Below are 126,549 nucleotides of genomic sequence, written 5' to 3'. Positions count from 1 at the left end.
AGGCGCCCGAGTAGACAGTCTCATTCCTCCCTGCACCAGAGGTAGATATACCACTGCCCCAGGGGACAGCTTTAGCAAAGTGCAAAGAGCACAGAGGCCCATCAGAAGAGCCTGGCAAGTGACTGAAGAGCCCTAATGAAGCAAAAGCTGCTGTGGGTGACAGCCTGGTAAGTAACATATTCCACTTCCTTGCACCTCCTCAGTTCTATGAATCGTTAAAGCAACTAGGTTGGAAAAGATCTTTGGAACCCCCTCTTTTGGGGGACAAAATTCCACCTTTTTTACCTTCAACAGCATCCAAAGGAGTGCAGCATGTTCTGCTCAGCCAGCACTAAGACATCGAAGACAAATGGATTTATTTTCCTGTTAACCTGTTTCCCCATACAGGTGCTGTGCGAGATGCTCTGGATCTAGAAATTGAAATGAGGACAGAAACCTTACCTATAAAAGTCAAAGACTGTTGGTGAAGGGATGAGGGGGGACATCTACAGCAACTATGTTGATGATACTGTAGCAGAGATGATGTTCTGCTGTTTGGGTACAGTCAATTACTACTACGTATGTGACTTGCTGAACATGAAACATTTATTTATGTGAGCAATACATTAACAAGTGGCAAAGTTATACACTGAATTAATGTAGAAATATATTCCTCTCACACACACTCTAGCACACCAGCCAACTAAATCAGGGCAAGAACTCTCAGTCCAAATAATGATCGTAACAGCTACAGCACACCATGCACTAAGCCAGACTTACTTCCTGCAACCTGTCTCAAGTCTTGCTTGAAGACCTTAAGTATGCAAACAGTAAAAAACAATTAGCAGTTGCATTAATTACCTGCCCGTAGTTACAGGCTACTAAAGAACTATCAATCTGCAGCTTAAACTGGACCACGGTTTTTCTCTCAAGTTAAAATGCATAGCAGCACCCGTGTTTAACATCAAGGTGTTCCATTTTCTTCATAAAAATAGTTCTCTGTGAAGACTGAACACTCCATCACCAGCACATCACCTGACACAATGTGTGTGAGCCACCTCCAGTGCAGATGTGTATTAGATCTATCCTAACCTAGAAATTAGGGGAACTTCTTACGCACATGGGGGGCTATGATTCACATGACCGTTTACATATATACAAAATAAATTTAGCTCTGTTGTCATTAGGGAGACAATCCCATCTGAGGAGTGTGTAGAACTCGTCCAACTTCCACCGAAGCTTGACATGCAGTCATACTGCAAGACAAATATCAGGGCTATTACTTTCTTTTAGCAAAAAGTAGATTAATAACTGTACAGTAGGTAAAAAGCAGTCTTTAAAAAAAATACAGAAGTTACACAAAAAGCTGTAGTAAAGTGCCTAGCAAGAATATAAAGAACAGGAGAATCAGTTTAAGTGGACAAACAACATTACCTCTTGCACAAATTCTACCATGTGCATTGTAACAGCATCAATGCTCAATGACAATATGTCAAAAAGACCATTTCCACTTTGCTATATAAAGTATTATCTTAAAGCCAAGAATATAGCCCTATCAGAAATTAATAATTTGGAGCATGATTAGCTCACGCACTTTCATTCATACTCTATACAACAAGAACTGCCAGGAACCCTCCAAAGCTCAGTGACAGTACTCTTCCCAGAAGCACAGCTCATACCCTTCCTGAAAGCTCTCTGGCACAGATCCGCTGAACAGTGAAATGAGCTACTGCCATTTCTCTTTCCCTTTCTTCTCCCTCATCAGCCTATGTTTCCCATGCCTCCATCAGTTTTCTGCCAGAGGGACAGCCTCTGGCTGCATCAAAGCTGCAGGCTATTTAGGGCTATTGTGCTTTCCAAGTGACTTCTGAGACATGGAGAAGCCAGGGATTTCTTGACCCCTTACCCCTGTTCTTTCTCTCCACTGATCCCCAGCCTTACTGACTGCTGTCAGAGCCCTGGACATAGCCAGGGAGGCTGATACCTGTTATCAGAGAGATCCATTACCATTATGAGCTTTGCTCAGGAAGAAATCTGTACTTTGTCTTTTATGTAAAAATATGGAGCAAGTCACACTGAAGCTGAATGTCAACTTTTTACTCAGTATTTTCAAACGCATGCTCCGTGACAAACCACCCTGTCGCATAGAAAACAAGACTCTACAGCTAGAGAACCCAAAGTGTTAAAAAATATATTTTCCCTCTCCCCATTATTCTCTTGACAAGTCAGCCTTTAAACAAACACTAATACGAGGTAAGCTGACAGCACAACACTGAATAAATAGCTGCAAAAACTTTTGGTTGCTAGATGTCTGCAGGCATCATGTAAACTGTATGCCACCTTCATGCTAGTTTAAAAAAAGGTGTTCTACATCAAGGGATCCGCAATCTGGCACTTCTGGCAAGAAACATGTTTTCAGGCTGGTAAAGTTCTGAGATTCTATTAAAAAAAAAAAGTCAAATAAGTACATTTTTCTCATTAAAAAAAAAGAAAAAGCCACGTTTGTGCTCCAACAGCTGTCACTGAAGTTGAAAACCCAGGAAAGACAGATTTTAAGGTTACCTGCCTGTAGTAGAGTGAACGGTACGATTTTTGTTTTCAGAGATCTCTCACTTAGTCCTGCTGCCAGTTTTCTAAGCACACTGGCATCTTCACACTGCGAACCAACCTGCTACGTGACTTGGGTTTGATAACAGACGTACCTTTCTGCTTCAGCTGAACTGAGTTTAGTGCGAGAGGTTTTAACTTTTTCTTTTGGACTAGTCCTTTTATCTAGCCACCTAGAAAGCATTACCAAGTTCGTCCTAAAGTTGTTTCCGGAATAACAATTTGCATTTAAATGTAAACACTGATACCATAAACCTAATGTATACAAAAGGCACAAGACAGTTAGATTTGTGTAGCTGAAACTTCCCTAACTTTGAAAGTTGATAATGCATCTTTTGTTCTCTGGCTGTTAAATTCTGATCCTAAGCAAGCTTCCAGCTTCTAACTCAATTGAAGGGGGTTTCCTACATGCAGCAGCTTGTTTTTTTGGTATTGCAATCAAATGTCTGCTGTCCTGTAAAAGAAATACCACAAGTTATAACCATGTCCTTGACTGTACAAGGTATTAATTAAGTTATGCAGTAAGAAAGGCAGTGTCTTAAAAAACAACAGTGAAAAAGTGAAAAAGAAATCTGAGACAACTATTGATTAATAACAAATGAGGATTTGGAAAGACAGTGGCTCTCTGGAACATGGGTTGGTAAAAAGCCTTTTGGATCGAAGTTAAGTGCCAACATTCATTTCTCAAAGGGGCTAATGGCTCCAAATGGCACAATAAAATCCCCTATTTCTTTCTTGCACTGTCTTGTGCAACTCCAATCAAAATCCCCACCTGGCCACGTTCATTTATGTATTACCCATCTGAACACAGGCTTTTTATCACTCCCCTTGCCAGTGACCCACTGCAGCACTCAATTAACAGAGGACTTTCTTCACACACACCACTCCCCCCCCCCCCTCCCCCAACTTTTCCAGCTATTCATAGTTCAGATCTGAGGGACAACGGAGCTCTTGCAATCATGTTTTCCAAAAATACTTCATAAATAGTCACACTTCACTGGGGTCCCCGTATCTGCAAAAGTTGCTTATCGAATGCTTGAAATAAAAACACAGTCCACCAAGCCACTAAATTCTTCATAATCAACACTGGTTTGTTTCCAAATCTGTAAAGCCAGTAGTGCAAAATCTTGATCTGGAAGTCAACTACTTACAGCAATTTGAATTAACAGTGAGTTTTCACAACCAAGGCAAGAACATGGACTGATATGTGAGGAGGTCACATCTTTCTTGTGCTGAAAATTGAAGTAAAACCAGCCATGGAATTTTTACAATTGTAAACTCAGACTCTGTTTTTTAAATTTCCTAATACTCATCATCCTTAACCATTCCAAATCAGTAACTTTAAGTTGAAACACTCTTTATACGGTTCAGAAGTAGTATTTTGTTTAGTTTCATGTTTCAAGCAGTGACATGGAGGCAGCTAATCATCTGTCCGTTTGTCTTCTGAGCACATCCACACAGGAGCAGCTGACCAACAGGGCTGATACGTGGAAGAATTCATTTTCCTTCCAACAACAGCTTTTTCTCGAACTGGAACATAACATTAATCACAACATACAGTATTAGAACTGAAGAACACTTTAAGACATTGCAACAAGCCTCATCAAATCAAAGTGGAAAGTGAACAACAGTCATGTGAAAAACCCACGCTGAAGAGGAACCTGCTAAGACTGTTCACAGTTATGTTATTAATCCACTTCAGGGTGACAATGATTAAAAACTGACTACACAGCAAGCAGGCACCAGTTTATAAAATTAAGTGAGCTATTGTTGCAGTACTTCCAGATACCAACATCATCAAAAAACAATTCTCCATCAATCGCATTTGTGTAAACTATATCTGGCACTCTCAGTTATCAGTCCCCTCATTAACTATAAAATATTACAAAATACAAGATATTGAACACAGAATAATGTAATGGTTTGGGTCGGAAGGGAACTTACAGCTCATCCAGTTCCAACCTCCTGCCACAGGCAGGTATACCTTCCACTAGACCAGGTTGCTCAAAGCCCTGTTCAACCATCCAACATATCCTCAGTTAGGACACAAATTCAAATTACTAACACACTGGCAGGAACCGTGAGCTGTATTTTTCATGTCAAAGATTAAATTACTTGGTTTTGTTGTTTGTTGTTACTTAAAAATCTTTATTATTCTATCCACTCCTTAGAAACAAATATAACTCAAATACTGACAATAAAGTAATGAAGTTAAAAGCAAAGTAGTTACTTCTACTTTTAAGGGCTCTCACTCCAGCAACTAAATGTCAGATATATATATAAACACACACATACATACAGTAATCTACCTTTTTTTTTTACATCTCCATAAAGTCTTTTAAGTGCCACACAGAAATATCTCAAACAGAGCTAAGGGTGCAAACAAACTGACACTTAATCTCATTCCAGAAAAATTATCAGTCCTTAGCTACTGCCCTTTTGAGATGTACATGTATCTGTCTAAGGCAAAACTAACTTCCAGAACCCTCTTTATGTGGCTTTACTTTTACTCTTTGGAACATAAGCTCCTCTGAAGGTTGTCTCTCTAAAAAGCCGCATTTCAAAATGGATGCTCACAATAAGAAGTAATAAAAAAATCAGAGTCAAAAATTCCACCCCAAAATCTAGGGGCTGAGGTAATCAGATTGCAAACACAACCCTAATTGTTACTTTCTCAGATGGATAAAAGAAAAAACAAATCAAAACAACAAACCAAGAAAGAGCATGAGATGTTTATCAAGATAAACAGCTTTAAAAAAACACTTTCAGCACCTTGGGAACAATCACAGCCTATGTTTGGAACTCAGAATAATCTTAATGACAAAGTCCCAATAAAATGTACACATTCTTGAAAGAAAGATGAACATTTCAAAGTTATTACTTAACAGGACTTTAGAAAGCAGAACTCTAACTGGACAAAACTAGTTCTTTAAAACCTATCTCTAAAGCTTTACTTGAGTTGCGATGATATGTAAGATACTAAACTAGCTGAAGCTGAGTAATTTATTCCTCCCAGAAGCCATTCTGCAGAAAGAACTGGTAGAGGCATAGCATCTTACATTTTGAACAAAAGGCTGGAAATGAGATTTTTAGATTCTATTAAAAAAATGTACACAGAGTAGTCAAAATTGCAGAAAATGGCTGTTTCATTCTCTCATCTCTAACTCTTATTTGACACCTACATTTTCAACACTAACACTTCACACCATCAAGTCTGTAGATGTACCTATATCTGGAACCATCTGTGTCTTCACTCGCCACATAACACAAAACCAGAATGTAAGGGTCAAGAATTTTTCAGTTTCTCTGATGAATCCAACTGAACTTGTGGGACCTGTTTTGGTAGAAGCTGCAGGCCACCTGCTGCTGTCTGCACACCTACCATTTTTATCACTTGCCTTGACATTGCAATACCATGCCTAATGGACCTAGTAACAATCACTGAAGTTCTCTGATGGTATTCCATGCCTTCCACTTCCCCCAGGAGTGACTGAGAGCAACCTGACAGCTATCACACAGCATGTTCAGGAGCCATGTCATACACAAATGAAGGACATGCACTGGAAACACTTTTTCCAGGATGATTGAAAAGGTGCCTTCAATAGCAGAGATGGAAATGACCTTGCTGGAGCAACTCCTCTGATGTTGGAAAATTGTACATTATTCAGGATGCTGAAATTCTTAGGATTGGAGTCAAATTCTTTATCTAGCTTTAAATATTAAATAGCTGATTTCCACAGGCTTTGGTGGAGTTAAGAAACCTTTGAATATGAAAGTGAATATGATGATCAATTGTGTTCATTCCCTGCAACCCAATTACTAAGGTCTCCTCCTCTCATGTACGTAACAGAATGTACTAACTGCTTCTTAAACCATGAAGTCTTTGTTGCAAAATACCAATGCAAGAAATCAAAAAAATCTTAGCTGATTTTGACAACAGGTGGCTCAGGAAGTCATATGGGCACCTTTTGTCTTCAGTAGGCAGCATGTTTTTGCTATTAAAGGGGATTCAGCTTAGTCCTTGGCACAGAAGAACAAGCTGGTAATAGCTTATGTATTCAAATAAATCTTTGTTCCTTCATCACCTGACAGATCTTTACCTGTTTTAGCAGATCAAGCTATGGTTCAGTGTTAAGAACTAACTTCATTTTCGAACTCAGAGTTACAAATATTTGCTGGACTGTTTGAAGAGTCACAATTTCATTACCTTTCTAAAGAAAGGGAATAATACTTTGGAATATTACCTAAAAGCAAAGGGTATAAAGGTTAAACTAGTTTGCAAACATGACATATCAAGAAATAGGAGATTTAGTTTAAAACTATGAATTCATGTGCTACTAATAATGGTAAAAATAATTAAATTTAAGAAAATAAAATAGGAATTGCTTTAGTAATTTTCTTTTGTGCATTCTTCAAGTGGTAAGGTATCATGGAAGCATATTAAGTACAGAGAATATTAACATACCTTTCCTTACATATTCAAAATGTTTCTTTTTAGGAAAATTAGGTTTCATTTTCCATGGTTAATGCAGGATTGCTCATACCTTTAGAGAAAAAAAAAGAAAAAAAAGAGGCATTTCCATAGGAAAAGGTCTCATGTCTATTTCGACAAATAATACAGCCTTTAATTAACAAGCCACCTGAATGTCATTCCACTGTTACCAAGTCTATTCCTCTCCTGTGTCCATTACACAGCTTTTCACTAGGTGCAACAAGGTGTTATCCTGTTCTAGTATAAGCAATTTGTTGCCAAAAGAACTATCAGGCTCAGCCTAAACGATAATTAGCATCTAATAGTACTAGAGTTCTCAGTATCTCTTGGTCAGGTTTAACTGGAAAGGAAACAGCAACTCAATACACAAAACTTCCTACAAACATGGATTTAAAATAAGCTTCATGAATTTTGGTTCATGAATACAAACCAAGTAACTGTGGTCAGTTTTACACTGTATCCTTCAAAAGTAGTTTACTACAAAACAAACCACTGCAGCATAAGATCAATTCCTTACCAACTTTGCCCTTTTCAGCCTTTGCACTGGTTTCAGACCAAGATGGTGTATCTGTGAGAAGGTGGCTCTGGGAATCACACAACGGCTTTGCAGGGAACAGATGGTTCTCACTGTAACACCAATAAAAAGAACATCAGTAAACTGCAGTAATTTTTCATTATCTTACCACACTTTACAAACTGTCATAATCTGTATTTTACCTACCTTACCTTGCTTCTTTTCTGATGAATCACACCACTTTTATCACTACAAACATTACCCTGTAGTTGTCACAGATGCAAGCGTGTGACAGATGCAATCTATAAAGCAACTCCCTAGCACAGAACAGGGGAACATTCCAATTTTTCCCTTGACAGCTATTATATATTAGTACATGTACTTCAGTTCCAAATGCACTTTAACCATATTCTCTCCCACTACAACAAACCTGACACAATAAATAGCAGAGAAAACATCTCCAGACTCTCTTACTTAATACAAGCTATGGATCACTGGGGTAAGATTTAAAGCATCAATAAACAGCTAGCTGAAATGTAATGTATTTCTTTTATGAATAAAAGATTGTTTCTACTATTCCATGATAGTTTCTTAGTTGCATATTGAAGTCTACTCTACTTACCACACTCTTCATTATGTAAGTGTTGCAAAAAAGTTACAATATGAAATACTAAGCTATTATATTAATTTAGTTTAAGAAGCATCTGTGTACTTTTCACACTTCAAAGATGTCATGTCTATGAAGGATAACTAAGAAAACGTCCTAGTATCAGGAGAAACAACACGTACATTTAAAAGGCAGCCTCCTGTGCTTTGGCACAAGTTTTTGAAAGGAAGATGGAGTGACAAGGTAGCTGATTGATTTTCCCAACTAACAAGTGATAGGACAGGAAGCAATGGTCTCAAGTTTCACCAGGGGAGGTTTAGATTGGGTATTCAGAAAAATTCCTTCACTGAAAGGGTAGTCAGGCATTGGAACAGGCTGCCCTGGGAAGCGGTGAAATCACCATTCCTGAAGTGTTCAGAAACTCTGTAGGTGAGGCCCTCAGTGACATGGTTTAGTGGCAGACTTGGCAATCCTGGGGTAAAGGTTGGACTGGATAACCTTAAAGATCTCTTCTGACCTAGTTGATTCTATGATTCCAAGTGCTGAGGCCTGTAATTCCCCTATATGAAACCTTTTTAACTAGATAAAAAGCAGCAAGCCTCCCCAAAAGGGAGATGCAAGATAATGCATCCATATCACAGGCAGACCAACAGTCTCCTATGTATGCATTACAGAATGTTAGGCAGGTGTGGAAAACTCAAGTCCTGGGATGCCACTTAACTGAGACAAAGCACATTGGGTGCGTGGGTAAAACATCTTATTTCCATGAATTTAAATATAATTGAGGATTAGTAGAATTACAGCTTAGCTGTTTAAAATGTGACTTGTATTTATTCACAGGATACTCTTTGCTTGCTTACCACTTTTAAGTATCTTATAAATGGTTCTGTTTACATGTGCAGAAGTAAAAACAGACTATCAACTATTTGAAATAAGTAACAAAAAGCAGATTACTTTTTGGATGTTGAATTAAGACAACCAGGTGTGGAAGCTTGCTCAGGATCCTGATTAACGAGGCAAGTTGGGAAGGAGCAACCATCCCCTAGACTGAAAAATTCATAATTAGCGTTACATGTACCAAACCCAACCCAAATCCCAAAGAACTTTTTTGTGAAGCAAATATTACTGCACCTTATTCCAAAATACCAACCACCCCCCTAAACCCTGTGCATCCTGATTATTCAACAGTTCTAACAAATGAAGCATTAAAAACTGAGCATACCTTGAAAATATGGGCAGCAACCAGTATTTCTTCTCATCGCCAAACACTTGCCTTAGGTTTTTGCTGAAGCCCAAGCTAAAGCCATTCTTGTCTGTTCTGTGACGAAATATGGGAGCTCTGAATACCTCTTAAAAGAAAAAGAAAAATAATTAAATCTCTGCAGAGTAGCATGTTTCAAGTTTCACACTGGTATTTAGGCAATTGCACTGATGATGCCATTACCCAAGAGGAGAGGCTGTACTGCCCAAATGATTAAGAGAGCTAGTCTGTGCATGAAAGCCGAAGTCAGCGCCACAGTCACTGTGTGTGCAGAGGAAGTCCCATGGCCAAGGAAGGATGGAAGTCTCCTTTACCTTCCTCCGTAATCAAGTCAAAGAAGAACACGTAACTCACTTTTTAAGGTGTGGTATATGAAGAATTCAGCATGTGATTATACCACAGTGTTCAAGAAAGAAAAGCCTAAATGAAGGGTTTATGAAAGAAAGAGTATCGAAAAGAGGAAAAGCTTAACCTACTTTAGTAGTAAGACTAGCTTTTCACACCCTGGGGTATTAAAGTGTTGTGTATTTTTACAGCTACATAAAGAAAGCATTTTACTCACAGACCCAGATTATTCCCCAGACGTCCAACCTAAATTTCTAGAGATGAGCGCTAAACATAGCTTCAAGCGTTGGAAAGTGCCTGAAGCAGAAAACTCATTCACTTTCCACCAAGTGACGGATAGCCATTTAATTCCCTTAACTGGCTATATATATTAAGCAAACCATGTCCTGGTGTCCTGACAGTACAGCTCAAACCATGCTGAAACCATGCAGAAATCATCCTTCTGCAGTAAATCCTTAGCTATGAACTGATGGAAATTATCTTCAACATGTAGTATACATAATTAGTGAGTTACAAGATGTTTTAAAGAAGGGGGAAGAGAAAATAGAGATACCCTTTTAGATGCCCATGCCAGGCTACGAAAACAGCTCCCTGGATTTAAGAACACTCACACTTAAATCTGCCATGGCTTCATTTCCGAGCTATTGCATGTTCAGGGTTTCACATACTGAGCAATTTCCCAAGGTAAAATAGGAAGAAGAGACAAACAGATTTTTTTGAGTAGCTTTGGTGTAGAGAAAACATGATTTATTACCTGCATGGAATTCAATGTGTTTTGAAAGTATGAAATGTTGAATTAAATGCAGCTCTAACAATTTTTTTTTTTTGCACTAAAATGGTAAGACCAGTTTATAAACACAATGCTTAATTATTTATGTTCATTTAAGCATCATTAGTAGAAGTTTTTCTCCACCTATCACTAGATTGAACAATTTTTTTCCGATACTAATTGCTAAGTACATTATTTGCAGCATACTGAAGAAACCCACAAACCTGGGAGAAATCTTGAAGTAAACAAGCTTTCAAACACATATATCCAAAGTTTTTCATTAATCACCTATATATTAGTAAATCCCAAGAGAACTGGGGGCAAAAATTGAAAAAAATCAATTCATTGGATCACTCTGATTCAGTTTAGATCAACAGAAAAGCATTTAGAGATTTAGAAACTTTAATGAACATTACTGCAGATTGGTATTATTATAGTCCAGGATATAGCGTAGAACAGGCATCCAAATTCTCTGCACCTCCATTTACTAAGATTTGTAACCAGGCAAACATGCACTCAAGTGGTGGGAAATCCCACTTTAATGCTGATACTCAATTAAGTTATATATACTGCCCCATAGCAAAGGCACAGGCTATCTTCTTTGAGGTTTTTCAAAATAAACTTGTAACTCAAGAGTCCTTTCAATGCATCTATAATTATGTGGCAGACAGGACACCCAACTGTATCAAATATAGAAATACTTTCTCAAAGTCTGTTCTTCCATGTTAGATCATTCTCTGACATTGCCTTTTTCTGCTCATTCATGTTGATCAAAACTAATGCCACTAGGGTGACAATCAACCTGCCTTCTGGATTTTTTTCCCCTCTCCTTGCCCCCAGTAGAGGCAAAGTTTTGGGATTAATAAATATGCTTTTCAGAACTTCTGAACAAAAATATAGGTGAATTGAACAGAGGAAGTTTGGTTCTGCAGGGAGCAAGGGTGGGAACGGAGCATGGGTGTCACTGCCCTGACTGAGACATCACATCAGCCGACTCTGCTCTGCGGGGCTGGAAATGCCAAACAAGAAGCACTTCCATAAGCATGCTTTAGTGAGATGGCATTTACTGCAAAGTGATCTCAACTTTTTTATTTATTTATTTTACTACTATTATTATTATTTAGTTTATTCAGTTACTATTAACAAGCTGTGCATGAGAGGAAATGGGAGGGAGAGGGTAACTTCATTAGTAGCATGGGGCAAGAGGAAGACACAGAATCCTTGAGGAGCACCAGAACGGGGGAGTCAATACTGGACACAGCCTGGCTCAGGCATCTAACCAGGATCAAAGCAACCTCTACAGGAGTGCCTACTTTTTCTATTACTCCCATACATATAATATACATTTCTTATTTATTTTCAGCTGTCAAACACAGAAGCATTCAATCTACTTACCTAATGTAGACTTATTCTTGCTGACAAGCCAACAGTGATACCCAAAGAGAGAAGAGAGGCTGACAGAAAACATAGCTGCAGCAAAGAATAAAAACATGATGTGGAACTTGGCTTGAGTATCAGGAAGGCCATTCTACAAATAAAACAAACAAACAAGAAAATGCTGTTAGAACTGGGGAAATAGCTGTTTAATTTGATTATTAATAATCCTCTATTCAGTCAAATTAAATTCAGTGCAGACACAAGCACACCACATACAAGAGTCTAAGTAAATGAATTATACACCTTCTATACACCTACACATGTACAAATGGCCATGAAACTAAGTTGCTGACAGTATCTAAGTTAAAGAAACAAGCCCTTTCTTGAGAAAGTATAAATAGTGACAGCAACAATCTGAAATCTGGATGTGAACTTTGAAGTGTCTTTCAGTGAAGAGTAATTTATCTTTTCATCAATTGTCCTGTTTAATTAACCTTTTCAGAAAACTTACATTATAGAATAAATATTGCAAATCTAAGAAGGTAATACCCTAAGTTGTGAACCTAGATAATTATAATTAAAATACTAGAAAATGTCTCTGGAACTTTTGTACAGCATAGCATCAGAGTTAACAAAACCTACTTATAATGTAAATTTCATTGTAAAATGTTGTCCTGGGTTCAGCAGTAGCAGTCATGTTTTCTAAACAATTGCATATTTGTTCTACACAGCTTCAAAATAAGGAAGAAACAAGTGAAAATTCAGAAACTATCGTAAGTAGTGGGCTATGATTACTAGATGAACTTTGTGCCTCCTAGTAGGAGATACTAGATGACAATACAACACCTTGGAATCTTCGACTTCTTGTACAGTGGTAATTTCACATGCTTAAGACAGTATGTAGATTATGGTACTTACTGTCCAAAATTTGATAAAATACTGTAAATCCGTTGCAGCAATGAACAGGCAATACAGTAGCGAGTAAGCCAAGAAGAGAAGAAAAAATTTGTAATTGGAGAATCCTACACAGTTGTTCACCCTGTGATAATAAAATGTAAAAATGTAATATGATGTAATAATAAATATGTGATAAAAAAAATGTAAAAATGGAATATAATGGTTATTTTCTCTCCTTTCATCCAACTTAAACTTATTTACTCCAAAAAAGTAATTAACAGCATGTAAACCAAGTTTTACTTCCTATCTCTAGTGCCTCAAGCTACTGAAACTTAGTTAGCGTCAACTCCCAAATTAGTATAGTAATTCTAACCAAAAACTACCACAAAACAAAAACCCCAAAACTTTACCAGATAAAACCATTTTCAACAGCTTACTAAAATTGCATTTTCATTTACTGCATGAAATCTGTTCCCAGCATGTGACATAAATATGACTGCAGTTATAGTTAACTTTTTAGCTTGTAGGTAAGTTTAAGCATCCATGTCTTACTGTCAGGCATACTGCACATAACTAAGACAGTTACAAGCCAAGAAACTGAATCTCAACTGAATTTTGTGAGAATAAAAGTCACATTTAATCCATATGCCTTCTTTAACTAACTGATATTGCTGTCAGAAAGATCAGCTAATTAAGAGAAGACTACATCCATGAAAGCATTTGTATGTTAAAAAGTAATTCTCAAAACATAAGAATTCATGGTAAGCCTCAGCTTTAGCTTTTAGAAGTACAGGAAAAAATATTGCAATTATTCTCTTCTTTAGGGAGTCAGTGATGGTGATGGCAGAATAGGTAATATATGGTAATCAGAAGAGGGTAAAGTCTCAAAATACCAAATAAATTTTCACTGTACACTACCGTCATCCACCCTCAGGATGGATAAGGGGGTTGTTTGGTTTGTTATTGGCTTTACTTCTACAAAACATGCCACCTTAGCCAAACACTAAATTTAGCATTACCATTTAAACATGCAGTGATAGCTAAGCATCTGTATCAAGTACAGTTAAGAAGGATGCGCAACGGATTGCTGTAATTAAAAAGACCCACAGGATATTTTCTAAGGTCACCATAATTCTTATTGGAAAGTAAATTTGTAATTCTCCACAGTGAAGTGTTCTTTTTCATTAAACGTGTCAAAGTAAGAAATTCCATGATAAACTGCAAGCAATTCAGATTCCAGGTTTCTCTGATAACTCTATTTTCCTTTCATGGTATTTATTTTAGGACAGTTTTTACTTTATGACACTGTTTAGTGACAAAACAAACATCAAGTGAAATGTTATTCCCCAAAGATGAAATTTCTTAACTCAAAGACAGATTTCTCTCTCGTTGTTTTGTGCTACTGCATATGGTACACACATTAAAATAAACTTTCATAAATTATTTAACTTTATTCAATTTTGAAATAGCTGCAGACTGAGGAGTTCTTATTGGAACAGAAAGAGTTCATCAGAAGACTGGAGAGAAAGTAAACACCAAGGTTTTGTAATTGTAATATTTGAACCTATAATAAAACCTAAGAATGGTGGCTAGATTTGAAGTCTATGATTTGTGAGGAAGAGCAAAACTCATAAATGTAAAAACAACTGCCTAAATAATGATCACAGTATCACAGTATGCTAGAGATTGGAAGGGACCTCGAAAGATCATCTAGTCCAATCCCCCTGCCAGAGCAGGAACACCTAGATAATGTTACACAGGAATGTGTCCAGGCGGGTTTTGAATGTCTCCAGGGAAGGAGACTCCACAACCTCCCTGGGCAGCCTGTTCCAGTGTTCCGTCACCCTCACTGAGAAGAAGTTTCTTCTCAAGTTTAAGTGGAACCTCTTGTGTTCCAGTTTGTACCCATAATGATGTGCTATTGCAGTAAAACATTCATATAAAAGAACAGTCCAGCTTAACAATTTGGATTACAGGTAACATTCAAAACACTTAATTTTGAAGTACAAATAGAAGAGATACTCTCTCTGTCTCAAGACTAAGTTTACTGAAAGTGCGAAGCAAACAACCTACAAGACACCGAAAGTGATGCAACTTGATTAACAAAAAGCATCACAGAATTACTGAGAAATTCTTTTCAGATGACTCAAAAGACAAAGGAGAGATGTTTCAAATTATTCCTAAGGTGTTCCTAATGCACCTTATTAGTATCAGAGTTCTTATATACAAATTATATTTTTAGTGACACCTCAACCCATTGCATTCCTGCCTGCAGCTCCACCTATATTCAGTACTAGCACAGAAATCACTAATGCTTTTATGTCTGCATCACTTAAACCTTTTAGAGTAGTTAGAGGGCAATTAGCATTAAATATTTTCATTTATCACAGCACTTCTGTTAGTGCAGGGGTGATATCCAAAACAAAGCCCCCAAAAAAGGAGAAGACAGCTAATCTGGGGCTAGGACATGACTACCATCTTACTACCTCTGCCTTCCAAACACTTCATCTTACTTTCTCTATGTTATTTTTACCACAGCCTGTCCTCTCTCCAGAAATCCTTCTCTTAGCAGAATATTAAAACAGTAGTAATTCCCACTAATGTTTCTGTGGTCTCCCTAAGCATTGCTTAGGTTCCTTCCCCTTCTTACACCAAAAAAATCCCAACACAAACAGCAAAGAGGACCTAATGGTATTTTCAAGGGGGCTAAATGCGACCCCTTATACTGATTTGCACTATTACTTTTGTTGGCAAAATAGCCCTGTATTTCCCAGTACAGGATTTGATCAGCATCTGTGTAACATTTCAAACACTCTGTCACTTCCACAAAGTTATTTTTTTAAGGGAGAGCAAGGAACTATGGATGTTTACTCAAACTAGGAAAAATAAAGCAAGATAATACCTCTTTTTCTAGTGCATTTCTGCTACTTGGAGTAAAAAAAGAATTTTCCAACAGTTTTCCATCAAGAAGCATTTACATGTCTTTCAAGTACCTTCTCCACCTCTAGGTTGTTTTTTGTTTGTTTTTTTTTTGCGGCCATTGCTTTTTAGATTAAAACCAATGAGCAATGTAAATATTCTCTCAAACTGGGCATGTTTATATTGTTTGGATACAAAGAGTGTGCAAACAGGCAAAATAAGCAAATGCTACTGACAGGAAAATTGAGTTTATTTTTCTAGAAGTCTATGCCCTAGTGAAGTATCACTTCACTACCCCTTTATACAACACATAAGAGCTCAGTTTATGATTTGTTATTCTGAAATTGAAGTCTACATGAAGGATATTTGCATGTACTATCCTAAAGAAGGACAACTAAAAAATCCCAGACAGACCATACATCTTATGAGAAGTGTGTATAACACCGAATAATGATAATAATAGTACTGAGACTTTTCACTGACACTTTGCCAGGAATAGCCTGACAGCTATTTTTCTTACAGCTTTCTACAGGGCAGTGAGAAACCTGAGAAAAGGCAACAGCCTTTTTTCTTGTAAGAAATTTGTTCTACATTCAATGGTTTTATCTGTGTGGGTATTTTTGTTTTGAGGTTGGTTGCTTGTTGGGCTTTTTTTTTTCTTAAGAAGCACACACACTAACAACACTAAGCATCTGCAAGTTTCACACGCTAATATCCCTACAGCAAAAAAAAAAACATAGGAAGTAAGTCTACCCTATATTGTTAAGTACTTCTTTCAACTGTATCCACCATACAGCTGCAAAATAAGGGGAGACTCCTAAATCATACTGCGTTACGTCAGAGGCTGTAGTCAGGACCAAGACAAATAGAAGAAGCCCCGCACCCCTACCTCCACCATGACAAATTGATCTGTGAAGGTCAAACCAGCTGCTTTGAACCATCCACCATTGTCAGGAGAGTCTTCTTTTCCGACTGGTTTCATGTGGTAAAGAACTGGCATCTACCACTCAATCCTCTTAACTTGAATTTTACTAAAGAATTATCTTTAAGTATTTTCACGAGATACCTGCCAAACTGATGCAAAATTAATTACACATCCTGTTTACCCACTGGTTCTAAGGGCTGCTGAAAAAGGACAGGAAAACAAAAAGAGGAAGGGTGGGAGGGAGAGAGGAGAAAAAGTAGAAAGAAAACAAAGAACCCATAAAGCTAAAAAGTGCTAACTTGCTGTTTCCAGCAAGGCCACTCAAGCTGTCCTAGGAGCTTCAGTAAGGGGAGTGAGGCACAGCCCTTCCCTTTGGTTTTTAACATTTCATCATTCAGTGCAACTAAGCTACACTAATACTCAGAAGTCCATGAAGATGAAATTCTTAAAAGAAGTTTTCTTAGTGACCAGAATCCTAGATCATCCTAACTGTAAAAACATGGACATACCTAACTCATAGGTCTAAGAAAAATCATAGAATAGTTAGGGTTGGAAAGGACCTTAAGGTTATCTAGTTCCAATCCCTCTGCCATGGGCAGGGACACCTCACACTAAACTATGTCACCCAAGACTTCCTCCAACCTGGCCTTGAACACTGCCAGGGATGGAGCATTCACAACTTCCTTGGGCAATCCATTCCAGTGCCTCACCACCCTCACAGTAAAGAACTTCTTTCTTATATTTAACCTAAACTTCTTCTGTTTAAGTTTGAACCCATTACCCCTTGTCTTTCCATACCTCACAACTAGGGTAAGAAGACACAGTAAATAACTCCATGTCCCGGGTTCAGCAGTAGCAGTCATTTTTTTTTCCTTCTTACTAGCTGGTGCAGTGTGTGTTTTTGACTTTCAGCCTGGGAACAGTGCTGATAACACTGATGTTTTTAGTTGCTGTTCAGTAATGCTTACTCTGACCAAGGACTTCCTGAGTCTCATGCTCTGCCAGGGAGGAGGGGAAGCCAGGAGGAAGCAGAGACAGGACACCTGACCCAAACTAGCCAAAGAGGTGTTCCATACTGCAGCACATCATGCCCAGTATATAAACTGGGGGGCAGTTACCCGGAAGGGCTAGATCGCTGCTTGGGTCAGACTGTGTATCTGTTGGTGGGTGGTGAGCAGTTGTATTCTCTTCCCTTGTTATTTCCCTTATCATTATTATTATTGGTGGCAGCAGCAGTGGTTTTGTGTTATACCTTAGTTACTGGATTGTTCTTATCTCAACCCGTGGGAGTTACATTCTTTCAAATCTCCTCCCCATCCCTCCAGGAGCAGGGGGACGAAGCAGGGGAGCGAGCGAGCAGCTGCGTGGTTCTGAATTACTGGCTGGGCTTAAACCACGACACTGCAATAGTCCTGAGAGACCAGTAACTTCACATAAGCATCTAACTGCAGGAACAGTGAAGCATCACCTTCATAAACAGGCCCCTCAAGAATTTACAAAATCATGAAGAAAAAAAGGAAAGCCAATAGTACACTTACCAAGGGCAATGGTGATCCATTTTCAAAATGCATCTTAAAAAACCCCAACAGAATTCAAAGCATAGCAAAAGGCAAGGAAAAAAAAAAGTCAGATGCACAGTTACATGTCAGATTTAAATTATTCACATACAGACTAAGAACTTCCCATATGTACTACTGGTTACCTAATCTATTTTAAATGGTATCTATTTAAATTCAGATAATATAGTTTACCTAAAAGTAAACTGGAGGTCACCCAAACTCATAACACTTGTTCTGTCAAGAGCGTAGTCATTTAAGAAAACACAGCCTGTAACTTCAACTTCAGGATTTGGTTTTCATTCTGAATAGGTTTTTCAACTGTTGTTTATTGTCTGGCAGAGACTTAGAAACTAGGCTAGTTCAATTATTATATACTTAGTGATACATCTAAATCTATTTCCAAGTATACGGTTTGCTTTTCTAGAAATATATACAGATGCACACAAGGTTTTTAAGAACTTACCTTGTATGAAAAAACCCAAACATTTTTTCAATTAATCACCCTCCATGAATAAAACATGCAAAAGAAAATCAAATGTAACTGACTTAAGTGAATTGTGACAAGGTAAGGTAAATCAAGGTATTCTGCAAAATTTATTTACTAATAGCCTTCTGCAAATTACTCACATTTCATAGGATAACACAGGTCATCCTTTTTCTCCACCCTGCTCAGACATGAGAATGCTTTTGTCTTACGACCACATCCCATACAGCACAACCAAGATCCTCCTTCTGCCTCAGCTCAACTACTCTTTCAGTGCCTCAGCTGTTTTGCTAGACAAAAGGAAAGTCATCTCTGCTTCACAACCATGTTGAGAGGTCTGATGCATTATCAGCTGAAGAGCTCCTGGAACAGCCTTAAAGCTAAGAATAAATCAATCACTGAGGAAGCCCCTTCTCTAAAGTTAGAAATTTAAATCACTGAGGGCAAGAGTGGAGAACCACACAGACACTCAAGCTAAATGGACAGAGGTCAGACTGAAGAACAGCCAAAAGAAACATTAAATTAGAAAGCAATTAGACTTCTGGGGAGCATCGCCATGAACTTCCTTTTGTGTTAGACAAACAAAACTTGTATTTTATGACTTCAGTTAGAAATGGGGGATGCTTGGTTGTTTCTTTCCTTAAAAAAAAGCAACAAAAAAACAACCAACCAAACAAAAAAAAACCCCTGCAAGTTATCCAATGAAAAACAGGATATTAAGTTTATTACCTCAGATAAGATGCAAGTGACATCATGATTAGATTGAGATGGGTAGTGATATTCAGATTCCAACAAAAGAAGCAAATTTTTGTTTATCAGCTATTTTTGGTTACATTCTTAAGGAAAGTTCTTTATTAATATTCACCATTTTAGCCATTATGTAAAGAATGTATAAGACCATGTAATCGATGCTGGCATCAAGAAAGCCATCAAATGAATTAGAGTAAGTTACAGACTTCCCTAAAAGTAACTAAATAAAAATTAAGTCTGAAACAATTCTAAGGGGAAAATAAAAAGCTCATATGCCAAAACATTAAACCTGAAAAATCTATGCATAAAGTATAAAGGCTCCGTGTCAAAAAAAAAAAAAAAAAAAAAAATCCACTACTTCAGAAAAAAAACTTATTTAAAATATTTTCTTACTTGTCGCATACAGAGCAGTGATGGCAACGGTCTGGTTTTACAAGATGGCATCTGTCACAGTATCTGATTGCTAAAGGAAAAAGTTCCAAGATTAGATTTCAATGTACAGTTACACATCTTGATTCCTGAGGTCTGCACAAAGTAAATACTAGCAGCTCAGCCCAGCAGAACCCCCAAGAAAACATTTCAGCATGGTCAGAAACAGTTGCATTCTGTAAGTACTTGCAATGCTGAATCTGTCAGAGTGCACCCAAAAAAGTTCAGTTTTTGCAATCTCTGCTAATCATGCTAATCAAGCTCTTTCTTCCAAACCCCTCAGCTCGGCAAAAAATCCCAATGAATCAACAAAACTCGCACACAAAACCTCTACTAGATGGGAAAACCTTTAAAAACTGTTCAACAATATGGCTATTTTAAGCTATTATTCTAACAGCTTTAATTCACTATATGAGATTATCTCCTGGATTTGTTTAGATAGCCAGCATTTACAAATCTACAGTATCAGAAGGTTAACATTAACTTAATTTGTCCTTGCAACCAAACAACCAGCAAGTAAAACACCAAGTTTGTTACTGTGATCTATCTAGTTATACATGACATGCAGTGATTTATTTTTTTGTTTTTTTTAAACCTATGAAGAAATCAATGCAGTTAATGACTGCTACAGCCTCTTCTACAGTTAGTATTACAAGCTATTTGTTAATGTCAGTTTGCAAACATTTAGCAAAGCATTGTCAATCCACTTTAAAATCCTAAATCATATGCAGCAATTTACTTTCCAACAATGTTTCCACTTAATTAATGTACCTGTATAAAGTTATAATCAAGTTCTTGGGTCACTTTATTTATTTTATAAAGTATGAAAAGCAGATCTTCCCTACAATCCAAACCTTTGGGTTTTTTTATTTAATTAGCTTAGGTAATACATCAAGACACCTGCCTTTAGTGGTCTCCTGAATACCTACTTACCTCCAGACATTGTCCGTGTATAAATAGGAAGATCCTTGGCTGCCCGTCTTAAGACTTCTTGCTGGGATTCACCTCTAGGCTCCCTCTCTAGGGATTCCTTGTCTGAATATGATAGATGAAACTGGAATAATTTTTAAAATTAAAGATATGTTAGCAAATTCCAAGTTAAGTATCTGCAGAGATGTAAAGAGAAGTAAATATTCATTTCATAATGATGAATTTGCAGCACATATAAGGTACTACAGCGAATAACCCAGTGTTCTTAAGACCCCTAATTTAGTTTATGACAACTAAAGACAAAATTAGAATTGCTTCTGATTTGGTATTGATGCAGTGCTGAATGTTTCCAGAAGTAATAAGCATCACTGTTCAAGAAGAGGCTCAAGCGCTTACCATTCCTTTGAAAGGTGAGTTAATTTACTTCCGTAATACTAAATATTGCATAGTTAATATAAGCTAGGTACCAGTCTTTAACTGAAAGAAAATACACTACTAGTAATAGCAGAAAACATAGCTTTAATTTATCTTCCGGTGTTTCCTATTTTCCTTTTTATTCTTTCCCACTGGAGACTTGCTGTTCTCTTCACCAGCTGTTAGAATGTGTTTTTACTTCAGAGACTGGCTGACAGAAGGAAGAGATGGGTATCCTGTATGACAGAATAACCACTTAACATCTTCTTGCATAAAAGGACAACTTATGTCGCTGCCAAAAATGGCCACAACAAACATTGCTCTAATAAAAACTGAGAGCGTAAAATTACTGAAAGAGATGCACAATATACATGACACCGTCCAAATTTCCTACGCTCTTAAGTCCTCTGCAACACAGCAACATAGTCAGCTTTCGCTATAGCTTCAAGAAATGGGAGATGCCAAACTTTCTCTACCAGAGAAACAGGATACAAAATCACCACTGAAAAAACTACCACTTTTCCTGCCAAATATGGATGTGTCTAACCTGTACTAGAAATAGAAGACCTCTGCATAGCATTTATGTCTACAGAAAGTCTAATCATTGTAATATTTTTCCTCCCCTAAATCGAAGTGATGCATGCAAAACTAAGAAAGCAGACAAACATATAGTTAGCAGCCTGTTCTCCCCTACACAGAGAAGGCACCACTTTACCTTCCTAACAAGGCTCACAATCTTCCAGCAGAAGCTCGAGCTTCTCTATTTAGCATCAGTTTCTCAAGACACCTTTTGTTTTTTTCCCTAGGAAGAACACACTCTTGCTAACACCTGAACTCATTTATATTGGGACACATAGGATTTCTCACTGCAGAAACTTGAGTCAGAATACTTTATTTTTGCAATGCGCCCTGTTTGATGTACATGGAGCTATTGTACCATCACTTTGTATTGGTTCTCAGAGTTGTCCTAAGTCTACAAAACCTTCCTGCCTGGGAAACCACCTTCTCTCCCACCTTCATACAATGATTGTATACAGCTAATGAGCCATACAGGTACAGAATGGCACACACTAAAGTGAAGTCCCTCAAAGTCTCTCTAAGAGAAACTGCAGCTGGAACTGTAGAGGTTTTCATATGTGTATGAAGTTGAAATAAGCTTGAAAAGAAATGTACAGGCTGCATGGTTTGCATCACCTGCAGTATCCATTAAAAGAAAACATAAAATCTGTGTTTTCAGCCTTCAAACAAGTATTTGCTATAGTTGGTACAGCAGTTCATTTACAGACTTCTGCCCTACTACATCAGGAAAAAGACACGGAACAACAAGGATGTCACTTATTGCCAGCAACATTGTGTAAATTCAAAGAACACAGAAACACCATACACTGCTTTCTATTACCCAACTTCAATATTAAAATATCCCATTTTAAGTTCTCCAATAGCATTGTATGACAGCTTTGAAATCCACTGTAATTACTAAGGATTTGTCAAAATGTTTTGGAAGTCTTTTACTGGCATCAACCCAGTGATTTGAAAACCCTTCTAATTATCACTACACTCACCATATACATACACATACTTTGCTGCAATTACCAAATGAAATGGGTTCTTAATTTATTTCACTCCTCTCTGCCCCAAGCTGTAGTAAAGACTGCAGTATGAAATTCAAGGAAGATGCCAATTACTTTGAATTATCTACTTGTTTCCACAATTATGTATTTTATTAGTGAATAAAAACTATTCAGAAAAGAACTTCCACACAACAGACAGCAGAAATCACAAGCTATTTATTTTGTGTTGGTGTAGTAGTTATAGAAACTGCAGTTGCAAGTCCATGCCAAAATAAGCACTGGCTTTGTGGATATTTCAAAATCCAGACTAGCCACAGAATGAAGATTCTTGACCTCAGAGGTTGTCTGACAATGCACCTACTAATGACTGTGGGGTACCTGTACAAAGACAGGACAGAAAAGGCTAAAAAGGTGTGCTGGTTGTACCAAGATGCATGGGGAGGATTTTCATCAAGGTTATTGACAGTTTTGGGTTTGGTGTGTTTTGTTTTTTTTTTTTCTTTTTTTTTTTTAATGTTAGAAAGAACATGAAATTAAAATAATTTAAAAAGCCAATACAGTACTAACAGCAATTATCTTGAGGATACATTATGTTAAACTCAGTTTTGTGTATTAATATGCTCCAAGACAACTTGATCCTCCTTCTTTAACACTTCTAAACTAGCTGGACTTCGACTTGGGGTATGGGTTTACTCAGACCTCTTTTCCATGCAGCTGTTCTACACTAGCTCCTCTTCCTGCCTAGCCAGCTGTGACTTCCCAGCATTAGCTTACCTGTTTGTGTGCTCATGTCACAACCCTCAAATTCCTTTGTACCAAAACAGATGGGGAAGAAGTTCTAACTCAGAGGACAACAGACAGATGCTGACAGGTAATATGCCTTAAACACAGAGAAATCAATTTTGTGCCCCATTCAAAGATTTAAGCTGCTAGTTTGAGCAACTCTGATTTTTCAAGTGGAGAGCTTTTTTCTTCTTAGTATCATAAATACAATGTAATTTTACAAAGCAATTCAAAAACCTTTAAAACTTAGAGAAGGTGTGATTTTTTTTTTGTCTTGGTCATTACGCTCTTTGCAATATGACTTACTGCTATTGAGCAGCTCTAACGACCATCTGTATTTTCTACAGCGTAAAACTACATGAGATCAGAGCCTAAGATATTCAAAAACTACTAAATCAGGCATTTGAGCAGGCTACTTCAGAAACAAAAGTGAAGTTTATCTTACTTCTTTTGAAGGATTCATTGGTAGCGTAAAGATTGTTTTCCAATATGACCAGACGAACAGCATGAAAAATATGTGGTAAGCAACCAGGCACACAACTAAAACCAAAAAGGAACAGAATTAATACAAACAGACCAGTGATACTATAGTACTTACAAATGGCTGCTATATATATCACAGATAGTGACTCTAACAGATGTAAATAGAGCCTCTGCAAAAGCTTAACAACAAAAATACTGCACTGCAACTTTACATGAGACAAACAGACAATTTGTGGGGAAAGTCATGATACAGGCTACATACATTACAAAAGTTCGAGGGGAACAGTTAATAGCCTATGGGAGCTCCATAATTATTTAGCAAGCATTTATGCATTTGTTAAAGCCTACTTAACTGATGTACCTCTTTTTTAGTTTTATAAAACATGTATAGGTACATCTAGCCATGCAAAAGAAAAAAAAACCAAACCAAAACCCTCAAATCCCACAAAAGGAAGTATAGCTACCTAAACAATGACCACAGCAAAGGGAGTCTTCGAGTGGCTATGCATATGATACCTGAGCAGTAACTATAACCAGTTATCCTGTTTTTCTAGATTTTTAGGAGGGAGTAGGGTGGTTTTAAAAAACTTGCAGGTTCTTTAAATTGAAACATTCACTCACTACTTGACATTCTTCATAGCCAGTGATTTATTCTTTGATTTTTTTTAATAGATGCCACTCAACACCTACCATAATGAGTTGTTTTACTAGAATACAGAAGGTAACATCTTTTCCAAAGAGCCTGCCGTGGATGGATAGGTGTTTCCATTTAAAATCTCTCACTGTACCAAGCAAGTCATTACAGTAAACCCAATACTTGTATCCCATGACAAACTTGCTCTAGCACACAAGAAAGATTATTTAGTTGGATTTTTTTTCTACTCAGGCAGAGAAGCAGCAAATAGAGGACAGCTAGGTCAGCAACAGTCAAAAATACTATTTCTCTGCTGTACAGATGAACTCAGATTGTAGACAGCTCAAGGTTATATGTGGCTATGTGGTCAAATAGCCTTTATACAACTTGTGTAAATTCATCATAAAAAAAAAAAATCATAAAGGGAAAGTTGTGTACTTTCACTACACAATCTGAAATACTGCCCTTGTATGGTTAGCCCATGTTTTCACATACATAATGATATTCAGTGCTAGAGAACTTTCTGTAACACATGTATGATAAGGTGTATAAATGCAGGAAGGGTAGGTCAGTATGTTCTTGGGTTTTGTAATTTTGTCTCAAAAGTAACACTGAATAAATGTTTCTGGTGTTGAAGTTTGTTTACTCAAAAAAAGCAGAAACACAGTAAATATTTATTCTTATTCACTAGGCAGTTAAAAAATAATACACAAAAGCTAACAGAATATGGAGCAACCCTGCAGAGAGCTTTTGGGATGACAGGGGAAAAGAGCCATATGCCATGTCTATAAACTGAAAAAAAAAAAAAATCTCATCGATATAAGTAAGCAATGGAACTGGACTCCTCATCTAGCATAATACATTAATTGACCATCTGGTTATTGCACAAGCATCTGGCAGAAACAGTCTGCGTTTTTACCAAAACTTAAAAAACCCACCCTGATTTATTCAAACTAAATCAGTATTTTTTTAAACAACAGTATATTCATGGCACTGAGAGAAAGGTAGGGCAAGTTACATCAGTTCTGTTCCCTATGCATTTGCTAATCTGCATCAATATTTTATTGTTGTGAGAATAATGGTAACTGATAAGAAAATTCCTTTTCATACACTGAAAAACTCAGACTGCGGGAGGAAGACAAAATTTTAGCCTGAAGACATTACCCCATGTTTCCCCTTTAAAGTCTGCACAAGATCTAAGCTCTTCTTGTTCACTCATGCACCTCAGTTCTCCGACTTGGCCCAGGTCCTGATCAATCACTTCTCCCAGATTACCTATCTACCAGTTTCCCTGCACCACAGTGACCCTGGCCCACCAGCTGCTCCAATGGGTCTTTTAATTAGTAAATACTTAGAAGTGAGGGAGTCACCAATGACACAGTAAAACGTGCTGGAATTACGCAAATGTAAAATGCATACAGTTTGCCTCTTAAGTCCCAACTCTTTCCTGCAAAACCTTCATAGCACCACACTTCACATTGCCATTTTGTGCTGTGGTATTAAAACAGCATCTGGAAAAGCAATCTAAACATGCTACATCCTTGGGGTACAAACTCTAATGACAGCTAATCAGGCAGTTTTATTATCTTCTGAAAAAGTTATGCATCTGAAGGCTTCTGTTTCTTCAAAGACAGAAGAAATGCAGAAAAAAATAACCAGCCATTTAAGTATGTTGCACTCTGCACAAACACTGCTCATCTTCAGAAGTCCTGGTTTTACAAGAGCTTTACTTGTTCTGAATGAAAAATTTGAAAAACAGAATATAAGGATTATTTTAGCTGACACTTCAGAAAGCCAGTAAGTAGAGTTAAAAGTTCTAATTTTTTTAAAATCTCGATTTGGAATAGCAAAAGCAATATTCAGGAAGAGCAGGATAGTAAGAGAAGCTGAGGAATACAAAAAAGTACACTTACTTGGAACAGGTTAGATCTGTATCTCAATTCTACTAGTAAACTACCCTGATATATGAATTCCACTTATAAACAGCTAATAAAAATCAACTTACCTTTTTCTCCAATATTTGTCATTGTCACTGGAAAATAAGAAAAAAGGACAGAGTAAAAATGGTGTTTAAGTAACAAATGACGTAACTGAGTATTTTAAACGTCTCTTTTTCAACGAAAGTGGGGAGAGCAATCACTAAAACATACAAGCTTAAGGCCACACACTATCTAGCTTTTATGCTGTGTACATTCATGGCAAGAATAGGTAGACAATGCCAACTGCTTATCAGGTTTTTTGGTTCCCATTTTTAGGCCAAGCTCCTGAATACTAGCATCTCCATCTAGCTGAAGTTACCCAAGTCTAACCCAAGAAAAGACACCTCTGCGGAACAGTTATTTCTTTAACTGCAGCTGTACAGGCTTTACTGTTTCCATACGTTATGCTCTTGAGGCAGAGGTGTCGGACTCGAGAAGTAGTTTCGCAGCAATACTCAGTGATACCTTAGACCTCCAAGGCATAAAAAACCGAAGCAGACAAAAGCTGCATTTCCGTCAAGAAACTGCATACATTACAGGATTTGGGGATAGTAACAGAGGTGCATGTATGTCAGTCATGGAGTGAAGTACACAGTTATCATGTATCAGTCACGGTATTTATTACCGAGAATAGATCTTTTTTTTTATTTTTTTATTTTTTTTTACACCTATATTCCACCTTCAGTCATATTTAAAAAATGGCCTCCCCACAACAGATAACTCAGAGAGATTGGAAACTCCCAAGTGAGCAAAAACATCATGGTGCTCTTCCCTCTCCATCCAAACCACACATCTGAGCATCCCAGTTAAGCAGCCTACAAACTGTAACATACAGGCACCTACAACTGCGAGCAAGAGGACAGTAGCTGTATGGATTTCTCATCCCCTCTTGCTATCCTAATAAAAATGGCTACACAAGGCTGCTCTTCAAACAGCAGGCACAAGGCAACTCCTACTGAAAGGCCAAGCAGCCATACTGTCCTATTCTGATGTATTAAACTTAGGCATGTTAACAGAGTGAAAGTCACTATTTAAGTATATCTTGCACAATATAAGGATGTACCGTGGAACCAGTGCTGTTCAACACCTTAACTAATGCTCTGGAAGGGTGAACGTTTATCAGGGTTACAGATGACACCGTACTGGGACACCAGCTGATATGCCTGTGTGCAGGACTGCCATCCAGAAGACCCAGAGAAGCTGAAGGAATGGGCCAACAGCACCTTTAGGAAATTCAACAAGGGCAAAGTCATGCACCTGTAAAGAAACAACCCCCTGCAACGACACAGCCTGGGGACTGCTCTCAGTTTTCTAGTTCAGCTAAGAGAAGTCTTTAGAGCTTGATAAGCTAAATCTATCTAGACAACCCCTAGAGAGAAGCTGAGGGAATATGCATACACATTTAAATCTGAGGAGCAAAGATGCTACAGTACAATAATGTGCAAGAACTGTAAAATTGTAAGCAAATAGTCATTCACTGGCAAAAAAACAAGAGACATCTTTAGAGCTGATGTGTTATTTAAAGGTGCTGGAGCTCTCTGACAGGACAAACTAGCCACTTCTCAAATTCTGATCTTAATTTCTCCACTTGGTATGGTCCGCAAGGTGTGCAGAAATTTTGCCAGTCTGCTTGGAATAACTGCTCTTTGCTAATTAAAAAGCCACAGCCAAGCATACATTGCAGAATCACCAGTTTCAAAATACAATCCATCAACCTTTCACAATGATTTGTGATATTTTTCTCTCTTAACAAGGGAATGGCACAGAACATTGCTGTGAAAGCAGTTGTCATGTTTCACGCACACACCTCCAACCTTACATAAAATGTATTAATGGATGTGTTTTGAGGCTTTACTTACAGACATGGAAAATGTAAAAGGACTAATACAACTAAAAAATCCAAATTCAGATTTCTACCTGGCTGCAAGCCCACTTCACAATTTCTGCCCTCTCTTCGGAGTCTGTACCTGCTCGGCAGACTGCCTTTTCACCTTCTGTAGTATCTAGCTTAGAAGCCATATGTTCCTGACAGTCAGAAGCTGCAGACCATGAAAGCTAAAACTTAAGTGCCCAAAGACGCAAGTTAATCCCAGCAGAGTGAGAACCCTTTGTTTTTTTTTTTTTATACACCTTGTCATTTTAATGTCTTCTAGCACCTGAGTATAACTCAAAATTACTTGATACACTCCTGAGTTACAAAGTGTAAGAGACTAACGCAGAAAAGACAAGGTTGAAGAGATGCCAGCATCTTCAATCTTACCATCTTTTTTCTCCACACTTACAGCAACTGGTGTTCATGAGGAGACTGGCTGAGCTGCTTAACAAAAAAACATGGAAAGTAATTTTCTAACATGAAAGAACTCCTCTAATCTTGGATTTGAGCAAAGAAACATTTGCTATTTTCCCTGCCTTCTGAACAGCACACCTGATGTATTTATTTAAACCAAATTTTATATTTTTCAGTAGATTCAGCAATACAGATTTGCTATATTACTCAATAATATTCAATCTTATAGTCTTCTGTGAATCATTTATACTAATATTTCTGGCAGTTTTCTAATTTCTCTTGCAAGGGGTTATATTCACTGCTGATAGCGTACAGAAAAGTAGGTCAGGCTGTGCATCCTGTCCTTAATATCAGCTTAAATGTTGCGAATTCACTCACTAGTAGTCAAGTAGCATATGAATAATAAGGGAAAAAGCATTTATGTCTACAATAGCTTAAAATACGCACCAATGACACACCAATCCTAACCATTAAGCAATTTCTACAATCTGGGAGAAAACAAGGTAACACTCTGAGAGAAAAATGGAATGATACTCTTGTGTACTCGGAGATAATTATAAAACCATGACCTGTCCTCCAGAAGTCATTACAAAGTTACAGCTCTGTTCGGCTGAGATACTGCATTCATTAAGAATCAGCCTTCCACAGCTAAAGCATCAGGATGCCCTTTACAGTTCAGTACTAGCAGACTATCACATAATTAGAGCCTCTCTGTTTCATTACACAACTTGCAGACAGTGCTCATCAGAATTAGGGATCAGGCTAGGACATATGCAGAACTTCAGCCAACGTAGATGCCAATTTTCTGAGCCAGAAACATCATTCCCTGCTACCCCAAGCCCCAGGCAGCCAGAAACAGGAACAGCAAATTGAGTAGTCAGTGCTGCTGAACAGCCTATGTTTGCAAAAATCAATAATGACTGAGGACAGAAAGTTGTGTTACAAAAGATAGGAAAAAGCCCAGGATGGAAAGGACACCCAGAGAAGCTGGGAAAATTCATCCCACACTTGCTGGTAGTCTTCCCCACCAGGGGAAAGCTATGCAGCATTAGAAATGTTGCCCTGGCAAGCAAAGAGGCATCACAGTATCTCAAACCTGCCAGTCACAACTTCATCACCTAATTAGTTTGCTAAGAAGAGAAGCCACACTGCTAGGCCCCTTGCACTGGGTCAGACCTTAATTCAGTGATAGAAATGGATTTCCCATTTCTTGAACTGTGGCTCATTTTCTCTGGAAATCTTTATTCTTGGAAAAATAAAGGCATTTGTCTCCATGTAACTAGAGACATGGCAAGACACATTGCTACTACAAAACCCAAGATTTTGGAAGATAAAATTCACTTAAAGAATTGGTATTCATTTTCTAACATTAAATCTTGCTTTACTTTTAAAGCCAAAATCAAGCTCCTGAACCTTATACTAAATGTAATGCTTAGATTAAAAAAAGATAGAAGAAAGCAATTTTTTAAAGCTTTGATGAAAGCAGACACACAAAATCTTGCTTCCATATTTTAAGTACATTTGCTAAATATTTAAAACTTTGGAATGCGAAAATAAGATACATCTGATTCAGAGACTCTGCAGCCACATTTATAAATAGCTGTTTCTCTCAAACTTTGTACAGTTTAACATCTTGGCTCTGATCCACAAAACTAAGTACATATTTTATCTTTATAGCGTTGTTTGAAACTGTGAAACACGGATCTATAGATGCAGTTTTACTCAGCTCTCTGTACACATAAAAGCGTTTTATAGTTGTGACAAGTGTTCTATCATTGCCTGAAACAGTTCTTTAGAAAAAAATTAAATCAGTACATACAGTAAAAACTACCTGTTTCCTAGACAGAGCAGTGGTTTGCATTGATTCTGAGTGACGAGGTGGAGACTGCCACCAGTTCTTCACTTCAGGACAAAAGTAACAGAAATATTTCTGGGAGACTGAAGGTTGGCATAAGTAGTTATCAATAACCCATACATCTGGATTTGACAGTATTTGTGAATGTTTCAGTAAATTCCTCTTAACCCTGTGCCCAGCAAACTATACCACTATACACCAACCCAGCAGCAAGCTGCTATCTGGTACTTTTTTAGTTAAGGTCACGACACCACTGCTTTTGGATTGAGTATGACTAAGGACTGATCCATCTTTCTGCTTTACAAACTCCCATTTACTTTCCAAGTCACACAGACTAACCGAAGAGTGTAAGCTAAAGAAGCTGTTGACCAGACTGCTCTTAGCAAACAAAGTATATACCCTGAGAATACCCAAGAAGTTATTATGTATCAAGTACTGTTCAACCTTTAACTGAAAATAGAATCTTATCTAACAATTATATCCTCACCATAGACCTCATGTTTTCAACTTAAAGCCGTGGTTTGAATTTCAAGGCACAAAACCTGCAGGTAGTAAGTACACTAGGCACTACATGGAGAGATAACCAGTCACGCTTAACAAAGACTTGAGTTCAGTTTCATAAGTGGAGAATGGCAGCTGTCACTTGTTTGAGAAGGAAATTAAATTAAATTTGAGAAACATACAGCGATACTACTGGCTAAAATGCAGAAGCCTATTTTGCTTCATCTGCCAGTTTTGAAGCTTTCCTGAAAGTAACCAGGGAACTCAAAGCAGAAAAAAATGTGGTGTTTGCAAATTATGGCATAAAAAAAAAAAAAAAAAATCAAATCCGCACTGAGCAAAGTCTCTTGCTACCTTAGCAGCCAAAGTACAGACAGGGTTTTTAACTGGTATTTGGCAACTGCCAACTGCAATATTACAATGTACATGTACTTCTATAGCCAAATGTAAGCTGTACATGATTGCAAGACATGAGCAGCAACTACCATTCATCCTTTGATCCATCTGGAGAACATCCTAAGCAAAGAGCTCAAATCCAGCTGATCAAATCTTGGGCCTCACTTTTTTTTTTTCCTTCCTGTTTTTTTATCCATCAGCTTCTGTCTCCATATTTTCTCTGCTTCTGATCCCCTGATGACACTGCGCCATGCCTACAGGGCACTCATTAATTCTGCCTCTAAACTGTGATGAATTAAGCAGCTTTTTATCCTGCTGTAATTCTATTCCACTGATGTTAAAGAGAGTCAAAACCCTTAATTCAGCACTAATCAATCTGATCCTCCAGCAAAAATCATTCATGATTATTAACATCTTCAGCAGCTGAATGTCATTCCACATTTTCCTGTTCTGCACTGATGGTAGCTGTGGCCAGATCTCAGTCTCATATTCTACTCCAAAACCAGAGATGAAGCTTATGAGCATTTCTGACTGTATTGTGAATGTCTTGTCCACCTCTTCATCTGTGCTGAAGTCATTTATTCTTTACCAAATTGGGTAAACCACTCACCAGGTGACAGTATTTCTGTCCTTTCCCTTCACTTAAGTAGCCAGAAAGTGCTTATTGTTCATTTGTATGTTCCACAGCAAATCTATTTTCCTTCTTCAACTTACAAATTCAAGCTGCATTTTTGGACAGGACCCCCTGGAGCAAAAGGTATCCCTAGAATTAAGATCAGTGACATGTAAAAACTGAACATATATTCATAGTTCATCAGCACAGTCGTTATTGTCACTAAAAGCATCTACCACAGCACTGTCAAATTTTCCCATTTTCCTTCTTATATGCAACTCCAAATCACAAACTGCCAAGAAAATGAAAAAAAAGCCAAACAGGATCTCAACATCCAAGTTTGTCCAAAACATTTCTGACCAACATCTACTAGAAACTGCAAAAACCTACTGGTTCCACCTTATCCAAAGCATGGAGTGAAAAACTACTCCAAGTCCCTTATAGATCTATTAACCCAAGTTAGAGATACATCTAAGAAGGAAAGCATAATTATTGTGTTTGCATATAGTTTACTGAATCAAATATGTATTTTCTAAGACATATGGATGTAGGAGCTGGGGGAAATAATTCTGTTTGCACTACATGCTACTGTTGTTCCATATATCCTAGGCTGAAATTTCAGCAGCTTCAGCTACCAAAGTTCAATGTAATCACTGTACATCCCTGTAATTTCCTCACCATTTTTTTGAGGAATAATGATAAATCTGTAACCACAGGTTTTGTAAATACACTTTTTTTTTTTTTTTTTTAAAGGAAGGCATACTTAAAGGCTCATTAATTTTAAACACAAAGTTATTCTGGGGACAAAGACAACTACTGCCGCCAGACAGGGCTTGTGAGCTGACAATATCAGCAAAATCAAGAGAATGAAAGTGGATTAGAGAAGGAATTCTCAGTCAGGTGATTTAAAACCAGTTCATTTGCACATTTAAGTCCATATTCTATAACTAGGATGAAGAAGGCAACCATTTACTGGTGTTCAATACCCTTCTCTTTTCTCTTAAAGGTTAAAGCAGCACAAGCATTTAACTGAATCCACTGCAAAAAAGAGACAGAACTCTATATTTGGTAATACTACAGTTAAAAGTTTTGGATTCCTTTTTCTGTTTCTAAAACTTTTTTTTGTTTCTAAAATGCTACTCAGTAGTTTAACTACTCAGCTTTAGGGATGAAAGGGATCATCTTCGTAGACTTTTTCTTTCTCTAAAAAAAATGTATAATCTCTCTCTTAAAACACTTGGTTGAAATTGCAAAAAACACATTCAAAATACTACATTTGAAACACTTTCTCATTATTAAAAGCTTACAACTTACAACTGCGCAAAGTCCTTGCAAAGTCCTACTGCACAATGGTTAACACTGTTCCCTCTATCATTAACATCAATGACAGTAAGCTTCAGTAAAATAAGCAGCTAGATGCATCCTCTTTAGCAATCAGTGCTAAGGGAATGAAAAACGCATTGAGTAGACAGGCTGGCTTCAAAGCGCTGAAATGCTTCCAGTCTATTCCTGCCATTGGCTTTCATTCTCAGAGTTGTCAGCTATTCCTTCTGTTGTTTACACTAAATAGTCATCAGTAAGACAAGATGTAAGTTTATTTTACCTTAATATGCCAAAACTGAGGGAAAACATCCAGATAGAGATAAAATATGGAATTAGTGGAACTTGTGGACAACTATTAGGCTGAATTAAAAAACTGGTAAGCCAGACAGAATGGGAAAGGGGTAGGGATGAGATAGGGAACAAAAGTCATCTTTGTCCATAGAGATGAGCTCAGTAGAAGATGTTTTAGCAGAGGCCCATGATTCCCTCTTCCTCCCCTCCCATTGCATTACCTTTTGTTTTGAGTGGTTCTCAAGGAATTACAGTACCACAGCTTAAAGCAAGTTTCGAGCATGCCACTTCCTTAAGAGGTACCTGCTTTCATGTAAGCAAAACCACAATCTTCCTCTGCTATACAGAATTACACAGAATAAAAAAAAACCACAGTAGATCACTCAAACGGTAGTGCCTGAATCAGGGCTACTGTACTGCACAAGCACTATGGGGCTGTATACACTACGTCAGCTGTTAACTATAGGGCCACTTTCCTCCCATTCTTGCCCTCCATGTGTCAGCTTACAGCTCCCCTTTCCAGGCTCACTCATTCAGCTTCTCCCACAACCCAAGTCCCAGTTTCTAGTTGAGAAGCAGCATTTAAAACTAACAGATTTGAATGTCATTAATAAAAAAAACCCAAACAAACCAAAACCCAAAGATATAAAAAGCCCACCTCCAATGTAGGAACCACACCAAGTCTTGATACCTCCCTCCAAACCAGAGGTGCTAGGCTTAGCAATCAATTTTTTTGCTTAATGTCTCAACTGCTCAGCCAAGCACCTGTAGGACAAGAATTTTATCAAACTCTTCTGTTAAAAAAATAAATATATATATATAAAAAAACCAACCAGGAAATCCAAAATTAGGTACCAGGCTGCTGAGATTTTCAACGTGAACAGCTGAAGTCTGGCAAAAATTATACAGGCACATAAGTGCACTCGGCTTTAGTTGGGTATTTTCCCCTCACTGCTGTTCCTTAAACATGCTAAATGACAGTCACTGTGAACCTCACCTACAGTAGCAAGGAGAAACAACAGCTAATTTGTATTCCTTCGTGCCATTCATATAGGGCTCATGAAGCATCAGTACGCTGTACATTACCCACTCAAATGCAAAAATCACAATGTTTTCTACAGGATACACCGAAACAGAAACTGAATTGATTCAAGGCAGCCTAGCAAACTAGTCATTTAGTAAATCCTTCTGGCTCGACTGCTCGAATTCACAGATACTCAGATCACACCCAGTCTCCAGTATGCGATTATTTGCCTAACGAGACGGAGCAGCCGAGGGGCACGATCGGGATGACTCCGGGTGAATTCCAGCTGCTGATGCCAAAGGACCACGAAGTTGTGGCAGCTGGGCATTTTCTAGATGACTGAAGCGTGGCACGGCGATTTCCCGTTACCCGTTCCTGCTCCCAGGTTAGCTGACAGAACACCCCTACATGTCTGTCTATGTGACCACATAACGTACGTGCCCTCATGCAGCACAGGGAAAGCGAAGGGGCGCTAAGTTTGCGGCACAGTCCCCACCTCCCATGCTCAGGCAGGGTGTGATCAGTCACTCCCGCTGAACGCCACGGAGGAACTCACGCCCGTGCGAAGCACACACAGCGGCTCGGGGGGGCCACGAGGCAGCGCGGAGGCCCAGCGCATCCCCGTCCGTGCAGGGGGACCGGCCCGTGGGGGCTCCCGCCGCCAGTCTCCAGCCCAGCTCAACCCAGCAGCCCAGCCCGGCCCGCCGCCGGCCGCAAGCGGCGGAACAACCCCAGCCCCAGCCCCAGCCCCAGCCCCGTTTCCGGCCCAGCCGCGGGCGTGGCGGTGGCGCCCAGGCGCTGACAAACAACAGACAACGCCGCTGCCCCGTCCCCGTCCAGCCAGGCGCAGGCGTCGGGACTCCGGCTGCGCCCTCCCGGCAGGGCTCGGGAAAGGGGCACCGGGGCGGCGGCGGCACCCACCACGTCCCGCGGGACCCGCCACAGCGGCACTCACGCAGGCAGAGCTGGGTGACATAGGCGTAGTAGGACCAGCAGAGGATGCTGGAGATGAAGAGCACCGGCACCCAGTACAGCAGCCGCTGGCAGCGCCGCCGCACGCCGCCCCAGGTGCCCGCCGCCCTGCCTGCAAGCGGCGGCGGCTCTGCCGCCATCTTCCCGCACCGCATCCCTCCCGCCAGACCGCTCTCTCCGGGGGGCAGAGCCCCGGCCGCGCACCCCGCCGGAGCCCGCCCCGGCCCGGCCCCTCCCTCCCGCGCTGACAGGGTTCTCTGGCATGGCCGCTCCTCCCACTTTCCGCCCGCCCGCCTCTTCTCCCGGGCAGCGTCGGGCTGGCGAAGGGCTGCACGGAGGGCGACACCCGCAGTCGGGGTCCTACAGGACCCGTGGCCGAGAGCCTGTCAGAAAAGGGGACTTTCCCGCCGCCTCCCATGAGTGATAGCGGGACCAGTGGAACGCACTCCTTGAAGTTGGGGTCCGGGCCCTGAGGCAGCTCGGCTCCCTCCAAAATGAGTTTCATGCATCAAGCACTTAGCACATGCAGGAGCACTTGGGTATTAGGTGGCTGGAGACACCCATAACATCTTCCCCCATTGTAAGGTCCATTGTGGCTTCTTCCAGCTTTTCCACCTCCAAAATAAGTTGATACTTAATGGAAATACTTTAAAACACCTCGTTAAGAAGGGCACTGCCTCACTTGCGAATCGTGTCTCGGAGTAAGGTACAACAGCAGCCAAGTGTGGCAGGCAGTCGTGTCACGCTGAGGTTGCAGTGGCTGGCCCTGTGCTCATCAGATGTTCGGCCAAGGGAAGGCGGCGTAGGGTTGTGCTGACTCACTCCTTCCTGAATAGCGTTATGGCCATCGTAATGAAATGCCTGTGGAATGTCATAGTAAACCCAGGCTGCGGTTTAGTGTTGGTGAATTACTGTTCCAGAATTAGAAATGCCGAGCATGGCCCGTAGTATTTCTGCAATCTGCTATAGTCTGTCAGAGCACCGGCGGCATGGGAGGTAGGAAGGAACTTGGTTAAAATGTGTTTGGACTTTGAAAAAAGGCGTGTGTAATACCACACACTGGAGACTGAAGTGAAGTAATCACAACATGGAAGGTGTACAACTGCCTCTGATTGAGAAACAGGCTGCGAGGGAGGAAGAAAGCTGGAGAAAATATGACAAAAACAATAGTAGGTGTGCTGCCAGGTTCCAGAGGATGAAACAGAGAGAAAGGAAAAGAAGTTGACCATATGTCTGCTGTATTTTAATGTAATGCAAAACTTTGTGCCCCCCCTTATTGTAAGAGGAAGTGGAGTAATTCGTATAATTATCATAGAAACGGATGGAATATGTGGTTAAAAGATCTGAACATAAGAACTTAAGAGCTTAAGAACAGATTCTGCATAATGGCGAATTATGTATTATACATCAAAAAAGCAGAGATGTAATGACTGGTGCTGAAAAACTACATTTGATATTCCTGCATACTGTATTTCACCAAACCCAACATGACATAAGCAATAAACTCTCTTTAGCTTACCATAATTAATTATGGAAGTCACCACATTTTAATACAATAGAGGATTTGACTTCAGTATGTTTTAATGAGAACATCCATAGTTATTCAAAACAGACTTTAAAAGTATAAGATTACCCCATGCTTTACAAGCAAAAGTGAAAAGAAATGAAGGTAATTCAATTCATTTGCTGGCTTTTTGCACTAATTTGAGAGCAGATGACAGTGACCTCTCTCAGGTGCAAACGGTAACGCAACTAATGAGTTGTGTGTTTCCAGGGACACACAGCTGTACCACAAGAAGCTAGCAGAGAGATGCCCTATGTGTAAGGATAAAAATGGGTTTGTATTGTACTGGGGGGAGCAATGAAAAGCTTCCTCCTATAAACCATTTTTAAATGCTGTATGTGTTATGGGGGTTATTAACAAGAATACATACCAGGGAAACATAGTAAACATCAGAGAAAGCTTTTTAATGCAGTAATTATTTGAATTAATAGTTATTATACAAAATGATGTACATAGAGCGATGGCAGTTTGCTAGAGATAATGGAATAAAAATATGATGTGTTACAAAGACCTCAAAATAAATCATACAATTCCTGGTATTAATTCCTGAAATGAGCTTTCTAACTCTAACTAATTCCTAAATTCAGCTTTCTAACTTTTCTTTGGCCACTATCACCCTTTTCTCACTGCTGGGATTTCACAATAATCAGAGTTTTCTTGCTTAGCATGCTAATAATTACATGAATAATAATTATTATAGCATACTCTTTACCAGAGCTCCAAAATCATGGTCATTCTGGTTCAAATTTAGCCCATTTAGTTAAATAAACAGGCAAATCTCACTTCAATATAGTTGGGACAAAAAAGCCTGCCTTGACTGACACTCCCAGTTACCTTGAAGCATTCTTTGGTCAGAGACCTGTAAAGAATTCTTCTCCCCTACCCTTGCACTCTTGACTTCTCCCCCTGGATTTGGGCTCTCTCGCTCTTCTTCTTGCTTACAGTTCCTTTCTGTTCCTTGCACAACTCATAAGACACCCTTGTTTCTGTGCCTTTCCTCCTCCCTCCATGATATAACCTGCAGAAATTTTAGGTAACAGCAGAACAACTTGAGAGTGAGCATATTCAAAGGAGTGTTAGGCAGAAGTAAATCCTGGAATAATCTAAACAGTTAGGTATTCATGGACAGATTTCCCAAATGACTCTGCTCAGGCAGCCTCTTTCTACAATAAGAGAAGTTACTTGGAACACAGATAATTGATGCTTGTGTGAAATATTCACAAGCTAGAGGAAATGAAGGTAATTTAGAGGCTTTTCTTCTTGTCAGGAGCTGGTCTGAAGATAGCTGGGGTTTGGGGAGGAGGCTTGAGTGCTTGACAAATGAAAACAAAATGTTCTTAAGTGGTACACTCAGCTTTTCCCCTCAGGCAAGGTGTGTGCAAAGTATTGCTGGTGGATTTTTTTAAAGAAGTGCCTCTCCTGGACTAGATTTGGGTATTTCTAACATTGCCACGTCTGACTATATCAAATTGTGTGACCTAGCTAGTGTTGAAGGGGCTGCCTCCTGAAGCCCTGGGGCTGGGCATCCTCCTGCCTAGCTGCTGGAGGCTAGCCTGGGGACCTGGCATCACTGCATTTTGACATGGTCCTTGTCCATCTGATCTTGCTTGAACTAGCATCCTCCTGTTCCACACCCCCTTAACCAGTCTGGCTGGCTGGTCCCCGCTATTGTCTCTGAGTGTTGTTCGGTTGGGTTTGTGCTTCTGTATGTTTGGCTTCCCCCCTTCTCCTTGTCATACCATTTGACAAGGTCCTTTGTTACTGAAGGATGACTTTAATGAAGCAGGCACCCTCTCCTTCCACATATGCTGACAGGTAGATTCCAGCTGGGTTCAGATAAATAACCCAGCTGGATAGAGTGGACATAGTGCCTCTTTCTGAAGAAAGGCATCCCAGTACCCTAACATGCAGTCCCAATTAAAAACTACTCATGCACAAGTACTAGGGGGCTCTACTTTGGTGAACCACCTTTAGATAAATAATTATACTGTGGTTCTAATTGCTGACATTAAAAGTTCATTGATACTTATGGTCAGGTGATACTGCATTTCTACAATGCTCATTGTAAATGGATACTATTCAGAGCATTTCGGGACATTTAAGAAGTAAGAAACTACTAGAAATTCTGGTGTGACTAAGTCATCTATCTAGAGCAAACAGTAGTAGGAGGTTTTTACACGTCTAATGAAGTTACACAGATGTCTTGAATATATTTTTTTTAAGATGTGATAAATAGTTCCTGATAATCTCATAAAGTAATGGTGGCAAAATGGAAGGAAGCAAAAAAAGCACGCTTAACATATGACAGAGAAAAATTACCTGTTACTGATAACGCAGCATAGCGAGTGTCTTTGGAGCTCAGTTTTGTGCCAGTTTGAAAGGTCATAAAATAAGAATAAAAAAATAAAATGAGCCACAAAAGTGATTATGAAAATTAACAGTGTTCTCCTTATTATATACATGAACTGAATACCACAATACTGCAGTAAGAGAGCATTTGGCTAACATTACGATAGCATTCACTTAGCCTCTTGGGGACTTAATATCCAAGGCTGGCTATAAATGTTCATATTTGCTGTGCATTCATAGGTTACGGTGAGAAGCTTGAAACATCCTGTGTGTATCTAGCTCATTACATGTCAGCTAAAAAATTACACTGAACACTTAAGACTACCATTACAACAACTGAGTGTGGAAAAGTAACACTTCATGTTACTGGATCATTTTAAAATGTCACAGACCTACTGTGCTAGAACAGTTTGAAAATGATAAAGCATGATATAGTTTTTTAATCTCATAATAAATTCCTGATGATTTTAATCACGGTATTTCTTTTATTATTTGGTCAATTAAAAAAATCCCAAACTGTATGCAGAATACAGTGAATAATAAATAAACATACATGAAAAATGCTTTTAATTTAACAAGTATTTTTCAGATTAGGAACTTACAGCTTACAGACTCTGAATATCTCCTCCTCTATGTAAGCAATCTGATATGATGGAATACTTTCTCTCCTGCCACTTCCCACATACTCAGTGGAACAGCAAGAAGAGGAGGGATAATAGGACAGGAGTATAAATATTTGCTCTCACAACAGTGCAATACACAGACCAGCAGCCAGAAGCAGGAATGCACATGGAGACAGACATACAGGTACATGACACTAATGACGTGACCCAGCGGCTCTGCAGGGATGCTCTCTACTTTCACAACAGCCATCATGCTGCTTGATTCTCCCCAGAATGCTTGGGTGTTGGACCACACTTAACACACATGGAAGAAGCAGCATCTCTGCAACATCACTTATGTCTAATGTAAGACATCACTTAGAAAATCTATGTTACATCCCAGCTGAAGTACTGTGTATAGTTTGTGGCTCCCAGCTACATGAAAACAAGCAGCTTGGTTGCCTCTCCTGTCTCAATCTAGCTGTCAGATGCATTTTAGTTGAAGGACTAGCCTAGATGTATTAATCCACTTGCTGTCCCTTCATCCCAGCTAGGAACTCAGTTACTTACAAGTGGAAATTTGCCTGGTTCTCCACAGGAAAGGCTCATTTTTTTCCTTTTCAAGTCATGAAGTCCTTCCTGGAATTTCCTGATTGCAACCTGTCCTGTTTTCAGCTGGGATAGGCTTAATTTTCTTCCTAGTAGCAGGTGCAGTGCTGTGTTTTGGCTTCAGTCTGAGAGGAAGGCTGATAACGAACCCATGTTTTAATTGTTGCTAAGTAATGCTTACCCTGATAAAGGACTTTTCCGTGTCTCATGCTCTGCCAGTGAGGAGGGGCATGGGAAGCCAGGAGGGAGCAGAGACAGGACACCTGACCTGAACTAGCCAAAGGGATATTCCATACCCATGTCATGCCCAGTCCAGTATATAAACTGGGGGGAGTCACCTGGAAGGCCCAGATCACTGCTTGGGTCAGGCTGGGATCAGTTGGCGGGTGGTGAGCAATTGTATTGTGCCTCACTTGTGTTTTCTAAATCTTTATTTCTCCTGTTTTTGTTGTTCCCCAGTATTGTCATTACTATTATTGCTCTTATATTTATTATATTTTACTAAATTTCAATCATTAAACTGTTCTTATCTCAACCCATGGGTTTTACCTTCTTCTGATTCTCCTTCCCATACCACCTGGGGGAGGAGCAGTGTTGGGAATGAGCAAGCAGTTGTGTAGTACTTAGTTGTTGGCTGGGGTTTAAACGTGACACTACCCCTAGATTAATGCAATACTATTTTTTGTCACAGTCTGCCTTGGAGAAGTTGTTTAAAGTCCTGTTTGGGCTTTCTCGCCCACTCTTCTATCACTTTCACTGTGTTGTTTTTTCCCAGATGTATTCATCTTCAGAGTTTTCATTCCCCTGCTGCTTCCCCTTTTGCCACTTCAGGTGGGAAACAAAGGGAAAAGTTAAGGTGGTTCCAGCCAGTACTAGTTCTGGTGTAACAGAGATTTGTACCCCAAGGCATGACTCTGCTTAGGCAAAAATCACAACCCCTGTCACAGAAAGGCCCTAAAAAGCAGTATGTAAGAAACCTTATCCCATCTAGTGCCATCCCAGGCTGTGTGCACTGATCCAGTGCTTAGGAGTACCTGCGCCCTTAGGAGTAGAAGTTATGGGGCTTAACGGATGACTCCAAAAGGAGGCATCTAAATGTAAAACTATCAGTTTGACAATCTCTTATTTGTTTTTACTTGCCCTTGAACACTTACTTCCAGGGATGGGGCAGCCACAGCTTCTCTGGACAACCTGTTCCAGTGTCTCACCACTCTCATAGTGAAGAATTTCTTCCTGTCGTGCAGTTTCCAAGTGCAGAGGCATATTCTCTTCACAGGCTATGTTATCTCTGGCAAGAAGTGTTAATTTGATAGCAACTACCACAGCAGCTCAGGTCTCTCTGAATCCAGACTGCCATTATCTTGCTCTTCATCTCTGCTTCAGGCAGTGTATTTCCACACCACCTCTATGCTGTCACCAGCACTTGTGTAAGAGGGAGCTGTTCTCATTGAATCCCATCTATACATAGATACATATATATGTGGTTCTTTTAGCTGTGCTACTTTCTAACTCTGAGGCATCTCACTCCCCTCACACACATGCTACTGCCCATAAGGGAAGATGCATGAGAATGCACAGCTCCCAGGAGCTCTTACAACATCCCTATACTCATTACTGCATGGTTAACTAGCTGAGCTAGTTTGCCAATTTAAAACTGTGGTATTTCTGGATCTTATGCAATTCTCCGCATGTATTTTTTGGAGAGCCCAGGTGACTAACTTCAGACCAGGTATTTTACTGCAGAGATTTGATTACGTGAAGTTTCTTTTCACAGCACTACATTTTTCTGAATCTAGGTTCTGAATCAGGGTTAGAGTGAGTTAAAAGTTCATTGTTTCAAACCAGAACTCACAACCTCATGCACATTCCCGAAGTCCACTTAGCAGTAAACCCACACATTAAAAGAACCATGGTATACAGGTATTGCTACTTAAAAAGAAGGATTCTAAATCTATTGTCAGAAGCAAACTATAAATGAAAAGTTATTTGCAGTGGATAGCTATGAACCTGGAACTGGAAAAGTTCCTCTACAATGGTATTTGTTTGTTTTTATTAGGATGGACATTAAATAAGTAACTCATCTCTCTGTATTTAAACAAACAAACAGATCAACAGGATTAACAGTTTACTTGCTTATATTGAATAAACACATTACTAAAACTTAAATACATTTAATACACTGCTGTTTCTATGAATGTTTATATATGCAAAATTAGGTATTTTGTATTAAAATTTTCAAGCGGGCACTAACATTTTTATGGAGTGTCCCTAGCTAATAATAATGTTCCTCTGTGGGAGGAATTTATGAGTCAAAACTAGTGGTAAAAATTCACATTACCCATTCAAGATTAAAGCACACCCTCATGTATTTAATTTTGTGTGTATGAAAAAGAACATAAGATATCCAAGGGCACCATCTGCTGACAGGTTCAGGGTGCCAAATGCTTTCATGGATTTTCAGATATAAGGAAAAATACTGTATACCGTACACTCAGACCTCACATATATTAGAAAATACTCTTACTAGTTTTGGCTTGATTTTAAGGGGAGTTCAGACTTTGTATTGCTATAAATTAGTTTCAGATTAATTTTTGTATAGTGAGGTTCTGAACTGATTATTTTCCTTCTGCAAGTATTAGTCTGGAGTTCTTTTGATAGAAACTGTCTTCAGAGTGTCCTCGGTGAGACAGGAGTGCGAGACATCATTATGTAAATATATTAAGTGAAATCAAAGTGAAAAATTCCTCTACCCTTTTTTGTTTCCATTTCAATGCATCCTTATCTTGATATTTACATGAAGAAACCAAATAACTATAGGAACCCAGCAGTATGACCAATAATATGCTGCAAATCACTTAAATAATTTTGTTTTTCCTCAGGTTAATAAATTTCTATGTCCTACAACACAAGAATCTGCAATGGAAGTAATTTATATTGACTTACTGCCAAAATGTGCAAGGAGGGAAACTGCCATGGTAAACTTAAACATCAGCAGAAGATGGTCAGGTAACAGCCTGCAGTACAGGATATTCTGCCGGAACTAGGAATTCATCAGAGCTCAGGCAAAAGTTAGTATCACAAAGCTACCCAAAGCTCCAGGTTTAACAGCTACCATTTCATTACAATTTACAGCTGGTCTGGGCCTCAGCACGCAGCTCCTAAGCATCCTTTGAATATCTTCTTACCTTATTACAGTTTTCTTAGCTTAACAAGAGCTGGTTTTAAAAAAACCCTTCATTTATGCAACTTTTCACAGAATTTAGCTGCAGCATACATATTTTCTCTGCTGCCAGGAATTTGGCAGATTTTGAGTAAGGTTTCATTGAGTACAGTGACTGCTGCCTATCTGAGGGGTGCCTCTATAGCAGATGGCATATCCCATCATCCAGCCTTCTTTTCACCTGTCTATCCTTGCACTTCCAGCTCTTTTATACTGAATTCCATGGCAGAAGAGCAAGTCTGTTTAAATAAGTGACCAAAAGAAGCAAACAAGTCTGTTTTTATGATGGTGAGATGCTCTAACTCAAAGTACTTACACATTCATGTTATGCAAAGAAAGATTTTTTTATGACAAAAAAATTGAATGATATAAACTGCAAATAAAATTAATTTCAAGTGCATTTATTTTGAAATAAACAAGAATACTATATGCATATATTCATATTAAATAACTTACCATTAAACATGAGAAAAAATACTCTTAAAAACTAATCTGACACTTTCACATTCTATTTTATATTAAGTGACTATAGTTAGGAAATACATATAAAAATGATAAAATTGTCTCAAGCCAGCCATAAAAGCAAAGTGCATTATTGCTTAGAGCAGTGGAGGAGCCAAATGGTGATGGTACTGCTGCTTCCAAGGGGAGGACTGGTGTGCTTGGGCAGTAGTGAATGAAGAGGAAGGATGTGAATCCTTTCAATAGCTCCCTAACTTTTCTTCCATTTTTTTGTCCTTCATCACTGAAGTAGCAATCTGGGTTTTGCATATGCTGACAAGAAGCAGTGAGACAGTTCTGCGTACCAAGACGATACATTGAATACAGTTGATTCCCTAAATCATCACACAGCGATTGCAGCTTATGTGTGTTCTGTTGTATCAATTCAAAAACCTTTATCCCAGTTTATTTGATTTTCTTGTTGTCAGTAGTTTAACGACACCAAGGTGGATATTTTGTAAGCAACTAGCATGAAACATTACTTAAAGTAGCACCCTTCAAATGCTTTCTGACCCAGCTTTTTCTCAGATGAAAGACACATGTAGCACATTTTTATTTTCTAAAATGCCCAGTGTGGTATTTCTTAAAACCCACCTTCCTTCTCATTTTAATTTTTTAGCAGAGGTAAATCTTATTATAAATTAAGCACTTCTAAACTTAGCTGCACTTACACAAGTGCTGTACATCATTTCTATACACATGATAATCAGATGGTATTTGAGCAACGTGCACTAAACAGAATTTTGCAAAGTTTGCTTTCATGCATTTTGAGGAATAAAAGATTTAAAAACATTATTTTGGTGTATTTTAATTATCTGACTCCACTAAATATTTGCCTTTCTGATAACAACTTACTGACATTAGTTTTAGTCTGTGTGTATTCAGCTAGAAATACTTCAAGGCACGGATTGCTCCTCAATAGGTACAGACTTATTTAACCTCCAGCAAACCTTTTCAAGAAGGATGTAAGAAATAGGTGTTCATGTTTTTGTGGGTTTAATCAATACCACATACAAATATTGAAAGGGAGTAAGGAAAAATGGTGCTGCTGGACAGCAAAAAAAATTTAGAGAACATGAAAAACTAAATGTAACAGTGTCCTTACCACTGTTTCAGTAACACCTAAGCCTACAGCGCATGAAAGGGCATAGTGGCTACTGCCTGCCTGTAGTCTCCATACCTTTGTAAAGCCTAATTTGTGTCTAATATCTGATGCGTAATATTCAAATAATATTACTTAGTGTTGCTCTGTATTGTTGCATGCATTTATGTTTTGTTTTGCTTTGTTGAGACAAGCACAAGTTATTATCTATTTTCCAGACACTGCATTCCAGAGTAGCAAATTAGACAGCTATAATTTCTACTCAGTGCCACTTCATAGAAAAGTGCACTATTCACAAGAAACACATGAAGTTTTACTCTACCAGAAATATATCAATGAATTTATATGTATGGCAATAAAATTTGTAGTAAGTATTACAAAGTGTGTATTACTTAACATGAATTTGAACATTTTGATTTTTTGACCTACTGCTCATAAGACATCTTAAAATCTATACTGTTTTTTAAAAGGATAAGTTACTGAATGTAATAGTAAGACTTGGAGAATCTGAACATCAGAGTCCATACAGTACCTTCCCTAGGTAAATACCTATCATTCACATTATAACCATAACAGCTTTACTCTTTTTAAAATAATAGCTTCTAAGAGTTTAATTTGTACATTCAACTTGTACATAGCTGTTATGCTACTTAATGCATTCTCATTGCCAATTTTGCACAAACTTTTCATAGTGCTCTTCTGAAAGAAAATTCACAGTCTAAGCTGCTGTAGTTTCTCTTCATTGCCACATTTGCCTACCCAGGTGTAAAACTTATTTATCTTTTCCTTTAAATTGTAAATTTATCTCAAAATAATAAAAAATATTCAAAATGTTCTTAAGAAAAAGATTTCTGCCAATCGTGACAGTTCATCATTTAAATAAAATACATACTGAAAAGCAGTTGTAAGAGTTCATGATCACTAGACTAAGTGGAAAAGAAGTCCTGTGTTTTCTACTGCAGCTGTAAGATTCACAATTCACCTGGGTTAGTTTGTTCTTCATCATGAATTCATAGAGATAAATAGTTCTAGCCAGTGCAGATAATCATTCTTTCTTCCTTTATCTCAGCATATCTCGTCTCCGAAACTGCTTCCACAGATCTCTGAGGTGTTCACTGGTTACAGTCATCACGCAAGAGTAATATTCCTTCCAACCATATTTTGGAGTCTCCTATGAAAAGTGAAAAACATACAATTGGAAAAAGATATTGTTCATTAAACTCCTTAATACTACATTAAATTTTACTCAGGCTCATACACACTAATATATGTTTTAATATTAAAATCATGAAGATCAAATACTTCTACAGCTCAAAAGTACTTCTGTAAAATGAGGGTTATAAATTCATTCACAGGTTAAGTATTCAAAACGCATCCTCACCTCACAGCACACAGTTAGCATTCAACAAATAGCCTATTTATATTAAAAGTTGCAAGAAAGGATTTCCTTTTTATTCAGGTATGTCCTGCTGTCTCTAGTTTTGTTTCTTGCTTCTTTGTATTGACACTGTACTAAAAAGGTCACCTATAACACCAAATAAAAAAGCATAGAAAATTATTGATGTTCATGAAACTGAGGCATCAACAAAAGTCAAACACAATATGTATTATTAAACTAGGTTACCTTAATCCTAAACTGCACTGTGGTTCAGCACTGTTAATGAGTGCCCACTGAGTGGAGACGAATACTGGCCAAAGGCTGGCCTGGAACATTCACTGGACTCTATGCTATCCATAGTTGTCACTGGATCTCCTTATTTTTTCCACTATTCCTAACTTCACAAGCTTATTTTGATAGTAAGTATCAAAAGATGGAGAGAGACTATTAAAGCAACTAGGGAAAGAAGCTAAGGGAGGAATAGGGATTGTAATTGCTACAGGTAAGTCAGACGAATTTACAAGCAACTTCAATGTCTAAAATGGATTACAATTTAAGTCCAGTATCTGGAGGCTTAATTTGGCAGGCAGCTAAACACTACACAGCACTTAGCTCGCTCCCAGCCCCTTCAGTGGGATGGGAGAGAGAACTGGGAAAACCCCCCACCAGAAATGAACTCTATCTCAGCCAAAACCAGGACAAAGGGTGAGAGACTGTCTGATAGCTTGGGCTGATTGAACTAAGATGTTAAAAATACTGCAACGCTGCAGTACATTAAACCTGTCCATTAGAGACTGAAGCCTACATCCACTTACTCTCATCACTCATCTTATACAATTAAAACACATAGAATATTATAGAGAAGTAAAGATTCAGAAAACAAACTAAACCACAGCAGTATGTAATCCAGACTTTACATGAAATATTAGAAACAGTACTTACATGAATACATAATTTAGTTGAGATTTATAGTCTTATGAAAAAAAAAGCATTACTTGCAAAATGCATTGCATTATATAACAAAAGCACATTCAGTTAATTAAGCAGTGCCTTAGTACATGCATTTATTTTTTATTTTATGAAAAAGGTTCAGACAAATATTCATGAAAATCATTAAGAGAAACACTGGAGTATACTAACTGTTTGCTTACTTATTTCTAATGTATGCACTGTTGTATCTACATGTAGTGTACCAAATCCATAGAAAGCACATTTTGTCCACAGTCTCTGCAATGGTTTCACATTTCACTGGAACATTTTCCTCCCACTGTATACAGGTATGTTTTTAAAGTTCTTGGCAGGTTTAGAATGAAAAGTCTGGGTTCTGTAATTTCCAGTTACATTTGTAAGATGAGTCAGTAAGGCATGCCTACCACACACTTCTCACTTCATCAGATTTAAAGAGAAAAGCAACAGCCTCTTCAGGTTTGGGTTTTTTTTTAAGCTCTTCTACCAGATGCATTCAACTTCTGTGAACTAGATAAGTATGGAAATTACAAGCTTTCAAAATAATAACTACACGACAAATTTAATCTCACTTGACTTAATGAAATATTTACAGAAGACAGCAATTTATTATTGAAACACGTCTGGAAATGAGGTTCTGAATCCATGCTTCAGTCTTTCAGGTGTTTCTCAAAATGACATTTCCTTCCTCAATCAGTCCCAAGATACTATTTTTAGCTATTATTTCCTAAAAACCTTTAATCAAAAAATTTAGACCCCCCACAAAATTCAGAACATCTAGAAAAGAGTTATTTTAATGCAAAAATCTTAAAATTTTGGGGGAATTACTGGGACATACAACTTAATTTCTAGATATATATTTGTGACATGTAATAGTTACTTTCAATACTTTAGAAGTCAACAAAATGAAAATTACTGCAGCTATTGAGCACACAAATATGACTTTCAGATGGACCTGAATCCCTCCTGAAGTTGGGCACTAGCAGTCATTTTTGGAAATGAACTCTGAAAGGGCTTTGTTAGAAATTTCCCTTCTGTAAAACATTCAAAGTGGAGGTCTCCTCTCTGCTCTGGCAGGCATTTCTTTACTAACATGTTTACTTCTGTTCTCCCTGTAGTGTATGCAAAGGAGTACCTGCTGATGCTGAGTCAGCCTGTGTGCCCTTCATGGAGAGCAATGCAGAAAGACAAGCTCTCTGAGAACGCCATCAGGTGTTTGGACCACACAGAGCTTTGTACAGTTGTTCCCCAAGGAGAGATTTTCATTATTTACTACAAGGGTATAACATGCTTTACATGGTGAAGTAAATTGAGTTAGTTCAATATGGATATATGTAATGTACAGCACAATGTGCTGTATGTCACTTTTCAGGGTGCAGATTCAAAGTATAGTGTAATCTGTGGTACATATGCCAAGCATCTTAATCTCTCATCAGAGTTCTACATTTACCATATAAAGTATATCAAAGCCCAATGAGCTGTACATTTACATGTGGAACAAAGTAAATTTAATAGTAATTGCACTGGACCTAACTTTGGGATGCAGGTGCAGCAGGTTTTTGTATTTCACATACATTTATGTTTCTGTGTCCATCAAATGGAAATTTGATTACCCAATTGAAATTGTTCAATTTCAAATCTACAACAATTCAATCTTTATTATCTTTTCAATTTATAAACTAAATGGAAAACAATTATTTCTAGAATGATGTAAATCCACTTTCACTCCACACTATATGGCAAAGACAGGACTACTTCTGTTCTCCTCCTTAGCAGTAACTAGTATCAAATCACTTCACATGTGTTTTGGCTAAAGTTTCCATACCATTAACTGACACTCGCACCTAACTTTAATAAAAGTTTACAACAAATCTGAAGAAACACTTTAATGGGTTGCCCAAGGAAGTTGTGAATGCTCCATCCCTGGCAGTGTTCAAGGCCAGGTTGGAGGAAGTCTTGGGTGACATAGTTTAGTGTGAGGTGTCCCTGCCAACGGCCGGGGGGTTGGAACTAGATGATCTTAAGGTCCTTTCCAACCCTAACTATTCTATGATTCTAAGTTATGTAACGTTTTGCACAAAATGGAACTCCTAATAGCTAAGAACTGAGTATGTGACTGTAACTCATGATAACAGACAAGAAGCAGTTGCTCCAGTGAAGAGCAGTAGCCAATTAATGTGTCAGCAGGGAAGAAGGAATATTATATAAGTCAACAAGGCTTACGCTGTATTCTTCATGGCACAGGTAACAGGTATCTGATACAGACCTACACAAGGAAGCATCCAGGAGCTCCAGGTGGGAAAAAGAGCAGAGTATATAACCAGCAACCTCTACACTATGTCAGTGAGGCTGCCTGTAGCCATGTCTGTGCTCTGAGAACTCACCTGGTTTCTCTGCCTCCCAGTGCATAGTGTAGGCATACTATTGTTCAACTTTGATCTTTTTTTTCTTGAGAATGACTTTATACAGAGTGAACAAAATCTCCCTTTATGAGTCTCCACTGTGCATTTTTTTCCCTGTTTACACCGTCTCAAAATATGAATTAATTTATGGCCTGAATTCAGATCTCTGTCAAGCTGTTGATGTATGTAACCTGATGCTTTTACCACAGTCTCTCTTTTTGTCACCAAGCTAATTTTATTAGGCTTGATGACAGTCAAACCCTCCTGGCTCAGGAGTGTGAGATGCGCTGACTACCCCATAAGGTCCATTCACACGAGACCACCGGCCATGAGGCCTTGCTTGTCATGGCATACATTTCTTTTGTTAGCTCTTAACAGCCTCTGTACCAACTACTGCAAATATAAACAGGAAAAATTTGCTGGCACCAAAACCTTAAATTGCAAAGGAGCAAACTCTCGCTTTATGTGAGAGAAATGTCTACTAGCACATTTCTGCTGTGTCCACCATGTGCCAAACAGTTACAGTTCTGGCTACAGAATATGCACACCCCAGTTTTTACAATGAAACCCACAGTACAACCTAATTGTAAGAGTAATATTCATGTAGTGGATAGGTGGAAACAGCCATGGTGATGCTGATTTTTGAAAACTGCTGGTATAGCATTAATTGAGCTAAAACCACATTAATGCTTTCAAAAGTCTAAATCGAACTAGAAACGAGTTACTAACAGTCTCTCAAGAAGAAAAGTCTGCCTCTATAGTCTTCACTGCTAAATACTTCTTAGCTACAGGTACCCGAGAAATTACTTATAAAGTGGTCACAGGACAGATGGAAAACAGCAACAGAGACCATGAAAGAATACTTTTCCTTATTTCAAACATAGTACAAAATCTCAGCTGGCTTACAAAACAGTGACAGTGCAAGTCAGTTATTGCCAACTCCAGAACAAAATTCTATTGCTTCAGTCAAAACCACGTGACACTTTGAGCTACTACACTGTTTACACTCAGATAACCTATTCCTGCGTTTTGGAATGGGAAACAAAACAGTGACAGTTTAACATTCAGCCATTCCTGCAAGCATGCCAGCACACTCAGACTGGGCGGCTAACACATACCGTCATTTATCTGCTATAGAGTTCCTTCCTCACGCAGGATTTGAAAGTAGTATACCTCTGTATAGGTTTGTAGCCCTGTGGAGCAGAAGATGGAGAAGTGCGCAGATGCAGACAACACGTGAAGGCAGCCAGAGGTAAGCATAAGACAACAGTATCATGAAAATACAAAAAAATGGCTTTAAGTGATGAATAGCTAGAAGATACAGTATAGTTTGTGCTAGGTAAAATGTTTATCATTTAATCATGTTCCAAATCATTCAGTTTAAAATTTGAATTTATAAAGGAAAGGGAATCTTCATATATATTTTTAAATAAAAAGACATGAAATAACTATTTTAAACCAAACATCAAGCAAAAATAAAGCTTTTAATGTCTGCACACTTTAATAAGTTTATGGCAATACTCTGACTGACCGCTTGATGGCAGCTTAATATATTAGTTTCAAACTACTAAAACCAAGAGGTTTCAGATTATAATACTATATTCCAGAAAAGAAGAAATTTAATTTGATAAACTCTTTAAGACATTTTCATTTCCCAAATCATAGCTAAAATACGAGTATTTATATGTTCCTATAAGGGGTAGTACCTGATCTCAGGTCTATGGCTGAACTTTCAAAAGGACAAAGCTGACTGACTGGCCTTTCAGAATTACAGTTTCATTGGAGTTGTGCAAAACTTTGCTCTTAAATACATTTGCTGTAGTCAGATTATATAACTACAAAATATATGGCCCTAGTAACCAAGCTCCAGTTTCTTCTGGGCAAACATTTTAGTAAAACAACTTTTTTAAAAAGTTGAATTACTAAGTGTAAGATGGTAATTGTAAAATCATACTTCAAATTATAGGCCTATTTTAAACTGTTACTTTTAGGTGTTTTTAGAGTGGTAATAAAGGACTACAATGATTTGGGCAGACATTAATTGTAAGGTACTTAACATTAAAATTGGGTTTTTACACTTTATAAACAAGCTCCAATTTCTCAGGGTAAAAATTTCCATCTTGCTACAAAATACTGCATAGACAGAGGCTAAAATGTTCTTTTATCTGTGTAACAGAACTGACCAATCTTAATATGGATTCGAAACACAGTTATTAACAAAAAAAGGTTAATGATTTGTTAGTTTTAATTTGGAACAAGACAACACTTGAGCCACCACAATGTAGGAGTAAGAGGGTAAATTTTACTTGTTCTGGCCAAGCTAAATGCTATGTAACTTCTAATGTACAAAGAATAGAAAGTAGTTAATGATGCTTTCCACCAATTTGTTCTGGGCAAAAGGTTCTTAGGTGTTTTCTTCTTTTCATTCTAAAGTGAGATTGGGGTAGGAGAGGGGCGTTTATTAAACTGAACATACTAGTAATTAGCATAATTAATTAAACAGAATATACTAGTAATTAGTATAATTGTAGTAATTATATTAATCATACTAATTACACTAATATAATTAGTATACTAAAAAGACTGTATTTTTTTTAGTATATTAAACTAAGAAAAGGCAAATTTTTGCAGTTTTTAGTACTACCCACTCTTGGAAAAATCACGTTTGTGTGACGCTCAAGGAAAACTTACTGGAAATTGTTAATTCTTAATTTTGGTACTGTAATTGTCCTGGACTACTAATGATTAGTGAAGGGAATGCATTTTTCTGAATAATCTAACAAATATGCAGGTAGGCATGTCTGAATATAACTGAATTATAGGACCAAAATCATTATCATCTCCTGTGCAAACCAGGAGATCTCATATCCAACCAAAGTTAGACATTTCAGGTGCTATTCTTCTGTACATCCTTGGCTATTCTTTACAGTTCTTTTACAGGCCACTGGAATGCTTTATAGTGGCCTATGCAAAAGAAAGACACATGCAAAAGACTGAACAGTGCTGGATGATATAGATTCTTCAGGATTATATGTGATTTCTGTCATGCATTTTATGAAATAGAAACACGTAATACATTTACAAGAATTACTTAGTAAGCAGACTGTTTTCTTGTTAAATTAAACATACACTGCACACTTACAATTAGTAAACAATTAAAACATACAGCTGAACATCTTGAAACAAGTTATGAAACAGTCATCATTCCCACACCATAATAAAAGGAACTGAGGACCAACAAAGAAATAAGTTTGTTACAAATGCATTTTACATTTGATCATAATATTACAATAACAAGTAGACTATTAGACTCAACACAACTTCACAAAAAGTTCTAAAATTATATTGAAGAAGCTAACTAAAAATGAGTAAAATTATAATACAGAAGTAACATACTGGAATGTGAATTCAGGAACTATGATAGTGTTTCAGATTTATGTCTAAGTGATTACGTTGTCAGGAACAACACCATTTTACATTTGGCAAAAAAATGTTAACACCTGCCATGTGAAGAAAAGAAAAAGTGACTTTTATTGATCATACTCTAATAAAAAATTTTCTGCTACTATAAAATTCCCCTGTACTACACAGAACCTGAAGATGGCAGCAAGGCCTATACATTCACCTAGAAGGCGTGATTTAAGAGCTGTTCCCTATGAAAAGTTTCTGCAAGTAATTTCCAGCCCTCTACCTTATCATAAATTTAATATATAAGATGGGTAAATTATCAAAAGCATCTTTGAACTAGAATATAGCATTGTGCAGCAACTGTTTATTTGAAAATTAAAACTATCTTCTGCTGCAACTCTTTTCGACAGTTATTATCAACACTTGGTACTTTAAATAATGTTTTAGAGGAGGCTACCCATTAAATAAACTGCCAGAGTTCAAGAGAGACAAATTCTCTTTTCCCTGCAAACAACCCAGTCATTATAGATACCCTTGTCAAAATTCTTAATGTCTATCTATCAATCACACAATACCAAAGAAGCAACGTATGCAGAGGATTTCCCATTTCCAATTTAGTTTGTGTACTATAAAGGTACTCTATGTATTGCTTCCTAAAAAAAAAAGTCAAGAATTTAAGAAGGAATTTATCTTATATACTGATCCAGATTTCTATGAAACATATGCCTTTAAACATGCATACTATTTGCAACATACTGGTACTACAGGTACTAAAGTATATAGCGGAAGTATGAAAGTCAACTAAGATAACTATAAGAATTAGAATCCTTACCCTAAACCCTCGATTGAGTCTGTCTTTCATAATGCCAATAAATTCTTTGTAACTCAACTGGTCGTCTCTGTCAACATCAAAAATCTTGAACACAGTGTTCACCAAATGTGGTGAAAGCTTCACACCTGTGGCTACATACACAGCACGTTTGAATTCATCTGCATAAAGAGAACACCAGAAGAAAGAACAAAACACAGAATTAATTTAATTGTACTTTGTGACAACATATTACGAAATACAAGTAAACTTTTGAGTTTTTACATTTATGCAGTCAAAAAAAAAAAAAGTGAAAATTAGGATTGAATTTCACAGTTCTAAACCAAGTAGTTCTCAATGATGTAAAATGACGCTGTTTAATTGGTACCAATTATCTTATACAAAAGAGCCCATATACTATGTGTAATACCAAAATTAGAGTATCATAATTAAACTTACGTTACATATATACCAATGGCATCTACTTAATTGCCATCTGAAAACAGAACATAAGAAACAGAGCACACAGAAATCAGTATAGTCCTTTGGTAAGGCCACATGAAGTAGGATTATGCTTGTGTGACTGTCTCACGCCCATGAGAATGCTACTTGAAGAGAGCACACAAGTCTGACCAGTTCATGTACTGCTCACTTGCACTCCCCAACCATCTTAACTATTGTTATGAATGATTTTAGTCAGAAGATATCTGCCTAGTTCTTTCAGCACCCACTTACTGATTTGTTCAAAAATCTGTCTAATCCCTCTTCAGACCTTCTGACACCATTTCCTTCTACAACCCTTGTAGAAGGTCAGGTTCCAGATGCCCACTGTGTAAATAAATGCTTGTGTTTACTTCAAACTGACCTCTTGTTGGTGTCATCAAGTGTCTCCTAACTCTTACGTTGTAGGATGTGGTGACTAACTATTCTGCCTTCAGCTTATCCAGCCCTTATATGACTTTTTTGTAAACCTTTATCATACCTCTTACAATATACCTGAGCCTTTTTCTTTCAAAGCTGGAGTCCTAGCCTTTTTAGCCATTTACCTGAGACATTAAAACTACAAGCTAGGAATTCCAAAGCATTTTTGTAGTTTTGTCAACAGTTGTGTATCTTTATCAACAAATTTTTATATTAATATACTTACCCTGACCTATGGAACGACTTGCAAAATTATACATTTGCATCGCAATTGTAAAGTCTTCTAGGTTGTTCAAGAATTGGAAAAATGATCTAAACTCGTCAAATGTGATACCCTAAAAAATGGAAACACAATATGCACCAGAAGAATTATCAGCAGTGATGACAACTGAATACATAAACCTTGCAGTTACACATGCTTGCCAATGCTGTTAAAAATGCACAGACCTTCTTTAGGAGCTGTTATTTGTAGCAATCCAAGATGCCAGCTTAAATGAATCATTGCTTGGCATCTAGTTAGTAAAAGGAGGAAAACATCCTGTGAGCAGGCAGCATGCCATTTGAACATTTTAACATGACTGCACTACGCCAAATAATCATCGTGTTGCTTCAGAGGCTTCTACATATAGCACTATGGAAGATTAATATCACCAACTGTGAGAGTAGCTGCCTACTACTTCACAGGCTAGACTAATTTTTCTTCTAAATGGAATCCCTATATCCTTATAACAAAATAGAGTACACATTTTATGATTTTCAAATTATAATGTTATTACAAGTGTAAAAAAGTGCAAATATATGAACAACGCCTCCATGGCAATAAGATGCAAAGTCCCATTCTCAAATGCCTGGGAATTTACTTTTTCCACTGTACTGACAGTGAATTTACCAAGCCAGTGATAAGAAGCTATGAAAAATGGCAACATCTTTTTTTCACTTATGGGAGGTATAGCGTATGACATACTGATGTATGTTACTGGTCAAGTGCCAGGATATTCCCAGAATGCAGCATAAGCAAACCTGTAACTGTGTGTCACAGCTTTCTGGTGGAAGTATTCCTTAACTGATGGTCCCACAAGAGATCAAGAAGAGGAAACTACTGTGGAAGGCTTACCATCAGAATAGTGGCATTGGAAGACATAAGAGATGAACTTCCAAGACTACTTCCCTGGTTTAAAAGACAGTGTCTATATTTATATTTACTTATTCAACCTTTGCCATTCAAAGAAGTATTTCTGTATACCTAGAACTGTAATTTTTCAGTTACCTAAGATGTCATTGCAATACAAGCCCCAAAACATATTTTTTCCAGATTCCCATATATGTATGGAAATCTTCATTCCACCCCAAACAGAAAAACAAAAACAAAAACACATCTGCAAATCATGCAAAAAGAGTTTTATACCACTTCTGGTGCACTGTCTTGGCTTTGAATATTGAATGCTGCACAGACCTTTTAGAGGTCCCAATCTTACCACCTCATCTTAAATCTGGTGCAAAAGAGACAGCCCTGCTTTCCCTTTCTATTCCCCAGCTACATTCACCTCTCAGTGGACCTATTTGCTGTTCAATCACAAGAAAAATAAGAAAATCCAGCTACCTGAACAGAAAGCTGTTGATTTTTGAGGTATGTTTCTATCAGGTCAGCTGACTGAATTTACTTTCTCTGTAGACTGAAATTACAATGCAATTCCTCAAAGAAAAAAAAGAAAAAAACAAACAAAAAAACCACAACCCAAAACCAAACCAGAACTGTCCAAACTGATTTTTACTTTTCTTCGCAAGCTCTGCTGTCAATGCTATTAAAATATATAGCTATTCAAAGAGTTATTACATTTCTAGGAAACATCAATCTTTCCAACACAAACAAAAGGAGTATATCCAAAACATCCTCTATTTGAAGGGCTACTTTTAACATTATCCTACTGATTACCATTGATACATAGTTGCCACTGCTTTTCTCTCAGGTACACTTCTGACAACACATTGGTTGTTAAACAAATGAAGGACCTCATGACCTTTACTGTTTTTATTATCTTTTCTCTCTTCAGCAATTAGCAAGAACTACATACCCATCAACAATTATACAGAAGTGATCCATTATTAGGACTATAAAACAACTAGACAAAGAATGTCAATTATTTCTGAAGACGTGCTATTCCAGTGGCCCTGCAAAACAGAAGAAAAAAACAACCCCTCATTGCTAAAAAATGGTTCTTTTTCAAGTCTTATGGTTCCTGCTGCTTAAACTGAATATTCATGTAATACAAAGCTTTGTTACCTAAACGTCAAAAACATTACTACCTAAATCCTATGGAACGTAATTCTCTGCTATTTACTCTTCTACATTTTATTCAGGATTTAATCTGAAAAACATGAGACAGTTTATGATCACAATAAAATCCTGGTGTCAATCAATTAGTGACAGAATTGCATTCAGTCCAACAAGGCTATGTTTTCCTGTAAATGACACTGGGACTGGGTGCTGTGGCCCTCTGCTGTCCTTGTAGCTAAACAATTACCTTTTCTTCAGGAATCCTGCAGCGCATGTTTTCCAGGTAACTTGATGTATTTTCCACATTTGTATACCTCAAAAGAATATGAGCAAAGTCTTCCTCACTAATGGTGTTCATCCCATTAGAGTAGGAAAGGAATTCTATCTCTAGAACTTCTGTCTGTAGGTTATCCATAAATCTGTAAGCACAAACATAAATATGAGGAAGTAGTAGTACCTTACATTTGTACTATTCATGTCCTTTAAATCTAACCTTTTTTTTTTTTTTTTTTAATTCTTCACTCTTCTTAGAATATTTCTTTAAATTCTTCTGATTAACAACATATTTAGTATATTCTGGACACCAAAACTAGGTTAAGTATAAAACCAGCTACACATAAACAGGAAATATAACTTCCCTTATTCTGCTTGATGTTCTAGTTATACAGCCCAAGGATGGAATTAGCTCTCTAGTCACAGTACTGCACTGGGAGCTTATCCAGTTGTCAACCTGTAACTTCCTTGTTAGAGGTTCACAAAGGTTCCCATCCTGTAGACATTGTCTGCAACACTCCTTACCAATACATAACTTGACTTCCAGTAATTGCGAAGAGTTAAAATCAAAAGGATGTCTTGGCAAAAGTATAAGTAAGTGCAAGGTAAACAGACAACAGTATTTCCCTCACCAATCCATAGTTTAATGATTTTTCTGTGCTAGTAAAGTAGCACTGAATAAAACTTGATAGCTCCCTCTTTTACACTGGAATGTGTCTCCTAGGTTTTGACCTGTTTAGCATTCACAGCATCTTACAGCAACAGATGGATATTTTAACTAGATGCCTTTTGAAAAAGTACCATCTTTTCTGGTTGTTATTCTGAACTCACATCATGATTTCACTTAATGACACAGTTTTTAATATTATGTGAAATACTGAATACTTTTTGATAACAGAATTTTAATTATTTTACAAACATCTGATTGATTAGAATGCACAGTTAAGTGATAGCTATAAAGACAATAGGTATTGGGAGTATTTACTAATATTTAAGTAAATATTGTATCCATCAATTACACAGAAACAGTTTTATGGCTTTATTTTTATGGCACTCTCCCTATATTTTTAAACTCTGTTTTAACTGGTGTAATAATTAAGCCGATAGCTTCCACTGTGTTTTCACTTCTTCCCAAAGGAGGTTGTTCTAAGATGCCTACACAACATATTCAGAAAAATCCTCACATTTATACATGTCCCTAAGAGTAGAGATGCACACAGTTTTTTTTCAAAGCACTGAAAAACAGGGGAAGAAAATAAAACTAATTAAAATTTAAGAAGAGTTCCTGTATACAATGAAGACGGGCTGAAGTACAATCTTTCGACCCCAAACCAACTATGTACACAAGTGCTAAACAAATTTGCAAATGTGGCAGCATTAGTAAAGGTTTTTTTTTGTTGGTAGGCTGATTTATTTTGTTCTTTGCATATATAATACACACACAAAGGGAACATAAACCTTATGCATGTCTGAGTAATATAATATAGTATAGTCATATAATACATATTAATTAGACCAAGTACGCAAGTGTATTTTACAGGAATTGATAAAGTTGAGACTCACCTATAAAAATCTTCAAAGTTCAGTTCAGCTTTTCCTTTCTTGCCGAAAAAGTGTACAAGCAGTGTAGTATCTGACAGTGAACTTGAAATATCATCAGCACGCTTAAATATTAGAATAAAAAAAATTAAAGGCCATGATTGGATTAGTTACAGAAGAATAATCTGAAAATGCCTATCATCACAATAGACATTTCTCTCAAAAGATTTTGTGGTTTATGTTCACAGTCTGAAAAAAAGAGTTTTGTATTAAGAAACATTAACTGAATTTAGTCATGCAATTTTCACACAAAATGGCATTAGGCTATTAATTGCATTTAGCAGAAAACACGTAAAACAGCAATATAATAGAATGGAAACTACAATGAAAGGGAAAAAGCATGAAAAAGAAAACCAAAACCTGGGGGAGGAAAAAAAAAAGAAAAAAAACCCATGCTCTAGTCAGTTGAGGTAAACCATAAAAATAAATCCCTTTGATTACACAATCTCCCTTCTATTATTCAACTACAAAGAAATTAAGGGACATTACCTCATATACTCCTATTTTATATTTCAAAATTATTAAGTATGGGATTGTATTTCAAACCCATTCACATCAATCAGGTGTTCTTTATATGACTCTTTTCTATAAGTAGCAGATAATGACAGTTAAAATTTTATTGCCCAAATATGTTTAAAACAACAGAACTGTAAGAAATTTTGAAATAATGAAGTACTTCTGACTCGCTCTCATAAGAATGTTCCTTATCTATCAAGTATGTGGTCTCTGCATCACACAGAAATCTTTGAATACAAACTATTTCCTTAATAAGTAACTACCATATTTGAAGGCACAGAATTAGAATAGTAATGCAACTAATTTTGACAATTTGCAATAGCAAGAGTTGTAAATAAGAAGACATGCATAGAAACAGAAATAACTATTATCTGTGTATAGTGACTGTGCAACATTCCACTTTTTTACTGCATACTCATTACCCCATATGTCATGTCTATGCACTGATTTTACCTCTTTTACAAAAGAAACTCTTGATACACTGAAGAGCTAGTAATGTAAGTCAGCAATTAAAAGGGTCTTAAATAAGCCACAGCCACCATGGCAATGTCTGTCTTGCCCTAATGTGTGTTTGCCAACATTTGAAGTTCAAAAGCTAGTATACTTAGTCTCCTTGCTGCACCTGCCTAGGGAGAACCTTCTATCCGAGCTCTCCCTTTTCTTACAAATGCAAGATAGAAGTAAAGCAAAGAGTGGGAGCCACTAGTCTCTGCTCTTCCTAGGCAAGCTACCACCCATCAGCAACACCGTATTTTTTCAATACTAACTCTACTGTTGAAGTACAAAACAGAATACACAGTACAGAAACCTAGTACATATGGGAAATGTAACAACTAATTTATCACCGTAGTCATAGATTATGAACCTATGGGATTTACTATAAGTATAGAAAACTGTTTATACATATCTATGAAGATCTGCATACATGAACCTGCAAGCTGGACTTAAAGAGTCCTTTAAGTTTGACTTTATTTCATAACAGAAGAGGCTATAAATAAAATTTATAACAGATGGAGAAACTCTACATGAAGAAAACTAGGAAATAAATTTTGAACAGTAGGCAGTAATCCATCATGTACCAGAAAAAACGATTTCGTATCTACATTCTCTGAAATATACTATATTAATTTCAAATTTTACATACTGATTTGTAAAAAATGTAAACTGCAATACCCATTAGGAATATTCATGTCTCAACAACAAGGAAAAACATTAGGCAGTAACAACACAAATCCCTTCCTTTCAAGAGCCAACAACTAAATAAATGAGAGAGACTTTTCTGTACTTTAGTATAATCGGTTTAGGATTCTCAAGATTGTATTTCATGTACTCTAGCTTCCTCTTTATCCCCATATTCTTCTCCAGGGAGAAATATGATGATACAGGGTATATGTAGGCAGAAAGATATTTCAAGTTCTTCAATTAAGACAGCTCTACTCTTCAAGTGAGCAAACTAATTCAGAGAAGTAATCACTATCTGTCTTTTAATACTGTTATCCTCCACTATGGGACACAATACATTGAAATGCAGATGCCCTGATTTATTATGTCTTTTAAGCAATTAAATCCCTAAGCACATTCAAACAATATCCCTGAAGTACCCTGAAAAGATACCACATGTTAAATTACAGACTTTCATCTTGCAAAAACATTTCAAAATCTTAGAACTAGGTTGCATTCAACCATATTTAAAGACCTCTATAAAAAAAATACAATCTGTAAGTCTTTTCACAATTCCAATTTGGTCAACCTCTCTAAAAGAAAAAAACCCAAACAAAAACCTCACCACAGAAACTCAACCTAGTATGCCTCTCTGCAGAATTGCAGGCAACTGAAAACTATTCCTGCGCTCCTTCTAAACTTGACAGCATTAAATAAATCCTCTCTCTGAAGGGGCAAGGATAAAAAAAAAAAAAGAGACTTAATAATTTAAAACTATTATTTATTTTTCATAAAAACTGAATTTTGTATTTTAGATCAGTGAAAATGAAATGACCACACCTGTTTCCATATATACAAATGAGCCTCTATTTTGATCTAATATATTGTGCAGTCATTTAAATGAGGATAAAGCCCTGCCTCATTTCTCTTTACCTTTACATAGCTGTAATACAAACACAGGTAAAGAGATAAACAGGAGAGACAAGTGTTTCAGTCACATTATTGGCTTGCTGCATAATGGCAAGATCCTTTCCTCTCAATTTCATAACTTGAAGAGCAGTAAATCTATTTTAATATTCTGCAAAATTAATTTCAAGCTTTCAATTAAAGAGGATTGATTAAAACTAAATTATTCGCATAAGGGATGGTCCACTTGTAACAACAAATTCTGAAAATGAAGTATGCATATTATGCTTTGAATTAGTAAGAGACTTCTTGCTTCAAACCTGAATTTTTTCAATAGTCATAATGACTGTACTGATTCCCAGTTTCATTTAGAAATCTCAGAATAAACCCACAAACTGAATTCAGTGATAACTGTCATAACTGTCCCTGCCCACGGCAGGGGGGTTGGTACTAGATGATCTTAAGGTCCTTTCCAACCCTAACTATTCTATGATTCTGTATTCCAACAGGATGGTGTAGCTGCAAATTGGGAATAGCCAAAACAGTACTGCAAGCTCTCCTAGAAAGAAAATGCATGGGATGAATAAAGAGCAGAGACCTTGTAAGTTGATTCCCACAACAAGGAACCTTATTTACTTTCCTTTTCAATTTACACAAGGCCTTCTCAAAAGGCTATGAAACAACACAGATGCCAGTGTCACCTAGCTTTATGCCACTTTCCTAGTACAGATGGCTATAATATTATTCAGTACCAAAAAGTACCTGGGAGAGACAAGAATATGGATGAAAGCCAGTTGGCTCAACCTTAACCCAAGCAAGATAAAAGCTGATTATGGGAAGAAGTGGGAAACTGTCAATGGAGCAAATGCAGGACATGATTTTTCTTCATAAAATTATGAGCAGCGAGACCTTTTATACATTTTACAGACCAATTTTAATCAATGTTTATTATAGCTGCTGCTAAGCTTCAATTACACTGTAGTTACAGGTATTACTCTAAGGCACCAGATGTAAATACCTCTCTCTCTTTAAATTAAAGATGTGTAGAAATTACCAAACTTGAGTCCATCTATACTTGGGACTGAATCCATGCCAGCTAACTGTAGATTAAGATAACAGTTAATTCAGAAAACTCAGTTCCTCAAGCTCCTTAAATAGTTAATGAAAAGTGTGGCCCGCTCTCTCGTCTATGTCTGACTAGACAAGAATGCTGATTTGCTGGGTTTTAAAATATAGTGGAAGAAATGAGGACTAATCACTGGACTAATACAGGACCTCATCAATTTAAAAGCAAGGAAAAAAAGGCTGGGTATACTGCTTTATTGCAAGATTACTATGAGGGTATTATTACTGTGAGTATTGCTACAAATAGTATAAAACTGAATTCTGTAACACTACATTTTGTTTTGTTCAAAGGCAAATGGGCTCAAGCTGAGAAAGGTACAGAGAAGGCCTATTTGATACCTGGGAAATATAGGTTCTACCATAAGAGAAAAACCAAAAACCTGGAGGTCCGTTTCAGTTCCTTGTTCTTTTCTCATTATGATCCTGCTTATGAATCATGGGACTTGAGATCAGAGTCAGTGGGGAGCTGCTGTATGCCCTTTAATGCCACAACCAGCAGAGTAAGCACCCTAACTGTATGGGCATAGTAAAGCCTAAATGATCTAGTTTTCTGACCCACTTAAATGATCAATACAAATAAATGTCTCAATTGTCTGAAAGCATATTCATGAAACAAGAATCTTACTAGAATTTAAAGTACTATGGAAATCTATTTGACAGCTCAGTGATATTTCTAGTCCTCCATAACAAGCACATGATATTAAAAAAGATTAACTAATATAACTTATAACATTCCCTGTTTGATCCAACAATTAAAGCAATCTTTGTGTGATACTTTTTTTGTGAAGTTAAGCACATTAAGGACCTAAAAAAATTAAAAGCTTAGAGGGCTTCAACTCTCATTAAAGTTGTCATATCAGTGGACCAAGCCTAAATGACTAAGTTTTCCTGAATTACTTCTCTAACTGTGAAATATTGTCACTGCTAATGTTAGCAAATACTTTGTACAGTAAGGACTGAAGAGGATTTGATCTCCCAAGTCTTTCAAAAGGTAACTTGGCTTTTACTTGGAAATTACAACTTTCTATTATTCCCACTGCATGGAACCAAATTTATTTCATCTTAGAACTTTCAGTGTTGGTTTGTTCTTGGTTTTTTTAAATAATTAAAAGGAAGAGAAGAAGCAAAGTGCATAAAACAGGAAAATAATCAGAACATAAATAAATAAAATCGCAGTGTGTTTATGGACCAGAGACAGAGGTTGGCTTATACCTCCGCAAGGTCCGAAAAGAGTGCTTGGCTTGTGCTACGTCTCAAAGTATCCCAATAGCTTCTGGGAACAAGGTCCTCTCCTTCTGTTTTAAGGACCTGCAGAAGTTTCAAGAAGCACAATTGTTTGAAAACCAACAAACAATAAAACAACCATTTACAGACTTTAAAACTTTTCCCAACTGATCTTCAGTAGCATGGCTTGCTTCCTTTGCTTCCACACAGAGAAATTTCTATCCAGTTAAACGACACTTTATAAATTAAAAGAACACTGGTCTGTTACAGCTATTTGCTTATTACTCATAACCTGGCTGTGCAAAAAGTATCACCAGACTCCACTTTCCTGAACAGAATTAGAGAAAACATCCATTTAAATTCAGTATTTTGCTCTTGGTTTTTTAAAGAATTCTGTGTTGCTCCCCAAAAACATTAATTTTTGTACTTACAAAATTTCTCATTGTTCAAAATATAAATATTACAATACAGCTAGCTATCTGAAACTGCCTTCATCCAATAATCAGGACATACTTGCACCAATCAAAAAATAGAAAAAACAAGTCTCGTAAGTCAACTTCAACTGAAACATACTTATTCAGCAAACATGCACATCTGATGATCAAACTTACCTTGTTTAAACAGAAAACAAGTGATTAATCTCTCCAAGTAAAATACACTTACATTTTGCTCTGAAATGTTTCATTTTTGAAAGCCTGAAAAATCCTCCCCTATTAAAACAGACCTTCCTTTATCTTGCAATTAGTCTTGGCAGACTATGCAACACGTTCCTCCCCCCCCCCAAACCTAGGGAACATGACCCTAAAGACAGTAGAAGGCTATTTGAACTTGGTTAGGGTTATTGCATCTGAATGAACTTTATCCATTCCCTTCACAAGGTAATCTAAACCAGGTCTCCTACTTTCAGGGCTCCCCACTCACATCCATCTGGGCAAGCAAAACAAAGGCAGAATGAGTTTAATCTTCTAACTACAAATAAAAACTTTTTTTTTTTTTTTGCCTCGGCACACACTGTTCTCTTAGACGATTTATGCTGCTGTGTGATGTATAAACCCACACTGTTATCATAAAGAATACGGTACAGACTTGACGGTTTATTGTCTCTATGTATTCTACATTACGTCAACATTTTATGTACTGCTCCTACAAGTTCTATTACTTACTTCCTCCACTAACCAATTCAATTCAGCTTTCTGTAAACTGTTATCAAAGAAACATGATGAACTACCATGAATTACACCCATGCTTACTGTATATTATATGTTTGTTTCCTTTTTGAAAAATTCTGGTTTTACGTATCTTTCTCTTATTATGGAGTAACAGTTCCTACATCATGGCCGCAGTATTCTCATATATAACTCCATTCAGTCTTAAACTGCTAAACTCATATAATTTGTTTACTTCAGTGTGTACAGGGTTAAGTCCTTAGCAGTTTCCCTCTTACACTTTGATGTTTTATTGGGTCATGTGAATAAACAAAACCTCATTCTTTTCTGCACACAATTCTGTAATTATTTTAAGTGTTCACTGAATTGGTTCTCTTACTGGAGATTTACTTTATCCAATGGAATTAGTACTTACAGGTGTGCACATTTTATTTACCTTACATGCATCTCATCATAATTACCATGTTCTGGTTAGCATTTGGCTAGAGAAAAGAGTCATGCAATACATGCTGAAGTAGCCTCAACACACAGCCACAATATGCCCCAGAACATGACTTGAAAGAATTAACCTATTCAAATAAAAAATACAGAAATATTTAACCCATTTAAAATGTTGCTGTATGCACTCTATGGCTTATAGACTAGACCTTGACACTTCTCAAAAAATTAGAATTGTTTTGAAGGATTAAGTGAGCAGAAGGGCTCAACACTCTGGACTATCCCAAACATTTTAGGGCTGCATCTCCTTGGTCTTGAGTATCCTCAACTCCCCAGGACAACAAGGCAAACTGAAAACGCTGCTACACTTCTTGTTTCAGTAGGAGAAAGGAGAAACAGAATAGGAGTAGGAGAAACAGAAACCCAAAATAATAAATTTTCTGGACTGAGGGATTTGTCAGATACTGTGATTTCCTATACATCTGACTCTCCTTTACACAGTGATCTCCATTCAGGTTGCATGAGGACAGAAAAGCACAGCGCTCACCTGGGCATCATCTTGATAATGAGTTTGGATATGGCTGGAGTCTAGAAGGAGGCTGTTGACTAAAGCTTAAAAATATTATATGAGTAGGAAAGCCTAACTAGTTTGGTTTCATTTTAAAACAGGAGGCAGCACAGGAATATGGCAACCCCTCTACAGCATCTTTCGCTGCAGTGAAGCCTGATCTAAACTCCATTGACTCATAAGGCCTTACATTCCCTACATTATTCTCACAACACTGCAGCATCTACATCATGTCACTGCACCTCTTCATTCAACAGACTTCCTTCCTGCATACTGCCCAGCTAACTTCACAGGAAATAAATCTGTCCATTCCTGTGAATACTTATATAAAGAAACAGACTTTAGAATTGGAATTTCACTAGTTATCTAGTTCTCACAGGTCCCCTGCCCTCACTTCAAATATCATAATATCTTTTTTTGTTTTACAACAGTTTGACTTCTGCTGTGATCCAAAAATTAATCAGATCATGATGAAGACATCAAAAAACCCAGAAGATCTCTCTTGCCGATTCTCTCTCCCACTCCTCAAAACTGATTGAAACTTAAGTTTACCATCACCTGTGTAATACAGGGACCATTTTCTGTAAATCCTATTCTAGTTCAGCACTGAAAGTTCTTATTTATTTGTTTTCCAAGTGAAGCACAAAAATACAAAAGCTCTCTTCTAGTTTCTTTCTTTGCAGGGGGAGGAACTGAGAGGTGAAGGATTCATTTGACTAATTATTATTTCACATTATACACAAGGAGACAAGAGAGAACTGGATTAAGTGACTCATGCAGAACGACTTAAATTACACACATTAGTTAAAAACAAGTCAATGATTTCTTAAGACATATTTTGTCCTTTCCCTTCAAAATAATGTTTCCTTCATTTATATAAATAGAGCAACCTTTCCTCCGAGTATGCCTGCCTGCTTCAGAATGAATGCAACAAGCATGGACTATCTTTTATGCAAGTAAAGATCCATCACATTTTTACTGATTAGCAGAAGTAATTTACTTGATGAAAAAGACAAATACAGTTAATTTTCTTATAGCAGACTATATCACCTCACTGGTGAAGCCTGCATACATTGAAAATAATTAGAGTACATACACTGTTAGTAGAAGTATGATATCCATACAGCTGAAGACGCTGACATACAGCAAACATGGGCCAAACCAAGTATCACATGTCAGAATGAAGCCAAAAGAAGAGGGGAGGAAAAAAAAAAAAAAAAGACAACAGAATAGGTTAAGACAAGCATAACTTTTACTTTATATATTACTAGATTTGTTTGTTTTTAAAAATACAGTGACGAAAAAATGGTTCATCTTTAATCTTACTCTTCAAAATTTCAAAAGAGAAGTACAGAGTTGCAGAGATTACTCTCAGGAAAAAGGTTCCATTTTGCAATCCTTACTTTTGCCTAAAGCTCTTCCTTTAGGTGTAAGTTTCCCTTGTTCAGAATAAAGTGCGTGAAAGACTCAACAGCTGACCTACAGTTTTGAAAAACTGAGAAGGACAGGTCTCTCTGGGTGGGAAGAAAAGATCCTTTTATGCTCAGGGAAGGTCTGAAAATAGTTAATTCTTGAAATGCAAACTTCCTATGGTTTCAGGACAAAGAGCTGAGATCAAGCACCTATGGTTTCAGATAATGGGCACTATGAGAAGCTTTGCATGTATGACGAAAACTTTCTTGTGATAGAGAATTTTTGCCATACATATGCAAATTGCAAACGAACGTTTTATTCTGCTGTGAACTTGACAGGGACTGGTCCCTGATTTTACCTGTCCAACAGTAAAGTAAGTTCCTGCTACTGATGCCATCCTCCAGACAAACCACCACAGACTTGTCTGACTTACCTTTCTTGTGCACATAAAAAACGCAAATTTGACATTACATGAGTATGCAATATTTAACTAAAAACGTTTTTCATTGGTCATAATCAGTATTTAGTAAAAAAAAGTAAATCTGAATATAAAATCTAAGTTCACTTGTAATGCTCCATCAGCTATTTTACATCAGGATCAGTATGTCTACATGAACAGCTTCAGTTAGTTATGAGCAGGAGTATAATTTGGTCTTGCCACTGAGATCTCAGTCTCATAGACAATAACACTGGGTCATTACTCTTCACTTTTCCCTAAATTTATAGACTCTAAATGGAATCAATGCTGCTGTCACAATATGTAATACACTATTAAAATATTAGTTTTTCCTTTCTATAGACCACTCAGGGACTTTTTAAATAACTGCAGTTTGGGCTAAATACTGGTTTTTTTTCTATATATAAAATTATGCCTATTATTTTAATGATATAAATTTACTGTTTGGAAAAAAAAAAGTGATTAATGAAATACACCATTTCATCCTATATCAATTAAAAAAAAAATCCAGAAAACCAGCTACCAGCTGTTCCTATTCTTACTTACCAGCATTGCACGTTTTTCTTCATCTCCTTTTCTTTCTCTCTTCTCATTCTTTTTCCTGAAAATTTCTTGTAGCTAAAAAAAACCAAACATTTTGTTCTTACTCAGTTTTTAGGTTATTTCGCGTGAATAACAATAACTGATTGTGAGGAACATTACAAACTGTAATTAAAATATCAAGTGTTTCAGTGGTGCTTTATTGTTCATATTAATGCCTTCATGTTCCTCCTTTGACCTTAACCATTCCACAGAAAGGAAAATGTTCTCTCCACAGGGTATAATAATTCTATTTGGGAGCACAATACTAAGAATATCCTATTTACCTTTACATTTTAGCTAATCAAGCCTATACTAAAAGAGGAAGTTCCAGTCTTTTTCACCACCTCTAGGCACATCCTTTCTTGTCAGCTACGAATTAGTGTCTGTGTGGCTATGTAGTCAGATGGATTGATCTTTTTTTCATATTGTTAGTTTCCAGCCAGATCAGTTCTTACTCCTGCTGGCACAAGAGAGGACTGGAAACACCTGGTGGAGGTGAAACATTCCCTTTCAGCAGCAACAAACTACTACTCAAGAATAATTCATCAAGTACCCTTTTTTTTCAAGTCTGTTCAAAGAATACCTTCAGGTCTTGTAAAACACCCTTTTCACAACTTTCTCTACTTTAAGAGCTTTAAACATGACTTCTGAGAAAACCTCAAATACCAGATCTAAAACATAGAGATTCTTGAGCATACTTATTTTTTGAAATTATAAAGTCTTCCAAGCACTGGTCTGCTCCTTTCTTTATGTATCTATTTAGCTATTTTTATTTATAGTAATACTTGTGAATATTCCCAAACAATTAGAAAAAAAAGTGTCACAATGCTTACTTTTCACTGCAAGAGAGACCAGTATTAAGTATATAAGATGCCATCTACATTTCTACCAACAAACTTCAGCTTTCAAAACCTGCACATGAAAATATCGTACTGCCACTTGCAGCATTTGGTAATCTGAAAGTGGAATGGAAAAAGAATAAATGATATGGCTAAAAAAAATCCTTCTATCTAGAATATGGTATTTTCAGAACCAAACATCATGGCATACAGACACAATTGTGGCAGTTGTTCCAAAGACCTGATTTTACCTACCAGAAGTCTGATAAAAACCTGATACTGTAGTGACAAGGACACAGAGCTCCCCAGGGATCAGAATGTGAAAGACAGAGTGTGTGTGATAAATTCTACAAGCAAATTTATCAAACTGAATTTCAGAACACTGCATTTCAGGGGAGGCAGATTACTCTAAAGGGTTCAGCAAGGTCTACTGCAGGGGTGTAACACCACTGAAATAAATGAACAGTGTTTAGTGATTAAATAGCAAATGAATTTATAAATAATGTTTTATGAATTTCCAAAATTGACTACTCTGTTCTGGAATTGTCTCTTCCCAGAATGAGCAGAATATTGTGTGTATATGTTTTTGAGTAGGGGATCAATTTACAGACCTTGTTATGTTTTTTCTCATTTTTTTTGCAAACCTGCAGTCACAAATTACCATAACCTATGCTGACAAGAGTGACAATAGGACATTTAGGTGGATGGCCCTGAGTATTACACTGCTTGCAACCCTAAACTGTGTGGAAAAAAGGAAAGCAAATGAAGACAGAGTAGAAAGAAAATACCTTGTGAAAAGTGAAGTGACAAGCCATCAAGGAGAGAAGAGTGGCAGCAATTGAAAAACCAAAAAAGATCAGTAAAGAGCAGTGCATCCTTGGATGTATTTCCCCTGCCCCAGAGGCAAAGGGAGTAGGATTCTGTTGCATTCATCATTAAAGCACTTGCTGAACTTCTGGAAATGGATCTTTTGTTCAGAAGAAGTGCTATAGGATACCAGTGAGTAGAAAAGTGAATGCAAAAAGGATCTAGGAGTACTTTCATAGGAACATTGTTTGAAAGAGGATAATGAAATTGACTGCTGAAAGCAGCAAAGCCAAGATCTCCTGTAACAAGGTAACACAATCCTTCTGTTCACTGACCTCCACCCTATGACATACGCAAAGGAGAAAGAACAAACATAATGGAATTAGTTTACAAGACCACTAAAGCTGTTATCAGAAAAATTAAGTGTTTTTCAACTCTTCACTACACATACTCTTCAAGAATTGCATGTGATCCCTACACCAGTATCTTCCAAGTCTCTTCATTTGCAAAACTGAATAATATTAGTTATACTTCCAATTCTATGACTGTAATCAGTGGAGAAGTATACCTCAAATGTTCAATATAATTCAAATGGCAACACTTAGTGTCCTGCTACAAGGCACACAGGAGATGATGCACACGCAGGCAAAGTAGAGATGCCAAATGCATGTTCTGGGGCCAGGTCCATCATAGCTGCAGCATCACTGAATCAACTTTTATTTTCATATTTACTTTTATTTACACAGACGTTATCTATCTACCTACTTATTTTAGTCTTTCTCACTTTAGATCTAACATTCCAACTTACAGGTTTTGATGTAATTTGTGAAGGGTCACTGACACGGTAATCAAGCATTTAGGATCAGGTTTAATTTACACAAATCTATTAAATACAATAACAGGTGGAGAACACTGTATCTAATGTTTGAAAATTCTGCTTTCTTTTATCCACCAAGACTGGTAAAGAAAAAGAATAATAAAAAGAAGTTTTTATCAGGAACCATGGCAGAGAACAAATAAAAATCAAGATGTGAAGAGGACTATAGAAGCATAGTCAGAAAGAAAGATGAAATATCCACTGTTAAATGGTGTTCTTGCTTCCTGCCTTATACACTTATTTAATTTTCAGCATCAGCTTCTGAAGGACAAAGCCTCCCGCTTCTATTTCCTCCCATTTAGCTATTGTAATGGAAGCTGTTTCTAAAATAAAAAAAAAAAAAAAAAAGGAAAAAAGTTGTCAGTCTAGTCCATCACATTCTGTTTTACTGAATCATGAAAAACTTTTTTTTTTTCCTTCTTCCTCTAGTTTTCCATTAGCCAATTAATCCCATGTTTGCGGGCTTTTTCGCTCAGCTGGAAGAGATGGTTGCTAGGAACTAACAATTAGAAAGATGTGCACATTTAATACTGGAATACAAAAAATGATCAGCATGCCACAATTTGCAAGATCTCAGAAATCACTTTCATGAAAAGAAGAACTGAGGGAAGTTCAGTTTGTTTCCCTTTTCTTTAGGTAAGCATAGCTTATATGAATCAAACCTTCTAAGCTGACTTGAAAACAATTAAGAAACAGCACACAAGAAATTAGGATGTCTTCATTTTAGATAAACCATGGTCTGAAACTGTAATCCATTCCATGTGTCTGTTTCATCTTTATGTTTTGCTTCATTTTCTTGTTCTTCAGAAAGGTAGTGGGCTTTTTCTCATGTTTCACTGTATTTATTTAAAAACTCAACTACACACACACAAAAAATATATGAAGAACTGCTGTCTTCTGTAAATACATTTTTTACAAACATCTGATTAAATTCTTACAAATATTTTTATTCTATCAATCACCTGTACTTGTTCAGTAGAAAATAAAGGCCTTGTGCAGTCTTCAGAGAGCTTGTCTAAACTACTAACCACAAAATCTTAAATGATAATTTTGAAAATGTCAAAAACTATGTTTTTGCCATAACTGAGTAATCCCAGACATCTGCTGTATATGGATATTACCAAGTTAGAAAACTCTGATTTATATTGCATTGTGGAGTTTGTTAATGTAAAACCATGTAGGCGATGTAAAATAGAAGCCCCGGGGCTGAGTGGGTAATCTTTGGCATTTCATGATTTTTAAAAAAATTACCATTTTTTTACTTCATCAGTGACATTAGTTTAGAATAGCATTAACTATTCTCCCTTTTTCTTTTTTTAATCAGAAAATAAATGACATTAACATAAACCTGAAATAGCCTTCTTGTTTCAAGGCTTTTTAATTTTGTACTTGTCAGTGCAAACATGATTTTTCTGTACTTAGTGGATCCTATCACCATGAAAATGATGAAGTATTAGAATTTTAAGATGCAATTATCAGATTTATCATGATAAAAATCGAATTATAGTGGGTCATTTACGATTTTTTGAAGATTTTCTGTCAAGTGACGAATTATTCTTAATGCGCAAATCTCGATGGGAAATAAGCCAATTTTTCTTTCAAATTATGTGCCTTTTATGACTGTTTAGATTTCTAACGGGAAGAAAAATAAACCTTCTGATTAAATAACTAGCAAGAAAAATTTACAGAACTGCTTTTTCCAAGCTATAAACTGCGTAAAGCTCTAGTTTGAAAAATACTGTAATTCAGATTTGTAATTAACAAAACCATGGGTGTAATGAAACTACTGCCAAATTCTAGATGTCCTGCCAACTGTTCCTACGCACATGAAAATTATTCAGCCCCAAATCAATTTCGCTATCAGGAATTTTCTCCTTAAAAAGAAACCAATGAACAAATTGCTTCAGCATACGGATTTCATGGGCTGAATATATATATATATATATATATATATATGTATATACAGTATGGTTTATTTCATTAAAAATCTTGTCCAAAACAGATGATAGCACCACATTATGTCAGTTAATATTTTCAGGTCACCTGGGTTTATATGCAAAATGAATGACAAAGTGAAGTGGTTCTTTTGCAAGTCCCTCCACCATTATGGTAACTAAATTATTCTTCTGAGCACTGATACAACAATATTACTTTAATAGGCTAATTACCTGTGAATGCAGTAGCAATTAAAAAGATCCAAAACAAAACTGGAATTAAGCTTCAGAAATTATATGCAACTCACCTGTGCACTGTAACAAGGAGCTACTGTTTACAATTTACATTTGCCATTTACATTAAGTAAGACACACACAACTAAATTCAGTGAACAGATCATGTTCTCATGATTACTGAAGACAGACAAAAAAAATGAACTTCAAAAGTAGATAAAAATATTCAAAGACTGAAAATATACGTACCACTAAGAATTCCTTTTTGTCCACCATCTCATTGCCATCAGTATCAAACATGTTGAAAGCAATCCTAAAACCTGCATGTGGCTCTGCCAAAAAAAAAACCCTATTACATTATTTGCTTTGAAAGAAATCAAATATAAAACTCCAAGAAATTATTTGGTGTCTGTTTATAACAGCCATATCCTCAACTAATCTGAATTAATACATTTGTGTACATAGTAAAATAATAACATCAGTAAGACAGTATTATCCATGCTATGAGAACAGAAGGCACGCTCACAAATTCCTTGATTAGGGGAAACAGACAGTAGAAATAGAATATGAAATATTTAAAAAAATATCACACAGTACTGGCCAGTTGGGGAATTAAGAGTGTTAGTTCAAAACTAGAGTCCATTTTATGTTACAAAACACGTAAAACATAAATACCCTGTGAAAACACAGCATTCTAAAAGACACCTTAAAATTTTTGCAAAAAAAGGTACAAGATGCAACTTCTGGTCAAACAAGTGATGTGTTGAAAAAGACCCAGAATTTTCTTGTCTACATGCCTAGAGTCCCTGAAATTTAAAATTAGGCTTGAATGTTGAATTATTTCTGAAATATGAGGATTTTGAAGGTTAACTGTAAGTGAAGCTTCAGGCAACATTTTGGTGATACTCAATGATTTGCAATACGGATGAATAATGCCCAGAAGTTAGTAAAGATAACAAGGAAACTATGGAAGAATATCCATCGATCAAACAGTTAGATTGTAAGGGTTCAAGATCAAGTTCCTGCTCTGATTCATAGTAAGAATCCAGATTATGTCTAGAGAGAAAAAAAACCCTATAAATTCTATAAAAGTGTTTTTAATTACATACAAACAGAACAGAAGTGAAACATTTTGCTCCTTCCAAAAAACACCTCTTTAAAAACCAAAACATAGTCTGTATCAGGCTTAGTTTACTCTAAGTTACTCTACTTTGGTTTTATGAGTGGTAGAAGAATACGTATTCAATTTCGTTAGTGTTTTCTAACATAAATAAACATTTACTTCAGTTTAGCAGATTTTGTATTTTATCAGACTCACTGATGTCACCCATTATGGACTAATAGGTGAAAGAACCTTGTAAAAATGTGCATCTTTCTCTTCTCCCAGTATCCTTTACGAACTTCAGCTAGAATTTCTATAGGAATTTCAAAGAAGAAAATAAATTTAAGCTCTTAACTGGACCTTGCCTGAAGTGTATGGCTCAACTTTCTCTTCAGTAAAGGCATTCACCTCAGTAAAAGGCTTTCTAGATAATAAAGCACTTAAATAAAATGGGACACAAGATTCCAGTAGGACAGGAGAGGTTCAAATGGACAGAGATGCATGACATGTGGGAGAGGGGAAAGGAAAGAGTATTATAACATGCAAGGCATGCAGAACTTGTAAATTTATATGGCAGCTTTTGGTTTTGTTTGCAATTTTTTGTTTGGTTGTTTTTTCCACTTCCAAAAATACTTACTTGTTAAAATACATAAGAGGAATAAATATTCTGTGTAAGATATCACACCTGAAGACAAAAAAAAAAAAAAAAAGTTATGCCATATTAGTTTTGCCCTGTCTTCACATCCAACTTGAAAATATTAAATCTACGTATAAGAAGAACAATTTCTGTTGCATATGCATATTCATACTTCTGTACACTTGACTGTATTCAAGCTGGTCAATGAGTTATTTGTCTAAAATGTTGATCTATGGGGTGGGGGGTTTTCTTTGGGTTTGACTATTTTAGGGGAGGAATACACTGACTATAGAATCATAGAATAGATCAGGTTGGAAAGGACCTTAAGATCATCCAGTTCCAACCCCCCCCTGCCATGGGCAGGGACACCTCACACTAAACCATGTCACCCAAGGCTCTGTCCAACCTGGCCTTGAACACTGCCAGGGATGGAGCATTCACAGCTTCCTCTGCAACCCATTCCAGTGCCTCACCACCCTCACAGTAAAGAACTTCCTCCTTATACCCAACCTAAACTTTCCCTCTTTAAGTTTTAACCCATTACCCCTTGTCCTATCACTACAGTCCCTCCCCAGCATCCTTATAGGCCCCCTTCAGATACTGGAAGGCTGCTATGAGGTCTCCACGCAGCCTTCTCTTCTCCAGGCTGAACAGCCCCAACTTTCTCAGCCTATCTTCACACAGGAGGTGCTCCAGCCCCCTGATCATCCTCATGGCCTTCCTCTGGACTTGTTCCAACAGTTCCATGTCCTTTTTATGTTGAGGACACCAGAACTGCACACAATACTCCGGGTTAGGTCTCATGAGAGCAGAGCAGAGGGGCAGGATCACCTCCTTCGATCTGCTGCTCACACTCCTTTTGATGCAGCCCAGGATCCAGTTGGCTTTCTGGGCTGCAAGTGCACACTGAAGCCAGCTCATGCTGTCTCTCATCAACCAACACCCCCAAGTCCTTCTCGGCAGGGCTGCCCTGAATCTCTTCTCTGCCCAACCTGTAGCTGAGCCTGGGATTGCTCCAACCCAGGTGTAGGACCTTGCACTTATCATGATTAAACTTCATGAGGTTGGCATCAGCCCACCTCCCAAGCGTGTCAAGGTCCCTCTGGATGGCATTCCTTCCCTCCATCAACCAAACCACACAGCTTGGTGTCATTGGCAAACTTGCTGAAGGCGCACTCAATCCCACTGTCCCTGTCAGCGACGAAGATGTTGAACAAGAGCGGTCCCAACACCGATCCCTGAGGGACGCCACTCGTTACTGGTCTCCAGCTGGACATTGAGCCATTGACCACAACTCTTTGTGTGTGGCCATCCAGCCAGTTCTTTATCCACTGGGTGGTCCATCCATCAGGGCATTGAGCTTGCTGCACGCTCTTCTCACTGTCCTGAGCATCTCAAACTCGACCATCTCATGATCGCTACAACTAAGGCTGCACTGGAGCATTACATTTCTAACCAGCCAAACAAGTACAGTGGAGAATGGCTTATTAAACAGAAGCTGGCTGGATACTCAGAAGTTAATATAAATTATTTATTTGATTTTCTTTCCTAAAACCCCACCAGTAACTCATGACAACACTATAACAGTATGAGAACATTAATAGTGCTCCCCCCAATATGTACTATCTGAATACAAGTCTTGACTTTAATACGTTTCCTAAGTGCGTGCCCTGTATTGACAACTTAGCTTCATGTTACTTATGAAAGCACAGATTTTGAGTTGTCATTCTATGAACATTTTCACAATAATTACGTGTAGTTTATATATGCCAAAAGGCAATCACAGTGTGGAATGGCACTTCCTTTTCTCTCCAGCAGTGATTAAGTTTAAATTAAAGATGAAATCAATATCCAAATAGCATGCCTGGTACCACAACCTGTATTTCTGCTTTTCTAGCTGTGGGGTATAGTGATAACCTTGCAGAATGCCCATAGTACCAATAAAGAGAAGTATCTTACAGTTCAGTAAGAACTGGAAACAGTGACTTGCAGCTTTCCCAAAAGCCTTTAGCTCTAATGATCTTTGAGGCTGAACTAGCAAAACTGGTTCTTGATTTCTAACCAATTGACTTTGTCTGTCCTCCAAAACTAAAAGTGTTAAGTCAGTCCACAATAGTAGACTATTTCAAAAGAGTAAAAAAAAAAAAGTAATTAGATGCCTGAGAGTAAAGATGTCTATCAACTGGGATTTTCAAAAGTTGCTGGCTGTCTCCTTGATTTCAGTCCAAGTCAGGTGCAAACATTTTCCTAAAAACAGCCACATCTTTGGATGTTTAAGTATTTTTTAAAATCTGACTTAAATGAATACGTAACAAAGCATGTAAAGTCATCTTTTTTTCACTGAAACCCCTGTACAATTAGACTCAAAACACTGTATCATTAATGTAGATTTTACATTTATTGAACACATTTAACATCAGCATTTCCAACACTGCTAAAGATACTTTGGCATCTTCAACTAATATTTACAGCACCAAAAGTTCTAAATTAAATCTGTACTGTAATAATATTCAGGAGGGACTCTCAGTCCTCTTGAATAGCTGAGATATGAAAATCTCAGCTATATTTCTCTTGGATCTGTCCAAATTTCCAAATGCCTCACCAAACCTTCAATAATACTTCAATACTCCTCCCCAAAAGCAACTGTCCTGAAAGAGGAGGACCTTCAAGAGAATCAGGCTGCCTATCCTCAAACACAAAAGAAAAAATATCTAACCAGAGAGATCTTATCAACCTTTACTAGCTGAAACACTGCCCAGCCAACTACCACTCTATTCATAAAAAAATAAAATTTTTCCCACCTTTTGATTGAAGAGCAAATTTAAGTATTCAAAATCAAGATTATAGTACTGTGAGTAGATCTAGTTAGGAAGGCTACTGATTATTAATACCACCTACTCTTTTCCTCAATTTACACACAGCTCCACACTGAAGGTTAGCAAAGATTAAATGCAGGCAATAAAGTAGACATGTTCTATGCTTTCTCTTTTTGATTTTATACAGCAGCTTGCAGAAATTAGTTTTCAAAGCCCTGCTTGAATCTGTTTGGACAAGCAGCTATTAAGAAATCAGATATCTCAAAGGTTCTCATCCAGTGATGTAAAGAGTTCTTTAATAGCCAGTCAATACATGTAAATATGTATTTTTGTTTGTTTGATGACACCTTCTTTGCTGTAAAACAGAGGAAGAAAGTCTGTGTGTTAAGCAGTCCTTCACAGGTACTACTGAGAAAGCAATATAAAAGGCCTTGAAAGCATTCTCTTCATTTTTTTGTACTGGTAATATTGTGGCTGCAGATAGTTCTGGTTGATTGCTGTGAATGTTAAGGGAGAAAGATTCTGAAATGACACTGAATGAAAAAAAAGCTTACACTAAAAATGAAGAGAGGGAGGTCACTCTAGAGTAAAACATAAAAATAAAACTTAACAACAACTGCATAAATCTATGTGGTTCATCTGATTTAAATCAAACTACAGCAAAATAAATGGACATAGGCTTTTGCTACTTTCTTCATATTAAAATGTGAACATTTTAAAGAAAATTAGTAAACTAATACATAAAAAACCCTCACTAATTAAGGGCTAAGGAGACCTAAATTCTATTCCCATTCCTTTCACTAGCTTACTGAATGAACTTGTCAGTCATAAGACCCATCACCTTTTCTTCTATTAGCTATACACAGTGAAAACAGAACTCACTTTTTTATAAACGATGTTGAAAAGCTATGGAACTGCTAAAGGTTATTACTAATTTTACCAGATTACGAAGCCACTCTGATTCCACCAACTTCTGTAGAATTTCACTGGCAGAAAACTGAAGTAGATATTGTTGAATTAAGGCTGCACACTGCAGACATTTTATTACATACTTACTACGCACATACAGGGTTGTTTTCACTGATAACGTATCGATGTAACAGATTCTGAAGCTGAATTTTTATGTAACTAATATTTCAGAAGTCAGCTGTTCTGACTATATAGAAAGCAGCCTAGAGCAAGGAAATAACAAGAAAATACAGTGCAATGATGTGCCAGATTCTGCATCTCTGGAGCTCTGGCTGCAGACTCAGAGGAAAAAAGCAAGCACCTCCATGCACTAGATTCAAACTTGAGATACTCCTCTGACATGCATACTTACTCCGTCAGTAAATTTGAGCTACACTTAAAATAGATCCATCAATTACACACACGAATTTGGAATTTTGTTGCTGGCATGCTTATCTTAAACAGTCCTAAACCATCTTATTTCATAGCAATTACTTGCGGCTGCTTTTTAAAATATTTTTAAATGTTCCACCAGACCTTTGCCGTTCTGAATATAAGCAAAGGAATATGTGGTTTATGTATCACAAATAGCTTTCAAATGTCTGCATGCAAGCCATCATAAAAAAAAATAAAAAAAAAATAGAAAAGAGACCAGAAGTGGCTCTTGGCTCTTTGTTTACCAATAATATGTGTTTTAAAAGCTATCAAAGCCCTTATCTGCAGAATTTGAAGGGATATATAGCATTTCTGAAACTGTCTCTTTGTGAAGAAAATGCTTATTTAGTTATATATCATTACTGTCTTTAAAAATAATCACATCACCAAGCCTATTAAAAAAAGTAAAGAGATAGTGCCTTTATTAGAATATTTTACCTATGGTCTATAGATCATTCTTTGTTAGAATGAACTGAATCTGAAACATTCAAACATCAGTTTAACAAACTCTATGATACCAATTCACTTGAAGAGTCTAGCTGAAAGATGGAATGATTAAAACATTGTAGAGACTAAAGAACACTTTTCTATGCTGTAAAATGTGGAAAGCAATAAATGTTTTTTATCTTGTTGAAGATGTGACTCAGATTATAAGTATAACATCACTTCAGCCACAATAAATTAATACAAGTGATAATTTGGTTCAGGAAAATGAACTACTATTCCTTACCTTTCTCATTAAGGTTACGAAAAAGTTTGGATGATCCTTTCCAAACCGGCGGTGTCTCCATGAGGATATGATTCAGCTCCTAAAATAAGATTTAAAAAAGATAAAAGTATGTATTTAAATATTTGATGAAACAGTTAACAAATTATGAGCAAATACTAGGAATCAATATAAAAGACAAGGAACTGCATGCAAATCTGCCAGTTAATTTAACTTCAGTTTACCACAATGACTCTGGAAGTATTCAAGCACATACATAAATTTTGCACACATGATTCTTACAGGAAATATTCATCTGCATGAATACTGTTTGCAGAGTTGGAGAGAGACATGTAACGGATTTGCTGCTGAAATTACTCACCACTGCTCATATTCACTGAAGCCAAGGATAAGTCCCCCTGGATTTCACTAAGGTTTTCATACAAGTTCCAAGAAACTGTTCTTTTAAAACACTCAACCTGAACTAAAGCAAACTTCATCCATGAATATGAATGTACTTTACTTAAAATACAGGGATAATGACAGTCTCTTTGCAGTTGCACAAATGTGAAAAAAAAAAAAAAGGAAGAGGCACTTAAACAGAAGTTTTTCATACACCTGTTACACTTGTGACACTAAAGAAACTCAAGTCAGATGTGGGCTGAGGAAGGAACTGACAGAGGCTTGAGAAAGTCAGTAAATCCACCACAACAGGCACAGCTGTATCTGAGATTCCGCACTCAGCTGAGTCTGAAGCGACAAAAATTCAGTAATTAAAGTCTCTCTCTTAAAAAAAAAAAATATTAAAAGAGTCCCTTATTTCTCCTGTGACTCTAAGTTTACTGCATGAAAGAGGGTAAATGTATCGAAATCTATGGTTTTAAGACAGCACAGGAATTATTTCCCACCTGCTTTGAAAGGGATCGCCACTTTTTAGTACCTGCAACAGAAGACAAAGTTATGAATGCACAGAATTTAGTTATGCCAACGTGGTGCCATAAAAATTGGACTTTATCTATACTGTGTTTTCCAGCCAAAGAGCTATTTTCCCTACTGCATGAGAATAATACTTGACCTCGTTCCAAAATATTCTCTTTTGTATTTAAGAAATAATTGATGTAATAAATACATAAACTCCTAACTTTAAAGAACCAATTCACATGTATAGTTTTAATCCAACTCTGGCTCAGTGAGAAAAAAATACTTTCTACCTCCAAAATACACCACTAAAAGATTAAACAGGAAATACAAGGCATTCACGTTAACCAGTGTTATCAATATTATGAAATTATTTAGTAGCAGCAGTAGCAGCAATATTACACAGCAGACCATAGGGAGACCCGAATTCTGCCTTTTGCCTCAGGGATTACTCGTAACTTTTAAAGCAAATATAGAAAAAATATCTTGGAAACTACAGCAGGTGCCAAGACTCCCTTTGGCCATTTCTAATAACTCAGATTCATGCTTCCTCTTCCAGCCTCTGTCAGGCTCCATGTTTTGTTAGGAGTCTTAACAGAGGAGCTGAAGAGGGCCCCCAGTTCAGAACTGGAACTGCTTGTTAACACTGAAAACTGATGAGTAAGACTGGGTGTATGGTTTTTTCCTAATGCCTTATATGACAGACTCCAGTAGCAAAGATACTTGCATTTGACAACAGTTGTCTACAAGTATCCAAGAGGTTCATCGTCATACTCAAGACAAATGTGCACAGGTTCAATATTAAGATAAAGCACTATGAATATCAGAATTCACAAAGGTACAAACAGTAGCATAGTGTGTGGTCAAATCCATAACTTTTTGGTTGGTAAAGGATCATTTTATAGAGCAAACCACTCTGGCATTAAAAATCCCTTCTTTACGATGAACCCCATGAAGTTAACTACCACAATACAGAAGCTACTCCCTATAGTCTATCATTAGTTCATGGTTAGAAATTTACTGAAATTTTAACTTTACATCTCCGTAAAGGTTAGTACCAAGACTGTTCACAAATCCCGCTCTAACTACGGTGAAATTACATCAAGCAACATAACACGAGCTAGCAGATTTTCATGTAGTTTTCAGTTCAATTTTTTAACATCAATTAAAGTCTTGTTTCAAAATATTAAATACTTCCCTCCACCTCCCCAACAACCTCATTTGCCGTACAAATGGATATATGTTTATGCCTACCAAAAAAAAATTTGCAGAATAAATATATCTAACTTTCCAATCAGGTAATTTCCCAGTCTCATACATGATACATAGATTTTCTTTCTGGACAAGCAAGTGAAAATTTATCTTACAGCTCAGAATTACTCTAAATGACTATAGTTAGAGCTGAAGGGAACAAAATATATTTCCTCTTCTCTTAACTGGCTTTCTAAATATGTAAACTTATACACAGATGATAAAAATGTATCAAGCATGACTGCTAAAACTACTGGATTTTCCCAAATAAAAGCCTGCACTAAAAAATCATCAAGTTAATTACAGCATTTATTATGTATCTCTTACACATAACCATGTGTAGTCAAAAGTTATGTTTTATAAAAGAAAATACACTCTTACAGTATTAGTGTTTAATCAAAAAAGGAAGTGAACACCCTCTTGACTTCTGTAGGCTTTACAAGATTTCCAAAGTAAATCAACCACAATAGATGCATTCACTCCATCACAAATCTCATTCAGGTCTAGTATTATTAGCTTTTCTAAAAAGCCTTAAAGAGCTACTATTATTACTCTTCAAAGGGCATTTTTGCTTTTTTGACAAAACTCAAGACCTTTCTAGTGTTCATCCACAAAAAAAAAAAAAAAAACAACAGGTGAATGTTCTTTTTTTTTTTTTTTTCCTGCAAAATACAGATGCTCTACTGTGTCAGCCTGAATGGACTCCATTATTTACAACTTGCAGCTTATTTACAAAATGATCCAAAAATACAAAATACGATGTTTAGAATGAATTATTTTATTCAGAAAAATACCTTCCTTAAACTTACTACTTTCAACAGAGCAAGGCAGAAAATTAAGACTTGCCCGAAACAGACAAGGCAGTACTTTGGCAAAGCTGCAGAACAAAGGTTAAAATTAACATAGTTGGAGATCAAAAACTGAAACTGGTAATCTGCAGGTCATCTACTTCATCTGTTATTTCCTACTTGTCAGCCTCCTTCCAAATGTCCCACACAATATGACTTCCACTATAATGAAGTCATCCACTTCTACTTAGTTACAGCCTCTTACACTATCCCTCAAAATAACTATCTCAGTCATGTAATCTCTGATACTAGCCTATAAAACTAAAGGACATCCAGGTTAGTTTTGCTTTCAGTCTCAAAGACTAACTGTATGCACAGGAAGGATTTTGGTACATAAAAGATTTGCTACACTCAGAAGGCTGCCTAACTATTTAACTCCAGATTTCTTCACTTTTGGCATGAGGTGAACAGATTGTCCTTGTGAGCTTAACGTTTTTTGGTTTGGTTTTGTTTTTAAATCTGAATACCTGCTGTCAGAGAGCAGGAAATATACATTTCTTTAGCATGGGAAAATCTTAATAGCAAATCATACATACAGTGTGTTCAAGCCAATCAAACTGTCATGAAATTGAGTTAAACTGAAATGTTTAACTGATATCCAGTATATGTCACAAATGCTTCATGACCACATGTGGTGGAACTCAATTCCGTATTAACAAAAAAAGGAGGACTTGGACATCTGGGCAGAGGAAGTAGATGTAAAATGCTGATGTGTATTTGTATTAACTTCTGTGATAAGGAATCTGCTTCCTCTCTTTTAACTGCAGAGCTAAAAAAAGAGAATGAAGATCTGCTTCCTGGTAAAGAGTTTCAAAGTTTTCCAAGTTTTCACCATCTAAGCTTCTGTCTTTATTGTTACGATGAGATTATATCTTTATTCAAAAGTTACAGAAGTTTTGACAACTGATGGGCCACGGCTGAATTCTTTCCTCTTGTTTCGTTACTGTTAAGAGAACAAAGAGAAAAAAATCTAACATCTGTGCAGAGCTTTAAGATCTCCACTGACTGTTTTAGCTGCTTTTGACTGTTCTCTATACTAGCTTTGTGGTACAGACTTTAGGAAAAAAGACTTAAGGTGAGTTATTATACATGTCACACCTGAGCAAAGATATTCACTTTCCCCAGAAGTTGTGTGCTGCTACCAATGCACTGCAAGCCTGAGGGCCAGGAAATCAAACTAGATCAGAAATACATCACCTTACTATTTAGTCACTCTTTGATACTTAAAGCAAACATTTTACAATAAGTGAATTAAAGTTGATAGTTTACTTTTCATTAATTTAATTAACACATAGTGCTTAACTCTGGCAACTTCTAAGCACAGAAAGTGGATCCCCTGGGGGACCAAAACTTTTAGTCAAAGCACGTTATTTAGAAAGATGTGATATGGTTGTAAAATCTCTGTAGGGCAAAAAAATCCCAACATGATAGCAGATAACAATTTAAGATGGCGAAAACTGCAAAATAAAATTATCCTAAATTATTTAGGGAACTCATATCTTGCCTATTTACACAGAAACTACAAAAAGGAGGAGGAAGAGTTTTACATACTGACCAGCTCAGGAAAAAAAAAAAAAAAGTAACTGTGTCAGTGCAAATGGTACAAATGAACTTCTTGTCTTTCATGCCTGTTGAGCTACCTGTGACCTCTAAGACAAGAACATTTAAATAATGACAAGTATACAGATGTTCACAATCTAATAACAATCAGGTTACTGACTGCATGCACTTGGGGATACCATTAAAAACAAAATTCTGGAAGATGCAGTACTTTTCTACCACAATCAGAAACAGAAGTAGTAATCAAAAGCAAATGGAAAAATAACAAGACACCACTGGCATTTTGCCTAGCAATTTAATCAATATAAAATTCCTGCTTACGTTTGGGCTCATCACTTGTGACAGCCTGAATGAAGTCATATGGAGTCATATATAGCTGTCCTTCAAATTCTAAACTGGCAAACCTGCGAAACCGTTGCTCCCGAGGAGTTGCATAAAGCTCCAAATCTTCAAGGTCCGATCTGTTTTCTGTAACCTTGAAAGAAAGAAGGAAACAATTTTAATGTGCAAGAAATGCTTTGTTTTACAATTTCTACTGCCATTCACCATAAAGAAACTGTAAATATAAGGGTGATTAATTCATAAGGTTCATGCATCCAAATACTTTTGTATGGTGAGAGCTGAAACACCAATCAGGATTTCACTGCTATCATTTTCAGTCTTCTACAATTTTAGCAATCAATCTTTATGCATTCAAATTGCTGACACTACCCAAGCTCAGAAAAAAATTAAAAGGAAGAAGAAAAAGAGAGAACTTAGGCTCTTGAATCATAGCAACTTTGACTCGAGGAAATCCATGTAACTTAGGCAGCCAAACTTTAAATAACTCTGCTAAAACTATTTAGTTCTCTGACATTTCCAGAAGAGAATGGAATAACATTTTTTTATATTGCTTCTTAGTGTAGAGCACAGCTGTAGACAACAGTAAGCAAGACAACTCATAATATACCCCAATGTAAATCTTCTATGAATACAACTGTATCAAGTGTCCAGTGCAATTAAAGCTACCATACTTGGGGGACAGGAGAAAAGCACAATTACTCCTCCAGAGTTGCAGAAGTACCATATGGCAGTAATTTCACACCTCATGAGAGTTTATAGATGTCAGGAGTCTCTGGTATGTTTACCATCCAGCTGATTTACATGGAAGCTTAGCAGTACAAAACTGTAAATGTTCTAAATTATTACATCTTTCTGTTACACTGTCCAACCTTCTAACAGAAAATATGTTACCACTATGCAAAACCTTTCTTAGCCCATAACAAGGCAAACTACTCCATGGAATCAGCATCCTGAAGAAAATGTAAGTATCTTGAAGTTTTTCTCAGAAATTAAAAGTATAAATCTTTCACAAACTGTTTCATAAAAGGTAAAACAATGACATAGCTAACTCCTCCCAGTATGCTAAAATAGGAATTTCATCTTAGTTATGAAATACCCCAAGCTGCCACTGTTCTCACTGTTCCCGTCATTTCATACAGAATCCCTTGAAATTCTTCAGGCATCAAACTAAGAAAATGCAATCAGTAGCACTTGGTTTAACTAATGTTCATATTTTCTTTTAACAACTAGTAAAACAGGTAAATACATTTTGTTTTTCGGAGAGGCATATAAACACAAAGATAAGTTTGGAGATGTCTGCAATTCTGTACACTAAGACATGAGCCCTCAGCTACGAATGGAAACTGGTTTTCCAAAACCCTTCTAAGAACAGGTTTCAGATTTCACATTAGTAAGATTATGGCAGCAAAACAAATTTTTATGGCCTCAGTTGTAACTAGGAAATTAAATTATGTGTGTAAAATAGATCAAAAGTATGTCTACTTTTGAAGGAAGTCAGTTTCTATTTGGAAAAGAAAACAAAAAAAATCATGTATATATAATCACATTGTAACAGAAGACTCACAATTTCTTGAATTTATATATGGGAGTCTCAGTATTTCAATAGTTTAGATTTTAATCAGCCTTCTAGAAGGAAAAAGAGACTACTGACTGTACTTCTGCTTCTGGATTATTTCTAGTCTTTTTGAAATTATTCCTTTCAGTAGGTGTGTGCATGTGTGAAGATGTTTCATTTCAATGGAAAAGTCTGTCATAGAAAGAAATAGAAATGCTTATCCAACCATCTAATTTTCAGAACACTACTTTACATATAAATATACTGCATTTCTGCCCAAGAAGCAGCTTTAAACCTGGTCTTTGTGGTGTTTAGAATTTTCAAATGATCACCAAATTAAATATGGGGAGGGAAAAAAAAATAAATCTAACAACTAGACCAACAAACTTACTTTAGACTAACAGAAAAAAGCTGAATTCCCTTCCGACATACTCACGTGCAAGCCAAAATATTTCTGTCCTATCTCACTGCTTGAATGTTATGGTCTTACTGATCCTTCAGCAGTCCAGTGGCATTCAAGCTATGCCTTCATGTGGGATTTACACAACTCAATTGTTTTGATACAGCTTGTAGTGACATTAACCGATTATCCCTGTATCTGAAGTTTAATAATCTATCTTATTTTTTATACATGTTATTTTATCAGTACTAGAAACATGCTTTTTAACGCATGCAGGTTGTAAGCATGAGTAATAAAGCTGTATCTCTGCAAAGTCAATTTTCAGGAAAGAAACTGCTTCAAGGCTGTATTACACATGCAGTAGGTATAATCAATTGTAATCAGTCATAATCAATCATACATAATCAGGAGAATCTGTAGTTAATGTACCACTCAAAAAATATCATCTTAGTTTTGACCACTGTTAGTATTTGGAAAACATGTTGAGATTCTTTGCTCTCTCAAGAAATTCACACTTTCTCAGACACTACTGCTTAGTATTTTGCTTGAGACACTTTGAAAAGCATTTGCTAAATTCTCAGACACATAGTTCAACATTATCTAAAGTACTCTATGCTACTATAAAATAACATTCTGCAAACAAGGAATTTTCAAGACATGCTTAAACTTAACTCATGTCAGCACCCAGGTCTGCAAAACCTTAATTTCTGCCTCATTTTAGCCAATCTACAGTTTCACTCTGAGTATACAGCAATGCCCGCATTCCACACACTGGTTCAAAGTCATTGTAAACTGATAACAATGCAGCCTACCACCAAAAAGAGCTCAACACCCCGCATGCTCTTGCTCTGGCACTTTATATTCATTTTTCCACGTGTCAAACTGGATAAGGGAATTGATCTGACTGAGAACTTTTGTTTTGGTGATGTAATTTTTAGCCAGACAAATCCCTAGATCTACTCCACAACAGCTGTTTCAAAACCTAGGCCATGGAAATTTGAAATTTATGCAAAGAAGCTATCACCTGTTCCAGCAGCAAGCTCTAGGAAAACTGCAAGCTCAATGACAATTTTATTCCAAGGAATAAAAGAACCACTTTATTTTGAACTGTACTTGTATCTGAAAGAACCAAACCAAGTTGTTTCTGCTACTGCTCCAACATGAATTCAAACAAATGTACACAGGGCTTAATGTGTACAGTTAAGTGTACACTCAGCCATACATTAAATGTCCAAATAAAAAACACGGTTTGGCTGCAGAAGACTGCAAGAAACATAACTTAGCGAACTGACAAATAAAACCATTCCTCGGAATACTACTATTTTTTGTCCAAGTTTCTTGTTTATAGCTTTCATTTTTCTATTACTGCTTAAGAATTTATGTATCATACAGCAACCTTCTCTTGCATAAAAGCTGCAATTATAAGGAACTAATCAATATGCTAAATTAAAGGCCAACCCATTCTAAAGTATGGCCTCAATTTGTACCTCTTCAGGAATTCATTTAAGTATGAAATGTTCTTGTTTTCCCCAACATTAGCAGATCATAATCCAGGGAGACAAGTGTGAGAATCCTAGTGACAGCAATTGCTCTGAATTGATCTATTCCATATTTATGCCCAGGTTAGACAATCTTATTGTATTTAGTATTATTATTATTTGATACTATTAGCATTAGTATCAAATCCAACAGCCACATGAACAAGACACAGAAAGTAGATGTTCAATACCTCAGGGAAGGTACTGTCAGTGAAAGAATGAACAAGATTCAGTAAGATTTTAATTTCTATTTGAAGTTTCAAGAGCTTATCCAGACTAAATCTCCCTGTAATTATCACCAATCTTCAAAAACTTTCATGAAAGTACATCTCTTTGACAAACAAAAGAGGGGAGATTTTTTCTTCTATGCTCTGTTTACTAACCTTCTTGGCAATCCTGCTTACTAATTACTATAATCTTGTATCATGTTATGTTATGGTTCTCTGCCTTTTAAAAACTGGACACGGCCATTTCCTTCAAGCAGCATGTCACGAATCTCCCAACAGCAGTATTGTCTTCATTTTAGGTGTAGCAGATTAGCTTTGCTTTACCTGCACATCTACACCAACCCACTTTTGTTATGGGAACTATTAGGAAAACAAAAGCACCACAGCTGAAACCAAGAACCTAGCTAGTAGCCAGAATTTCTGTCCTTCTAATTTCCCAACTCATGAAGTAAATAAAAAGAGGCAAGACTGAAGCTCATTAGCTCTCAAGAACAATATAGCATCTTTTCCCTGTTCTCAAAAAACTCTTCAGCAGTAAGAGTTGTAATCAGAAAACTCCTGGTTATCATCCTTCTGCCCTTCCTCCCTCAAATTCTGGTACCTTGTTGCTCTGTATTTCACTTCCTACCTCCTGTCCTCCAGTGCCATATCTTGCAGAAGGAGTGCAGAGCCAATACAGCACCTTTCTGGGGTGATGCTATGCACGGTCTTGGCTTCCATCTGCCTTCTGCAAAACTAAGAACAGAGACTGCGTGACTCTTCTAAACTCAGATTAAGTCAGCTGAAGAGAAAAAATTATCTCTGCCTATTTTCTTGCTATCTCCCTAACACAGAAATGTATATACACATCCCCAATTTTCACAGAGCTGACATTTCAAACCACTTTCTAAAATGGATTAAATCTGGTTTTCCCATAGAAACAAGCTCAAATGCCAGATAAACTGGCAGAAAAAACTGATGCCTACAAGGTTATAAAGCTCTGCAGAAGTAATCTGCAAAACCCAGAACAATACTCCCAGCTCCAAGAGTATCACATAAAGTCCCACAACTTTGCAGAGTTCCAAGTTGAATCAGTGTTTTATTGCTTTTTCCAACTGAGATAAAGGTAAGACTATTTTAGCTAAAGAAGCCAACATTTACTACTAAAAGTACCTTTTGCTTGCAGTCAAATATATGTTCTGTTACAGTAGTTTAATTTATTTCAAGTGAGTTTCTTTGAATTTTTGCTTGCAAAGTAATCTGTCTTCCATCAATGAGAATCTGTGCAAACTATTAAAATAAAAAGGTTTTCAAAGCAATGCTGTTCCTTACTTCCTTCGTTTATATTTGACTTGAGGCTTATTTAATATGCTCCCATGTAGATAAAAGTAGCACATTTTGTTTTCATGCTGGGTGGCCAAAAGGTTAAACGTCAAGTTCCCAGTGTGGGAAAATCCCAAGTAGACAAAACTGTTTTGATGCTTACTGAAGTTATATTTCTAGCAGACTACTTAGATGCAGTGCAGCCAACAATTCTGTCAGTTGATCCCGCTTCACTGAGATAAGGGCAATATTATATTAAAATATTTACAAGCATAGGAAGCCGGAACGTGCTTAAAATGCTGTAAAAAGGGCCCTGTTCAAATAAAATTCTGTTACAGGGAATCTTTGGGGTAACAATGTTTAGCTGTAAGCTCAGCTATTCCAGAAACCTTCCAAAATAAGTATTATGACAAAATATTCTCCAACAGTCCTTCTTACATTAATTTCATATGGAAGTTACTTAAACTCTAACAGTTCCTCAAGAAGCTTTAGTCAGTGTGTATATGCTGCTATACACTGCCCTATGCTTCACTGCTTGTAAGACTAGCACATTGTAGTAGCTGGAGCTGTCTGTCCCAAACACTTCTCATCCTTTTTTAGCATCCTGAGGAACCACAGAATCAATGCTGAGAGGTAAATGTTCCTTTTCCATCAGCATTATCTCTCACTACAGCTGCCTGGCACAGTATCCTCAGGGTGATGACCATGAAGAGTTTCAGATGTCATCAGCCAAAGAGCAAATCATCTTCCTACATTTGCCAATTGACCTATGACATGAAATGCACCATGCTTATGAAAAAAGGTTAGCTACGAGTGGTTCTTGTAAAAGTGATGCTTTATGCACCTCTTGGAACAGCATCCTCTTTGAGTAGGCAGGAGTCTCCTCCCTAGGGGAGTCTGCCTTACTTTCTGGAGTTAAATCTTGTTCTTCATTATACAGATGGAAATACAATATGTAATCCACTTAGAAATGCACTGCTACAAATAAACTTGACCTTTTGAGTATTTTCACAGACAGAGAGTTTGACAGTAATGCTGAGGTACTAGAAAAAAAAGACCTCTGGAAACATCTGAAGTATGCAGCTTCCTTGTCCTGGAAATCAGTGTGCCTTCAAGAAATGTGATAACGTACATATTCTGTGTCTGCCTTTCCCTGCCCACCTTTTAATTCCTAAATCACCTCTGAAGGAAGTGATTCTCAGAGTAATTCGTAAAAACAGAGAGACCTGAAGTTCACTACCTTTACACAGTGACAACATGATTACAGAAAAGATCTCTTTGGAGTGCAAAGAGACATCACTGGTATTTCCAAAACCATTTTAATAAGCTTTACAAATTAACTGTATTTTTGAAAATAAGGAGCACAGAAGTCAGGAACTGTAAGACAAATATTAACTCCTCTGAGGAATTCTGACACTGGATTATGTTTTTCCGAAATTGTTATTTTTTTCTCTGGAAAAAAAAACAACATGATACTCAGCTATTCCAACAAGGTAAATACTTTATGAGCAGTATACTGTATCAAGGTTCTTGAGCCAATATTGTTCTCAGTTGTCAGCACACAGAATATGAATCAAAGTAATAGTTTTTTCAAAGAATTTCCTGCTCTGCACAAGCATCTCCTAGACTTTAAAGAAACTGTCTATTGGTGGAGCTTTCCCAGTCTAGACCAAAACCTTCAGACACAAAACCAGCAGCTCCAAGCGCAGAATTTTACTTTGGTTCTGAAATGTTATGTGGTGGCAACGCTGGAATTAAAACTGTGGCTTTATTACTGTGTCTAAGATTTTGCTCCAGGTAATCACAAATAAACCCCTGGTCCTCAAGACTGCAGTCATTCTTCAGAGAGGGTCTGGGAAAAGGGAATCCTGTAGGGAGCTTAGCTTCATGCTGGTCCTGTAACAAATCTTACTCTCTACCAAAACACCTGTACTGATATGTTTGGTCAAGCAAGTATTTTTTTGTACTGACCACATGAGATTGGTCTGTTTGAAATGTCTGCCACACCACTAACCCCATGTTGGTGGCACATATCCTAGCTTCCAAGAAGTTGGGAGGGGACACACCTGGAACAGCTGACTCTGGCTGACCAAAGGGATATTCCATAATACACAGTATCATGCTCAGTAATAAAAAAATTGAGGAAGAAGGGGACAACATTCAGAGTGAAGGCATTTATCCTTCCATTTGTCTCCCCAAGTAACTGTTGTATGTGACGGATCCCTTCTTCCCTGGAGAGGGCTGAATGCCTGCCTGCTGATGGGAAATGGTGTATGAATTCCTTGGTTTGCTTTGCTTGTGTGCGTAGCTTTTGCTTTACCTGTTAAAATGTCTTTATCTCAACCCACGAGTTTTCTAACTTTCACCCTTCTAATTCTCTTCCCCACCCCACTGGGGAGCAGTGGGGGCGAGCAAGCAGCAGTCTGGGCTGTGTGGTGGCTGCTGGCCAGGGTTAAACCCCAACAAGATGGATGAGACAGCCACAGCTATCTTGAATACTTTTCAACACTTTGAATATCTGAATACTTTACATTGTGATACTGTCTCAGTTAAAAACTTACTACTCAATAACAAAAATTAAATTATCCATCCTCAATTAATGTTTCAGAATGGATTTTCTTTGAATGGAACCAAAAACTATGTGAGGAGATAATTTTGTTTTTCCCACATCAGAACATTTTTAAATTCTTTACTAATCTCCAGCAATTCCATGCTTTAAAGGAAATTATTTCAGGTTTTTCAAGGGTTTAGCATCACTACTGGGGCTTTTTTTAGTGGTTCTGCTAAGAAGTAACTAAGGTATGCACCTTTGCAAACCATCACCCAAAATACTCAATTTGTTAGCCAAGTCCCCCAAAATTTCCACCTGCTATATGGTCATTCTAGGTCAGAGCCTTACTGGTGGGGACAACAGAAACATTCAGTGTAACTGCTTCTGCCAGCTGCTGTAAATCTCTATACCAAGACATTGACATTCCATGTAAATGGCAATATTAGGATGAAACAGAAAAGTTTGGATTGGATGAAAGGAGGAAAAAAACATATTGGATGATTTGCCTTCGTGGAATGAAAAGCAGACTGAGACTGGAAATTAAATGGGGAGCTAAAGAAATAGGAAAGTGGGGGAAGGACAAACCTAGAAAGCCCCAGAAAACATTGCTAGACTTTGTACATCAGGAATAAAGGATAAACGTCTTTGACCTTCAAAAGCAGCTGGAGAGGATCCCAAGATGCCTGAGCCTCATCATTCTCTTTTGGCCAGTACATGACAGAACCATAAAAACCTCTTAGCAAAAAGTGCATCACATTTCCATTAAACTCATCTATATAGAAACTGCAGGTTATCATTTTCCAGCCATTACTTTAAACACACTCTGCAGTAGACCCATGAGCTCCAACCTTCATCCTAATAACACTTACATGACAGAACCCAATGAAATGTATATGACTTTTCATGACAAAATTTTCTATCTCAAACATTATGGTTTTTAAGCTGTTAAACACTATTAAGGTGTAAGCTCAGTACTTAAAATTAAGAATTAAAAAGTTACTGTCACTCCAGCAGCATAAATACAGCCTTCTAATAAAGGACACTGCAATATAAAACCACTGCAGAGTACCACTCAATGCAGTTTGAACACAGTATTTGCACCTTCTTTTCCCCCGGAAGACACCTCTGGAGGTGTTTTGGAAACCTGTAATGAAAGAGCTGGTGCTCAACACAGGTCTAGAGAGCAAACATAAATGGGAGTACAGATCACAGATGGAGCTCGTGGTCAAACTATCCTTGGTAGTTCACCAGCTAGATCCCATATCCAACTATGGTCTTTCCCCATTACCACACAAGCCTTTCTGCAGCATGACAGTCAACAATAAAGCAGACGCAATCCACTACCTCAGACCAAAAATTCCAGAACTATTTGAGCCTCATTTTTGGTGGGATTCAGTTAAAAGGCCATTTTTTCAGGAATGCTGAGCACTCAGATCTGAAATTTAAAAACAGTGAGACCCCTCATTCAGAAAGTAAAAAATGGAACATAAAGCTAATATTCTGAGATGTCATGCTGGGCATACACTCTGGACACACAAACGGAGTGCCAGTTAATCTTTCACATTTTTTATTATGCAAATGGAAAACCAAATTAATTAGAGCCTTTTCACAAAGGAGCATGGCATTTGTCTTGAAGAAAGAGTCTTGTGTACACACAGAAGACATATTCTATATATTTTTTTATTTTACATTGTTCCAGTATAACCTTAATTCTGACTTTGTAACCTCAGTGGTTTTATAGTGATGTGAAAATTCATAATTAGACATCACACTAAATTCACCCTTTTCAAGGGTGCAGCAGCTGTATCTCCCTTGAAAGAAGACTGAGAATTAAGACCATCTAAGTAAAAATGTAAAGTTCTGCCAAATCAAGGCAGTATGAAAAGCTGGAAGAGTTTGCCTTTGGTCTTCTGTGCCACAGTAACATACTCAAGACAACAAGCACATGAATAATAAAAAAACACCTGGCTTCACTTCCTTTCATAAAGGATGCTGCTAACAGAATCTGCCTTTTGGCTAATGACTCAGGGCAAAAGGGCTAACAACATTTATAGTTAAGCCCAAGGCCTCCACTGCAAAGACACAGATCCTCTTCCTAAACATATTACAAGATAGACTTGATCCACAGAAAGCAGGCTGTTTGCACCACTGATTTCCAGTCTCAGCAGACGCCATATTGACAAACTGCCTAATCACAGCTCTTGACGTTTAAAAAGAACCCAACTTTTTAATGAAGAAACTACTATCATCACCATATGTTACATACAGCATGGTACAGCATCACCATATGTTACGTACGACATTTCAGATAGAAAATTTTGTCATGAAGTTTCCTAATATAGGAAACTTCTTTTTCAGACTCACATCAACTGCTTTTTGTTACCCATGGTCATTTTGCTGAATTAGTTCAACTGAAGTGCTACTTATTTACACCAATCACTATTGCTATCACTTCTTATAAAATTCTGCAAGAACTTTCACCCTACAGCACATTTTACAGTGAGAAGGTAACTGTCTTAAATACAAAGAAGATGAGGGCAGGTTTTGCACTATCAGCAGCAGTTCCATTTGCAAAACACTGTTTTCTGTCAAAGAAAAATTCGCTGAGGACAGCTCCGGAGTCGAAAAGCCGTGGAGGACGCATGCAGTTGACGCTTTAAAGCGCAGCCAAGGCCGGCTGCCTGCCGCGACGTCCCACTGACAGCCCTTCCCTCCCGACGGGCGCGGAGCTCCGGCCCCTGTCCTCACCGCTGGCTCTGCCTCGCCTCCCAGCCCACGGGCAGGCCCCACGTGGGGTCACCTATCCGCCACCGCCTCGCACGGACCTTTACACAGCGAAGGGGAGGGGAGCGACGTTCCTCCATCCCCGCTGGCAGAGCCCGGCGGTGCCCCCCGCCGCGCTGAGCCGAGCCTGCCCTCGGAGTGCGGCACAGTGCGAAGGCGCCGGGCCGTGAGGGGCGAGGGGCGCGGCGCGCACACACCTACCGTCTCCTTGGCAGCGGCCGCCACGGGGATGGAGAGTAGCACCCGGGACCCGCCCGGCCCGGCGGCTGCCGGCTCCCGGGAGGGCTCCCGGTGCCGGTCTGATAGCCGGTACCCCATGTACGCGGCGAGAGCACCCCCCGCCGCCAAGCCCAGCTCCCGTCGCCACCGCTTCAGCCCCGCCGCCCCGGCCCCGCCGCCAGCCCACAGCCGCCGAGCCGGCTGCGCACCAGGCGTGGGGCCCAAGCGACGGCGCCACCGCAAGAGGGTGCGCAGGGCGGCCATGGCCCCCGCTCCGCCCCAGCGACAGCGGACGGAGCCCCTAGCGGTGCCGGCAGAAGCCTCGCGAGAAGCAGGGAAGGGGTGGGGAAGCGAGAGGCCCCTTCAAGTCCCCGCCCCGCGCCACCTGCCCCGCTGGGGTCGTCGGCTTGTCTGTTGCTTCGGTTGCGGAGCCTGCACGGGCTTCCCCGCCGCTCCCCGCGCAACCCGCCAGCGAGGCTGGAAGCTCCGGCTCCCGCCGTGGTTGTGGGAGTGCCCGAGGGGTCGCCTGGTTTCTGGGACAGGCGGCAGCAGGCGGCTGGGCGTTCTCTGCCCGCGGCGGGCTGCAGCCAGGTTGGTGGGACACGGGGTGGTTGGACACCAGGGAACAGAACAGGCGTGGACCTGAATCGGGGCAGTTGAAGCCGAAGTGTCTAGGAAGGGCGATGTCTTCCCATGGTGGACAACTGCACCACTGCTGACAGAGTTCATGTGTGGGCCTCGCTGCAGCTTGTTACGCAGACTGTGTACGCTCAGAAACGTGTGACAGAGCCTAACCCTTTGCTTGTGTACACTTGCACCCAAGAAAGTGTGCCAACACAGCCCTGCAATGTGTCTGCAGTAATCTGGAAGTGCTCGTTTCGTAAAAGGAAGAGCTTCTAAGCGTACCTCATTGGTTTCACAGCCCTGAAGGCCACAAGTGGATGTAGCATCAAGATCGGTCACTGGTTTACTGCCAAGGCTTTAGAAGCATCCAGTGATCCTAGTTACCCTTACTTGAATGAAGATGGATGCAACTCTGTCAGTCCTCTAAACCCTAGTAATTTCCCAACCTGTTTCCAAAGCCTTCAAAACTCCTGGGGAATACCCAATATACACCTGAAACAAGAAGCATAAGGATTGTTTCACATAAACTGAACTTAATCAGTGTTGCTTGTCTTACAGCATTTGTCACATTAAATCTTTGCTTTTAAAATTTACTGAAAGCTGACAAACAGTCTGACAGACTATTGCATATTTTCGAACTGTGTTGTAAAGTGACCATAGATGGCACTTAGTCCCATGAGTAACAGTTTTTAGAAATTAAATGTGAAACGGGGAGCTAACCAACTTGCCAACAAAGAGTTGCCCTTCACCATTCTCAAGACTGATCTAAGTAACACTCCTGTTTGGTTGCTTACTGCACTGATGCATTGGGACCCAATTTAAATACTTAATTTCCTAAATACCAGTAGGCTGCCTTCCCGAGGTCCATGTGACTTCTTTCTCCAATACCTCTCTTTCCATCTCAGGTTCTCAGAAAAGGGAAATTCTCCTGGCCCTATTTCAAGTGTATTTGCTGGTCATTTCACAGGGACCCCAAACCACGGTGTGTCCTACCCTTCCATACTCTTGTGTTATAAAGCCCTCTCTCCAGGAAAACAAACACTTGCAATGTCAACAGCCTCTCTGACACTCTTGGCTACAGGCAGTTTCATAAGCATAACCAAGAGCTAGTTAAAGACCAGTTGTTAAAGGTGATCATGTTCTTTTATCCCTGCCTGGTGCTGATGGGCAATAGGCACTGTCTGGCGTTCCTCCTGGGGCATTCTCCATGCTGCAGCCTGCATCACCACCTGCATTACCTCAAAACTTCATAAACTGCACACAGACATTTCAAATTACAGCATAACACAGTATTTTTTGCAATGGTCAGGTACAGCCTCAGTCTTCGTGTAAATATGTTTTTCCCAAGTTTCAACCATTTTTTCCCCCCCTAAATCTTTGGCTTGGTATATTATTATGAACAAGATTTCAGAAAATACACAAATTATAACTTAATTAGAATCACAGAATGGTTTGCGTTGGAAGGGACCTCAAAGATCACTTAGTTCCAACACCTCTGCCATGGACATGGACACCTCCCAGTAGACTGGGTTGGTCAGAGCCCTGTCCAGCCTGGCCTTGAACACTGCTGGGGATGGGACAGACACAGCTTCTCTGAGCAACTTGTGCCAGTGCCTTACCACCCTCATAGTAAAGAATTTTTTCCTAATATCTAATCTGAATCTCCCTCTGTCAGTTTAAACCCATTCCCCCTTGTCCTGTCACTACATGCCCTCATAAAAAGTCCCTCTGCAGATTTCCTGTAGGTACCCTTTACACACTGGAAGGCTGCTCTGAGGTCTCCCTCTAGCCTTCTCTTCTCTAGGCTGAACAAATCTAACTATCTCAGGCTGTCTTCATAGGAGAGGTGCTCCAGCCCTTTGTGGCCCTTCTCTGGGTTTGCTCCAACAGCTCCATCTGTGTTACACTTAGGGGCCCCAGAGCTGGATGCAGTACTGCAGGTGAGGTCTCACAAAAGCAGAGTAGAGAGGGAGAATCACCTCCCTCAACCTGCTGGCCATGCTCCTTTTGATGTAGCCCAGAATACATTTGACTTTCTGAGCTGCAAGCATACATTGTCAGGTCAGCCTTAACAGGTTTAAGCCACTCTCATACATTTTCATTTTTTAAGAAACCATTTCAGTGGTTATGATACTGTGTCAAGGGAGAATCGTGGCCATGTTTGTCAACCAACAATCTGACAGATCATACAACTGTAATCATGGCCAGGGTTGAATTACCTCAGAGCTATGTCTGGAAATGCAGGTATCTGGGGTGAATGATAGTTACAGTGTTTCTTTCAACATTTTAGAATACTTAAGCCAATTCATTCCTCAAGTAATTCAGTTCATTGTTCCCATATGTTAGAAACTAATTTTTTTTCATGTCTACTGCTTTATTTATGCTATATGTATGTTTCCCAAGCAAAAGTCTCGTCTTCAAATGTGTTTTAAATCTCTGTACTAAATGACAAAAGGCCAATACAAAGGCCAATATTTAGGTGTCAAGACAATAATAGTTTCAGGTGCTTAGCATGACTGAAACTCAAGTATTTCTCCTGCAGTTACATGACTAAACATCCAGTCTGGAAAATTTTGTACAATGTGGCTCTTGAATCTTTTCATTTCTAGCTGCCTCATTAAGAGACATCATTCACCAATACAACTACCTGTTAAAAATAGTCTAGTTTTTCCATTTGATTGGAAAAGGAGCCACTTTTGGTCAGTGTAGTGCCCCAATGTAAACCTGTTTGCTGGATGACTCATGAGTTCCCTAAACTGTGGACATGACTGTGAATTATCTCCCTGCTTACATTGTTTCCCTGAAATTGGTTAATGACCATTTTAATGACTTTTCAATGACACCTTGAGGCTAATCATTTTTTTTAATTTTTTTTTTTCCACTTCAAAAAACCCAATACACATCTGTAACTGCTTACACCTGGGTATGTTAGTCAGAACTTCCCTGCTGAGGTGTTTGCTTAGGAACAAGAGCACAATTTATTTGTGCAGCAAGTCAAAAACCGTAAGCTGTCTGCACATCTTATGTGTGCTGATTTAGAAACCATGTAATTTAAATAACTCAAGGTAGTTTTTATCCAGTGATCCTCTTGCGGAACTAATATAAAAGCTGACAAAAGCAGCATTTGAATGTTGATGTATATGGAAAAGGTCCATTCTCACTGGATAGAACTGGGTGTAAATGTGTGTTCACTACCCAGGTTCTCTGTCCCTCTTTACTTATGCAGGAGTTATGCATGTGTACCCACAAAAGCAGGGACAACAAAATCCTGAACCTTAAAAAGCTCTATGAATTTCTGTCTTCATTTAAAGAAACAAAACGAAAATGAAGATGCAAGAAATGTAGAACTTCCATACGAAAATAATTTTTACAGCACTGTAAATAGGTAGGTATATTTATATATACATGTATGTATACATGCATACATACCTGTAACTTTATCAGTTCAGAAGAAAAAGTTCTGAATGCTTCTAATTCTGTATGTATTGCATTTAAAAGTCATTAGATCATCAGATTATGTCCTGATTTCTACATGGATCTATGAAAATTATTCTGTTGTTCCTGGTAAATCCTGCAGAAGAAAACACCTTATTTTACTCAAGCTTGCAGTGCTCAGAAAGGCGCTCATTGTAACTTCTTTGTGTTGTGCTCATCTTGTTGAAAGCAGCCAACTATGTTCTCTTGTCCAATCTAGGAAGAATCTGGAACTGTCTGTGATACACTGATCTCTCCAGCTGGGCATATTCCTTTATGTTCTAATTAGTGTTTTTTGTTCAACACCGTGTTTACTTTCTCATGTATTCATGGCCTCACCCCTTCATTCCCCAGCCAATATTTTATCATTGACATTTTATGGCTTCCACAGCACTGTTGTGAAGAAGCTCTAAAATTAATAAAAGTGCAATAAATTGTTGGGCATAAAGTTTTACAGCCAACAGATATTTTTTATCCACCTTGACAGAAACCTGGATATCTCTCTCTATCTATATATAGACATATATATATAGCCTACCTATCAAAGATTTCAGACCATTGCTGTCTTTACTCCCATGGTGGCTACCAGGTTTTGCCTATGACAATATGCAATTCTTAGAAAATACATGGTAATTACATTGTCTATAGAAGCCCTAACTACTTGCTATGGAAATAAAAACTCGACCACATATGTATTTGTTCAACGACACTGAAAGTGCCGTCTCTAGGAAGTATACGTAGAGGTGATTAGATTGTACTGTATACTTTTAAGCTGAATTATGTACTCTTGTAAAAACACTCTTCAAAATTATTTAACTTCCCATGCTATAGTCTCAGAAGGTGAAAAAAAAAATCTTTAGTGTTATCTTTTCCTGTCACGTGACTAGTGCAAACACACAAAAAAATTCTTATCTTTTTGTTTCTTTTCTGGTACTTTCTAAAACAGCATAACCGGTTTAGTGCCCAGACATTAAAGACTCCACTTGGAAAAGATTGAGGTTATATATTCCACTCTAAATGTTTCCACTATATAACAGGAAAGATTTAGCCATAAGGGTCTTCCAGTGTGTGATGGCTGAGGATTTTGGAGTTTGTTTGAAAAATGAACCCTTCTCTACTGGAGACAGTGGTGCCATCAAATCAGAAGAGCCCTCTACTCTTTGTAGGACTTGGAGAGTACTGCTTGGACTCGGAAACATGTGTACTGGAGCATCTTTAGGCACAGAATAATAAACTTCCTCCATTTAGGTGTACTATCCTAGCACATGTCCTGCAACTTAGCAGCTGTGGTGAACAGTTTGATCTTAACCTGCCAATCATGTCAATAAAAATACTTGATGCATGTTTCAAACGTTTTAGGTGTATTTGAGCAATCAATGTACAGGCTACTTGAGAAATAGGTGCCATATAGATTATTCAACTTTGATCTATTTCTTTGATTTAGCACTGCAATTAGGTAGATTTGGTTCAAAGAGAAAGCTCATTGGTTGATGTTTTACACTGATGTGATAATGTTTACACAGATGTGCTTTGAAATCTCGATTATGGTGGATTTTTGGGTCCCACCACATGACAGGCTCCTGTTATCTGAAAGGTAAAATAATATAACATCTATCTGTAACTGCCCTCAGAGCAGGTCCGCCTGTGCGCTCCTCTGAGGTGATTTATCTGATCATTGTATTTAGCGTTAGTTTTTTCAGTTTTAAATCCCTCCACAGTAAATCACTTGCTTTAAAGCAACCTTTTTGTAATTCAGGTGCACACAGGGGCAGTACTGAGGACTGCAATGATGAAAAGGTGTAGCATTACCTGCTTTAAAGCACCTGCCAATTAATTAGCCCTATACTCTCCATAGCAAATAAAGCTAAGCAGGCAAATCCATTTGATCTCTCAGATTTAGACTGTGACTGAAAAGACGACGGAGCAAGACAGGAGAACTAATCTTTCATGATTCTCTGCAACTTTTTTGTTTAAATGAAATCTTAAACCGCCAAGTGATTCTCTTTTGAACTTTTGAAAGAAAAAACTATGAGAGATCTTTGCATTTTATACTGGCAAGAAACTGCATTGCATATATTGAAAGCTAGTTTGAGTCCTAAAATTCATTACATGTTACAGAAAAAAGCAGCAAAGAAGGGAAAGTCAAGCTCTTAGTTTTTTTTACCATTGCTAATAATGAACACGTGTTCCACCAATGCATTTATGTGCATGAACCATTCTACTCTGGGGATGAAAAAATGCATATGTGCATCTGGAACAGGACAGCGAAGTCCTAAATTGATTCAAAACACTGTAGGAAGACAACAGAGATCTTTCAGTAGATGATGTTATTGCTCATTTGTGATGCTCACGGACCTTGGTTACGGGCCCAATGCAAAACCCCAAAGAAGATGGATTAGGGGAGCCACCTCTCAATCTTTCTTCTCTGTAGGTTTTGAGAATACTTATCCCAAACCACGCCATCATGCCCATTTCTGTCTTTAAGACGATGTGTCGATACCCAGGCCCTATAAATCGGTTTCATGTCACATTAACGATAAATTAAATGCGAGGGAGAATTTGCAGAGGGGAAAACACCTTCCCGACTATGCCAATTTCTGTAGAAATTCCCCTCCTTGTAGCTGAAGCGATAAAAGGGAAGGGTAATGCATGTACATTTTATTAGCGTTTTAGAAACACGGAGTAAAACTGTCAGATCTTTGTGTTTTTCCTTTCATGTGTGTCTGGGCAGGTCTAACCCTCAGGTAACGCCCTTTCTCCTTCTTCCCTCCTGCCTCTCCTTGCACCTGTCCACGTAATGCTCCGGCAGCTCCCCGTTCCCGCCTGCCCGCCCCCCGCTGCCCGCTCAGCTCCGTTCCTCCGCCTCCCCGATGACTGGCTGCGTTCGGCGGGGCGTGGGGGCTGCGCCCGGAGCTCCCTCCCCGCCGCCGTCTCAGATCAGAGGAAGGTGCGAGGAGAGGGGGAGCCGGTTTACAATTTCAAACGCAGCCTCCCCGCAGAGGGCTTCATTAGCATATGTCAGGGGGACCGCCGTATATATATATATACACACGCGGGGCGTATAAACACCACCGCGCCTCCTGGCTCACTCGACTCGGCTCGGCTCAGCTCAGCACGGCTCGGCCCTGCCGGCTCCCCATGCTTGGGGCCCCGCTGCGCACCCCCACATGCCCTCCGGGAGAGGCCGGCAGCCGCTTTCCGCCGCCGTGCCCTAGCCCGCTCGCCCCGCTCCCCCATGGCTCCCCTGGCCGAGGTGGGGGGCTTCCTGGGCGGCCTGGACGGCCTGGGGCAGCCGGTGGGCGCCCACTTCCTGCTCCCGCCCGCAGGCGAGCGCCCTGCTCTGCTCGGGGACCGCCGAGCCCCGCCGGAGCGGGCAGCCCGCGGCGGCGCGGCAGCGGCAGCGGCGGCAGCAGCGGACCTAGCGCACTTGCAGGGCATCCTGCGGCGGCGGCAGCTGTACTGCCGCACCGGCTTCCACCTGCAGATCCTGCCCGACGGCAGCGTGCGCGGCACCCGCCAGGACCACAGCCTCTTCGGTAGGCGGCTGCGGCACGGCCCCGGTCGCGCTCTGCCTGCGGGCCTGCGCGGGAGCGTGCTCCCGCTCGTGTCCGTGTGTGCGCGCGTGTCCGTGTGTACATGTATCTCCCATGCTAACGGGAAGGCGGTGCGGGACCGGTGGTGCTGGGCAGGGGTACCGGCGGGATAAGCGACATCAAACCTTGGGGCTGCAGCAGGGCAAAGGGGCTGCGCATCCTTTGCCGGGCTCCGCTGCTGCTTGGGTGGCTGTCACTGCGGTAATGCGCCTGCAGGTTTAGTGGGGAGGGTCGAAAGTCCGACCGACTTTTTCTGTGTTCCCTGTCTGTATCGCAGCTGCTTGAGTCTTTGTAGAATAATACAGTTACTGGGCATCCTGATGCTTAGACTGGGTTAGGCTGCTTTGGTTTGCAGGGTGGAAAGTTGAAGCAGAGGGGCCTAAAATACCTCTTTGCTCAAATCCGTAACATGCTTCCCAGTCAACTTTCTCCGTCAATAAACCAAAAGCCGGTGAAGGCAACCCCAAAATGTAAATGCTTCCTGTGATATAGGGGTAAATCCTAGGTAGTAGTCGTAGGAACTGTACATCTGAACAAACCTGCCGTTGTCAAGTACATGTGAGTTTTTGTGTGTATTGATTTAGCAGTTGTAAAAAGGTGATTAAAGAGTTTCCTATCCTCCTCTCTATAGTCAAAACAATCTGCTGGAATAGCTCTTAATTGCTTTTATAACACATGGGTGTTTTCAGAAGTAAAAGAGCAGTAGTCAAACAGACAGTTCTTCTCAGAAAGAAGATTTCCTACAGCGTGTAAACATGAAATAAATCTTTGCTTTAAAAGGAAAAAAAAAAGAAAAAAGAAAAAAGCCCCAGATCAAACATTTACTGGGATTTTTAGAAATGTTCTTCCTTTATGCTACCACTTTCTCGGCAGGTTTGTCTGATGTGGTTGCTTTGTGGGTTGAGTCACCTGCTTATTAGAGTTTGAAAAAGGCTGGCTTAGAAAATTATACCAGAAAGACAAAATGCCTCCAGCTCTTTTTATGGGACTTTGTCCTTCAGGACCTGGAAGACTGGGATGATTTACGTGCAGCAGAGTTTGTGATGCTTACTCTTTGTAAAGGATTTACTTTCTTTGCTGCTTGGTAATATAAATAAGAAACCTGCAAAGCTCAATTAAAATTCAAAACATTTTAAATTGTCATACAGTCCAGACAGTCCATCTGTGTGAGAGTGAAAAGTGGTCCTAAATGATAAAGAGTAACCGTAAACACAGCAAATAGACAAATGTCATTATCAAATGCACCACTTAAACCCACTTATCTTAGATTCAGACTTTTGTGGTTTTGGTGCTGCACAGCAGAATCTCAGGTATGATTCTGGAACAACTTCTTTTTGAGGCTTTGTTTACACTGCTAACAACTTCCAAAAAGCCAGTTCACACATTCCCTTTCTTTCATGTTTTGTATGTACTGTAATCTGTGCATATCAATTGGTTAAATATGTCGGTATACCCTTGCCAAATTCAGGCTTCAAATAGTGCCTCATCTCTTGAATACTTTATATTATTAATATATATTACATTTTGGGGCAAATGCATTATTTATATTACTATAACTCAAGCATTAGCAAATAAGCAGCATATTTCATGCACATAAAAAGCCTGCACTGAAGACAGCAAGTTGTGTCAGGAGGTGTGGGCCCATATGCTAGATAAGATGTCTGGCAAATACTTTTTTTTCCTGTGGGTAGATTCTGTTATATAAAATTCCCATCTGTACTTTGATTTCCATTCAAATGATCTGATAATGGGTGTGTTTTTTTAAGATAACGCTATAGAGAAAGTAAAGTATATGTTCAGGTAATTCAAACCTATCTTCCAATGTTTGAGTAGGCAGTTTAGCAAATAGTGTGTAATCAATATAGACTCCAGCTGCATAGTACTGAAGGCTTTAGCATCAGCGCCGAGTAAAATCCTTGCATATTCAGTGTTAAAAAAACCCAGGTTCTTAAATGGTGTAGAGTTCTTGTTCCTAGATGCAGCTTCTCAGATGCTTTCCTGTGCATGTTCAAATGCAATATTTGAAATTTCAGAGAAGCTAAGCCACATTTACTATCACATGTAAATTTATTTTCTACTTATTTTTCACTTATTGTTTTCTACTGTGTTTTGAATGATACATATTGTATGCTTACAGGCTGAACTAAAGCCATCTCTCTTATTTTTTCAGGCATCCTTGAATTCATCAGTGTGGCAGTGGGACTGGTCAGTATTAGAGGTGTGGACAGTGGCCTTTATCTTGGAATGAACGAGAAGGGAGAACTTTATGGCTCTGTAAGTGCCACTTTCAAGTCAGCTCATACATGTTGCAGTTTTGATTCACTTCTTAGCACTGTGCAAACCCCTTAAGTAGCTACCCGATATCATCTTAGCTTTCGGAACACTAACATCTTTGCCTGTTCAAATGTATAACACATTTTTAAAGTATACAGTATACCCTTGGATACTAAGTATTTGATGAGAAAAGTTTCTCTGTCCTAGATGAAGAGAAAAAAAAAGAAATGCTCCTCTTAAATTATGACAAAACGTAGATAAACCAAGTATTCAAACATCATTTAAGTTGCCTGCTATCTAGTTTTCTTTCTATCAATACTGCCAGTGTATCACAGTGCATACTCTATCATCAAAAACATTGAATGGAACTGGAAAAAAGATAAAAGGATATTTAGGGAACAAATAAACAACAATTAGTATAATGCCCTGACTTACTTTATGCATAGCCTAATGCTCCTTTACAAATCAGCAGGTGGTACTTCCAGGTACCAGCTCTTTAACATAAAACAATCTTTAAAATGCCAGGCAAAAGTGTACAATACCATATGTCAAAGTTAGGTGCCACTATTGAAAAATTGAAGTGCTGCAAGAGTATTGGCAGCATCTGTAGATCCTGACTGGAATATTTTCATTGAATAATGAAGCATTTGATTGTATCTATTAACTAACTTCAACATATGACCGTAAAAATGTAATCTTTGATTTTTTTCCAATACTCTCAGGGAAATAAGTCTTAGACTCTTCTCCTTTCAAGTCTAAAAACATCTTGAGATAAAATACTCTGTCTCTCCAATTCCTTTGTTTGTGGTTTAAAATGTGAGAAGTGATGCATACTACAAAGAGCACATGGAAGTATCTTCCTGATAGGTTCCATTGCATCTGAGTCCTTCCACCAAATCTCATTTTTAGAATGGTAGATGCAACTTTACGTAACAGAGTTCCTGTAGGCCAGGTATTTTAGTTAAATAGTAAATAATGCCTTCTTAGTTGTTAATAACTATTTAATTTGTGTTTAAACTCAAAATTGTATATGTACAGGTTCAGTTTTAAAAATGATTAAGATTAAAGTAGGCTTCCAGACTCTGTCAGGTCTACATACTCTTCTGAGGTTTGATGTGTTGACAGTTAAATGAACAGTAAAGCTACACAGAGCCTAAGCCATTTTGTTTATTTTTATCATGTATTTTTTCTTATGTGTGTTATGATATCTAGCAACAGCTTGACTTATTTTTCTTTGCTTTTTTTTTTTTCTGTAGGAGAAACTAACTTCTGAATGCATCTTTAGGGAGCAGTTTGAAGAGAACTGGTACAACACTTACTCATCCAATGTGTACAAACATGGAGATTCGGGGCGGCGATACTTCGTAGCACTGAACAAAGATGGTACTCCCAGAGATGGGGCAAGATCCAAAAGACACCAGAAATTCACTCATTTCTTGCCCCGGCCCGTGGATCCTGAAAGAGTTCCAGAACTGTACAAAGATGTCTTAGGATACAGCTGAGGAGGGAGGCAACTGTGGGGAACCCCCCCCCACAATGGATCTGTTGCCCCTACTTTCATGGCAATACCAGCATGAGGAACCTGCAGAGGTCTGGGATGATGGATTGGAAGAAGCTACTTTGTGATAGGCAAACATCTATTTTATAACCTTTGGATTTAGGAGACAAGCCTTAAAGCTGGCAGTGGACCATCCTCCTTCAAACCTGCTGAACTGTTTGGTAGCCAGTAACCAGAGGGAAGTTGGAGTGTGACTTTTTAAAAATAACAAAATCTTGGCAAATTTGTCTGGATTACCTGTAGTCCGTGAATTAGCAGAGGGCTACCTGCATCACACTGATGAGATGACAGCTGGAAGAAATAGAAATAAATGGACTGTAAAATAGTAATAAATCCTGAGAACTGTATATGAAGTCATAGTGTCTCCACTTTAGCAATGGATCTTAGATGTTGATGCATCATAGAGCTGGAACTTTTCTTCAGGATGGACCTATTTATACATCTCCAGATAGCATATATTTATTTTATATATTTATTTATTAAAGAGTTTATTTTTTACTGGGATATGAAGAGAATACAAGCCCCTAACCCCAATGAAAAATCATTTACAGTGCCAATATTTACACTTGAGTAGTATCATGAGGCAGAAATGACATTACATTGCAATGCATCCAAACCCTGAACATTCATATTTCATTGTTTGTCAGTTACAGATAAGGTTATATTTTATGCACATACCATTGCCTTGTGACTGTCCTTATTTTTTAAAAGAATGTTTAATTTTTTAATTTTTTTACCTATGAGAGTGCCTTACAGATCTGTATTGAATTCCAATGCACATTTAAAAAGGGAATTAAAGGTTATTTCACTTTATTTGGTTTACTGTCTTTTTTAAATTGAGAGTCACTTAGCACACTATGTGTAACATTTCAAACCTGCAACATTTGTGACATGTATTGCAGTTACCTTGAAAGAAAAAGTGTTAGCTCTTGAAATCTTGATGCAAATCACGGTATGCTTGATTTCTTTTTTTCTTTTTGCCAAATGGTTCCTGCTGTCTTTACTAACAAATAAATGCTCTCTGAATTACTTAAAATTTTAATGTATGATTCTCAACACTATATATTTTTATTATATTCTTTATCAATACATTCAAGGAGGAACAGTATCAGAGTAAGAGGTTTCTGATACTGCTGAATGGAAAGCTTTGGTGAAGGTTATTTTTCCACTGAATGCAGAGGAGCCAAAGGAGGCTACTTCCTCATCTTAATTCCTCCTTTAAGGAATAATCTCTGTAGAAGATTTTGTATGAGGACTGTCAGGACAAAGGTGAGCTATGTCTCTATGCTAGTTAGTTACAGCTATACAACAGATCACACTAATTTACAGTAACTCAGGGCTGTCAATTATGAAGCACAACCTCATCTACATATTGACTAATAGGGAAGTTTCTGCCCTCTGCAAGAATACTAAGGGTTAATGACAGAACCTATATGATTTAGACCTAAACTTGCTGAAGCTTGCTGTCAGGTGATTACCACCTCCATGGCAAAGGTTCCAGAAAAAGGCCTGCAAGAAAGTCCAGGAGAGGGCAGCAATATTTATAAGGTACCAGAGGTGTGCTCGTGTTTCAGGTGCCAACGCTCCCAGTGGGCTCCAACTCATTTTAGCTCAGTTTTGTGGATGTGATTCAAGTACTGCATATGCATCATTTATGTCTAACCAAGATATTGACAAAAAGCATTTTCCAGTATATAACACGCTTGCTAGAGCCATTACAATATCTCAACTTCTTTCAATCTATGAAAAGAAGTGGATGAGCATAGATTACTGATGGACTGCAGATAAAATCATTTTGCACTCTGCCAAACAGAAGTTGAATGCAGATACACAAAAAAGTTTTAGCACTCTGTGGGTAGAAAAATGCAATTTAGAAAGGTTAAAGGCTTCATTATAACATTCTGCAAAACAGGCAGTGGAAGTTCTACTATGCACTGAATGCAGTTTAATAAAATACTATTGTAATGCACTTCAGCTTATCATAAAATAATGATTTTATGGATGACACTGAGTCACATTAATAATAGATCAATAACTGAGAACTAAAGTATTTGCTTTAAATAGATTTTTTTTTTGCTCTGCATGTTAAAATGTAATTTATTCCATGTAAGTTGTGTAAAAAGCAGTGGCTGCTGCTCAGGGCATAATTCCATGCATTTCTGGCAAATGCAGTGTTTAAGTCATACCAAAAATAGAATTATCTTTCTTTGGATTAGCAGTTTACTGTTAATCCAAGTGCCTCAAAAGTACTTTGAAGATGGCAAAGGCTGTAATCCTTGTTATTATTGTTATGCGTCTTTCTTTCACAGATATGACACAGTCCAGAACAGTAACCAGGGATAAGTGGTGAATAATCAGCTGAAACTTCTGCATCCAAACACCTAGCCAACATTCAGATGAAGAAAGCAATATATACTTTTCATTTCTTGCCCCATTCCCATTTTAGATATATGCCAATAATCCTTGAACAAAATGTAATGGAGCAGGTATGGTGGTGATGAATGACTGTATAAAACCTCCAGAGCATTAAAAATCTGTCACAGCCTCTTTTTTTAGTTCTCATGTACTGCCATTGAAGAAAGATACTGCATTTTCCTATTTTATTTTGCTTGCAGCATTTCTTTATTCTCTGTTACGTTCTGTCCATCATGATCTTCAGGTGCAGTTAATGTTTTTCTAGTTTGAAAATGGCAGATGCAAAAGTAACACCTCTAAATTGCTCTTTTCAGATGTCATTAGACTAATAACATCAGTTGTCAATGGTTGTTTTTATTTGTGTGGTTTCAGAACCCCAACTGGATAAAAGGGGAAGGGTTGGTTTTGTTTAACCAGGAGAATTAATGATCAAGTTTACTGCTCATTACATTTTGCGTAGCCCCATCAATCTGAAAGCTGTGGGGCTGCTGTCATACGAAGAGGTTCCGGGGAAATCTCTGAAGGCAGAGAAAATGTCAGTGGCTGCTGTTTTTTGCCTTTCCTTTTCTCCAGGGAAGGAGAACCATTCAAGGTAGTTATGGATTTTGTATAGAAGGTGCAGCCCCACTTTCTGCTTCTCACTGATTCTCCTAGTAGCTGTAAAACTTGTCCCTTTGATCTCTGAGCTGGCTGGAAATTGAGTTTTCTATGCCAGTTCTATATTTCTTCACATGCTTTGTTTTCTGCTGCTTTCTTTTCCAAGTTGTGTCAGAAATAATATACTGGCCATGCAGGAGATTTTCTGAAACCCAGGGGTAACCTTGACTTCTGAGCATATTTGAAGTAAAATTGTTACTTTTATTAATCTTTGTGCTCTTGGTCAGAATGCAGATGGTAGTATTTTTAACAGTCTTTTGCGGAAGTCTTCCAGCTGTAAGAGTTGTAAGATATAGGAGAACCCAAATGCCTCTGGAAAGGGTATTTTTTATTAGGCAAGCTGATATAATCAGAAGAGAGAGTTAGTCAACAGGCACACAGTCCGTCCTTTGGTCTGAACCATTTGTGTGTGCATGGAGCAGTTTGGCCCTGTCTGTGTCTTCAGGTTTTCTGTCATAAGCTTATTGATGTTATCCTCATGCTCAGGTGTGGCAGCCCAGCTTCACTGATTCTATCTGAAACTTCAAATAGCTGATATGGCCATGCACTCTGGTAGTGCTCCAGGGTTGTGCAGAATTTAACTTCTGATATCTGAGAGTCATTTAGCAAGCACATTTTAATATCAGCTTCAATTTCCAGCTGTTTTAATTTCTTGATTTGTTAACTCTTTTTCATAGCCAACCAGTCATGCTTTAGTAGCTTTGTGAAGTTTTACTTAAACAGAGGTCTTTACCAGCAGCAGTATGGGCTATGGGTGTGATTATTATTATTTGTTTTTTCAGTTTATGTAATCATATTAGTACCATTGTACCATGGCTCTAGTTATACCATTGCAAACCATTAGGTTTACCGTGCTCCTTTTTTTTTTTGTACAGCAAAGAACTAAACAGAGCTCAGCCAGTTTTATACGCCATAAATGCATCTTCACTATTGCTTTAATGTACTGGACCAAGCCTGTGTCATAAATACTGAGAGCACTGTGGTTAAGATGCTTAAGTTTTGTTCCATACTGCATGGAGATGCTATCAGCAAGGAGGCCTTTTTGGAAATCTCTGCATTTGATCCTTTTGCTTTTCATGAGAGAAAAAACTATTAACTTCATTGCTGTTAAAGTTGCTGCAGTTATTTGGTGGGGTTTTGGGTAGTGCAACCATTTGAAGATTGAAGTTATAGGAACATAACTATGGCTGCATGAGATCAGACCACACCACATCTCTGCTGCATGGGGAAGAGAGTAGAAATATGGTTTATATTCTGGGCATTCACAGTAGAATCCTGACTAAGATTAGGACCTGGCTAGTATTAGCCAATTCTCCTCTGGGTCATTTCCTTTTACGAGGCAGAAAAGAGAAGTAAACATCTTACAACATTGAAGAACATGATGGTGGAGTTCTACACTTCCTGGATGTCTGCATCAACCTGCGCTTTATCAGACATTTCTCTCAAAACACTTTCCTTTGCTGTGGTGTATTCAGCTGCTGTGGTGAAATTGTTGCTGTTAGTTTACTTAGTGTATGTCTGACATACTTAGTGTCATGTATACGTGTTCTTGTCTCAGTACAAGGCAATAAATAAATTTCTCTATGGTAGAGAGAAAAAGAGAACATTCTGAAGTTATTCTATCAAAATGTTAATCAGGAAAGTTTGGTTTATAGCACTAATTGTAGCTAAGTTTTTGATACAAAGTTTGCAGCACTTCGCAGTGCTGCATTATCGTGCTGTTAAGAACCCTAACCCTTAACAGTCTGAGATTCGTGGGCATAAAACCAGAAAGGTGTAAAAGGTTCTCAGGTGGAACATACTTAACCATGACATCTTTATGAATAAGATGTGTGCAAATAGGGTGAAAAAAAAACCTAAACAGGGAAGAGGTCAAACAGTTACTTCTATTACCAGTTGGAGAGAGATTAAGTTTCAAACAGAAATTGGTTGGCAGCTTGCCAAAATAACTGTTTCATCTGCAGCATGATCAGACACTAGAACCATTCTGGAAGTTCAGGAAAAAGAGAATATACTGAATTAACACAGTGGTGACAGTAGCACTCTGCATTTCAAACACATCCAAAATGGTTTCGGTGTTATCATAGAAAATCTCTAGTAATTGCAATTCACAGGGAAAGGAGTAAGAGTTTTAGAAAGGTGGTCTACTGAAAGTGAGTCTTTCTGTGATAAAGTCCTGGTTTATATATTTTCTCTAATTATAGGAAAACTTAATCATGCTTTATTCACACTTAAAATATCACAAACCACTGCCATGGATATCTTCAAATATTGAGTGTTACTTGATTTATGAATAGAGCTCAAGTTAAATCACATTTGTCTCCCAAATGTCATTTTTTATATATATACTAGCATATATTCATGGAAAATGCTTCTAAAATTACAAGCATTTCCTTTATTCCTGGCAGTAATAGTCTCAGGGAACATATCTGTTTTTTTATTATTTATGTGAGATCTACCATCCATCTCTAATTGCAGTGGCTGTAAGGTGCCAGAGACACAAACATGGGGCTCATGGTGGCTAGATTTGGGTTAGGGTGGTTTCATCTGTACATGATTGAGAGTATCAGAAGGAGGTGATAGGCTTATACCTATGATAGTGCTTAGACCTATGAGTTTTAGCAGTTAACCCTTGTTGTGCTGAAACTTCTAGGCAGGAGCATAAAGTAATATTAGCTACCAAGTCATGAATATCCTAATAATGCTAATTCTATGTCTCCTATTTTGCTTGAGCCAGAAGAATATAATTTCTTTTTCTAGTAGAAATATGGGTGGAAGCTAGTTGGCTGGAACTTGGCATGAACGTGATGGAGGTGAAATGGTAGGAAGGGGAATATTCTCAGGACTTTTGCAAGCTCCAAGATGATTTTCACAGTAAGTAAGTGTTCTTTACTGGAGATCCTGCTGATCAGGTGGCTTATCAAGTTTTGAACTTCAGTCAGAAACTCTTTTCCTTTTCAGCTGAACAAAGACTGTGTCTTCATCTCTTAGATTTAGCATCACTTTGGCCATCTACTTTTTCTGAAAAGTAGCATAATCCAATGACAGCATGAAAAGTCAGAATTGCATTATGCTTTTTGTTCTGCCTTTTCTTCCAGCTATTCAAACTTGGGACTATCTATTAAAGTCTTTAAATCTTAATTTAATCACCTATAAGGGGACAGTATTTCTAATAAATCATCAAGCTAAACAACCACAGAAAAGTCTTATAACACACGTGACTGTTCAAATTTGTCAGGAGATTTAACTTGCTGCAGAATGGGCCTATTGGTCTATACATTTGGTAACTTTTAACACAAAGATACAGATGCCTGCTTGTAGGCTACTCTATTCCAGATATGATTTATAACAGGGTTTGATTTTTAAAATGTCAGATGGTAGCTTTTCCTGTTCAGGAAACTCCTTGTCATGGTTCTACAAAGCTATACTATGTTGCTGGCCCTCCAGTCAAACTTTGAGATCTGCAGCTCTTAACATAGATCAGAGGCTTCTCTCTTTTTCCTTTTTATTTTTTGCAGAAACCACTTTAGCAACCCCCTATAATTTACTGTAGGGATCTGGATACCTGTTTTTTTCTTACTAATCTTTTTCCAGCTAATCCAAAAGCATACCTGCTCTTGCTACAGTCTTATTCCTCTTTGAATAAACTGGCAGTAGATTTTTGCTGTGAGAAAATTGCTTTGTCCAAACTTTCCGTAGTGAGTTGGAATTCATACTTAACAGTCACCAAATGGGCTTAATTCTATGCTATAATCTTTATGTATAAACTAGAAACTGACAAACACTAGACCCTAAGCCTGTGTGTGGCATAGTATCTAGTCACTCACACTTCATCTTTTAGGTCATGGTGTCATCCATACACATTCCAAAATCATAGTCTCTTGGGGTGAGTTTGGTGCTTTCTGATTGCTGAGCATTGTAAGGTGCAGGGTGAAATTGTCTGATGTGACCAGAAATATCTCAGGTTTATATTCAAGTACCATTGCAGTTGCCATATTGCATTTATTACTACAAATTGGGCCCAAGATACCTGCATTTCTGTAGTGGTTCTGGTTTTTTGGCTTATAACCTCAGTTAACTCCTCAAGTTTACTGTAATGAGGCGATAAATTCTTTTATCTAGGAATGTGTCTGCTAATTTTAACTATGTAAAGTGTTCTTCATTCTGATGATGGTGCTAGGCAAACAACTGCAATAAGTAAAATGTAGATGTTTCTGTAGCTTTTATTCAGGGCAAATACCCTCTGAAAAGCTCAAGTCATCTAATTCTAGGTTATTAACAGAGTTTGCCTTAAGACATTCTATCTGCTTTGTTGATGTTCTTCATATGGTGAATCTGTATTTTCTTAATGCTCTTACCTCCTCCCTTCTTTAGGTTACTCTTTAGGATGGATTTCCTATCCCTGCTCATCTCTGAGAACAGACCACTTGCAGCTCCTCAGCACTCCTTCAAATACTGTTGCAAGAGAGATAAAATAAGGTATAATCTCATAACCAGGTATTGCATATGCTTTTTTGATACTTTTTTCCTTGTTGATTTGGGGAATTAGGCAGTGTATGCAGGGTCAAAACTCAAATCTATGTTGGCAGTGCAGTATACTAGCCCTTGCTACTTTTATGTATTTAGGCAGTCCCTTGAAAGCATTTTAAATGAAAAGGTGACAGATAATGAATGACATATAGCACTCTCATATGTTTTCATATTAAAAAAAAGGTACTATTGTTTCAAAACAGAAAACTCTTTTATCTCATGAAGAAACTTCAATAGTTCTATGAAAGATTTGGCTGCTTAAAAAGTTGGTGAGTGTGCCCATATGCTTTCACATGATTCCTTTATGATGCTGGCCAGCAATGATGAAATTAGCATGTTTTGATCTGTATACAAGTTGTTCATAAAGTACTTGAAAGGAGTAGTTAGGAAAATCCAAGTGCTGAAACATTTAAGATACACTTTCTGGTCTCACTTTTGTGTGATTGTCAGCCAGGGACTATCATGATCAAGGTAGCTTGCCAATTGCCTGCCACAGATAGAATATTTATTGCTGCAGTGGGGATTTCCTATCAGAGATCTAAAGACAGACTTTTATACATTGTTTCTCCTAGGTAACCTATTCAAATCAGCAGAAGAGATCTGATAGTAAAGGAAAAATAATCAAAAGATGTATTTTTGATCTTTGGGTGTTTTTGAACTTCATTTTTTTTGTTCAGGTTTTCCTTCACATAGCTGAAAAAAAAGCAAAGGAAATTGGCTGGTGTTCTGCTTTTCTATATAGAATTCATAAATGTGTAATGATACTAAAATTAATGTATTTTGCTGCTGACTTATAAGGTATAACATTTATTTTTCCTGTTACCAGAAAGTAAATATATACAGCATAGCAGGAAATTAATCTCTTTAAGGTCATTAGAAATATAGGGTAATACTCAGCTAATTAAATCATAATTGGCTAACATCTCTGCTTCTCTTTATCGAATTAGAAAGGCAGAATTAGAAAGTGGTCCAAAGCACTGAGAATGGCAGGATGGGATTAATGTATTATGAACAATTCTCAGGCCCAAGTCCCTGACTCTTTGCATGAACTATGCTCTCCATGAAGCTGATTCCCTCCAAAAGTTGATCTGTCAGTCATCAATTCTACATACATATCCTCTTACCTCCCTTCACAAGCCACATTCAGGTTCATGAGGAGATGAAGTTTTCATAATTACCCTCTCATTTTTTAGAATCTATAGCCTGAATTCCTTGATCATCCCTTATCTCCTGGAGGGAGGGAGCTGGACCTTTCTGATGAAGGCTCTGCCACAGATGCTTTACTGTTTAGTGTTTACTGTGAGAGGCAACTCTGGATTTTGTAAAGCTGGCCCTAGCTTTACGAAGAGGCATCTCTTACTGCTCTCAAGGAAAGCAATGCCTCGCTTCCTGGAACATGCCAAATCCCTCACCCAGCGTGGCTACCTTAGGCTGCAGCGGTAACACCAGTGTGTTTCTGTGCGAAGAGATGAAGCTGAGATGGGTAAAAGAGAAAGGTTAGGAAATGCAAATGAGTGCCTGATACAAGCAGTGCACTGAGGGGTATGAATAGCAGCAAAGGTGTGTGTTCAGAGAGGGAAGACAACGGCAGTCTTAGATCAAACCGCTTTGCTAGCATTTAGCCCTTGGTTATATAGGTGGGAAGCAGGATCAGAAAATGTTCTGATGCAAATCTCATTGGCTGTCTATCCTTAAAAGGCAGAAGAACTTTTTTCTTCTAAAAACATTCTGTACCGTTACACACCACTTTCCATTTTGTCTGAATTGTGGTGCCTGAGGCCTTTTGAAGTACAAGTTTTCATATCCCTCAGCATTCTGTATTTTATTTGCCAGCTAAATAGTCAAACAAGGGTGATTACTGGCAACCATAGTGGTGTTTTTCACACATTCTACAAACTGAATGGGAAGCATGAATTTGTTTGATAGCAAATGCTGATCAAACTATAATTTATAATAACATTTTTTTTTGGCACCAATGACTGATGATACAGAATTCTAAAGACTTTGGCCTATCTATTCTGTCCTGGTCTGACACATTCACTTATAGATAAAACATGCTAGTAGAGTTACATGCTCATATTCACTTCTGTAGTTTTTCATATACATGATTTACATTTAAAATTTCCTAAATCCCCAGATGGCTCTGTAGAACATTTATGTTTTTCTAGTATTAAAAAAAAAGAAATTATGTTCCAACAAATTATTTTTTAAATTTGAAACATTAATATATTAGTAAACATGAATGTGAGAATGTTATGTTTCAAATCTGAGTTAGTATCTGATCGTGTCCAATGAGAAGATAAGTTTTGCCAGAAGGTATTTCAACATGAAGGCATGATAGGACACATACTGCAGAGCCATTAGCAAGTGCTTCAGCTTCACTGAGAGCTCTAGCCAACTATAATGCATCTTAATGAAATTATAAAACATGATCTGCAATATCTTTTTGCTATACTACAGACAATAACAACAATAACTATTCTTAATAATAATAATAATGTTCATCATCATCGTCATCATCCTCCTCATCATCATCCTGGATTTAATTTTTAAAGACCTCAGTTTAAAAGTTATATTTCTGCTTGCTATATTAAAGCTACCATGGAAAAAAAAAACAATAATTCATAACCATGTAGATGGGAAAAAACAGAAAAAGATTGGAAACCATTTTTTTTCATATATCATCACTACTAAGATAATTAATTTCTTCTGTTTGTGTTCTTTCCTTCTATTTTTAATAGACTTGTGTCATCTCATCACATTATGTGTAGTCTTCCTTCTCCCAAGGACCCAATGACAATGTCAGTTTTCTGCTATTCTATTTCGTGGTACTGAGTAACTTGCTAATGAAGTGAAGCAAAAATGAAATTAAGAGAATCTTATATTCTTAATGAAGTTTGAAAAGAAAAATAGGGGGCAAATAATCATGACATTTTAAATAAAGCAGAAATGAAGACAGTCCCAAAGAGGCATTTCTATCAGAGACACAAGTCTGTGACCAAATCTATGCTATATTTATTCTGGTGTAAACAGAAGGAATTAAAGAATCATTTCACACAGACAGGAAAAAACAATCAACTCTGATAGGGTGCAGGAATAACAACCAGCCTCAGATAGGTCTTTGCCAGACATTTGCTGTAATTCTGTACTCTCAGAACTTCACTTATCACAGAAATGCTTTCCTAGCCTTCAGGGAAAATGCCAGTAAAGGAAATGGCATTTTACTAGCATGCCTTTCCAGAGGAATAGATGGAATTTTAAAGAACCAGAGATTCTTAAAATGCTTGTCACATCAGATGTTATTTGAAAAATAGAAATCCCTCAAGGAATATCGTGAGGCAAAACCAGTCCACTTTAGCATACTGCCTGAGACTCCTGTTCATGGAAGGACAGTACAACATTAAGGAGGGTGCCTTCTCTTATCAGGCACCTGCAGTGCTAGCTCTGTAACCTTGAGAAGGACAATCAGAAGAAACAGTACATCAGTAAGCTTGTTGGCAGCATGTATATTGCAAAGAGGGAGAAATGTAAACTGCATTTTTTAACAGGGAATTATTTTTTTTCCCAGTAAAAGTTCTGCTGCTATCAGAACAGCTGCCGATAAAGAAATGCTGAAGAAGAACTAGTGTAGTTCTTTACTGTAATATTCCTCCAGCAAGATTGAAACACTACTGACTTGCAAAAAGTATAGAAGTATAGATTTGCATGGATGGAGTGATTCAAAATGCAAAAAACACTTTCTAGGTGGAAATTGTGTTTGTATGTTTCAAAGGCAGAATTCATTCCCAGCGGGAAAAGAAAGGATGTCACCTGAAACATGTGGCAATTGACAACAGTCTGAAGCATGTACATAGCATTAATTATTCTTAATATTTTTTTTCCTTATGAACAGTGGTACCAGGTTGGACCAGAAGGTCTGTCAGCCACTCTCATGTCCTATCTAATGGTCAAGGCCAGAGGTGAATATATGTCCAGGACAAACATACAGTGTTATTTCCCTAGCACCCTTTTACCCTCCAACTCCTTGGAACAGAGGAGTTTCTTGAATCAGAGGCAATGCCTTTGTATTCAAATGTTTGTGTTTACATGTCCTTTGTCTTCCACAAATTTGTCTAAACTTCTCTAAGCTTATGAAAACTTTAGCACCTACGTGATTTGCACTATGTAATTATACATTCAACACAGAAATTTGCCTTTTATCTTTCTTTCTCCCTTTCTCTATTTGACTCATACCTTATATGGGTACCTTTGAATATCCTTATTCCCAATTTATTTTTATTCTTTTTGTTGTTGATGAAACTGTCTACTAAATTCATGATATAGGTATATGGTTTTTGGTTTGTGCTCTAAGAATAAATTCATGTAAAGTAAGCCCTATCATTTTTCTTGACTGTTTTTTCCTGGACTTCTCCTGAGAACTGAGATGAGTTCTGTTTTCATGGAACTAGCTGCTGTAACACTAGATCCTTTTTCTGAGTCTCAGTAGCTAGTTCAGAGACCACTACTGTGTAAGATAGCTTTTTCCATTGAATTTCATATGTCATTTCAATTACCTGGTCACTAGGTACAAAAAAAACCCTTCTGCAGCTCTTTGCAAATGTTTTTTGTATTTAATAACTTTTTTCCATGCAAAATAAAGTTACTCAGTTAACTATAATGGAGGGCTAGCTTTCATCATATCAGGAAAATACTTTTTTTTCACTAATTCAAAATAAACCAACATGTTCAAGGGAAGCTGTCTGTGTCTTCAGTACTATGAATTATCATGTATGAAGCTTTCAAGGTCCGAGGAATGTATCCTAGCATGCTGGGAATAACTTGTAAACAACAAGTTGTAGCCTAGAGCTTTTTATTAGTGTGAGAACTATTAAGTGATTGAATTTCAAGACAAGATTCTCATTCAGAACCGGCAAGTTACCGTTGGCCAGTCCTGAAAACCCATTGCAGCACTGGCCACATTGCTAAACTTAAAATTGCAAATACAGAAGAATATGAAACTTAACTAGGTATTTTGAACAGATTTAATTTACTTCACTATCGGTCATACCAACTATTTAATACTTTTTCCTCCTTGCTAGATATATCAAGAGATGAAAGGAGCATAAAGGAATTAGGAAAGAAAAAGAAGTCCTGAGATGTGCTTTCAGTTCTAGAAAAATAGGGTTTTCTGAAAATTAAGATACCAAGTCTACAGTACAGCGCAGCACAAACCCCTTTAGTGTAGGAAATAGGCGCATAGGTATCTATGATACAAGAAGAATAATTCCTTGATGATCCTTGGCATTCTAAAGACTCTTTCTACTAGGGAAAACATATTGAAGTAGTTCCAAACTTTCATCTGGAGCTAGCTTGCTTCTCAGCTGGCCTAAAGGTCAAAAAGTTACAAAGAATGTTTAAAACCATCCTTCCTCTCAACAAATTGATTTCTGCAACACAAATTTCTTGACTAGGCACTATGATTTGAAGATGACAGTAAATAATATCTTATTCATTAAAAGTTATAACTTTTTATGGCAAGAAGAATAATATCTTGATTCAGTTATCAACACTCGGCATTTAAACTTAAGATACACTTCCAGATGTTAGATTGTAACATTCCAAAATGTAAAACTAAATTTGTCTGTAGAAGAAGACTGGATTTATCACTTAACATAAAATCAGCTGCTTTTTTTTGGTGAATATGAAATAAATATGTATAAAAGAATAAAACATTTCTTTTGTTAGAATGTTACACTGCCATCTAATGAGGTAACTGTAAATTACACGAAAACCTTTCATGGTTTTGTCATCTGTTTTTGGAAGTAAATGATATGACACAGAATACTACATTATTAATAGCATTTATAGTAATAGGAAAACAGGACCTTTATTAATTAATAGAATTATACTAATAATATCATTAACTGATGATGTGCTAAGTGTCTGGAAAAAAGTTTGTCTTACAGATGATATTTAAATAAAACAGCAAACTAAATGAATACAGTGAATAAGGTTTTCTTAGGCAACAAGAAGAAAAAATAAAAAGAAATTTAATTTTATGTCATAGTAGTTTTTTTTCTGCATTTCAGACAATCTTAAACATAGTGTTTGCAGTGCCAGAGGTTGTTTTCACCAATTAGTGCACATAAGGACCTAAATGAGTTTTGAGGATGAAGGTATAGGGAGTAGAATCACCTGGGCTGTGTTTCCAGATATGCAGTGTATGTCTTGAATGAACTTGATAAGTCACTACAGGAAAATCCTGTCCTACATCTGTCTGCATAAAACTACTCAGATACAGCAGCGCTTCTGTGTGGATGCTGAGGCAGGATAAGGTGATCCCCTGAGGGCTTGTAGTGCTTCGTTTACTGGGACTGTTGGAGGCCAGCTGGGATTCAGCCCTGTTTGGATTTCCCCTGTACTGGTGATTCTGGGGGTCTTACAGAGCTCCTAAGTAGCTTGAAGAAAGCTCTGGGTGTAGGGCTGAGAGTCTCAGCAAGGAAGGACTGTGTACAAGTTTTCTCTGCACTGTGCTATGGACTTGCTGTGTACGTGCTCTTGGCATGGAGAGAGCCTATGCCTCTGAACTACTTTTCAGGTTTGTCAGGAGTAGCTGAAGGTCTGAGCCACACAAGTGGCAAGTGGGCTTTCAGTCTGAGTTTTATTTCTAATTATGTACTCAGGTAAAAAATACCGTAATCTGAAGTAACCCCTAATAGTTGTCATGATTGTGTAACATATTCCATTGCAAAGAACACCTATAGATGCTAAACCACTTCACTAAAGAAAAACGACCAACCAACCTTGCTGATATGTCTACAGTTTTTTTTACTGCACAGTGTAACCACTAATATTTATTTTACAGTCTCAGTTGATATTATGTTAACGTGGCCAAATGCTAGTTCACTATGTTGTAATAAAGACGTATTTTTCATCACTGTTTTTCAGTCATCCTGCAACCGAAATGTGGCATAGACAAAAGGGGAAAGGGCACATACACTAACAACAACTATAGTCTCACCTATCACCAAGTCAGAGATCTGGCTTTTTAGTGAATGAGAACATCTTGTTGATTTTATGGAACATGAAGATCTTCACACAGAGAAGATCAAAGGACTGTGTTACGATTCAATACATAACTTTATGGGACAGATGGAATCTACTCAAAGAGACCCATGACACTCAGGGCCAAATTATCAAAAGTTTCAGACACTAAAACCTATTAGTGTGTTCAAACCTTTATTCCAATACTGTCAGCACTTTTTAGCTCTTTTAAAAGTGTCAGTCTACGATTTAACTACTGCAAAAGTTCAAATGGAGGTTAAAAGGATGGGCTAAAGGAGGTGGCAAGTTAAAAGAAATTTTGTTTTGCCCTTTCTTTGTTTCCACACAGATGTTGTCAAACTTTTGGTTATAATTTAGTTTTACAAGGGAGAAATGTATAATCTTGTGCTGCATACCAAAACCTGAAACATCTTCGGTCAAGTAATTAACATCAAAATTGCACATGTCCTTGCCTCTGAGATCGTGGAGCATGAAAAATATTGCTGCTTCATTGATGTAATCATACCCTGGTATCAGTGAGGTATGGGGGAAATGCCTATTTTGCGCAGCAATAGCTGTACTGAATCAAGTTCACCCTTTCCACTTTGACCCCGCTTTCTGTTGTAAGAAGCAGAACTGTCTCCCGTACGCAGTATCTCATGTTATTTCAGTATTCAGCTATGGATTTTGAATTTTTTAGAACTTCCCAAGCAACAATGGAAGACACTAGAAGAAGTTTTCTATATGGAATGGTGGAAGAAGCAGAAGCCAACATCAATTTAAAACTAGAAATTAACTGCCAGTGGCACACATTTTCACAGTTAGGCACTCTGCTTTTATCTACAATGGCAGTTAACCTGTGTGGCTTATGTTAAAATTGACTGAGGACCTAATAATGTGACCATAATTTTTAGTATTAATTATGACAGAGGAAAAGCTGTCAAATGTTCTTCTTTTTGAACGACAGTCATAGAACAATAGAATAGTTAGGGTTGGAAAGAATCTTAAGATCATCTATTTCCATCCTAGTTCCTAGAGTGTAAGAACTGCTGCAATATGGGCCCCTGTTCATGCATTTGTGACATTACACATAAACCCTCTGCACTTCGTCATCGATATACAGCGCTTATGGAATGCAAAAACAGATCCGGTAGATACCTGGGCTCAGCTTTGGCTGGATGGCCCTTAGTCATACCACTCCAGGCTCTGAAAAGCAGAGAGAAAGATTAGACCACTCATGTTTTTTTTTAACAGCATATGCCAGGTCAGATATAACAATGTGATGGCACAAATATTTTGGTAGGCACAGAAAACAGTTCCACATAGCCTATAAGATTTTGTAGTCATAAGTAATCCTTTCCAGCATTACTAAAAACTAAAAAAAAAATACTAAAAGGCTAAATAGCCTTTTAATACAAATAAAACAGTGATTTGATAAATTTTGACAATAAGGCAGAATGTAGTCTCTGTTTTAGAACTGTGCTTTAACATCTCTTTTGATTGCATCATTCAATCCCATCCTATTTAAAGTATGGAATTTGAGAAGGAAGAGGAAAGGGTTAAAAACTGCACTGTCAAGCAGGTGTGTTAGTTAGCAAAGGCTTTAGCTTACTTCTTGGCCCTCACACAGTGCAGGTGTTGAACATCAGCATTTTCATTCTGTTTGATATCTAGGCTTTTGTGTTTGTCATCTGGGGACTTTTACACTAAATCTGTAGGAAAACCCCCCTTGCTTTGTTGTTGTGGCTAAACAGGATAAAACAGAATTTATTTTTTATTGGTCTTAAGTTTAAAAAGACTATCACAACTATGTCTGTCAATCTAAGAGGTGGAGGGTTTTTTTTAACCTGATAGTTTATATTACTATAGATCTTCCCCTACAAAACAACAGCCACTAAGAGGTGAAAAATAGCAAGCTAGCAATTAATGAAATCTGCAATTACTGATAAAAAACAGAAAAGCATGGCAAACAAAGTGTATGCATGTAATACCTACAATAAATGTCTAAACTTATAAAAAAATATGTAAATTTGGCTGAAAAATCTGATAGGTGTGCTGGCAAAATAGAGAACATTTTTGTTTTATGATAAAAATTCATTTTTTGATTGAATTATATATGTGGTGTTAAAGTATAAACAATGAAATACATAAAAAGCTCATGTAACTTTAAAATCCTTTATATATGCAAAAGACATTTTCCATATAAATATGCAAATTTAAATTACTGTGTTTCTTTAAACCACCAGAGGATGTGTACCTTCAATGCCAATAGAATCTGCACAGCAATTTCTTTTTCCCATCAAAATAAATTCTTAAGACATACGAAAGGCTACCAGTGCTTCTTTTAGATCCATCTTCTGTAAAGTGACAAAGTATAATGAAGGCCTCCTGAATAATTATAAAATTTATGAAGCCACTTGTTTAGTCCCTTCCTATTTAGAGTGTGAAACCAGAATTTTGAACAGCTGATCTGTCATTTGGTTGTTGTTGTTCATGACTTAACTTTATTTTGCATGGAGACCATGCAGGGTAGAAACTTAGAATAAGTTTGAGACATATTTACTATCCCTCAGGGACTCACCTGGGATTGCTTGAGCTAGTCTGACAATTAGGATTGTTGAAAACACAACCCTTCCGTTCGTTCCCAAACCGATTTCTCTGAAAATTTTCTTATTTATAGTGCAGTTATTAGCTTGGTGATGGAAAGGTTTTTCAGGAGAGCATTCTGGTATTCCTGGGTGACATAGCAGTATGAAAAGCAAAGAACTGGTTCATTTTGCCTCAGACACTTCAAGTAAAGATGTTATTCTTCCTCTGTGATAACTGGGGAATCCTCTTTTTCTGAGTGATTTTGAGATAGTTGATTAACTTTGACCGTAGGCATACACCAACAGATTTTCAGAGTGTTAAGCAGTAGTTACAGTGAATAATTACACTGTCCTGTATTTTATCAGCAAGAAGAAAATTGTGACATTTTGTTGCAAGGTATTCTGTTCTTACGAATACACGTACATTTCCCTTGAATACTCAAGCAATGCTTGTAGTAATATAGTGTCACATTTTGAACTATCAACAACTGGTTTTGTCTTTAATTCATCAAATGCTGTTTAAAATGAATTCAAAGATAATGTGTGTTTCACAGTAATAGACAAGAAAATTGTGGCATCAGTGTGTTTTAATATTACTGCAAAACGCAGGAAGATGTTCTTATTCCAGGTCATGTTCTATAATTTCCTCTGTCACTGAGCTGAGTGGAAAACTATGTCATATATCTTACTGGAAATCTATAAAGCAATGCATTTGCTACTTGAAAAAAAATCTTGATAAATCATCACACCAAAAGTTACTGTGTATATGGAAGATTTTATCCACTGTGTCAGAGCACTTAGCTGGGTTAAACTTGACTTTCTGTCATTTTATTGTGACATTTACTGCATTATCTCATCATGCCGATGCTTGGCTTGGAAGTGGAAAGAGAGGAAATTTTATTTATGATTCATTTCCCTGTTTAATTCTTTTTAGCAGTTACTGTAATTCTGTGTTTTCATAGCACTTCACAACTTAAGTGAAAATGCATTTTATTATCAGGTCAGTGACATTGGAAGGATCATTCTTTAAAGCAGAGAAATTATCTTGATGCATCAGAGCCTGCCTAGAACCCATCCAGATGTCACTGGTACTTCATTATTCATTTTGGTAATGCTAACCAGCTGCCAGTTTAATGTCAGCCAATTGGTGTCCATTTGGGAACCCTCCCTCTCCACAGGTAATCAGGCAAGTTTAACAATTGTTCTATATTAGCAAACTGTTTTATTGCCCTGTGAAACCTAAAATGAAAGTTGCAAATGTTGTGTTTTGAATCACTTTCATGTCTGAACATGACTGACACAGAATGACTTCATTAACTTTCAGTAAAGTGCATTAGGAAAAATTTAAGTCTGAGCTCAGGTGCCGAAGGGGAGAATTGTTTTACCTTATTGTTAGAATAGCCCTGCTTTCTATGTTGATAGACATCAATATTTCTATTAGACTATTAGTTAACTATTTTCAAGACAATTTTGGTCAAAA

At 37.7% G+C, this 126,549-nt stretch overlaps 3 protein-coding genes across 11 annotated transcripts; 1 reads left to right on the top strand and 2 right to left on the bottom strand.

Annotated features, from left to right (window-relative positions):
• Nucleotides 1–3,479: 3,479 nt before the first annotated feature.
• ZDHHC2 (zinc finger DHHC-type palmitoyltransferase 2) lies at nt 3,480–36,128 on the bottom strand. 2 transcript variants are annotated; one of them, XM_057420355.1, is made up of 13 exons: nt 35,954–36,128; nt 26,735–26,761; nt 24,058–24,152; nt 20,848–20,968; nt 19,879–19,948; nt 18,231–18,263; nt 12,870–12,990; nt 11,970–12,102; nt 9,422–9,548; nt 9,154–9,246; nt 7,596–7,705; nt 7,052–7,130; nt 3,480–4,116 (listed from the first exon to the last, which is right to left on the bottom strand). In XM_057420355.1, the coding sequence occupies exons 1-12, from the start codon at nt 36,123–36,125 to the stop codon at nt 7,090–7,092; spliced, it is 1,143 nt and encodes a 380-aa protein (XP_057276338.1). In that variant the 5' UTR covers nt 36,126–36,128; the 3' UTR covers nt 3,480–4,116; nt 7,052–7,089. The 2 variants fall into 2 exon arrangements, with proteins under 2 accessions (XP_057276338.1, XP_057276339.1); XM_057420356.1 differs by lacking the exon at nt 3,480–4,116 and adding an exon at nt 6,668–6,686.
• Nucleotides 36,129–44,699: 8,571 nt separating this feature from the next.
• MICU3 (mitochondrial calcium uptake family member 3) lies at nt 44,700–96,996 on the bottom strand. Of its 8 annotated transcripts, XR_008973624.1 has the most exons (16): nt 96,316–96,679; nt 85,737–85,890; nt 81,747–81,778; nt 80,863–80,941; nt 75,934–75,981; nt 74,444–74,526; nt 69,468–69,539; nt 68,148–68,186; nt 64,868–64,963; nt 59,912–60,012; nt 58,323–58,494; nt 56,027–56,135; nt 54,904–55,061; nt 51,782–51,856; nt 47,299–47,442; nt 44,700–47,088 (listed from the first exon to the last, which is right to left on the bottom strand). XR_008973624.1 is itself a non-coding variant. In XM_057420348.1 (15 exons), the coding sequence occupies exons 1-14, from the start codon at nt 96,595–96,597 to the stop codon at nt 51,788–51,790; spliced, it is 1,494 nt and encodes a 497-aa protein (XP_057276331.1). In that variant the 5' UTR covers nt 96,598–96,676; the 3' UTR covers nt 44,700–47,088; nt 51,782–51,787. The 8 variants fall into 8 exon arrangements, 7 of the variants coding, with proteins under 7 accessions (XP_057276331.1, XP_057276336.1, XP_057276330.1 ...); XM_057420348.1 differs by lacking the exon at nt 47,299–47,442 and having other exon boundaries at nt 96,316–96,676; XM_057420353.1 differs by lacking the exons at nt 47,299–47,442; nt 51,782–51,856; nt 96,316–96,679 and adding an exon at nt 96,976–96,996.
• A 6,243-nt stretch (nt 96,997–103,239) lies between these two features.
• FGF20 (fibroblast growth factor 20) lies at nt 103,240–108,669 on the top strand. Its single transcript, XM_057420298.1, has 3 exons — nt 103,240–103,967; nt 106,195–106,298; nt 107,555–108,669. Exons 1-3 carry the CDS (start codon nt 103,667–103,669, stop codon nt 107,798–107,800), a joined length of 651 nt encoding a protein of 216 aa, XP_057276281.1. The 5' UTR covers nt 103,240–103,666; the 3' UTR covers nt 107,801–108,669.
• Nucleotides 108,670–126,549: the final 17,880 nt, after the last annotated feature.

The sequence above is a fragment of the Pezoporus wallicus genome, unplaced genomic scaffold (assembly GCF_028554395.1).
Source record: "Pezoporus wallicus isolate ANWC-B61680 ecotype Strahan unplaced genomic scaffold, APGP_CSIRO_Pwel_v1 contig_5552, whole genome shotgun sequence".
In the NCBI taxonomy this organism is placed as follows: Eukaryota; Metazoa; Chordata; class Aves; order Psittaciformes; family Psittacidae; genus Pezoporus; species Pezoporus wallicus.
This window is presented reverse-complemented; position numbering and strand designations above follow the sequence as displayed.

Coding starts and splice junctions, on each gene's coding strand:
- ZDHHC2 (XM_057420355.1), bottom strand. CDS start 36,125: ATGCGGTGCGGGAAGATGGCGGCAGAGCCGCCGCCGCTTGCAGGCAGG. Junction 18,264..19,878: donor CACTGCTCTGTATGCGACAA/GTAAGAAAATAT, acceptor GGGTTTTTTAAG/ATGCATTTTGAAAATGGATC. Junction 9,549..11,969: donor CAAGAATAAGTCTACATTAG/GTAAGTAGATTG, acceptor TTTTCTTTTAAG/AGGTATTCAGAGCTCCCATA.
- MICU3 (XM_057420347.1), bottom strand. CDS start 96,597: ATGGCCGCCCTGCGCACCCTCTTGCGGTGGCGCCGTCGCTTGGGCCCC. Junction 58,495..59,911: donor AACTTTGAAGATTTTTATAG/GTGAGTCTCAAC, acceptor TTGTGCTTACAG/ATTTATGGATAACCTACAGA. Junction 55,062..56,026: donor AAGTCGTTCCATAGGTCAGG/GTAAGTATATTA, acceptor CTCTTTATGCAG/ATGAATTCAAACGTGCTGTG.
- FGF20 (XM_057420298.1), top strand. CDS start 103,667: ATGGCTCCCCTGGCCGAGGTGGGGGGCTTCCTGGGCGGCCTGGACGGC. Junction 103,968..106,194: donor CCAGGACCACAGCCTCTTCG/GTAGGCGGCTGC, acceptor TTATTTTTTCAG/GCATCCTTGAATTCATCAGT. Junction 106,299..107,554: donor AGGGAGAACTTTATGGCTCT/GTAAGTGCCACT, acceptor TTTTTTCTGTAG/GAGAAACTAACTTCTGAATG.